The 144,179-nt window shown below is 46.3% G+C and overlaps 1 protein-coding gene across 5 annotated transcripts; it reads left to right on the top strand.

Annotated features, from left to right (window-relative positions):
• Positions 1 to 63,333: 63,333 nt before the first annotated feature.
• Positions 63,334 to 139,068, top strand: chst10 (carbohydrate sulfotransferase 10). Of its 5 annotated transcripts, none has more exons than XM_085998925.1 (7): positions 63,334 to 63,503; positions 74,283 to 74,490; positions 76,780 to 76,912; positions 105,390 to 105,481; positions 124,833 to 125,067; positions 134,455 to 134,560; positions 134,775 to 139,068. In XM_085998925.1, the coding sequence occupies exons 2-7, from the start codon at positions 74,326 to 74,328 to the stop codon at positions 135,310 to 135,312; spliced, it is 1,269 nt and encodes a 422-aa protein (XP_085855051.1). In that variant the 5' UTR covers positions 63,334 to 63,503; positions 74,283 to 74,325; the 3' UTR covers positions 135,313 to 139,068. The 5 variants fall into 5 exon arrangements, with proteins under 5 accessions (XP_085855051.1, XP_085855053.1, XP_085855050.1 ...); XM_085998924.1 differs by lacking the exon at positions 63,334 to 63,503 and adding an exon at positions 63,510 to 63,775; XM_085998927.1 differs by lacking the exon at positions 74,283 to 74,490 and having other exon boundaries at positions 63,337 to 63,503.
• The last annotated feature ends 5,111 nt before the right edge of the window (positions 139,069 to 144,179 follow it).

Below are 144,179 nucleotides of genomic sequence, written 5' to 3'. Positions count from 1 at the left end.
AGTCACAGGAACGAGTCAACCCCATGTCTCGGCCATACGTACCTGGTGAGGAACCCGACGTACAGGTCGCATCTACCTCAGAAACAATAGCATTGGAAGCTGATGAATCAACTGATGACAGGGTGCTAGAATCGCCTCCGCAACAAGAGCGAGACACTCGGGAAAGGTGTTATCCAGAAAGAATCAGGAAGCCTCCCCAGAGACTGAATATATGAATGGACTATTTTCATATAACATTGTATATTCAAAATGTTAATTGTTAAATGAGTATTATGGTACTGTTAATCTAAAAGGGGAGGAATTGTAATGTATGTAATGTATATATACCTTAAGGGAGAGAACTACTTTTTACAGCTCCTGTATACTGTATTACCGGCAGTGACCACACCTGTATATAAACCCTGAGTAGTGATCTGTACAGTTAGTTCTCGAGTAACCCTCATTCAGTAAACACCTGTTGAATCGTTCCCTGCAGTCTGTTGTCTGATTATTGAAGGACACAACATTAAGATACACGGACATAACAAGTACTTTGTATCAGTGTTTACTAAGGAGGCGGATGCTGACAAAATATCAGTAGAAGTGGAAAAGGTAGAAGCAATGGAAAGGGTGAAAATTGATAGACTGGATGTACTAGAAAGGCTGGGTATGCTTAGAGTGGATAAGTTGCCTGGTCCAGATGCCTTGCATCCCAGGTTGCTAAGGGAATTGGGGGAGGAGATAGCGGAAGGGTTTGCCATAATTTTCCAATCTTCCCTAGATGCGGGGGAGGTGCCTAAGGATTGCAGAATTGGCAAATGCGACACCGTTGTTCAAGAAATGGTATAAGGACAATCCTAGTAACTATAGGCCGGTCAGTTTAACATCAGTGGTGGGTAAAGTTTTAGAAACAACAATCAAGGAAAAAATTAACTGGCACTTGGAGAGGTTTAAGCTAATTAAGGCGAGCAACACGGATTTGTAAAAGGCAGATCGTGTTTGACTAATCTAATTGAATTTTTTGATGAAGTAGCAGGGAGGATCAATGAAGGGAATGCAATAGATGTTGTCTACATGGATTTTTGGAAGGCGTTTGACAAAGTACCACATAGATGGCTGGTTAACAAAATTGAAACTCATGGAATAGGTAGGTCAGTGACAGCTTGGATAAGGAATTGGCTTAAGGACAGAAAACAGGGAGTTGTAGTAAATGTCTGTTTTTCAGACTGGAGGATGGTAAATAGTAGTGTTCCCCAAGGGTCAGTGCTGGGACCACTGCTTTTTTTGATATATATAAATGACCTGGATATTGGAATACAGAGTAGAATTTCTAAATTTGCTGATGACACCAAACTTGGGGGTGTGGCAAACAGTGATGATGATTCCAATCGACTGCAACAGGACATACAAAGTCTAGCAGAATGGGCAGACAAGTGGCAGATGGAATTTAATACAGCGCCTCACAGCGCCAGGGACCCGGGTTCGAATCCGGCCTTGGGCGACTGTCTGTGTGGAGTTTGCACATTCTCCCCGTGTTTGCGTGGGTTTACTCCGGGTGCTCCGGTTTCCTCCCACAGTCCAAAGATGTGCAGGTTAGGTTGATTGGCTATGATAAATTGACCCTTAGTGTTAGGGGGAGTAAATACGTGGGGTTACGGGGATAGGGTGGGATATGTGTTGGTGTAGGGGTTACGGGGATCGGGTGGGATATGTGTCGGTGCAGGCTCGATGGGCCGAAATGGCCTCTATCTGCACTGTGGGGTTTCTGTGATTCTGTGATTTTCTGAGAAGTGTGAGGTGATGCATTTTGGCAGAAGGAACAGGGAGAGGCAATATTCACTTAATGGCACAGTTTTAAAGAGTGTGCAGGGACAGAGGGACCTGGGAGTTAATGTGCATAGGTCCCTGAAGGTGGCGGGACATATTGAGAGAGTGGTTAGCAAAGCATATGGGATCTTGGGCTTCATAAATAGTGGTACTGAAATCAAAAGTAGAGAAGATATGCTGCACTTTTATAAAGCGCTGGTTAGGCCACAACTGGAGTATTGCGTTCAGTTCTGGTCACCACACTTTAGGAAGGATGTGAAGGCACTTGAGAGGACGCAGAGGAGATTTACCAGAATGGTTCTGGGGATGGGGGATCTTAGCTACAAGGACAGGTTGTAGAAGCTGGATTTGTTTTCATTAGAGCAAAGGAGGTTCCAGGGTGATTTGACAGAGGTGTACAAGATTATGACGGGTTTGGATAGGCATAGACGGGCAAAGGCTGTTCCCACTATTTGATGGTACAAGTACTAGCGGACACAGATTTAAGGTTTTGGGCAAGAGATACAGGGGGATGTGAGGAAAAACTTTTTTACGCAACGAGTGGCGAGGACCTGGAACTCACTGCCAACAGAAGTGATGGAAGCAGACACACTCAATGGCCAGAAATTCGGGTCTCCACGGGTGAGTACGCACGGGGTACTCACGCGTGGGCCCGATGGAAGTGCCGGTTTCTTGCATGCACTGCGCATGCGCGGGAAACCGGCACTTCCGTTCCTCTGAACGAAGGGGTTCAGAGGTTGAACGCGTGCGCACGGGAGTCTGCGCGTGCGCTTTGAACTTACTTTTTTTTTACAGGTTTTTCCGTGAGGGTAAGTCTTTAGATTTTAGAAATGTAAAAACCAGGCGTAAGGCCAGCATTTTAAAAGGTAAGTGGTCAATTAATTAAAATTAAAACATTTTTTCCACAGGTTTATTATTTTTAAATACTTTAAAGCAAGGTAAGTTTATTTTTAGCCCTGTTAGAATATAAAATTACTTTTTTCAAAAATTTAAATTATTGTTTAAAATAGTTATTTAATGTAATTTATAGTTTATTTAAAAAGTGTGATGATTTTTAAAAATTTATTTGAAGGTTTACTACTATTTTGGGGCCATAGTATTTATAAGTTTTGACAGGTCTTCCTGTCACTACTTATGAATGGGCTTTTCCCTGCGCCGATTGGCTGCCCATGGCCCACGTGATCCCGGGGGACGCATCGAACTAACTACGCCCCTGGGACACGCAAGCACAGCCCGCCGGCAGCTGGGCCAGGCCCCGGAGTGGAATTCCACGGGGCTCTACAGCTCAACTGCCGGCGCGCAAGGTAAGTGCAGGTCGGGGGCTTGCACCCGTGGGAAGCCCCCGACCCGAATTTCTGGGCCAATGTTTTCAAGGATAGGCACTTGAGGGAAATAAACTTGCTGGGCTACGGGGATAGAGCGGGGGAATGGGACTGACTGGATTGCTCTACAGAGAACCGGCACGGACTCGATAGGCTGAATGGCCTCCTTCTGTGCTGTTATGACTCTATGGGGAAAAATTCGGTTGCTTTGCGCCTCCCGTTAGCGCCCTAAGAGAACGCTAATGGGGCACAAAGCAACTAAAGCCCGGGCGCGGCAATGTTTGCGCCACTCGCGAAATTAACCAGACATTTTGCAGCGGCACTAAACACAACAGCCACGATCTCCTGTGCCTGCAGATCATGACATCAGTCGAGCGTGCAACGCCCCGGTAGCGCCCCGGACCAGATATTGAGTGGCGCCCCCTGCCTTTCTGCCTGCCGCTAGCAACAACAGGTTGAGGGGAACGTTTTACAGTCGGGAAGGGACTTGGAGAGCGCTATTTAAAGGCGACCACTTCCTGCCTTTTTTGTTGCCGACATTTTTGCACCACGCATTCTGAGAGAGAGAGAGAGACTTCTGGAGAGATTCAATGCTGTGTGAAGGAGTTTTGGGTACTGAGCAGTACTTTGCAGGTTCATTTTGATTTGACCTTCCTTGCATCGATTTAGAAGAGACTGTGGGGGCTGCACTCTGAGCTCTTTCCCTCGGTCTCTCCATTGTTCTTTCCAGCAGATTTGATGTACAGGTCTCTCCAGGCCGAGATTCAAGGCTGCAATGAGCCGGGTGTGGATGGAGAGCAAGATCGACCCTCCCCTTTAAGAACTGGCTGGCACCAGTGTGTCTGTGTTCCATTGCTGACTGACATCACATGAGCTTCGCCATCGCTCTGAGTTAGCGCCATCGCTCTGAGTTAGCACCTCGCTCCTCGGCGTTAGCACCTTAAGAGAGGTGTGTATTGCCTGATTTAGCAATCCAATCACCTCCAGGGGCAATAGAAGTCAAGTTTGCAGTCGGAGGCGATAATTCGCGCCAGGCGCTAAACTTTGCGCCTGGACGATAATTGCGCCCCAAATGGGGCAATACCGAATTTCTCCCCCTATTACTCTATGGGGCTGATTTTGCCAATGGGGGCGCGTTGGAGGCGGGACTGCTGCTTGTTGGGTTTTAGTCCTGCCTCCATCGACTTGTGGCCAACCCACGCTATTTTCCCTTGATTGACCTTGTTAAGCCCACCCAGCGGTTACAGAGAACGTCAGCGTATGACGTTTCATCTGTCAAAAACTTTTGACAGATGAATTGTCATCGTTTGACAGCTCTGTGAAGCTGTCAAACACTGACATTCTCTGTTGTTTGATGAGCTCTTGTACTCAAGACTCATCAAACCTCTTTTGTGAACAGAAATTAGATGGCTGTTGCATCAGAGAATGCAGCGGCCATCTGTCATCTCTGCCGGTGAGATGCGGGAGTCTCCGCATCCCCAACTGTTGAAGCCTGCAGGAAGAAACAAAGGTAAATAAACATTTTCTATCACTTTCCACTCACCTCACATACTTACCTCTCCACACTTGCACCCATCACTTACCTCCACAACGCACTTTTGCACCCCTCCGACCCCCGCAGACCCACTGCTCGCCTCGGTGACCCTGACGGGGTTTCCCGACGTCGGGAATCCCGCGGCTCTGCTGGAAAAATGGGGTAATCCTCTTAACTGCCTGTTAACTACCTCTTAACAGGCAGTTAAGTGGCTGTAATCCCCTTCCCGCCTCCAGGCGATGGGACCCGGCGTGGGTCGGCTACCGCCTCCTGGGAAGATGGCATGGAGGTGGGTTGGGGGCGGGATGGGCACCCACCCCCAGATTCTGCCATTTTCCTGGTAGTCCCGCCTCCAAACCCACCTCCCCAGGGCTGGCAAAATCCAGTCCTATATTTCCAAGCCAGGATGGTGTGTGACTTGGAGGGGAACTTCGAGGTGGTGGTGTTATCATGCACCTGCTGCCCTTGTCCTTCTAAGTGGTAGAAGTCACGGTTTTGGAGGTACTGTCGAAGAAGACTTGGTGAGTTTCTGCATCTTGCAGATGGTACACACTGCAGCCATGGTGCACCGGTAGTGGAGGGAGTGAATGTTTAAGGTGGTGGATGGGGTGCCAATCAAGGGGGCTGCTTTGTCCTGAATGCTGTCGAGCTTCTTGAGTGTTGGAGCAGCACTCATCCAGGCAAGTGGAGAGTATTCCATCACACTCCTGACTTGTGCCTTGTAGATGGTGGAAAGGCTTTGGGGAGTGAGGAACAATATTCCCTCTAATTTTCTTTTAGGCGGGGCTGCACGGCCATTTAAAAAATCCGTGCATGCATGGTTTTTGCATTTAAAAACCGGTGAACCAGCTGCGTGGGAGCTCCAGAGTGTGGCCACATAGCTTAAAGGGAATTTTGGTCAGGAGGTGAGTCACTCGCCACAGAATACCTAGCCTCTGACCTGCTCTTGTAGCCACAGAATTTATGCGGCTGGTCCAGTTAAGTTTCTGGTCAATGGTGACCCCAAGATGTTGATGGTGGGGGATTCAATGATGGGAATGCGGTTGAATGTCAAGAGGAGGTGGTTAGACACTCGATTGTTGGAGATGGTCATTGCCTGGCACTTGTGTGGCATGAATGTTACTTGCCACTCATCAGCCTAAGCCTGGATGTTGTCCAGGTCTTGCTGCATGCGGGCATGGACTGCTTCTTTATCTTAGGAGTTGCGAATGTAACTGAACACTGTGAAATCATCAGCGAACAGCCCCACTTTTACCTTATGATGGAGGGAAGGTTATTAATGAAGCAGCTGAAGGTAATTGGGCTTAGTGTACTGCCCTGAGGAACTCCTGTAGCAATGTCTTGGGGCTGAGATGATTGGCTTCCAACAACCACAACCATCTTCCTTTGTGCTAGGCATGACTCCAGCCAGTTGAGAGTTTCCCCTCCCCAATTTATATTGACTTCAATTTTACTAGGGCTCCTTGATGCCACACTGGGTCAAATGCTGCCTTGATGTCAAGGGATGTCACTCTCACCTTACCTCTGGAATTGAGCTCTTTTGTCCATGTTTGGACCAAGGCTGTAATGAGATCTGGAGCCGAGTGGTCCTGGCGGTACCAAACTGAGCATCGGTGAGCAGGTTATTGGTGAGTAAGTGCCACTTGATAGCACTGTCGATGACACCTTCCATCACTTTGCTGATGATTGAGAATAGACTGATGGAGCGGTAAATGGCCGGATTGGAATTGTCCAGCTTTTTGTGGATAGGACATACCTGAGCAATTTTCCACATTGTCGGGTAAATGCCAGTGTTGTAGCTGTACTGGAACAGCTTGGCTAGAGGCGCAGCTAGTTATGGAGAACAAGTCTTCAGCGCTACAGCTGGGATGTTGTCGGGGCCCATAGCCTTTGCAGTATCCAGTGTGCTCAGCTGTTTCTTGATATCACGTGGAGTGAATCAAATTGGCTGAAGGCTGTCTTCTGTGATGGTTGGGTCCTTGGGAGGAGGCCGAAATGGATCATCCACTCAGCACTTCTGGCTGAAGATGTTCGTGCACGCTTCAGCCTTGGCTTTTGCACTCGTGTGCTGCGCTCCACCATCATTGAGGATAGGGTTATTCATGTAGCCTCCTAGAAACATAGAAAAATAGGAGCAGGAGTAGGCCATTCGGCCTTTCGAGCCTGCTCCGCCATTCAATATGATCATGGTTGATCCTCTATCTCAATACCATATTCCCACGCTCTCCCCATACCCCTTGATGCCTTTTGTGTCTAGAAATCCATCTACTTCTTAAATATATTCAGTGACTTGGCCTCCACAGCCTTCTGTGGTAGAGAATTCCACAGGTTCATCACCCTCTGAGTGAAGAAATTTCTCCTCATCTCAGTCCTAAATGTCCTACCCTGTATCCTGAGACTGTGACCCCTCGTTCTAGACCCGCCAGCCAGAGGAAACATCCTCCCTGCAACCAGTCTGTCTAGCCCTGTCAGAATTTTATACGTTTCAATGAGATCCCCTCTCATTCTTCTAAACTCTAGTGAATACAGGCCTAGATGACCCAATCTCTCCTCATATGACAGTCCTGCCATCCCAGGAATCAGTCTGGTGAACCTTTGCTGCACTCCCTCTATGGCAAGTATATCCTTTCTTAGGTAAGGATACCAAAACTGCACACAGTACTCCAGGTGTGGTCTCACCAAGGCCCTGTACAACTGTAGTAAGACATCCTTTCTCCTGTATTCAAATCCTCTTGCAATGAAGGCCAACATACCATTTGCCTTCCTAACTGCTTGCTGCACCTGCATGTTTGCTTTCAGTGACTGGTGCACAAGGACACCCAGATCCCTTTGTACATCAGCATTTCCCAATCTAGCACCATTTAAATAATACTCTACCTTTCTGTTTTTCCTACCAAAGTGGATAACTTCATATTTATCCTTGTTATACTGCATCTGCCATGTATTTGCCCACTCACTCAACTTGTCTAAATCGCCTTGCAGCCTCTTTGCATCCTCCTCACAACTCACAATCCCACCTTGTTTTGTGTCATTAGCAAACTTGGAAATATTACATTTGGTTCCCTCATCCAAATCATTGATATATATTGTGAATAGCTGGGGCCCAAGCACTGATCCCTGCGGTACCCCACTAGTCACCACCTGCCACCCCGAAAAAGACCCATTTATTCCTACTCTTTGTTTCCTGTCTGTTAACCAATTTTCAATCCATGCCAGTATATTACCCCCAATCCCATGTGCTTTAATTTTGCACACTAACCTCTTATGTGGGACTTTATCAAAGGTCTTCTGAAAATCCAAATACACCACATCCACTGGTTCTCCCTTATCTATTCTACTAGTTACATCCTCAAAAAACTCCAGTAGGTTTGTCAAACACGATTTCCCTTTCATAAATCCATGTTGACTTTGCCTTATCCCATTGATATTTTCTAAGTGTCCTGTTATCACATCCTTTATAATAGACTCTAACATTTTCCCTACTACTGATATTAGGCTAACCGGTCTGTAGTTCCCTGTTTTCAATCTCCCTCCTTTTTTAAATAGTGGGGTTCCATTTGCCACCCTCCAATCTGCAGGAACTGTTCCATAATCTATAGAATTTTGGAAGATGACAACCAATGCATCCACTATTTCCATGGCTACCTCTTTTAGTACTCTGGGATGCAGATTACCAGGCCCTGGGGATTTATCAGCTTTCAGTCCCATTAATTTCTCCAGCACTATTTTTTTACTAATACTAATTTCCTTTAATTCATCCTTCTCACTAGACCCTTGGTTCCCTAGCATTTCTGGGAAGTTATTTGTGTCCTCTTCCATGAAGACAGAACCAAAGTATTTGTTTAATTGCTTTACCATTTCCTTGTTCCCCATTATAAATTCTCCCATTTCTGACTGTAAGGGACCTACATTTGCCTTCACTAATCTTTTTCTTTTTACATCCTCCTCCCGTTAGTTGTTTAATTGTCCACCACCATACATGACTGGATGTAGCAGGACTGCAAAGCTTTGATCTGATCTGTTGGTTGTGGGGTTGCTTATCTCTGTCTATAGCATACTGCTTCCGCTGTTTAGCATACATGTAGTCCTGTGTTGCAGCTGCACCAGGTTGGCACCTCATTTTTATGTACACCTGGTGCTGCTCCTGGCATGCTCTTCTACACTCCTTATTGAACCAGGGTTGGTCCCCTGGCTTGATGGTAATGGTAGAGTGAAGGATATGCCGAGCCAAGAGGTTACAGATTGTGGTAGAATACAATTCTGCTGCTATTGATAGCTACATGAGACAGTGTCTCATGGATGCCCAGTTTTGAGCTGCTGGATCTATTCTGAATCTATCCCATTTAGCACGTTGGCAGTGCCACACAACACGATGGAGGGTGTCCTCAGTGTGAAGACAGGACTTCGTCTCCACAAGGACTGTGCGGTGGTCACTGCTACCAATACTGTCATGAACAGATACATTTGCGACAGGTAGATTGGTGAGGATGAAGTCATGTAGGTTTTTCCCTCGTGTTGTTTCTCTCACTACCTGCCACAGGCCCAGTCTGCAGCTATGCCCTTCAGGACTTGGCCAGCTCAGTCAGTAGTGGTGCTATTGAGCCACTCTTGGTGATGGACATTGAAGTCCCCCACCCAGAGTGACATTCTGTCCTTGCTATCCTCAATGCTTCTTCCAAGTGGTGTTCAACATGGAGGAGTAGTGATTCATCAGCTGAGGGAGGACGGTAATCAGTAGGAGGTTTTTGATCTGATGCCATGAGATTTCACAGGGTCCAGAGTCAATGTTGAGGACCCCCATGGCCACTCCCTCCTGACTGTACACCACTGTGCCGCCACCTGTGGTGGGCCTGTCCTGCCCGTGGGACAGGACATACCCAGGGATGGTGATGGAGGAGTCTGGAATGTTGGCTGAAAGTTATGATTCTGTGAGTATGACTATGTCAGGCTGTTGCTTGACTAGTTTGTGTGACAGCTTTTCCAATTTTGGCACAAGTCCTCAGATGTTATTGAGGAAGACTTTACAGGGTCGACTGGGCTGGGTGTGCCTTTGTCATGTCCAAATCCGGTGCCTAGGCCGATGCCAAGTGGTCCACCCGGTTTTATTCTTATTGTTTTTCCTAGTGGTTTTGATACAAATTAATGTCTGGCTAGGCCATTTCAGAGGGTAGTTAAGAGTCAACCACATTGCTGTGGGTCTGGAGTCACATATAGGCCAGACCAGGTCAGGACAGCAGATTTTGTTGATTATTTATTTTACTCGGCAGCTCTGATTGATAGCTATGCCACAGCCAGGCTTATGTAAAATAAATAGGCTGTTGTTGATATATAGATAGATTTGTATTGAGGAAAATGTCATTTTGAAAGACCCACTGAGGACACTGCCATTTTTAACACTTAAGCAGAAAAAAGAAACCAGGGTAATGTGGTGAGACAGTTTTTTTTTTAACACTTTCTTTGGTGAGACAGTTTCATCCAGCCTTTATGCTCACAGTGCCCCTGCGAGTCCTCAAATTCCGCTCCACTGTTGGAAGTGCAGTGGGTCGGGACTTCTGCCCACCTCTGTGGTCAACCATCCCACATCCCAGGAATGGTGTTATTTCCAGAATTCCCCTTTCATTGGATTTAATGGGAGAAGACGAAGGAACAGAAAGATGAGATGCCTGGTGTATGGCTGGGTTAGTTCCTCAGCTTTATTAATGTCTCTTTAGTTCATCTCCCTTTATTTACAATGCTCTTGTTTAGAATGTTAGTTGTAGATGGGAGTTGTTAATGCTGGAAAAGTGCATTTCTATAAATGTTAAACAATGTTTTGTGTATTACAGAGCTGGCTGTGCACCACCAGAATAGTTATCCTTCCGTCCCCATGAAGGGAGGTGCAGTTTTAAACAGGTGCCAAGTGAAACAGCCTTCAGAGAATGGACTGGATCCAGGGCAATGGAATGGTTTCATTGGCACAGAATAGCAATAGGAGAGGGATATATTGATTCCTCTTATGCAATTAGCAAGACCCATGGCAGGAATAGAGTAAAAGGGTATAAAAATCTCTCCCCTAAATTTTTCGCAAAATCTCCTTCTATGCTTGTCCTCTTCACAGAAGCAAATCTGTGACAGCCTGATAACTGGCCTGCTGAAAGAGAAGTCTTATCATCCCTCTTCCCCAGGTTGTTGTAAATAAACTTTGATCAGTTGTTTAACAGAAAAAAAACACATCTAACTGCAGCTTTTTGTTTTGCACCATTTTAATTCAAAGCTTTGGGTAATCATTCTCTTCTTAGGCAGTCCCTCGGAATCGAGGATGACTTGCTTCCACATTAAAAATGAGTTTGCAGGTGACTGATGAGTCCAATGCGGGACCTACAGTCTCTGTCACAGGTGGGGCAGACGGTGGTTGAAGGGGTGGGTGGGTGGGGTGCTTGGGTTGACGTGTGCTCTTTGTGCTGCCTGTGCTTGGCTTCCGCTTGCTCCCGTCTGTAGTGTATGTACCTTTAAGAGAGAACTACTTTTACAGCTCCTGTATACTGTAGTACCGGCAGTGACCACACCTGTATATAAGCCTTGAGCATGCCTCTGTACCCCCAGTCTTGAGACTACCCTACTCCAGTAAACACCTGTTGATTGTTAAGTTACAGCATCCGTGTAGTTATTTGAAAACATCATACTCTCAGAATCACGGATCTAACAGTGGCGACGAGTGTCGATTCGAATCTACCTGCAACTCTGCATTTCCCTTCAAGGATTCGCTCCGGGAGGGCGGTGGAAGAAAGTAGAGGCCAGAAACACGGGCGTCGACCACGAGCAACCACCCAGTCGTCCGGCAGAGAGTGAACATCGCAGGGGAGGCTGTTGAGAGCCGAGCTTGGTTCCCCAGCCACGACGATCCAGCAACAGACTGACAACAGGTACAGCGCAGACCCTTCCCGGACAGCGGCGGCTCGAGACGACCGACGGCAGAGAAAAACCCGAGCAGCGTCGACGGGGTAAGAGAGAGGGTGAAGCGCACAGGGCGCAGCCAGGAGGGTGGAAAACCGAGCGGCGTCGAGAAAAAACAAAATGGAGATAAAGAGGGTAAAGCAGCAGCCGGGTTCAGGACCGAGCGGCGGAAACGGGGAAGGCACACAAAAAAAAAAAAAAAATGCGCAGAGCACAGCCAGGGCTCAAGGGCTGAACAATGTCTCCGGGGAGAAGAAGGGAGAGCGCGGGAGACGCCATTGAGCCGCAGAGAAGAACGAAGAGCGGGGGAGGCGCCATTTTTAGAAGCCGCAGCGGAGAAGAAGGGCGAGCGCGGGAAGAAAGGGAAGCGCGGGAGACGCCATTTTGTGCCAGTGGAGAAGAAGGGAGAGCGCGGGAGATGCCATTGTTGACAGTTAAATCACACCCAGGGATGCCGAAGAGTGGCAGTATCTCTACGTTCGACAATGAAGTCGAAGATTGGGCGACATATGTGGAATGTATTGAGGTGTACTGCAGGGCGAATGAAGTGCCAGATGCTAGGAAAGCACTGGTTTTGTTAAATTCCATGGGTGCAAAAACTTATGGCTTACTGCGAAACCTAATAACCCCAGAGAAGCCCGTGAATAAGAATTTCGAAACCATAGTAGAAATCCTACAGGACCACTTAAACCCCACACCGCTGCTGATAGCAGAAAGATTTAAGTTCCACAAAAGGAACCAGCATAAAGATGAAAGTAATGCTGAGTGCTTAACGGAACTGCACAAGCTATCGAAACACTGCCAGTTTGGAGTGGGACTAGCAGATACGTTAAGGGACAAGTTTGTGTGTGGGCTTCAAAGTGAAGGAACCCAGAAATGGCTTCTATCAGAAAAGGATCTTACGCTGGACAAGGCTTTCAGCATGGCAGTATCACACGAAGCAGCCGCAAGGGGCGCTGCAGAGATACAACGGAGACCACAAGAATATGGCACCAATGAAATGTCATATGGAACAGGGAAGTGTTATCGCTGCGGCAGAACAACACACGACCAGAAGGATTGTTGGTTAGAACATAAGAACATAAGAACATAAGAAATAGGAGCAGGAGTAGGCCAATTGGCCCCTCGAGCCTGCTCCGCCATTCAATAAGATCATGGCTGATCTGATCCTAACCGCCAATCCACTATGACAGGACTATTCCCTGAATCTAACAGAATTAGACACACGAAACAGGAGCAGGATCAGGCTACACGGCCCCTGGGCCCGCTCCGCTACCCACAGGGCCATGACCGATCCGAACCTAGACTCATTTATGTAATGATGTAGCTTCGACAGCTTTCTGGGGCAGCATATTCCATGGACCTACCACCCTCTGAGTGAAGTAGTTCCTCCTCATCTCAGTTTTGAAAGAGCAGCCCCTTATTCTAAGACTATGCCCCCTAGTTCTAGTTTCACCCATCATCTGGAACATCCTCCCTGCATCCACCCGATCCAACCCCTTCACAATCTTATATGTTTCAATAAGATCGCCTCTCATTCTTCTGAACTCCAATGAGTAGAGTCCCAATCTACTCAACCTCTCCTCATATGTCCATCCCCTCATCCCTGGGATTAACCGAGTGAACCTTCTTTGTACTGACTCGAGAGCAAGTATGTCTTTTCTTAAGTATGGACACCAAAACTGTATGCAGTATTCCAGGTGCGGTCTCACCAATACCTTGTACAACTGAAGCAATACCTCCCTATTTTTATATTCTATCCCCCTAGCAATGAAAGCCAACATTCCATTGGCCTTCTTAATCACTTGCTGCACCTGCATACTAACCTTTTGCGTTTCGTGCACCAGGACCCCCAGATCCCTTTGTACTTCAGTACTTTCCAGTTTCTTGCCATTAAGATAATAACTTGCTCTACGATTTTTCCTGCCAAAGTGCATAACCTCACACTTTCCAGTATTGTATTCCATCTGCCAAATCTCTGCCCACTTACTTAGCCTGTCTATGTCCCCTTGCAGGTTTTTTATGTCCTCCTCACTCACTACTTTCCCTCCCATCTTAGTATCATCTGCAAACTTTGATATGTTACACTCGGTCCCCTCCTCCAAATCGTTAATATAGATTGTAAAGAGTTGGGGATCCAGCACTGACCCCTGCGGAACACCATTGGTTACTGATTGCCAGTCTGAGAATGAACCATTTATCCCAACTCTCTGCCTTCTGTTAGATAGCCAATCCTCTATCCATGCCAGAATATTACCCCCAATCCCGTGATTTTTTATCTTAAGCAATAATCTTTTGTGTGGCACCTTGTCAAATGCCTTTTGGAAGTCTAAATACACTGGCCTAGAAATTCAGTATAGCCACTTTTGGGGCGGTAAAGTCGGGCGGGCGCTAAAGTTTGCGCCCGCCGGAAAGTGGAGGCCACTTCGCCGATATTCACTATCTTTGGCCAAGGAGTTTGCTCGAGCGCCAGAACTGGCGTTGCACCCCTATCTTTAGGCGCTAAGCCGGCGGTGCAGACTGATACCGCCGAGGCCGGGCGCAGCGCAGGTGCGGTCATGTTTTGATTGACAGCAGACACCCTGGCGCCGGCCAACTCTTAAAGGGGGAAGGGTCGACTTGGTCTGCTGCCACGCCCTGGATACTGCAGCCCTCCAGCTAGGCCTAAACACTGCTGCTGGAGAGAAATAGCGCCAGCAACGATGCAGAGGGCCTGTGAGCGAGCGCAGCGCTTCTCTGCCCATGATTTGAAGGTGCTGCTTAGGGGTTTGGAGAAGAGAAGAGATATCTTGTGCCCGGACAGTGGCAAGAAGGCTCCCAAGAGGCTGTACAGGAGAGCCTGGAGGGAAATCGCCCAGAGGGTCACAGCCAACAGCGATGTCCCCAGGACTGGTGACCAATGCCGGAAAAAGTTTAACGACCTCACTCGGTTGGTCAGGGTGAGTACCCTTTCCATTGTCCTCCTCATCCTTGCATGTGCACCTCACATTATGGGCAAAGGGACCTCAAAGGCCTAATGGCCAGCCCTCCTCCAGCAGCTATGGCACTGGCATGAACATCAATAGCACTTTCTGCACTTTACACACTGGCCAAGCTATTCGACCATGGGAGGCAGTGCACACAACAACAGGGCACCACACTGGCCAAGCTATTCGACCATGGGAGGCAGTGCACACAACAACAGGGCACCACACTGGCCAAGCTATTCGACCATGGGAGGCAGTGCACACAACAGGGCACCACACTGTACTTAGAGGCCGTCCTTTCTCTTGCAGGCCAAGCTGGCCCAGAATCTGAAGAGCCGGACTGTCACCGGGGGAGGCCGTGCCCAGTTCCAGGAGCTCAGTGACCTGGAGGAGCGCGTGGGTCGACTCATGGGTGCCCGGGTGATTGGCCCCGTTGCAATTGGAGATGCTGACCCTGTGCTGGGCCCCAATGGTAAGGACATGAGCGTTTGGACCTCTCTCGTTCCCCTTGCGCTTCAGATCTACATCCTTTGCCACTGTCCGACCAATGCGCATAATGCCACCACTCATGCCTCCCTCGCTGACGCCCTGTCCTCACTCTAAAGCTACTCTTGTGCCTTCTTGCTTTCAGTTGGTGAGGAGGAGGTCCCTGAGGCTGCGAGTGTCAGTCCCTCGGAAGAGGAGGACGACGAGGAGCAAGAGGAAGCCGGCACATCGGGGGAACCCTCATCCGCGCCGGGGATGGCAATGGAGGGGACACGTCTTGCCTGGAGGAGAGCCAGGGGGAAGTGTTGCAGGGGGGTGTAGCTCCTGTGCCCAGTGGCGTCCAGCCACGCGGGAAGGGTCGGGCAGCACGGCTGCCTTCTCCCCAGAGGGGGGAAGTGTTGCAGGGGAGTGCAGTTGCTGGGCCCAGTGGCGTCCAGCCACGCGGGAAGGGTCGGGCAGCTCGGCGGCCTTCTCCCCAGAGGGAGAGACCGGCCTCCAGTCCGGAGACGGTCCTCGCCCAGGAGGTGCGCCGCCTTGATCAAATGTCCGCGGACTCGGATCGTCGGCACACCGAGTTCATGGGGGTTGTGGGACGGTTGCCTGAGGCCATTGAGTCCCTGGCTCATAGTGTGGCCGATTTCGGGGCCTCACAGGCCAGGGGTTTAGAAGAACTCGCGGCAGCACAGGCCAGGGGTCACGAACAATTCGGGGCAGCACAGGCCAGGGGTCACGAAGAATTCAGGGCATCACAGGACGCGAGTCGGGCCGATTTCAAGGCAGCACAGGCAGCGAGTGCAGAGTTGATGAGTGGTGCCGTGCAGTCACTGGCTGGTCTGATGCGGGCACAGACCAGGGCAGTACGGGCACTCACTGCTGCCACACTCGCTGTGTCACGCACGCATCGCCAGGGCACCCGCCGCGCTGCTGCAGCACAGCGGTCTGGGCTTCACCAGATTGCTGCGCTTGCTGCAGTGCCAGCCCGGCCGACTGCCAGTGTCTCTGGCGACCAGCGAGCGCCTGGCATCAGCCAGCTTGCCCCCATTGCTGCAGCCGCCACTGCCACTCCCCCAGCAAAGCTGCGACGAGCTGCTGGAGAGACTGATGCTGCCCAGCCACAGCTGCAGCAGTCAGCAGCCGGCCCCTCCAGGGCCGGAGCTCGTCTAGGCCGACCCCCAAGGGCATCTGCCGTCACGCATTGTGCCCCTCAGGAGCCTTCCCCCAGCCTTGCAACACCCACAGGGCCCAGGTTGAGGCGGAGCAGCAGGTCGGCCAGGGACCGGAAGAGCCTGGACAAGGACTCGCCCTCTCGGCACACAAAGTAGAGTGTGTTGCCAAATGTTTTTTTATATGGGGGTGTTTGTGTTCTCTATGGGGGGGGTTTATTTTGGTAAGGCCGAAGATGAAGGCAAATGTTTTTTTATATGGGGGTGTTTGTGTTCTCTATGGGGGGGTTTATTTTGGTAAGGCCGAAGATGAAGGCAAATGTTTTTTTATATGGGGGTGTTTGTGTTCTCTATGGTGGGGTTTGTCTTGGTAAGGCCGAAGATGAAGGCCATTTGGATGGACAAGTTTTGTTATTCCTCCCCAGGTTGTGGGAGTGAGATATGTTTTTGACTGTTTTTTGGGGGTCTTGTCTGTTTTTGGGTTTTATGTGGGAAGGGCCCTGGGTTTGTTCAATAAAGCTTTTTATTTATTCAGCTTGTCCATGTGTGATGTTTCAAGTGGTTGTTGCGTTAACCGGCTGAGGGCTTGCGGAGCGGCTGCATTCAGGTGCGTTCATTGCCACAAGCCATTCCCTGACAGGGGGCCTAGAAGTGTCGTTCAATAAGCCGCCGACAGACGGCCCTTGGACCTTGTGGCTCCCTCCTGGGCTGGTACTCCTCCTCCTCCTCATGGTCCTCCTGCTCGTCCTCCTGAGGTGGTGGTCCAACGTGAGGTGGCAGTGCCTGAGTCCTGCGGATAGCCAGGTTGTGCAGCATGCAGCAAACGATGACGAACTGGGAGACTCTATCCGGCGAATACTGTAGAGATCCGCCGGAACGATCCAGGCAGCGGAACCGTTGCTTGAGGACGCCAATCGTTTGCTCTATGATGTTCCTTGTGGCTTGATGGCTTTCGTTGTATGCCTCCTCAGCAGGGGTCCTGGGCGCGCGGAGCGGGGTCATGAGCCATGTACACAAAGGATAGCCTTTGTCCCCGATAAGCCATCCTCTTGGGGGAGGCTGTGCCTGGAACATGTCAGCCACAGTAGTCTGGCGCAGGATAAATGCATCGTGGCTGCTTCCTGGAAAGCGGGCATTGACAGCTAGGATGCGCTGCCTGTGGTCACACACCAGCTGTACATTGAGGGAATGGTAGCCCTTCTGGTTGCGGTAATCCTCGGCATTGTCGATAGGTGCCCGCATAGCCACATGTGTGCAGTCAATGGCGCCCTGCACCATGGGGAAGTCGGCGATCCTCACAAATCCGACTGCACGCTGCCCCTGCCTCTCTAGGGTCATGGGGAAGGAGATGAAGTGGTGTCTCCTTGCGAAAAGGGCATCGGTGACCTGCCGGATGCAGCGATGCACGGCGAACTGGGAGATGTTCGCTATGTCCCCAGCAGCGGCTTGGAAGGAGCCGCTTGCATAAAAGTTCAGAGCCACCGTGACCTTCACTTCCACCGACAGAGACGCCCTGCACATCAGCTGTGGACGCAGATCTCTGTGAAGCAGCTGGCAGATCTCTGCAACCACCTCCCTTCTGAAGCGCAGCCTCTTAACACACTGCGCGGCAGTCATGGTGAGATAGGACACCTGCTGGCGGTATTCCCTGAGTGGGTAAGGCCTACGTTGCCGACGCCTGATGCCCCCTCTGCGTCTAGGCATGGCTGCCCCTCTCACACAGCGTTTGCGAGCCCTTCGCACATAATGCTGGAACTGAGGGTTGGAACCCCATGCAGCCCCCATAATATACTTGCAAACAGTGAAATCACAATGAGACAAATTTGCAAGCTCTGGCCAGAAGCCAAAAATACCTCTCCTATGTTGGCCCAATTCAGTAAGGTCTCTTCCTTGGTCTCTGTCCAGAAATCCGTAGCACTAAAGTCATTGCAGCAAAATGGCTGGCCTTTATAGTTCAGTCTAAGTGCCCTTTAATTAGCGCTCCCCGAGGCCCGCAGGGCCTCTGCTGCGTTCCACTTCACAGTTCTTAACAGCGCCATGCCCACATTGGGCGGGCGCCACTGAAGTTCCGGTTTGGGGCGCACAAACGGCGTTGCACGACGAAATGACGTCATAAGCTGCGCGCGCAGCTGAGCGCGCGCAAACACTTTGCGCCGGCGCTAAATGTCAACTGAAGTTGGGCGTAGGCGCAGATCGGTCTGCGCCCGGGCGCTAAGTGCCTAGCGCTCGAAATCTACCCCTCTTATGGCGCTAACGGCTGACGAACGCAACTGAATTTCTAGGCCACTATGTCCACTGGTTCACCTTTACCCACCCTATATGTTACTTCCTCAAAGAACTCCAGCAAATTTGTCAAACATGACTTCCCCTTCATAAAACCATGCTGACTTTGTCTTATTAAATTATGATTATCCAAATGTTCTGTTACTGTCTCCTTAATAATGGACTCCAAAATTTTACCTACCACAGATGTTAGGCTAACCGGTCTATAGTTTCCAGCCTTCTGTCTACTGCCCTTTTTAAATAAGGATGTTACATTAGCAGTTTTCCAGTCTGCCGGGACCTTTGCTGAGTCCAGGGAGTTTTGGAAGATTATTACCAATGCATCCACAATCCCTACCGCCACTTCCCTCAAGACCCTAGGATGTAAGCCATCAGGTCCAGGCGATTTATCCGCCTTGAGTCCCATTATTTTACTGAGTACCACTTCCTTAGTGATTTTGATCGTGTTTATCTCCTCCCCCCCTATAGCCCCCTGCTTGTCCAGTGTTGGGGTATTCTTGGTGTCCTCTACTGTAAAGACTGATACAAAATATTCATTCAGTGTTTTTGCCATCTCCATATTTCCCACCATTAATTTCCCGGTCTCATCCTCTAAGGGACCAACATTTACTTTAGCCACCCTTTTTCTTTTTATATAACTATAAAAACTCTTACTATCTGTTTTTATATTTTTGCTAATTTACTTTCATAATCTATCTTCCCTTTCTTAATCAATCTTTTTGTTATTTTTTGCTGTCTTTTAAAGTTTTCCCAATCCTCTATCCTCCCACTAGATTTGGCTACCTTATATGCCCTTGTTTTTAGTCGAATACTATCCTTAATTTCTTTACTTAGCCACGGATGGCTGTCTTTTCTTTTACACCCTTTTTTTCTCAGTGGAATATACTTTTTTTGGAAGTTGTAAAATAACTCCTTAAATGTACACCACTGATCATGTATCGTCTTACCCTTTAATCTATTTTCCCAATCCACTTTACTCAATTCCGCTCTCATACCTTCATAGTCTCCTTTATTCAAGCTTAGCATGCTTGTTTGAGATACAACCTCCTCACCCTCTAATTGAATATGGAATTCAACCATGTTATGGTCACTCATTCCAAGGGGATCCTTTACTAGGACATTTTTCATTAATCCTGTCTCGTTACACAGGACAGGTTGCTTGCCCCCTGGTCGGTTCAGTTACATACTGCTCAAGAAACCCATCCCTAATACACTCAATGAACTCATCCTCAAGGCAGCCCTGCCCAATTTGATTTGTCCAATTAATATGATAGTTAAAATCCCCCATAATTATAGATGTTCCCTTATTACAAGCCTTAACTATTTCCTGATTGATACTCCGTCCAACCGAGTTGCGACTGTTCGGAGGCCTATAGACTACGCCCACTAGTGTTTTTTTCCCCTTGTTATTCCTTATCTCCACCCAAACTGTTTCATTATCCTGATCTTTTGACCCAATATCATTTCTCTGTATTACAGTGATTCCTTCCTTTATTAACATAGCCACCCCACCCCCCCCTTCCTTCCTGCCTGTCCTTCCTGATTGTTAAATAACCTGGTATGTTTAATTCCCAGACATTGTCACCCTGCAGCCATGTTTCTGTAATGGCCACAAGATCATACCCATATGTAGCTATTTGTGCCATTAACTCGTCTATTTTGTTACGAATGCTACGTGCATTCAGATAGAGAACTTTCAAATGTGTTTTGTGACACTTAGTTCCTGCTTTTGCCCTTTTTATTACTTTACCTTTTACTCCATACCTTCTGCCCCTTCCTGACATGCTCTGGTTTTTAATTTCCCCACTGCTACCTAAGTCTATGACCTTCTCTGTTGTCATTTTTATTATTTGTTCTCTAGGAACCTCCCCCCTTGGTTCAAGGACCAAGTGTGCAGACAGTGTGGAAAAGCAGGACACACAGCAAGAGTCTGCAGGTCAGGGAAGAAAACCAACAGCAAGAAATCTCCACAGGAGAAGTACAAAAAGGTACATAAGGTGATGGACAGTAGTTCAGACGAACAGAAAAGTGAGACAGACTCCGGAAGCAAGGAGCTGGGTTGTCTGAAACTACATAAGGTAACCAAAATGGAGGATCACCAGACTATCTGGGTCACACTCAAGATAGACGGAGTCCAAGTGAAAATGGAATTGGACACAGGATCAGCCCTCACAGTCATAAACCAAAGGGACTACAAGCGGCTATTTTCACACATACCCTTGCAAGCTTCAGAGATTGTTTTGAAGACGTACACGGGGCAAAAAGTCTACCCCAAAGGAAAAATAAGGGTGAAAGTGATATACAAAGGCCAGGAAATACCTAAAATGGACCTATATGTATTGCCAGATGGAAGATCACCACTACTAGGACGTGAATGGATCCGGAAGATACAATTAGATTGGCATTCCATACAGGCACTGAAGGTTGAGGGCAAAGAGGATGACGACGTCACACCTGGACGACTGTCAAAAATGCTAACTGACGCAAAGGAAGTGTTCCAGGAGGGACTCGGAACACTAAAAGGCATAACAGCAATGATTAAAATAGAGGAAAATGCAAGCCCAAAGTTTCTTAAGGCCAGACCAGTGCCTTATGCGATCAGACCAGCCGTCGAAGCAGAGCTGGAAGGGTTGGAATGTTCAGGAGTACTGCCCAAAGTAGACTGGAGCGAGTGGGCTACACCCATCGTTCCTGTAATGAAGAGGTCGTTGAGTAATATGCCTGGGGAACCAAAGAAGGTCCGCATCTGTGGGGGTTTTAAGGTGACAGTGAACCCAGTCCTTCACACGGTACAATATCCACTTCCACGAATTGAGGATATTTTTGCCTCGCTATCTGGAGGTAAATGCTTCACCAAAATTGATCTAGCCCAGGCGTACTTGCAAATGGAGGTAGAAGAAGCCTCGAAACAATACCTCACGATCAACACTCATAAAGGTCTCTACCAATACAACCAGCTGGTGTTCGGGGTAGCATCGGCTCCGGCTATTTGGCAAAGGGCGATGGATCAAGTCCTGCAAAAGATTCCAGGGACCCAGTGTTATTTGGATGACATCTTGGTCACGGGCAAAAATGACAGTGATCACCTCGCCAACCTGGAGAAGGTGCTCATTAGATTAAAGGAATATGGGCTACGAGCTAATCGCCACAAGTGCGAGTTTTTCCAGAAGTAGATCTCGTATTGTGGCCACGTTATCGATGAAGAGGGGTTACATAAGTCCCCTGAAAAGATTGAGGCAGTAGTCAAGGCTCCAGCACCGGAAAATGTTTCACAACTGAGGTCGTTCCTCGGGCTGGTAAACTACTAGCATAAGTTCTTGCCAAATTTGTCTACGGTATTACACCCACTGAACACCCTACTGCAAACAGGGGTACCATGGAAGTGGAATGATGAACGTAAATGAGCTTTCCAGAAGTGCAAAGAATTGATCACATCAAAAGAGGTGTTGGCCCATTTCAACCCAGCACTACCAATTCGTTTGGTATGTGATGCATCACCCTACGGTATTGGAGCGGTGCTGTCGCACAAATTCCCAGACGGGTTGGAGAGGCCAGTAGCCTTTGCGTCTCGGTCACTAACCTCAGCCGAGCGCAACTACGCCCAGATTGACAGGGAGGCCCTCAGCCTAGTATGGGGAGTAAAAAAATTCAACACTATCTGCATGGGCAGAAGTTCATCTTGCTGACTGACCACCAACCACTTGTCTCCATCTTTAATCCAAAGAAGGGCGTTCCGGTGATGACTGCACAACGGTTACAAAGATGGTCCCTTTTTCTAGGGGCGAACCAATATGAAATAGAATATAAAGGCACGAAACAGCATGGAAACACTGATGGGCTATCACGCCTGCCACTGCCTACTGTGGAGGAAGCACCAGCAGTGGACCCTATCGAGATATTTTATTTGTCAATAATTGAACGATTGCCAGTAACTAACACGGATATAGAGAAGGAGACCCGCAATGATCCGACACTGTCTCGGGTATATGATTTGACGGTGAGGAGATGGCTAACACATGGCGACTCACTGTTGCCAGCATTCTCATCCAGAAGAGAACAGCTGTCAGTATGCCAGGGGACAGTTATGTGTGGATCCTGAGTGGTGGTTCCACCCAAGTTAAGGGAGAGAGTGCTAAATGAGCTTCATGAAGGTCATCTGGGAGGGGTGAAAATGAATAGCCTTGCTAGGGCTTATGTGTGGTGGCCGGGGATTGATCAACAATTCGAGGACCTAACCAAGAGCTGCTCAGGATGCCAGAAGGTCCAAAATGCACCACCACATGCCCCTCTACACCCATGGGAGTGGCCCTCCTCTCCATGGCAACGGGTGCATATTGATTTTGCTGGTCCATTCATGGACTCCATGTTCTTAATAGCAGTGGATGCTCACTCGAAATGGCCTGAGGTGATTAAAATGTCCTCAACCACTACAGAGAAAACGATTGCAGTCCTACGGACCATATTTGCCAGGAACGGCTTGCCAGAGCAGATTTGCTCTGATAATGGACCACAGTTTGTGTCCGAAGAGTTTCGGAAATTTATGAGAAGGAATGGGGTAAGGCATTACACATCCGCCCCGTATCATCCAGCCACAAATGGATTGGCTGAGAGGTTCGTACAAACCTTTAAAAAGGCGATAAAGGCCATATGCGACGATGAAATTCCACTACAGCATAAGGTGGACAATTTCCTATTAGCCTACAGAAATGCGACACATGCAGTTACCAACCAGACCCCGGCCATGATGTTCTTTAACCGAAGGTTGAGATCTCGTTTGGATTTGCTCAGACCAAATGTGCGAAGAAATGTTGAGGATAAACAATTCCAGCACATCAATGAGAAGCCGACAAGGAGCTTCAATGTAGGACAACCAGTCTTGGTTCGTGACTACCGAACAGAGAAATGGCAACCCGGAACGATATGCACAAGGCAGGGGCCATTAATGTACACAGTGGATGTCGGGGAGAACATTGTGAGACGCCACGTCGATCAAATCTTAGCGTCACAGGAACGAGTCAACCCCATGTCTCGAGTACCTGGGGATGAACCCGACATACCGGTAGCATCTACCTCAGAACCAGCAGCAGTGGAAACTGAGAACTAACCGACGAAAAGGGGCCAGAATCGCCTCCGCACCAAGAACAAGAACCTCAGGAAAGGCCCTATCCGGAAAGGATCAGGAAGCCGCCCCAAAGACTGAATCTATAAATGGACTATTTTTGTTTAATGTGCATGTTAAAGTGTTAATTGTTATTTGAATATTATGGGTGCTGCTAATCTAAAAGGGGAGGAATTGTAGTGTATGTACCTTTAAGAGAGAACTACTTTTACAGCTCCTGTATACTGTAGTACCGGCAGTGACCACACCTGTACATAAACCTTGAGCATGCCTCTGTACCCCTAGTCTTGAGACTACCCTACTCCAGTAAACACCTGTTGATTGTTAAGTTACAGCATCCGTGTAGTTATTTGAAAACATCATACTCTCAGAATCACGGATCTAACACCGTCGAAGAGACTAGAGGTGTTCGGCGCCTTCCCGGATGCTTCTCCTCCACTTTGTGCGGTCTTGGGCCAGGGATTCCCAGGTGTCGGTGGGGATGTTACACTTTTTCAAGGAAGTTTTCAGGGTGTCCTTGAAGCATTTCCTCTGCCCACCTGGGGCTCTCTTGCCATGCCAGAGCTCCGAGTAGAGTGCTTGGGTAATCATATCCTTAATAAATAGACCTGTTGCTGTTAATCTCATGGATGCCCAGACGACTGCTATTAAGGCTATTGGCTCCAATACAAAGAGGTTCTCTTGACCAGCTACAACATACTAGGGCATCAGATGGTGAGAACCATGAAGCAGGGCTTCACGGACCTCATTGCTGCCCTCAAGTCTGCTCCCACACTGATCAGGGACCATGCTGAGTGAGTACCTACCAGTAGGGATATGACTGCAGATGGCATGAATAATATCACTATTTCTCAAGGAAATGCCATAAGTGGCAGATACAGCCCATTGTATCTGACCAATGTGCCAGACATGGCTAAATAGTTACAGAGACATCACTGGCACCAAGGAGGTACAAAGCCACCTGAAATCCCAATCACCTCTGGTTAAAAGTCAGTAGCCCACCAGTACACTTATCCTTTCCATTGGGGAATCACTTATAAGTCACAGGTTAGGGGTTAAAATTCAGACAGGACTTCAGATAAAGGAGAAGCATATGGAAAGAGGCATTAACTTTACTCATAATGGACACAGGGAAAGAGTGAAGGCAGATGTTGCAGAAGTAGTTAAGGAAGAATTGAATAGCTAGTTGGGGGAGTGGGCGATTGAGGGATATTACTTTTTGAGACCTGGCTAGCTGGACTGCAGAGCTTGTCTGATTCTGTACTTTGTTATACTCCTATATTCCTGTCTGGTCCTTAACACCCATTTTAAATTGGTGAGATTAATGTACTGCACATGTATTGCGTGAAACCAGGAATAAAAAAGTCTCTCCCCGTAACCAGTATTTAGAATCAGATTTGAATTGGTAACGAAGGGCTTGCAAATTCTGTATGAGAGAACACAGCTCCAGCAGGAAACCAGGTCAAAACTTAAAACACATTGGACCAGAATTTACTTTGAGCAATGAAGGAGCAGCACTTGCCATTCATTACACTTACCCAGGCCCATATACTCTCCATGAATGGCACGGCGCCCTCTACAGAGTGAACAAGGCAAGCAACTGTGTATCTCCTTGACCAATCAGATTGAAGAATCGTTAATGAGCAGCGCACAATTTGAACCAGACAGTCAGTGTAAGTTAGAATCATGAATTCAATGTTAAACCAGGTACAGAGAGATAAATAAAGAGAGGGAAAGAAATATTGGATTAAGAGAGAGAGAAAAAAGAGACAGAAAGAAAAAGTAAAAAAAAGACTTTTTTTTAAGTCTCCTACAACAATTAAAGGTTGAAGGAATAAGATTACATGCATGTAGAAGTTAATTTTCAGTGCCAGAGACTGCGGGCCCGATTTTGTGGATTGTGTGGGAAATGGTCGGATTCCCCCGAATGTGGGGTTCTGACACACAAAAAAATGTGTCAGCCTGCTCCACGCAATTTTCCCTCAAGTGGCCAATTAATTTCCAGTGTGTGGGCAGCCTTGCTAATTGTCCATTTCCAGTCAGGAAGCCCCACAGTATGATGTCATCATTCATGGTGCTTTCAAGGTCCACAGCAAGCATTGCTTCCTCTGTTGGCTTCCAAATGAACCATACATGATGGCAGAGGAGCCTGCAGCAGCTGTGGCCAGTGCCAGACCCCGAGCTGCCTCCAAATTCGACGAAGCTTCACTGCAGGCATTATTGGATGGGATTAGGGCCCACAGGGAGGTCCTCTACCCTAGGTCAAGCAGGAAGAGGCCTCCCACTGAGACCAAGGCTACATGGATGCAGGTGTCAGCAGATGTCAACTCGAATGTGCATGTCACCTTGGCATCGCATCTCTAACTCCTTCCTCTACTCCCCCACAGGACTATCCAGAGCCCCCGTCCCCACTGTGGAGGAGGAAGAGGCTGTGCAGCCAGACTCCTCAGAGGAAGCTCCAACCTCTGAGGGCGCAGCATCAGCAGAAGTAAGCGCACCCAGCACCAGCGCAGACACTCACACCTCGGGGGGACCTTCGGGACATAGAGTAGTGTTGTCACCTGGTGTATCACAGCTCACAAGTGAGCATCAGCAGATTCTGGAGACAGGGACAGCAGTGGAGAGTCCTCGTCGGAGGGCGCAGGACTCTGCCAGCTCAGCTCAGCTCAGCTGCGCTGCATGTCGACCCTCTGCCTCTGGGTCTATCCGCAAGAGAAGAGGTGATGGATCTCCATGCACAGATGCAGGAGTCTCTAGCGGGTTTTGTCTCCAGGGTCGCTGCGAGTGCGGAGCGAATGGAGGAGTCCATAGCGACCATGAGCAGAGCCTCTGTGGAGTCATTGGCGCAGGAACGCATCACCATGGAAAGGTTGGCAACCTCCATGGAGGAGATAACTCGCCAGGGTACGGAAAACATGGTGAGTGCTCATAAGAGAATGACATCTCTTGAGGAGCATTGGCCATCTATTGAACAGAGAAACCAGACCTTCATGGAAGTCCTTCTGAGTAGGACTGCCAGTGCAGATACGGGTCCCCATGGCCCCCTGAAGCGCAGCAAGGTGCTCTCAAGCCACTTCCAAGCGCTGGCCCCTTCTGGTCTGTGCAGCTTCAGGTGAGTGAGCAGCAGCCTAGTGCTCCTGGTGCTCATCCTGCTGTTCCTGGTTCTGCTGCTGCCGCCTCTGCTGCTGGAGATCCTCTAATGGCAACAAGGGAAGGAAGAAAAGGCGTCCCATTCTTCTGGTAGATGCCTCCGCTGAGGAAGCGCTGAGTGAGGGTGGCGAGAGGGGCTTCCCAGGAGATCACATTGGAGAAGTGTGTGAGGCTCCAACCTTCCACAGCTGTGCCTAAGCCTTGAAGAAGTAGCCCCAAACCTGCAACAACAAGGTCCTTCAACATACAAATGCTGTCCCTTTAAATCGCAGCTTTCCCGAATGAGCTGCAGCTGACAGCAAGCAAGCCTGCAAGCTTCACGCCAGGTTTCATCAGCGGGGTTCCCCGCAGGCGTGTTTAGCATGGGGAACCCCTGAAAATCGTAAGGGCACCCTAAAATCGGCTTAAACATGGTGATAATTGCTCATTACTGTTCCGACGGCCAGTCCCACCAGCGGCGGGCGGGACTGAATCGGGTCGCGGAGAAACGGCGGCCCGAAAGTCGGACGGGGCGGGGAATCAGGTTGGGGGGATCGCGACCCGCTTTTTCGGCGATTTTCAGCCCCCAGCCGCCTGGAAAGCCGCCTGACGGCTGGCAGAAAATCGGGGCCTGTGTTTGGCCGTAATTAAGACTTATCACATCATTAAAAGACTGGAATGGCAAGCTCTAACTTTTTGTGGCAAGTTTAGTCTGTATCTACCACGTAAGTACAGGAACTTCATGCTGTTCAATGTATTTGAATGGTGAATCAGATGATGAGATATTGGCCCAGAAATTCGGGACTCCACGGGTGAGTACGCATGGGGTACTCATGCGTGTATCCGATGGAAGTGCCGGTTTCCTGCATGCACTGCGCATGCGCGGGAAACCGGCACTTCCGATCCTCTGTACGAAGAGGTTCAGAGGTCGAACGCGCGCGCAGTGGAGGCTGCGCGTGCGCTTTGAACTTAGGTTTTTTTTTGCAGGTTTTCGCGGGAGGGTAAGCCTGCAGGATTTACACATTTAAAAAGCAGGTGTAAGGCCTGCTTTTTACAAGGTAAGTGGTCAATTAATTAAAATTAAAACATTTTTCCCAGAGGTTTATTATTTTTAAATACTTTAAAGCAAGGTAAGTTTATTTTTAGCCCCGTTTTTATAAAATTATTTTTTTCAAAAATTTAAATTGTTATTTAAAAAAGTTATTTAATGTAATTTATAGTTTATTTAAAAAGTGTGATTTAAAAAAAAATGTATTTGAAGGTTTACTGTTATTTTGAGGCCCGTAGCATTCATAAGTTTAGACAGGTCTTCCTGTCAATCTTATGAATGGGCTTTTCCCTCCTCCGATTGGCTGCCCATGGCTCACGTGATCCCAGGGTACGCATCGCACTAACTGCGCCCCTGGGACATGCAAGCACAGCGCGCCGGCAGCAGGGCCAGGACCCGGAGCGGAATTCCACGGGGCCCTACAGCTCAACTGTCGGCGCGCAAGGTAAGTGCAGGTCGAGGGCTTGCACCCGCGGGAAGCCCCCGACCCGAATTTCTGGGCCATTGTTTCTGCGAAGCTAATGGAGGGGCAGCGCACTTTGGACAGCAACTTCTGGATTTTCACATTTAACTGTGCATGTGTACTCACCGGAAGTTGCTATCGGATTTGTGATTTTTAAAATTCGTTCCTGGGATGTGGGCGTTGCTGGCAAGGTCAGCCTTTATTAAGAACACATAAGAACATAAGAAATAGGAGCAGGAGTAGGCCAATCGGCCCCTCGAGCCTGCTCCGCCATTCAATAAGATCATAGCTGATCTGATCCTAACCGCCAATCCTTGGTTGCCCTTGAGAAGGTGGTGGTGAGCTGCCTCCTTGAACCGCTGCAGTCCCAGGAGTTCCAGGATTTTGAACCAGCAACGATGAAGGAACGGCAATATATTTCCAAGTCAGGATGGTGTGTGACTTGGAGGGGAACTTGGAGGTGGTGGTGTTCCCATGCACCTGCTGCCCTTGTCCTTCTAGGTGGTAAAGGTCGTGGGTTTGGGAGGTGCTGCAGTGCATCTTGCAGATGGTACACACTGCAGCCAAGGTGCGCTGGTGGTGGAGGGAGTGAATGTTTAAGGTGGTGAAAGGGATGCAAATCAAGGGGACTGCTTTATCCTGGATGTTGTTGAGCTTCTGTTGTTGGAGCTGCACTCATCCAAGCAATTGGAGAGTATTTCATCACACCCCTGACTTGTGCCTTGTACTTGGTGGAAAGGCTTTGGGGAGTCAGAAGGTGAGACACTCACCGCAGAATACCCAGCTTCTGAGCTGCTCTTGTAGCCACAGTATTTATGTGGCTGGTCCAGTTAAGTTTCTGGTCAATGGTGACCCCCAGGATATTAATTGTGGGGGATTCGGCGATGGTAATGCCGTTGAATGTCAAGGAGCGGTGGTTAGACTCTCGATTGTTGAGGATAGTCATTGTCTGGCACTTGTGTGGTGCGAATTTTACCTGCCAGTTAGCCCAAGCCTGAATATCATGCAGGTCTTGCTGCATGCGGGCACGGACTGCTTCATTATCTGAGGAGTTGTGAATGGAACTGAATGCTGTGCAATCATCAGTGAACATCCTCACTTCTGACCTTATGATGGAGGGAAGGAAGGACTTTGATGAAGCGCTGTTAGCCTCACCCTTATTAAGAACCAGTGAAAAGCTTCAAATTTGTGATCACTGGTGAAAGCACTTTCATCCAAATTACCACCTACATGTGTCATCCAAATTACATTTCATGTAAAAGAACTTGAAATGTTTTTGTAGTAATATGATTATGGATGATCTGATTTGTAAATAATTGTGAGTGCTCAGAGATACTTCGTTGATTAAATTTTATGAAATTTACAAATTAATCCTTCAATGGGTTACTCCATTAAACTGTATTGTAACATTAGGTTTCATGGCTTTGTTCCCCCAAAGGTACTTAAAACTTACAGTACATCTTTGGAGAATTCTGATGAACACTTATTTTTACTCTTTGAAGATTTATTGGGAATTGGACCACTTGTTAACTGCATAAGGGTATGAAAAGCAGATAACTGCATTTTCATGTCATTATTACTTTGCTCTGATGCTGTGCTCAGAATGAAGACCTGTTCTGTGTTAATCACCTACCTCTGGATGCTTTCCTGTTGACCTACTTCTTTATTCTGAAGTCATTCCAATCCCAATTTTCAAAGAATTAATGTCCATATTAGTGGAAGGACCTAGTCCTGTTCTGTCCTCTCTAAAGCAAAAAGCCTTAAAACCTTTTACGCTCGGAGTTTTCCTATTCAATTTACTATCTTTACCAAAAATGGAAACACGATAACTACATGACTCCATCCTTTGATTTTCCTTGCACCCTGTAGGGAGGTATGGCACAGATAAGGAACTGAGGGGGAATTTCTCAGAGAGTGGTGAACCTGTGGAACTCATTGCCACAGAGGGCAGTGTACGCCAGCTCATTAAATATATTTAAGAGGGAATTAGATATATTTCTACGGGCAAAAGGGGTTAAGGGTTACGGAGAGAAGGCGGGGACGGGATACTGAATTAAAGGATCAGCCATGATCTCATTAAATGGCGGAGCAGGCACGAAGGGCCGAATGGCCTACTCCTGCTCCTATCTTCTATGTATCTATGTATCTAAGCGATCAAACATTCAATTTGTCCACAGGTCTGTGGCTCTGAGTGTTAGTCCTCATCATGCCTCAGTCCTGTCATATTCTTGGTCACATATTTTAAATTACCCATAATATGAGTATATTCAAGGCTGAGATAGATAGATTTTTGGACTCAAGGGAAATCATGGGATATGGAGATCGGGTGGGAAAGTGGAGTTGAGGTCAAAGATCAGGCATGATCTTATTGAATGGCGGAGCAGGCTCGAGGGGCCATATGGCCTACTCTTGCTCCTGTTCCTAATTCTTATGTTCTTATGTTCTAACAATCATTTGAAAAATGCTGACAACAATATGAAGAATAATCTATCTTCAGTGTTTATTATTGGAATCAAGTAGTTGATTGATAATATATATGTAATAAAATTCTTTCACGTTATTTTGTAAGGGAACATTGCTTTCCAAAGCAATCCCTGACATTAAAAGGGATTGTAACTTTTAAAATCGATACATATAAAGCGGTTCGTCTGTCTGTCATTCCGTCTGTCTGTATTGAATAAACTCGAAAGTTATAGAGCATACCTACACGTGTGTTACATCGAAAGAAAGCTTACGATTCCAGAACCATCATAAGCATATTTACGTTACGGCCAGACAAAAATTGCGCCCGCGGTATCCAAAAAACGTTCAACATTCCGCTCATTATCCGCTCATTAGCATCGAGTGACGTCGAGGTCGACCAATCGTACGGTCGAGCGACCCGACGGTCGACCAATCGCTGCGTGGCGGGGGCGGGTTCCTGGCGCGTGCGGGCGGGCCCTCCTAGAGTCGAGTGACGGGACGATTGACCAATCCTACGCTTCGGTGACCTGACGGTCCACCAATCGGTGCGTGTGTGGGCGGGCCTTATCGTTCTGAACCGAGGTGAGTCGCCGCCATCTTGATTCCAAACTTTTCATTTCTTTTTCCCGCTTTCTGCGTGTTTCTTTTCAAATCTACATTTCCAGCAAAAAAAAAGTTGCTTTTAAAACACAAATTGTTTTTTAAAAAAGTTAATTAATTTGTAAATCTTTTCTGTAACATCTAGAATTTTCCTACCTTTAACCGTTTTTCCAGGCCTGTAAGCCTGGGCCCCTGTTGCCCAGCCATGCCCGAGCTAGGCACCTCCCGTCGCGCTGAACAAGCAGCTCGCAATCTCCGCCATCTTTGTGCAGGCTGGAGGGGGCGGGCCTGAGCCGAGCGTCGCCACCGCCGCCATGTTAGTAAAGGCGGGTGGGGCAGAAGTCAGCGCGCGCGACTCGAGTCCGGCCGGGCCTCACGCGGTAGGTTGCGCGGCGGCGTCGCTCTCTCTCTGCTCTTGAAGCCGGCTCGGGCGGGGCTCGGGAGATCGGGCCTCCGGAGATCGGGGGGGGGCCCGAGCCTCGGGAGATCGGGGGGGGAGGGGAGGGGCGGGGGGAGGGAGATCGGGCCTCAGGAGATCGGCGCTCGGGAGATCGGGGGGCGGGGCTCGGGAGATCGGGCCTTGTGAAATCGGGCCTCGGGAGGGTGGGGCTCGGGACATCGGAGGGCGGGGCTCGGGACATCGGAGGGCGGGGCTCGGGACATCGGAGGGCGGGGCTCGGGACATCGGAGGGCGGGGCTCGGGACATCGGGGGACGGGGCTCGGGACATCGGGGGACGGGGCTCGGGACATCGGGGCTCGGGACATCGGGGGCGGGGCTCGGGGGCTCCCCCCCCCCTCCCCCCCCCCCCCACCTCTCCCCCCCTCCCCCCCCCACCTCTCCCCCCCTCCCCCCCCTCCCCCCTCCCCCCCACCTCTCCCCCCCTCCCCCCTCCCCCCCTCCTCCCCCCCCTCCCCCCTCCCCCCCACCTCCTCCCCCCCCCTCTCCCACCTCTCCCCCCCTCCCCCCCCCACCTCTCCCCCCACCTCTCCCCCCTCCCCTCCCTCCCCCTCCCTCCCTCCCCTCTCCCCCCCTCCTCCTCTCCCCCTCCTCCTCTCCCTCCCCCTTCCCCTCTCCCTCCCTCTCCCCCCCTCCCTCTCCCTCCCCCCCTCTTCCCCCAGTCGCTCTCTCTCTTCCCCCCAGTCGCTCTCTCTCTTCCCCCCCCAGTCGCTCTCTCTCTTCCCCCCCCAGTCGCTCTCTCTCTTCCCCCCCCAGTCGCTCTCTCTCTTCCCCCCCCAGTCGCTCTCTCTTCCCCCAGTCGCTCTCTCTCTTCCCCCCAGTCGCTCTCTCTCTTCCCCCCCAGTCGCTCTCTCTCTTCCCCCCAGTCGCTCTCTCTCTTCCCCCCCAGTCGCTCTCTCTCTTCCCCCCGTCGCTCTCTCTCTTCCCCCCCCCAGTCGCTCTCTCTCTTCCCCCCCAGTCGCTCTCTCTCTTCCCCCCCCAGTCGCTCTCTCTCTTCCCCCCCAGTCGCTCTCTCTTCCCCCCCAGTCGCTCTCTCTCTTCCCCCCCAGTCGCTCTCTCTCTTCCCCCCAGTCGCTCTCTCTCTTCCCCCCAAGTCGCTCTCTCTCTTCCCCCCAGTCGCTCTCTCTCTTCCCCCCCAGTCGCTCTCTCTCTTCCCCCCAGTCGCTCTCTCTTCCCCCCCAGTCGCTCTCTCTCTTCCCCCCAGTCGCTCTCTCTCTTCCCCCCCAGTCGCTCTCTCTCTTCCCCCCGTCGCTCTCTCTCTTCCCCCCCGTCGCTCTCTCTCTTCCCCCCCCAGTCGCTCTCTCTCTTCCCCCCCAGTCGCTCTCTCTCTTCCCCCCCAGTCGCTCTCTCTCTTCCCCCCAGTCGCTCTCTCTCTTCCCCCCCAGTCGCTCTCTCTCTTCCCCCCCAGTCGCTCTCTCTCTTCCCCCCCAGTCGCTCTCTCTCTTCCCCCCAAGTCGCTCTCTCTCTTCCCCCCCAGTCGCTCTCTCTCTTCCCCCCCAGTCGCTCACTCTCTTCCCCCCCCAGTCGCTCTCTCTCTTCCCCCCAGTCGCTCTCTCTCTCTCTCTTCCAACAACAACATGCCCTCAAAAGACCCTCGGCACCGCCGGGCACTTCAGCTAGTAGTACTATAAATGCTTTAGTTTAATTCACCTTTGTTTAAGCTTTTTTTTTGTTAAAGGTATTTTCCCACCATAGCTTTCTCTCCATATCTGAAAGAATTGGAAAAATTTGACTTCCACCCAAAACAGCCTCAATGCCAATGGTGCCCATAGGTCTGCTCACCTATTCATGCCAGCGTGAGGCCCAAAGCAAATTCGCAGCTTGCCGTCTCCGGGCGGCACTATATCAAGTGGCCTGGAAGCTGACCAGAAGTTAGGTCGGGGTGTGGTGGACAATCGCTGGGGGGGAATGCCCTAGGTTGGCCCCGGCCCACATTATTCTTGTGGAGCCCGGATAATCATCAGGGGACCTTGGACATCAGTTAACCATTTAGCAGGGAGATGTTCCATGACTACCTATGTCAAGCTGCCAGATGGAAAGTGCCAATTGCTCACTATCTAACAGCCTGTCAACATAAATTATCACAGCATGCCACAATCTGAACATAGCAATAAATAGAGGCAAACACATAAGTACCTCCATTATCTTTGTACAGAATGGCACATTTTTAGGGTATCCTTGAACATAGACCAGAATATCCCAATACTATTCTTCATGCAAGACCCATATGATGCAACTTACCTTGGTCTATGTTTTCCAATAAATAATTTTCAACTGTGCCTGAGTCTGACACTTCTGCATGTCATGCAAGATGCAAATGAGGTCCTGCCATTAAGATCACCAGGGCCTCTGCGACACTGGCCTTGCTGGGTTCTTCGGCTGTTTTTGGACTCACCTGCACCCTCCCTGTAATTATCGGGGACAGAGCATCCACCACAGTTTGTTGCCAAAGGGTTTGTGTGCTGCTAAAACATGTGTGAGTCATAAGCATCACAAAGAAAAGAAAGAAAGAAAGACTTGCATTTATATAGCGCCTTTCACGACCACCGAACATCTCAAAGCGCTTTACAGCCAGTGAAGTACTTTTGAAGTGTACTCACTGTTGTAATGTGGGAAACACGGTAGCCAATTTGTGCACCGCAAGGTCCCACAAACAGCAATGTGATAATGACCAGATAATCTGTTTTTGATATGTTGGTTGAGGGATAAACATTGGCCAGGACACCGGGGATAACTCCCCTGCTCTTCTTCGGAATAGTGCCATGGGATCTTTTACGTCCACCCGAGAGAGCAGATGACGTCTCATCCGAAAGACCATTAGCTCCTGATGCAGTTTTCACAACTAAACAAAAGTGCTTGTGTCATTGATTGACAGAAATATCAAATTTCCCACCTGACCTGCCACCAATCCCACCCGCTGACACCCACCCCCCCGCCCCAAAAATTCCGGTCCATGTCTGTATTATATATATCAGACAATGAATTTTCTTCCAATATATAATGGAAAAAATTGCCCTGTAAAGTGATCTGATAGACCTTCATATTCTACATCATAAATCTGTTAATGCGAGTGCGAGGTGATGCATTTTGGATGGACAAATAAGGCAAGGGAGTACACAATGAGTGGTAGGACCCTAGGAAGTACAGAGGGTCAGAGGGACCTTGGTGTGCATGTACATAGATCCCTGAAGGCAGCGGAACAGGTAGATAAGGTGGTTAAAAAGGCATATGGGATACTTGCCTTCATTAGCCGAGGCATAGAATATAAGAGCAGGGAGGTTATGATGGAGCTGTACAAAACGCTGGTGAGGCCACAGCTGGAGTACTGTGTGCAGTTCTGGTCGCCTCACTATAGGAAGGATGTGATTGCTTTAGAGAGGGTGCAGAGAAGATTCACCAGGATGTTACCTGGGATGGAGCGCCTCAGCTATGAAGAAAGACTAAACAGGCTGGGGTTGTTTTCATTGGAGCAAAGAAGGCTGAGGGGGGACCTGATTGAGGTGTACAAAATGATGAGGGGCATAGATAGGGTAGATAAAGAGGAACTTTTCCCCTTAGTAGGGGGGTCAATAACAAGGGGGCATAGATTCAAGGTAAGGGGCAGGAGATTTAGAGGGGATTTGAGGAGGAACTTTTTCACCCAGAGGGTGGTTGGAATCTGGAACTCTCTGCCTGAAAGGGTGGTAGAGGCAGGAACCCTCACAACATTCAAGAAGCATTTGGATGAGCACTTGAAATGCCATTGCATACAAGGCTATGGACCAAATGCTGGAAAATGGGATTAGACTGGACAGGGATTGATGGACGGCGCAGACACGATGGGCCGAAGGGCCTCTTTCTGTGCTGTAAAACTCTATGACTAATGACCTGGCTGAGCCCACTAACTCACTGCTGGGGCCTCGCAAAATCAGGATTACAGTGTTTATTTTAATGTCAGACTGGACTCAAGTATTCAAGATGTGTTTGTTCTGAGTCTTGTTCATAATATATAGGTGGGATGTAGTGGAATTAACTGCTCTTTAAATTTGCTCCATCCACAGACCATGTACAACCTACCCTATCATGAATTCTATCTTACTTATTTAGCTACTTGAACGGCTCCTCTTCAAAATGTTCACCTAGCTCCCAGAGATAGCCATGAAAAATTCCACAATATTGATCTACTATATACTAAACACCTCCATTGTTTAAACGTAGTCAGTTAATTTCCATAAATGATAATTCCATGGTCGCAGCAGCAGAGAGACCTTTGTGTTGCATGGATAATCTTTATATATGCCTATCCCCATAACCTCAACTTCATTCACTATATTATATAAATATTTTGCTTATTTCTGAAAATACAATAGGAGAATTAGGACACGAGAGAGTTGAGATTCAGTGGCCTGAATGGCCTTTTGCATTCATTGATGTTTATGTATTTAAGTATTAACTGCCTTTGCTGGGAGTGTGTTTTATATATCTGCTCTTTAATTATTAGCAATGCTACCTTCCCCCAAAAATTATTAAGGAGCCTCTCCTTGAAATAGGTCACTATTTAGGATTTCCCATTTAGGAATTCCCATTTTGAAACTGTATGCATCTAGAATTATAGACTGTTGCAGTACAGAAATGGGCTATTTGGCCCATCAAGCCTGCACCGGTGCTTTTCTCCACTTAATCTAATATCACCTCCTTGCTTGCTCCTCGTATCTTTTAATATTCCTTGTTTTCAACTAACTATCTAATTTCCTTTTAAAAGAATTTATGGACTCTGCTTCAACAACAAACTGTGGCAGAGAATTCTACTACCATCTGTGTCAAGATTATTTTTTCTAAGTCCCCTTTAATTCTTTTTATTGATTGTCTTAAATTTATTTCCCCTTGTTATTGTCTCGCTGGCCAGTGAAACAATCCATCGCTATACACCTCATAAAAACCCAGCAAAATCTTGAAGATTTCTATCAGGCCACCCTTAACCGTCTCATCCAAAATACAGCCTGTCCATGTACTTTCTGCTGAAGAGGCAAATGATTTATTTAGGAATACAAGGCTCCAAAATGTGTTTTCTTGCTAGATGAGCTCATTACAGTGAGTTATTTGATCACATCACCATTCAGTGACATTTTCCTAATAGCACTTAAACATGCAGTCACAGAAAACTGTTTGATATTAGCACAGCCTCTCAAAATGTCACCACGCTTCTCATGTTCCTGGACTGAACATGGAGTATTAAACCGCGTGTGTTAAAGCCTACAGACAGGTTGCTATCTTCTTTTTGATAAACCATATTCAGGAAATCCGTTTCCAAAATATGTTTTCTATCTTTTTCGACAACTGGCTTTACAAAATGACCACACAATGATATAAAACAATCGTATAAAACATCATGAGGTACACCAGTGGTTGGTCAGAAAAAAGTTATACTGTATATTGAAATCGGTCATACAGTGTGATTGATGCTTGTGTGTAGCAGGCTCAATGAATTATTAAAGTTTTCTGGTAGCTTTTTTAATTTTTATATTGTTGGCCTTTATCTTGTTTAAATTAAACTAAAACTCCCTCAATATTCCTCCCCAAACTCAGCTAACATATTCACAGGCACTCCAAAATCGTCTTGTATTTCTGGTCACACAGCTAACAACATTGTTTTAGCTCTTTGCATTTACAGCTTCTGTTGAAGTAACAAAGCACCTGAATGGCAAGACGTTCAGCAGAAATTGACACATTCTGTGCTGTATCAAGAATACAAACATGAACAAAATGGTCGGGGCACAAACCTTGGGCATCCTAAATTGCAGCTTTTTCATTTGTGAACAAGCACCTGACAATTTTCTCAATATTTCAGTAGCATTATCTAATAAGAACAAGTAGCCATTATGCCTGAGAATATTAGAGCTGATATTCTGGTCCCTGTGGTCAGTAACATCAGAATGGAACAATCGATCAGGTGCTGAGAAGTCAGGTGGAGAGCACGCTTGTCAGATTGCTGCCCAGTGCATGCTGTGCATCATCTTCTCACTTAAAATGGGTGAGAATCTCATTTTAATATTATAATCAATGGAAATTAGTGCAGTACGATTCCCCAATTATTGCAGGGAACGCACTGTGTACTTAGATTGCCCATATAAAACAAACAATCAGAGTCAGGTACATTCTGGCTGGAGGGGAGCTGCTTATTTGGTTCAAATATGAAAGTAGATTTTAACTTTAGGTTTGTAGCAGTTGAATTGTTCAGTGCTTATTTTTGGAGGTTTTTGCCCCAGGGTTTTGTAGCAAGGTTTATCATCCCTAACATCAAAATTCTGGACATGAGGAGGATAACTTTAACTTTTATTGCTGGGCAAAAATTGGGCGATAGCAATGTGATAGCCATTTTACACCCTGCCTGCTTGTAAATCAAGCGGGGTAAAACAGGCGGCCGTATCACTACAGGGTAGACTATCCTTTATCCGAACTTCCGAAAACCGTAAACCTCTGAAAACCGAAAGTTTTTTCGTTCAGCGTAAGTCGTGCGCACGACATGACCCGAGTGGCGCAAAACATGACAGGAGTGGTCCTCCGGGGCCCAGAACAAGAATTCCTGCAGATTGTCGACACGCCGGCCTTCGCTCTCGATGTTAAGTGTGACTGAGGGAGCTCTGCCTTTCCCTGTGAGCAGGGCAGAGGGTCACAGAGTTCCCTCCTGGGTAGGAGATTGCAGGTCGAGCTGGGCAGTGTGAAGGAGGTACCGGGAGAGTGAACCCAACAATACAGCGGCCCGTCCGATAGCAGCAGTGGCCCGTCCGATATGCTGTCGTTCTATTCAAACTTCCGGATAGACCAGCGCTAATGTTGTCAGATACGAAGGTTTTCATCTCCGTATCTGACAACAAACACTGTTGCTCAGCAACAGCTTGTAAACACTCGGTCCGTGGCTTGGAAGCGTCTCTGAAGCTGTTGCTAAGCTACAGAGACGCTTTCCAGAGCCTGCCGTATCTGACAACAAAAACTGTTGCTCAGCAACAGCTTGTAAACACTCTGCCCAGTAGCTTGGAAGCGTCTCTGAAGCTGTTGCTAAGCTACAGAGACGCTTTCCAGAATCTGCCAATGAAAAGAATGCTAGGAGTTTCCCAGTCTGAAATAATACCTTCTGAAATCCGAAAACTTCCGAAAACCGAAACACAGCTGGTCCCAAGGTTTTCGGATAAGGGATAGTCAACCTGTATTAACCAGTTTTTCGCCCGGCAATAAAAGTTAAAGTTACCCCTGAGGACTCTAATGGGTATTCCTTTTTTTTTGTTATTTGGAGGAAGAATAGGATGAAAGGAGGGATGAAAAACAGGTTCAATCATACCAGAGGCAGATTGCCCTCATCCAAGCAACATATCTATAGAAACAAGAACAGCTTTCTAGGAATGTCCAAGAAAAATTGACTTTGTTTCAGCAGGGAGGCAGTGACAGATTTGCATCATCTGCTTGTATCCAGCCTGCTGACAATGTCCACTACAGAAACAGTATTGCTAGTGGCAGTAAAGGTCACCCCAGCCCTGAACATTTAACCCTCAGGCTCATTCGCTGCTCACATAGCTTCATTAGTCAATCTGAAGTGCACCAATGCATCTAGCAGGGCACTGATGTATTGTTTGACATGGCAAACAACTTCATCACTTTCCCCCTGGAAACCCAGCAGCAGAATGAAAGGCTCCTGCATTTTTTCACTTCGCAGTATTTACCAAGTCCAGGTAACCATATGGGCATCCAGGCTCTGCACACAATCTCATCCTCTCATGAATTGCAAAGGGTTTCATTCCATCGATGTCCAGGTGGTCAGACACCAGTAAAACAGAATCATGCAGGTCAATGCTTGCTTCTCAGGCAGCAGTCATTATGCCTTCATCTCAAAACAATTCTCTATGCCATTTAAAAAAGAAAGATGGCAAGAATGTCTTCCAGGAGACTATGGCTACCCTCTTCAGCCCTGGCTCATAGTCATAACACCATTGAGACAGCCACAAAAGGCAGAAAAATGGAAGTACAACAAGACCACTGCAGCCACCAGGACTATTACCCATTGGCAGGGCCTTGTACCTGGAAGTGGAGAAGGAAAGTCAAACACTGCTGAGGCCGCTGCCAGCTTCGGGGCCTTCTGGTTGCTGTCCAGAAACAATATTATGAAAAGGCGTCCAGCCCCAATCCTGGTCCTGCTTAACCTGAAAAAGAAACAAATTACCTTGTGGCTTACTTCAAAAATTTGCACCCAGGCCCCTTTCAGATTGGAGAATCTGAGCAGGCTGGGTGCAAAAAATAAGGCCCACTATCAATGGGCACCCCCATGTTTGGGCCTCTGCTGAGTGGAGTATCTAGTATACTGCATTTTCTCCTCTATACTGAGGAAACCAAGCACCGATTAGATGATCACTTTACTAGACAACTTTCTGTCTACAAGTATAACTCACATCCCACACGCTTTGGAGGATGTTATAAATCTCATCATCATGAAGAAACGACTCATGAAATAACACTGGACGGCCAGCTGGTGGCACCGTCCAAGGAGTATAAATACTCGGGCGTGGGCCCAGCTTGCCCAGGGACATTTTGTAAGACAGGAACTAGTGAAGTACAACTAGACCTCCATGTTTTGAAACAAGTTGATTAAAGCCTTGCTTTATACTCGAACCAAGTGCGTAGTGAGTTTTATTACGTCAATTTAATCAACTTGATATCGACTCCACGCTCTGAGGGATTTCGGGAACAGCCAGCTATGACTTTGACTGCAGAAGGGAACTCCGGCGTAGTAATCAATCCATCATGGACAAACTACTCAGACCCGCCCGTCTTGACCTGGACCCGAATTCACCTACAACTGCTAAGGTATGGAAACACTGGTATCGTACCTTCAGCAACTTCCTCAGGGTGTGTGGTGAGAATGTTCCTGATAAATTAGAGATACTTGCCAATTATGTATCTCCTCATGTGTTTGATTATATCGAAGACCGCGTAGACTATGACTCCGCTATCCTAATATTACAGCAACTATATGTTAAGGCCCCAAACAAAATTTTTGCTCGGCATCTACTGGCTACAACTCGACAACAACCCAGGGAATCACTTGATGAATTCCTTCAGAAACTTCACAGGCTCAGCAAGGATTGTAATCTTAAAGCTGTCACAGCTGAGCAATACCAGGAGGAGTTAATTCTTGATTCCTTTATTAATTGGATTGCGTCTCCCTTCATACGCCAGCGTCTGTTGGAGAATAAAACCCTCGAGTTACAGGCTGCCTATGACCAGGCATGTTCCCTGGACTTAGCAAAGAGGAATGCAGATACCTATCTTTTACCTTGTGCACGGGCTGCTACTATCACTTTTAATGACTCCTTCGATAAGTCTCGGGCGGAAGCCCTCACTGATGATGACTCTAACCTAGCGGATGACAACCCTACCCTAGAAGCCTTCACTGATGATGACCCCGCCCTAGTGGCATCTTGGCAATTTGGAAGGAAGTGTTTCTTCTGTGGAGGTGCGTTCCATTATAGGAAATGTTGTCCTGTTCGTAATGCAACCTGCAATCATTGCAGTAAGAAAGGTCACTTTTCTAAGGTATGCCAGTCAAGAGCCTCTCTTAGTAAGAAAGGCCACTTTTCTAAGGTATACCGGTCGAGAGCTCCTGTTAGTTTTGCAGCTACTATCTATAAAACTGCTCCTCCCCCAAGAGCCACTTCTAAGGTTACAGCTGCTATCTATGAAACTGCTCCTCCCCCAAGAACCACTACTAAGGTTACAGCTGTCAAGGGTAAAACTGCTCCTCCTCCCATCACAGCTGTTTTCCCCCAAAGTCCGTCCCATGCAGCCATGAAGGTTTCGGTAAATGGACACAATTTGAGCGCACTAATCGACTCATGCAGCTCTGACAGCTTCATCAGTGAGCGGGCTGTCAGTAATTCAAAACTGCGTATTTACCCCTCAGACAGGGAAATTGCAATGGCTCTGACGACACTGACCACCAACTTTTCCGGCTTTTGTCTTGTCGACCTTATTCTCAATGGCCGCACTTACTTCTCCACCCAGCTCCGGGTGCTCAAAAACCTATGCAGTGATGTGCTCCTGGGGCAGGATTTCCAGAAACAACACAGAAGACTCAGTTTTGAGTTTGGAGGGTCAAAGCCGGAGCTTACGATTTCCAAAGTACCATTTTGTGCGCTTTCGGCGGCTTCGCTCGACGAGCCCTCCTTGTTTGCCAATCTTTCCCCCCGATGTAAGCCCATAGTCACTAAATCACGACTTTTCAGCCAAGATGATCAATCCTTTATCGAGGCAGACATCTCTCGCCTTCTAGCTGACGGTATCATTGAGCCATGTTCATCTTCCTGGCGGACTCAAGTCGTCATTGTTAAAAATCCTCTGAAGCAACACAAGAAACGTCTTTGCATCGATTACTCGCAAACTATTAACCAGTATACCAACCTGGATGCCTACCCACTACCACGCATCGATGATATGGTCAATAACCTTGCCAACTACAAGGTATTTTCAACTTTTGATTTAAAGAGCGCATATCATCAAGTACCTTTAAAGGACTCTGACAAAAAGTATACGGCCTTTGAGGCCAATGGTCGGCTTTATCAGTTTTGTCGCCTTCCATTTGGGGTCACCAATGGGGTGGTCGTCTTTCAACGGGCAATGGATAGGCTCGTCAAACAGGAGAACTTAACGGACACTTTTCCACATCTAGATAATATCACCATTGCTGGTCATGACCAGAAGGAGCATGATGCCAATCTCCAGAATTTTTTTGACGTTCTCCGTCGTCGCAGCTTAACCTTAAATGAGTCCAAATCTGTGAAATCAGTACCATCAGTCAACATCCTTGGCTGCTGGGTGGGCAACGGTATCATCAAACTGGATCTGGAGCGACTTCGTCCGCTTCAGGACCTCCCCCCCCCCCAACCCCCACGAATCTCAGCTCTCTTCGTCGGGCACTCGGCATGTTCGCCTATTATGCGAAGTGGATACCCCACTTCTCCGACAAGATCCAGCCCCTGCTTCACGCAAAGTCATTTCCATTAGAGGCAATGGCTGTTTCAGCTTTCAACCTCCTCAAGCGACAACTGGAAAAAGCCACGCTTCGTTCCATTGATGAAAATCTTCCTTTCGTGGTCGAGTGCGATGCATTGGAGGTGATGATCTCTTCTACCTTGAATCAAGGTGGTCGACCCATTGCATTTCTGTCCAGAACTTTGCAGGGTAGCGAGCTCCATTATTCTCCTGTCGAGAAGAAGGCTATGGCCATCATCGAAGCTGTACGTAAATGGAGTCATTTTCTCACTCGTCGCCATTTCACACTTATAACCGATCAGCACTCTGTGGCCTTTATGCTGGATAAACGGAAACGCACCAAGATCAAGAATAACAAAATACAACTCTGGAGGATGGAATTGGCCACCTTTGGATACAGCATACATTATCGACCCGGCAAAGAGAATGTGGCCCCGGATACCCTCACGCGGGCATTCTGCTCTGCTATGTCAACTTCAACTATTGCGGGTCTTCATACTGACTTATGCCATCCTGGCGTTACCCGTATGTTGCACTTTGTGCGATCTAAAAAGCTCCCATTTTCTACGGAAGATGTGAAAAGAACATGCTCCTCCTGTAGAATTTGTGCGGAATTAAAACCGCAATTCTTCCGTCCATCGGATGGCTCGCTCATACACGCTATGCAGCCACTCAGCATTGACTTTAAAGGGCCATTGCCTTCCTCAACACGAAACACCTACTTACTTACTGTGGTGGATGAATATTCATGCTTTCCCTTGGCTTTCCCCTGTCCCAATATGCTTACTTCCACAGTGATCAAATGCCTCGATCAAGTCTTTTCCCTTTGCGGTACGGCCAATTTCATCCACTCTGATCAGGGTCCCTCCTTCATATCAAGCAAACTCAAAAGTTATCTTTCCCAACGGGGAATCACCACAAGTAAAATGACACTGTACCATCCCATCGGTAACAGACAGTTTGAGAGACACTACGCTATCATTTGGAACGCTGTTCATCTTGCACTGAGGTCACGCAACCTACCAGACCAGCAGTGGGAAACTATGGTCCCTGACGTGTTGCATTCCATCAGGTCTCTTCTTTCTACGTCCACCAATGTCACGCCTCACGAGCAATTCTTCAGGTTCCAGCGTCGCTGCACTCATGGGACGTCTCTACCATCATGGTTGGCAGCTCCCGGCCCCGTGCTACTCCGAAGATTCGTCCGATCTTCCAAAAATGATCCCCTCGTCGATGAGGTGGAACTCACGGACGTTAATCCCATGTACACGCACGTGCGGACCCTGATGGCCAGGAGTCCACCGTTTTGCTCCGAGATCTGGCTCCCTGTCCAACTGGTCCCATGGACCCAACTGATAGAGGGACTAATGATGCCGACACTCTGCGCTCGTTTGAAGATGACGCCCTACATGGGACATCAAGAGATCTGCCGGCTACCCCACCGGATCCATTCAGGGAGCCGATAGCCACCCGAAGCCAGGACGCCGGTCAATCCCCAGCTATCAAACAAGATGAAGCCAGCTCTGCGCCTGTGGGGACCCGCACCCGGAGTCACGATCTCCCCAGTCTCCCTCAGGTCGATCAAGGTGACACGGGCCCTGTCGATCCATCGGTACAGATCAAGCGGCCCAGGGACCAAGACACGGTCTGGGGAGATGTGCCTTCCAGCCATAAACAAAGATCTAAAAGACTGCGGCTATTCGTGGTCTGCCTAATCCGTTAGGAGGAAGTGGTCAGACTTCCAAATCTTTTAGGCAGGAAGAATGTTATAAATCTCATCATCATGAAGAAATGACTCATGAAATAACACTGGACGGCCAGCTGGTGGCGCCGTCCAAGGAGTATAAATACTCGGGCGTGGGCCCAGCTTGTCCAGGGACATTTTGTAAGACAGGAACTAGTGAAGTACAACTAGACCTCCATGTTTTGAAACAAGTTGATTAAAGCCTTGCTTTATACTCGAACCAAGTGCGTGGTGAGTTTTATTACTTCAGAGGAAGTCTACTGGAATGGGCAATTGGTCTCCTGACTGCTACTGCTGCAAACCCGGGAGAAACGGTCTTCGTATGGGCGGTTCGTAGGTTGCAACCAAACTGTGTTGTCTGAGCCCTGCTGGTCTCCCTGCTATTCGGAACACACTGCTTCATTACCGGTTGAGAGGATGATGGCATCGGGGTCAACAAAAATCACCTGGAAGCTCTGTGAGTCCTGAGAGAGCAACTGGGGGAGGGGGAGAGAGAGAGAGACACACACAAACTGAGGGAGAGGGAGAGAAGCACAAACTGGGGAAGGGAGAGAGAGAGAGAGAAACACAAACTGGGAAAGACGGAGAGAGCAACACAAACTGGGGAAGGGAGTGAGAGAAACACAAACTGGGGAAGGGAGAGAGAGAGCAACACAAACTGGGGAAGGGAGAGAGAGAGCAACACAAACTGGGGAAGGGAGAGAGAGCAACACAAACTGGGGAAGGGAGAGAGAGAAACACAAACTGGGGAAGGGAGAGAGAGAGCAACACAAACTGGGGAAGGGAGAGAGAGAGCAACACAAACTGGGGAAGGGAGAGAGAGCAACACAAACTGGGGAAGGGAGAGAGAGAGCAACACAAACTGGGGAAGGGAGTGAGAGAAACACAAACTGGGGAAGGGAGAGAGAGAGCAACACAAACTGGGGAAGGGAGAGAGAGAGCAACACAAACTGGGGAAGGGAGAGAGAGCAACACAAACTGGGGAAGGGAGAGAGAGAGCAACACAAACTGGGGAAGGGAGAGAGAGAGAGCAACACAAACTGGGAGAGAGGGAGAGTTCATGTCGGCCTCTGATGTGCGTTGTTGTGTAACGTGTTTTGTTCCAGGAGTCAGGCAGCTTTGATGCTTCCCTCTGAGTAATGCGTCTCATCTCCCTGAAGCTGTGCTTCAGTGGTGGGGTGTGGGCGTAAGTGAATTGAATTCGGTTTCTTTTTATTTATTATTTTTATAACTTGCTGTATATTGTAAAAAATCTTTAAATTGTACAAAACTTTAGTTAGAAATTATTTATATCAATGATGTTTTTGTTGAATCCGTAGTAGTTACTTGCTGATTCTCATTGCAGTTGATAGTGTAGAAATATCACAGAAGTAGTTTTTATTTAAACATTACTTATCCTTAAATCCTTCTTTTCCTTTGTGGTCTATCTTTTATTTATAAGTTATGTTATTCATCTCACTATAAAACAAAAACTCAAATATTTTATTCGGGGTTTGGTGGTACTGAGACACTTAAACAAGATAAATGCAATAACATTTGCAAACAGTGGGCAAACCAAACACAATTGAACATCACGCAGTTAAGCATCACATGAGCAGTGTCATGAGATCACATGCCATGTGATCAATGCCACATCATCAAATCTCCAGGAATACGTCAAACCAGAGTTGGCAACCCTATCCACAAGTGTTGTTATGGCCACCCTGTAGTTCACTGTTTCAACCCTCTCTCCCATTTACACTATAATGTTTCTGTCTTTGGCCTCCTACAGTATTCCAATCAAGTTCAATTTAAACTTCAGAAACAGCATTTCATCTTTCCCCTGGCTATTCTGGTCTGAACGCTGACTTCAATAACTTCAGACCTTAGCTGCATCCTCTATTTCCTTTACAGCAGGGTGCGGGGGAATGCTGCGGAATGGGTGTGCTGGGGAGAGGGGACGTAGACTGACACTTGGGTGTAAATCCTTCATCAAACATTATGGTAGATCAAGACTGGAATGTTGGTCTGTTTTTTTAAATCTGTTTTCAGGCCTGGCGGACCAACTGTGCGTTTCCACTAGGTAAGGCCCAAGAGGTGCAGTGCCGAATGATCTCCACTAGGAGGACCCTGGCGCTGCAGTTCCGGACTGCCTCCACTAGAATCATAGAATGGTAACTATTATGTCCGTGTATAATTGAGACACGGACTGCAGGAGTTGATTATAACAAGTCTTTACTGAATGGAGACAACCTGGAAACTGAAACTACAGAAGCCTGCTAGGGCCTTTTATACAGGGGTGGTCACTGCCGGTACTGCAGTCTGAGACCAGTTATTCCCTTAAAGGTACATACACAACAATTCCTCCCCTTTCAGATAAACAGTACATAACATTCATTTAACAACTAAATAATAACTAATTACAATTACGGTTGCTAGATACATTGGTTGAAGTTAAGCAATTATAAGTTCAGTCTTTGAGGAGGCTTCCTGATTCTGTCTGGATAACGCCTCTTTGGGATATCAGGTTCTTCTGGCAAGGTTGAGTCGGGATCAATGTCGTTGTTTGGTTCGTCGGCTTCCAATATCACCGATTCTGCGGTAGATGCAATTGGTACTTCGGTTTCATCGCCAGGTGTATCAGATCGTGGTGTGGAGTTGACGTTTTCCAGTGACTCTAGAATCTGGTCAGCATGGCGTCTTACAATGCTCTCTCCAACATCCACGGTATACATTAGAGGTCCTTGCCGTGTACAGATCGTTCCTGGCTGCCATTTCTCTGTGCGGTAGTCCCGGGCCAAAACTGTTTAACCTATCTTAAAACTCCTGGTCGGCCTTTCATTCATATTCTGAAACTGCCTGTTCTCCACATCTCTTCTGACGTTTGGCTTAACCAAATCCAAGCGGCATCGTAGTCTTCGATTGAAGAACATCATGGCTGCTGAGTATTTCCAGCATTTTCTGTTGTTGTTTCGGATTTCTAGCATCCGCAGTATTTTGCAATTTTGTAAGAAGTTATCCACCTTGTGTTGTAGGGGCATGTCTTCATTACACATTGCCTTGATAGCCTTCTTGAATGTTTGAACAAACCTCTCGGCCAATCCATTAGTGGCTGGATGATATGGGGCGGATGTGTAATGCTTAACACCATTGTTCTTTAAGAACCTCCGGAACTCTTCAGACACAAACTGTGGTCCATTGTCAGAGCAAATCTGTTCAGGCAGCCCATTCCTGGCGAATATGGTTCGTAAGACTGTGATAGTTTTTTCTGTGGTGGTTGAGGACATTTTTATTACCTCTGGCCACTTTGAATGTGCATCCACCGCAATTAAAAACATCGAGTCCATAAAGGGACCAGCAAAATCAAGGTGCACCCTTTGCCATGGAGATGAGGGCCACTCCCATGGATGTAGAGGGGCTTGTGGTGGGGCGTTTTGGACCTTCTGGCATCCTGTACAGCTCTTGGTCATCTCTTCGATTTCTCTATCGATTCCCGGCCACCACACAAACGCTCTGGCTAAGTTCTTCATTTTTACCCCTCCCAGATGACCCTCATGAAGCTCATTGAGCACTCTATCCTTCAATTTGGGTGGAATTACTACTCTGGATCCACACATCAAGGTTCCTCTGCACACTGACAGCTGTTCTCTTCTCGGCGAGAATGCTGGCAGCACTGGTTCGCCATGTGCTGGCCATCCCTTCACCGTTAAATCATAGACCCAGGAGAGTGTCGGGTCATTTCGTGTTTCCTTTTCTATGTTTGCCTTAGTCACAGGGAGACATTCGACTATAGTCGAGTGGAATAACTCCACTGGATCCACTGCCAGTTCTTCTTCCACCGTCGGCAACGGTAGGCGCGACAATCCATCAGCATTCCCATGCTGTTTAGTTCCTTTGTACTCGATGTCATATTGGTGTGCCCCTAGGAAAAGGGACCACCTCTGTAGCCGTTGTGCTGTCATTATCGGTACGCCCTTCTGAGGGTTGAAAATGGAGACGAGAGGTTGATGATCAGTTAGTAGAGTAAATTTCTGACCGTGCAGGTAGTGATTGAACTTCTTCACCCCCCACACCAGGCTGAGGGCCTCTCTGTCAATCTGGGCGTAGTTACGCTCGGCTGAAGTTAACGAGCGTGACGCAAAAGCTATCGGCCTCTCTGAACCATCAAGGAATTTATGTGACAGTACCACCCCAACACCGTAGGGAGATGCATCACACGCCAGTCTTATCGGTAGTGATGGGTTGTAGTGAGCCAATACTTCTCTTGAAGCGATTAGGTCCTTACTCTTCTGAAAGGCCCGCTTACATTCATCGCTCCATTTCCATGCTACTCCCGTTCGTAGTAGGGCGTTCAGTGGATGCAGAATTGTGGACAAATTCGGCAAAAACTTATGGTAGTAATTCACCAATCCGAGGAATGACCTCAGTTGCGACACATTTTCAGGCGCTGGAGCCTTAACTACCGCTTCAATTTTGTCAGGGGACTTATGCAACCCCTCTTCATCAACCACGTGACCACAATATGATATCTGTTTCTTAAAAAACTTGCACTTAGGGCGATTGGCTCGTAGCCCATGTTCATGTAGTCTAGTGAGCACCTGCTGTAGGTTGGCAAGCTGTTCACTGTCATCTTCACCTGTCACTAGGATGTCGTCCAAGTAACACTGAGTCCCCGGAATCCCTTGCAGGACTTGTTCCATCGCTCTTTGCCATATCGCCGGAGCTGATGCTACTCCGAATACCAGTCGATTATACTGGTAAAGACCTTTGTGAGTGTTTATCGTGAGATACTTCCTAGAGGATTCTTCAACCTCCATCTGCAAATATGCTTGTGCTAGGTCAATTTTTGTAAAACGCTTCCCTCCAGATAGTGAGGCGAAGATATCTTCTATCCTTGGAAGAGGATATTGTACTGTGTGAAGGACTGGGTTCACCGTCACCTTGAAATCCCCACAAATGCGAACCTTCCTTGGCTCCTCAGACTTATTGTTTAACGTTTTCTTCATGACAGGAACGATGGGTGTCGACCACTCGCTCCAGCCTACCTTAGATTACACGCCTACCTTCTCCAGATTCTCCAGCTCTGCCTCGACGGCTGGGCGAATTGCATATGGTACCGGTCTTGCTTTGAAAAACTTGGGAATTGCATTCTCCTCTATTTTTATCGAGGTGGTTACGCCTTTAAGAGTGCCCAGTTCTTGTTGAAATACCTCTTTGGCGTCAGCTAAGATTGTTGACAATCGTCCAGGAGTGACGTCGTCATCCTTTTTACCAGCCACCGTCAGTGCCTGAATGGAGTGCCAGTCTAAACTTATCTTTCTGATCCATTCACGTCCCAATAACGGTGGTCCACCACCTTGGAGTGTAGAGATACAATTTCTGTATTTTCTTGCCGTTGTATTCGACAGGCACCCTTATTTTTCCTCTGGGGTATACTTTTTGCCCCGTATACGTCCTCAAGACAATGGATGTCTCTCTCAAGGGTATGTGTGAGAATAGCCGCTCGTAGTCTCGTCGATTCATGACGGTTAGAGCTGATCCTGTATCCAATTCCATTTTGACTTGGGACCCTGCTATCGTGAGGGTGACCCAAATGGTTCGGTGATCCTCTTTTGCGATTACGTTGTGAAGTTTGAGACAGCTTAGTCTCTTGTTCCCAGATTCAATATCGCTCATCTGGTCTTCGGAACTACTGTCCGTCATCTTTTGTACTTTCCTGTACGGTTCCTTAGTAGCCTTTTTGTTGTCGTTGGTCTTCTTCCCAGACCTGCAAACTCGTGCAATGTGTCCCATCTTTCCGCATTGCCTGCATATTTTGTCCTTGGACCAGCAGTCCTGGTCATGGTTTGTTCTGCCGCAGCGATAACATTTTGCAAATCCCCCTGTCATTTCGTGGGTGCCGTATTTCTGTGGCTTTTGTTGTATTTCCACAGCTCCCCTTGCTGCTGCTTCGTACGATACTGCCACGCTGAAAGCCTTATCTAGCGTCAGCTCTTTCTCTGAGAGTAACCTCTTCTGGGTTCCTTCACTCAGGAGTCCACAGACAAATTTGTCCCGTAAGGTATCTGCCAGTCCTGCTCCGAACTGGCAGTGCTTTGATAGCTTGCGTAGTTCCGTAAGGTAATCAGCATTGCTCTCATTTTTATGCTGATTTCTCCTGTGGAATTTAAATCTTTCTGCTATCAGCAGCGGTGTAGGATTTAGGTGTTCCTGTAGGATAGCAACAATTTCGTTAAAACTCTTCGCCTTCGGTTTGGCTGGAGTAATCAGGTCCCGCAATAGGCCGTACGTTCTTGCGCCCATTAAATTTAGCAATACCGATGCCTTTTTCTCATCGGCTATTTCGTTTGCCTCGCAATATACCTCGACTCTTTCCACATACGTAGTCCAGTCTTCTATTGCATTATCGAAGGCAGTGATATCGCCAGTCTTTGGCATCTTGAAAATCTAAGATGGCGCCTCCCGCGCTTTGCCTTTGTCCCCGATGGATCAAAATGGCGCCTCCCGCGCTTTTCCTTCTTCCCCGCCGAGTTAAGATGGTGCCTCCCGTGCTTTCCCGCCGCTGCCGCTGCTCTCCGCGGTGTTTTTATTTTTCTATTGCGCTTCAATATTTGCTCCGTTAATTAAAGAACCGTTCCCGTCATGGAGCGGACCCTCTGGGACACTTCCCTCCCTCTTCTTAGGTCCGAACGCTGCCCGGCTGCGAAGCACCGGCCACGCCCTGTGTGCTCCACCCTCTCTCTCTCTCTTTGCTTCCCGACTCGCTGCCCGGCCCCGTTGCAGAGCCACCCGATCGAGCTCTAGCCCGCCGCAGCCCAGGAAGGATCAGTGCACTACCTGCCACCAGCCCGATTAGCTGGGAAACCACAGACTGGAGACCAAGCCTGGCTCTCGACAGTCTCTCCTGCACTTTTCAATTCGTTGATTTGGAGGGCGGTTGCCCATGGTCGACGCCCGTTTCTCGAGTTTCTTTGGATTATTTTTTTTTCTTTCTTCTGGCTTCGACCTTCAATAACGTCGTCTGAGGTGCTGCCGAGTTGCAGGTAAGTTCGTTTCTTACTCGTCGCCAGGATTATGTCTGTGTATAATTGAGACACGGACTGCAGGAGTTGATTATGACAAGTCTTTACTGAATGGAGACAACCTGGAAACTGAAACTACAGAAGCCTGCTAGGGCCTTTTATACAGGGGTGGTCACTGCCGGTACTGCAGTCTGAGACCAGTTATTCCCTTAAAGGTACATACACAACAGTAACAGCACGGGAGAAGGCCATTTGGCCCGTCGAGCCCGTGCCAGCTCTCTGCAAGAGCGCGTCAGCTAGTTGCACTCCCCCGCCCTTTCACCTTAGTCATAGAGTCACAACGGCACAGAAGGAGGCCATTCTGCCCATCGAGTCCGTGCCGGCTCTCTGTAGAGCAATCCAGTCAGTCCCATTCCCCCGCTCTATCCCCATAGCCCTGCAAGTTTATTTCCCTCAAGTGCCTATCTAGTCTTCCCTTGAAAACATTGAGTGTCTCCGCTTCCACCACTTCCGTCGGCAGCGAATTCCAGGTCATCACCACTCGCTGCATAAAAAAGTTTTTCCTCACATCCCTCCTGTATCTCTTGCCCAAAACCATAAATCTGTGTCCCCTAGTCCTTGTACCAGCAACTCTTGGGAACAGCCTTTCCCCATCTAGCCTATCCAAACCTGTTTTAATCTTGTACACCTCTATCAAAATCACCCCTCAACCTCCTTTTCTCTAATGAAAACAAATCCAGCTTCTCCAACCTGTCCTTGTAGCTAAGATCCCCCATTCCCAGAACCATTCTGGTAAATCTGCTCTGCACCCGCTCAAGGGCCTTCACATCCTTCCTAAAATGTGGTCACCAGAACTGGATGCAATACTCCAGTTGTGGCCTAACCAGCGCTTTATAAAGGTTCAGCGTAACTTCTCTGCTTTTGTACTCAATACCTCTATTTATGAAGCCCAAGATCCCATATGCTTTGTTAACCACTCTTTCAATATGTCCCGCCACCTTCAGGGACCTATGCACATTAACTCCCAGGTCCCTCTGTCCCTGCACACTCTTTAAAATTGTGCCATTAAGTGTATATTGCCTCTCCCTGTTCCTTCTGCCAAAATGCATCACCTCACACTTCTCTGTATTAAATTCCATCTGCCACTTGTCTGCCCATTCTGCTAGCCTATGTCCCGTTGCAGTCGATTGGTATCATCATCACTGTTTGCCACACCCCCAAGTTTGGTGTCATCGGCAAATTTAGTCCTGCAAATTTCTTTCCTTCAGATACTTATCCAACTCCCTCTTGAAAGCCGTGATTGAATCTGCCTCCACCACCCTTTCAGGTAGTGCATTCCAGATCTTAACCATTTGCTGCATAAAAAAGTTTTTTCTTACGTCGCCTTTGGTTCTTTTGCCAACCACTTTAAATCTGTGTCCTCTGGTTCTCGACCCTTCTGCCAATGGGAACAGTTTCCCTCCATCTACTCTGTCCAGACCCCTCATAATTTTGAACACCTCTATCAAATCTCCTCTCAATCTTCTCTGCTCCAAGGAGAACAACCCCAGTTTCTCCAATCTATCAACATAACTGAAGTCCCTCATTCCTGGAATCATTCTCGTAAATCTTTTCTGCACCCTCTCTAAGGCCTTCACATCCTTCCTAAAGTGTGGTACCCAGAATTGGACACAATACTCCAGTTGGGGCCGAACCAATGTTTTATACAGGTTCATCATAATTTCCACACTTTTGTACTCTATACCTCTATTCATGAAGCCCAGGATCCCGTATGCTTTTTTAACTGCTTTCTCAACCTGCCCTGCCACCTTCAACAATTTGTGCACATATACCCCATGGTCTCTCTGTTCATGCACCCTCTTTAGGATTGTACCCTTTAGTTTATATTTCCTCTCTTCATTCTTTCTACCAAAATGTATCACTTTGCAATTTTCTGCATTAAATTTCACCCATTCCACCAGCCTGTCTATGTCCGCTTGAAGTCTATCACTATCCTCCTCAGTGTTCACTATACTTCCAAGTTTTGTGTCATCTGCAAATTTTGAAATTGTGCCCTGTACACCCACATCCAAGTCATTAATATATATCAAGAAAAGCAGTAGCCCTGGTCCTGGGGAACACCACTGTATACCTTCCTCCAGTCTGAAAAACAACCGTTCACCACTTGTGGTAAACCACTTTTATAGTTCACTATCATTACACTATAGTTATCACTGTTATATCGTTACTCTATGGTTATCACTGTTCACACTGTTGTATCACTATACGAGGTCGCCTCTTGTCACGCTGTTATACCTGGGCTGACCACTGCTGACTCCGCCCATGGCTCCACCTACCTGCCCAGGTATAAAGGTGGTCGACTGGCTGGTATTCCTCCTTGTTGGATCCGATCACCCACGAGGGTGGGCTCTGTTATTTAGCCAATAAAAACCTATAGTTACTTTCTTAACTCGTCGCTTTTCATTGGATGAATTGATAGGTATATCAATTTTATTGGCTAAATTTTAAAATGTCGTTACTTGAGCAGCCAAACGACCAGCCAAACGACCAGCCAGACGCCCAGCTACAACAGCCACAGCAGCCGGCCTGGCTGCGAGCCCTCCGACCACCGTACCTGGATCTAAACCCACAGGCAGCAAACTCAGCCCTCGACTTCGAACACTGGCTGAGCTGTTTCGAATCCTACCTGGGAGAATCCGGCGTGCCTCAGAAATCCAAGCGAAGAGTTCTGACCGCCCAAGTGAGCCCTAAAGTATTCGCACTCATCCGGGACCTTAAAACATATGAGGCCGCCATCAACCTGCTGAAACAACAGTACCGGAGCCCGGTAAATTCTATGTATGCCAGACATCTCCTAAGATCCCGCCCGCAACAGCCAGGAGAGTCTGTAGATGAATTTTTACGGGCGCTACAAGCACTCGGCAGGGGCTGTGACTTTAAAGCGGTAACGGCGGCAGAAAATACTGAAGATAATATCCGCGATGCCTTCGTGAAAGGCCTGCGCTCCGACTACTCACGGCAAAGACCGCTTGAAGCTAAGGACCTCGACCTGAACACAGCTGCAGCCCTCGCTCGCTCCCTAGAAGTGGCCCATCGGGACCTCGAGGCGTACTCCAGGTACTGTAATTTGCGACCCTGGGACTCGGGACCGACCCCGACCGCAATACCCCTCGCAGCGCCGCCCCTGGGACCTACCTCAGCGTCGGCGTCCCGGACCCGATCGGGACCGCCACCCCCGGTACCGGCTGCGACATCGGACCCCTGCGATCGGGCCGCCGGCTGCTTCTTCTGCGGCCAGGCGAAACACCCGAGGGCGCGCTGCCCAGCGAGAAACGCGATGTGCTCAAGCTGCCTGAAGAAAGGCCACTTTGCTAAGGCCTGCAGAGGGAGGAGATCAACAGAGGCCAGCAGTGCCTCATGTGAGTTGTGGGGGCGGCCATCTTCCATCAAGGCCACAGATGCCAGCATCCCCACGTGTGAGTCATGGGGCGGCCATCTTTGATCCAGGCAACCGACACCAGCAGTGCCTCATGTGAGTTGTGGGGGCAGCCATCTTCTCCACCATTTGGTCCAACCTCGTGGGCACCGCCATTTTACCCACCACGCTCGACCGCCACCTTGCCTCCAGACCCGACCACCGCCTCACCCGCAGACTACGGCAGCTCGCTGAGCCATACACTAGCCTCCGTCACACTGGACCAAGACCGCCCGCATCACCTGTCCAAGACCATGATGGACATCAAAGTAAACGGCCGCGCCACGACCTGCCTGTTCGACAGCGGAAGCACGGAGAGTTTCATCCACCCAGACACGGTGAGCCACTACTCCCTCACTGTCCAGCCAACGCGCAACCGGATCTCGATGGCATCGAGGTCCCACGCCACAGACATCAGCGGCTACTGTGTTGTGACCCTGTCGGTTAAGGGCACGGAGTATAAAAATTTTAAACTCCTCGTCCTGCCCCAGCTCTGCGCTGCCGTCCTACTAGGGCTGGACTTCCAATCCCACCTCCAAAGCGTCACTCTAGCATACGGCGGACCCCTCCCCCCACTCACAGTCGATAACCAGCAGCTTTTGAACCACCCACCGTGTAACACCTGCGGCCTATCCACCCTCAAGGTCCTGCCACCTTCCCTGTTCGCTAACCTCACCCCTGACTGCAAACCCGTCGCTACCAAGAGCAGGCGGTACAGCGCCGGGGACAGAGCTTTCATTAGCTCTGAGGTGCAGCGTCTCCTGAAGGAGGGCATCATCGAGGGGAGCACCAGCCCCTGGCATGCCCAGGTCGTAGTCGTTAAGACCGGCAATAAAAACCGCCTGGTCATCGACTACAGCCAAACCATAAACCGGTACACCCAGCTGGACGCATACCCCCTTCCCCGCATATCTGATATGGTCAATCAGATTGCACAATACCGAGTATTCTCTACCATCGACCTTAAGTCGGCCTGCCACCAACTCCCTATCAGCCCTGAGGACCGCCAGTATACCGCCTTCGAGGTGAATGGCCGCCTCTACCACTTCCTTAGGGTTCCCTTCGGCGTCACCAACGGGGTTTCGGTCTTCCAAAGGGAGATGGACCGGATGGTTGACTAGAACGGGCTGGACGCCACGTTCCCCTATCTAGATAACGTCACCATCTGCGGCCGCGACCGGCAGGACCATGATGTTAATCTGGAGAAATTCCTCCATACGGCCCAACGGCTGAACCTCACTTACAATAAGGAGAAATGTGTGTTTAACACCTCGCGCCTTGCCATCCTCGGCTGCGTAGTAGAGAACGGAGTCATCAGCCCCGATGGCATAGTGCAGCACTGTTGCCTCACAGCGCCAGGGACCCGGGTTCGAATCCGGCCTCGGGCGACTGTCTGTGTGGAGTTTGCACATTCTCCCCGTGTTTGCGTGGGTTTCCTCCGGGTGCTCCGGTTTCCTCCCACAGTCCAAAGATGTGCGGGTTAGGTTGATTGGCTCTGATAAATTGACCCTTAGTGTTAGGGGGATTAAATACGTGGGGTTACGGGGATAGGGTGGGATATGTGTTGGTGACGGGGATCGGGTGGGATATGTGTCGGTGCAGGCTCGATGGGCCGAAATGGCCTCTATCTGCACTGTGGGGTTTCTGTGATTTCTGTGATTTCTGTGATCCCGAGAGAATGCGCCCCCTCATGGAGTTACCCCTCCCCCACTGCCCAAAGGCACTGAAGAGAACCCTGGGGCTCTTCGCCTACTATGCCCAATGGGTGCCCAACTATGCGGACAAAGCCAGACCCCTCATGAAGTCCACCTCCTTCCCCCTTACGGAGGAAGCGTGTGCAGCCTTCTCCCTCATTAAGGGAGACATTGCTAAGGCCACAATGCATGCGGTGGATGAGTCCATCCCCTTCCAAGTGGAGAGCGATGCATCCGACTTCGCCTAGCCGCTACCCTTAACCAGGAGGGGAGACCGGTGGCCTTCTTCTCAAGGACCCTACAGGGCCCTGAGATCCGACACTCTTCGGTCGAGAAGGAGGCCCAGGCAATTGTGGAGGCTGTACGACGCTGGAGGCATTACCTTGCAGGCAAACGATTTACCCTCCTCACCGACCAGCGTTCGGTCGCTTTTATGTTTAATAACAAGCTGAGGGGCAAAATCAAGAACGACAAGATCTTGAGGTGGAGAATCGAACTCTCCACCTATGATTATGATATCTTGTACTGGCCTGGTAAGCTGAACGAACCCCCTGATGCTCTATCACGAATTACATGCGCCAACGCGCAAATTGATAGACTTCAGACCCTCCACAACGACCTCTGCCACCCCAGAGTCACCAGACTTCACCACTTCATTAAGGCCCGCAACCTGCCCTACTCCATCGAGGAGGTCAGGACCGTGACCAGGAACTGCCAGACCTGTGCCGAGTACAAACCGCATTTCTTTAGGCCGGACAGAGCAAGCCTGATCAAGGCCACCCGCCCCTTCGAGCGCTTGAGCATCGATTTTAAGGAGCCCCTCCCGTCCTCTGACCGTAATGTGTACTTCCTCAACATTGTTGATGAGTACTCCCGTTTCCCCTTTGCCTTCCCCTGCCCAGACATGACCAGTACCACGGTCATTAAATGCCTGAACGACCTCTTCGCCTTGTTCGGGTTCCCAAGCTACATACATAGCGACCGGGGCTCCTCCTTCATGAGCGAGGAACTCCGTCAGTTCCTACTAGCGAGAGGTATCGCTACAAGCAGGACCACTAGCTACAACCCCCGAGGGAACGGCCAGGTGGAAAGAGAGAACGCGACTGTATGGAAGGCCGTCCTCTTAGCCTTAAAGTCTAAGGGCCTCCCAACCTCTCGCTGGCAGGAAGTCCTCCCGGCAGCGCTGCATTCCATCCGGTCACTACTTTGCACTGCCATTAACACCACCCCCCATGAACGAATGTTTGTTTCCCCTAGGAAGTCGACTACGGGAACCACACTACCCACCTGCCTGACCTCTCCGGGGCCCGTCTTGCTGCGAAAGCACGTGAGGGCCCATAAAACGGACCCCCTGGTCGAGAGGGTGGACCTCCTGCACGCCAACCCCCAGTACGCCTATGTGGCATACCCAGACGGGCGGGAGGACACAGTCTCCTTACGAGACCTCGCACCCTCGGGCATTCCGGAGACACCACCCTTACACCCCCCCCCCCCCCCCCACCACCCCCCCAACTCCAGCCCAGGTAGACGGCATGCCGGAACCCCACGAGCCTTTGCCGACCACGCAGACACCAGCATTAACACCGGAGAATGCAACACCGCCGCTGCGACGATCAGAAAGGCTTACGAGGCCTCCGGACAGACTGACATACCAGAACTGGTAGTACACTTCACCCCGCCGGACTCAAATCTAAACAAGGGGTGAATGTGGTAAACCACTTTTATAGTTCACTATCATTACACTATAGTTATCACTGTTATATCGTTACTCTATGGTTATCACTGTTCACACTGTTGTATCACTATACGAGGTCGCCTCTTGTCACGCTGTTATACCTGGGCTGACCACTGCTGACTCCGCCCATGGCTCCACCTACCTGCCCAGGTATAAAGGTGGTCGACTGGCTGGTATTCCTCCTTGTTGGATCCGATCACCCACGAGGGTGGGCTCTGTTATTTAGCCAATAAAAACCTATAGTTACTTTCTTAACTCGTCGCTTTTCATTGGATGAATTAATAGGTATATCACCACTACTCTCTGTATCCTGTCACTTAGCCAATTTTGTATTCATGCTGCCACTGTCCTTTTTATTCCATGGGCTTCAACTTTGCTGGCAAGCCTATTATGTGGCACTTTGTCGAACGCCCTTTGGAAATCCATGTACACCACGTTGTAGGAAATAGCTATTAGATTCATAGATGAAGTTTGACTCTTAGAACAGAAATTAAAATGCAGTCAGGAACAAATGGTTGAAGTGTCAGCAAGGTCAAATAACAAACACCAAAATGATAAGAGGATCGTAAAATGCAAGAAAACACAGGAGGATAACATTGTAGCTAGACAATAAGGAGCCACAAAATCATAAAATGTCCTTAAAAAAACACAACAAAACATTCCTCAGAAAGATAAGAGAAAGGCCTCATCAGCCATGCAGAAAGGGGCAGTGAGAAATGTCTTCCCGCACCACACTTGGATTATAGATGATTGACACTAGATAGATCACAGCCCACCGAAATAACTATAAATATAGAGGGTTGAGAGGGGGAATCAGACAGCGAGGGGCGAAGGCTTCTTCGAGGTGAAAATCAATGCTGGCTTATGCCTAACACCTCCAACAGCTCGGCGGACGAATCAACAGAAGTGACTGCTGTTACTGGCTGCAGAGGCCCGCTGACCCGAGACCTCCACGCTGTCTCATCGGGCATCTAACTAACCGTCCATCCGGTCGTGGCATTCAGATTCGGGAGTCGTAGATCGCTCTCTACTGTCACGGGTTGTATGTCTATTATACTCAGCTTAAACCACATGTAATATCTGATTATGCTTTAAAACTGTAGCTCTTTAATAAAAAGCCTTACAACTCCTAAGACCCTTTGGGTAATGTGTGTGTGACCTGTGATCCGAATCTTACAACGTCAACCACATTGCCCTCATCAACCCTCTCTGTTACCTCATCAAAAAAACTCAATCAAGTTGGTTAAACATGATTTGCCTTTAACAAATCTGTGCTGGCTTTCCTTAATTAATCCACAATTGTCCAAGTGACTGCTCAACGCATTCCCGGCTGGCCTCCCACATTCCACCTTACATAAACTTGAGGTCATCCAAAACTCGGCTGCCCATGCCCTAACTCACCCCAAGTCCCGTTCAGCCATCATCCCTGTGCTCGCTGACCTATATTGGCTCCCAGTTAAGCAGTGCCTTGATTTCAAAAATTTTCATCCTTGTTTTCAAATCCCTCCATGGCCTCGCCCCTTCCTATCTCTAATTTCCTTCAGCCCCACAACCCCCTGAGATATCTGCACTCCTCTAATTCTGCCCTCTTGAGCATCCCTGATTATAATTGTTGTGTATGTACCTTTAAGGGAATAACTGGTCTCAGACTGCAGTACCGGCAGTGACCACCCCTGTATAAAAGGCCCTAGCAGGCTTCTGTAGTTTCAGTTTCCAGGTAGTCTCCATTCAGTAAAGACTTGTTATAATCAACTCCTGCAGTCCATGTCTCAATTACACATGGACATAATACTGGCGATGAGTAAGAAACGAACTTACCTGCAACTCGACAGCACCTCAGACGACGTTATTGAAGGTTGAAGCCAGAAGAAAGAAAAAAAAAATAACCCAAAGAAACGCGAGAAACGGGCGTCGACCGTGCGCAAACGCCCTCCAAATCATCGAATTGAAAAGTGCAGGAGAGACTGTCGAGAGCCAGGCTTGGTTCTCCAGTCTGTGGTTTCCCAGCTAATCGGGCTGGTGGCAGGTAGTGCACTGATCCTTCCTGGGCTGCGGCGGGCTAGAGCTCGATCGGGTGGCTCTGCAACGGGGCCGGGCAGCGAGTCGGGAAGCAAAGAGAGAGAGAGAGGGTGGAGCACACAGGGCGCGGCCGGTGCTTCGCAGCCGGGCAGCGTTCGGACCTAAGAAGAGGGAGGGAAGTGTCCCAGAGGGTCTGCTCCACGACGGGAACGGTTCTTCAATTAACGGAGCAAATATTGAAGTGCGATAGAAAAAAATACCGCGGAGAGCGGCGTTGACAGCAGTGATCGGGGAGGCGCGAAGACCACAGGGCGTCGCCATTACAGGATAGTAAAATAAATATAATCACCAGCAACAGCGTTGGCAGCAGCGGCAGAAAAGCGCGGGAGGCGCCATCTTAACTCGGCGGGGAAGAAGGAAAAGCGCGGGAGGCGCCATTTTGATCCATCGGGGACGAAGGCAAAGCGCGGGAGGCACCATCTTAGATTTTTAAGATGCCAAAGACTGGCGATATCACTACCTTCGATAATGCAATAGAAGACTTGACCACGTATGTGGAAAGAGTCGAGGTATATTGCGAGGCAAACGAAATAGCCGATGAGAAAAAGGCATCGGTATTGCTAAATTTAATGGGCGCAAGAACGTACGGCCTATTGCGGGGCCTGATTACTCCAGCCAAACCGAAGGCGAAGAGTTTTAATGAAATTGTTGCTATCCTACAGGAACACCTAAATCCTACACCGCTGCTGATAGCAGAAAGATTTAAATTCCACAGGAGAAATCAGCATAAAAATGAGAGCAATGCTGATTACCTTACGGAACTACGCAAGCTATCAAAGCACTGCCAGTTCGGAGCAGGACTGGCAGATACCTTACGGGACAAATTTGTCTGTGGACTCCTGAGTGAAGGAACCCAGAAGAGGTTACTCTCAGAGAAAGAGCTGACGCTAGATAAGGCTTTCAGCGTGGCAGTATTGTACGAAGCAGCAGCAAGGGGAGCTGCGGAAATACAACAAAAGCCACAGGAATACGACACCCACGAAATGACACGGAGATTTGCAAAATGTTATCGCTGCGGCAGAACAAACCATGACCAGAAGGACTGCTGGTCCAAGGACAAAATATGCAGGCAATGCGGAAAGATGGGACACATTGCACAAGTTTGCAGGTCTGGGAAGAAGACCAATGGCAACAAAAAGGCTACTAAGGAACCGTACAGGAAAGTACAAAAGATGACGGACAGTATTTCCGAAGACCAGATGAGCAATAGTGAATCTGGGAACAAGAGACTAAGCTGTCTCAAACTTCACAACGTAATCGCAAAAGAGGATCACCGAACCATTTGGGTCACCCTCACGATAGCAGGGTCCCAAGTCAAAATGGAATTGGATACAGGATCAGCTCTAACCATCATGAATCGACGAGACTACGAGCAGCTATTCTCACACATACCCTTGAGAGAGACATCCATTGTCTTGAGGACGTATACGGGGCAAAAAGTATACCCCAGAGGAAAAATAAGGGTGCCTGTCGAATACAACGGCAAGAAAATACGGAAATTGTATCTCTACATTCTGCAAGACGGTGGACCACCGTTATTGGGACGTGAATGGATCAGAAAGATAAGTTTAGACTGGCACTCCATTCAGGCACTGATGGTGGCTGGTAAAAAGGATGACGACGTCACTCCTGGACGATTGTCAACAATCTTAGCTGACGCCAAAGAGGTATTTCAACAAGAACTGGGCACTCTTAAAGGCGTAACCGCCTCGATAAAAATAGAGGAGAATGCAATTCCCAAGTTTTTCAAAGCAAGACCGATACCATATGCAATTCACCCAGCCGTCGAGGCAGAGCTGGAGAATCTGGAGAATGCAGGCGTGTAATCTAAGGTAGACTGGAGCGAGTGGGCGACACCCATCGTTCCTGTCATGAAGAAAACGTTAAACAATAAGTCTGAGGAGCCAAGGAAGGTTCGCATCTGTGGGGACTTCAAGGTGACGGTGAACCCAGTCCTTCACACCATGATGTGCTTGGATTCTTTAGCACAGTCAAGACCACCTACGGCCCAAGCACCCAAGGTCCTACCCTACTGCGGGCCAAGAACAGGGAGTTACTCATCAAGGACAGAGAGGCAGTCAGTGCCCACTGGAAGGAGCTCTTCGAAGATCTCCTTAACCGAGACTCTGTCTTCGACGCGAGTCCTCAACTCCATCCCGCAGCATGCTACCCGCCACCACCTCAGCACAACCCCAGCCTGGCGTGAGGTTGAAAAGGCCATCCAACAACTGAAGAACAAGGTCTCAGGAGCAGATGGAATTCCGGCTGTCTCCACTGGAAGGACCCTGGCGCTGCAGTCTGGCTGTCTCCACTAGAAGGACCCTGGAGCTGCAGTCCGGCTGTCTCCACTAGAAGGACCCGGGAGCTGCAGTTCCGGCTGTCTCCACTAGAAGGACCCTGGCGCTGCAGTCTGGCTGTCTCCACTAGAAGGACCCGGGAGCTGCAGTTCCGGCTGTCTCCACTAGAAGGACCCGGGAGCTGCAGTTCCGGCTGTCTCCACTAGAAGGACCCGGGAGCTGCAGTTCCGGCTGTCTCCACTAGAAGGACCCTGGCGCTGCAGTCTGGCTGTCTCCACTAGAAGGACCCGGGAGCTGCAGTTCCGGCTGTCTCCACTAGAAGGACCCGGGAGCTGCAGTTCCGGCTGTCTCCACTAGAAGGACCCTGGCGCTGCAGTCTGGCTGTCTCCACTAGAAGGACCCGGGAGCTGCAGTTCCGGCTGTCTCCACTAGAAGGACCCGGGAGCTGCAGTTCCGGCTGTCTCTACTCGAAGGACCCTGGAGCTGTAGTTCCGGCTGTCTCCCCTAGGAGGACCCGGGAGCTGCAGTTCCGGCTGTCGCCACGGAGGCGCTGTTGGCCGTTGTCATGGGCGGTCGGGTGGAAAGCGGCGCTCGGGCCGGTCTTGCGGTGACGGAGGCGCGGGGGTCGGTGGTGGAGGAGGTGGGCTGGCGTGGCCTGACGGTGGCTTCTTCGACCCGGAGTTGAGAAGGTGGGTGAGGGGCGAAGTCCGGGGCTCGGGAGCTGAGGTGTGGCCGTTGGGCTGGAGCCCGGCGCGGGGGTCCAGGACGGAGCGGGGTTTGCAGGTGTTGACCGGAGCCTCTGCCTCCCGCTGCCGTGCTGCGGCCTGCGGGTGAGACAGTTTGTGCAGCGCCGGTCCAGTGGATTTGCATCATTTCAGTGAGTGAGCGGGAGCCCAGCGATGGATTTGGTCTCCTCACATGTCTGTGTTACAGGGGTGGTGAGTGACAGCTTCATGAACAGGTACTGTATTGAAAGTCATGTTTACCTGGCAGCGATTACAATCCAGCCATTTAATCAAAGGTCTTATGTGACTTTATAAACAGAGCATCACCTGAATATTGGGGACAAGATGTCAGCCTTGAAACCACGACTCTGTATCAATTGTTTATATACTGTTAAATTTATGTGAGGGTTTTATTTTCAATACTATTTGATGAAAGGAAAATACTTGCATTTAGACCTTTCAGACTACAGGATATCTCTGCTTTACAACCAATGAAGTACTTTTGAAGCGTAGTCACTGTTGTAATGTAGGGAATACAGCAGCCAATTTGCGCACAGCAAGATCCCACCAACAAGAAGAAATAAATGACCTGATCTATTTTAGTGATGTTGGTTGAGGGATAAATGTGGGCCAGGACACTGGAAGAATTTTCCTGCTCTTTGAAATAATGGCCCAGAAATTCGGGTCGGGGGCTTCCCGAGGGGGCAAGCCCCCGATCTGCACTTACCTTGTGCGCCGGCCGTTGAGCTGTGGGCCCCCGTGGAATTCCGATCCGGGGCCTGGCCCAGCTGCCGGCGCGCAGTGCTTGCGTATCCCAGGGGCGCAGTTAGTTTGATGCGTCCCCTGGGATCACGTGGGCCATGGGCAGCCAATCGGAGCAAGGAATGCTCCATTCATAAGTCTGACAGGAAGGGCTGTCAAGACTTATAAATATTACAGCCCCAAAATAGCACTAAATCTTCAACAAAAAAAATTTAAATCACACTTTTTAAATAAACTATAAATTACATGAAAGAACTATTTTAAACAATAATTAAAATTTTTGAAAAAAATAATTTTATTTTCTAACAGGGCTAAAATTAAACTTACCTTGCTTTAAAGTATTTAAAAATAATAAACCTGTGGAAAAAATGTTTTATTTTTAATTAATTCACCACTTACCTTGTAAACTAGCAAAAAATATAAAAACAGATAGCAAGAGTTTCTACAGTTATATAAAAAGAAAAAGGGTGGCTAAAGTGAATGTTGGTCCCTTAGAAGACGAGACCGGGAAATTAGTAGTGGGGAACATGGAGATGGCAAATACGCTGAACAAATATTTTGTATCCGTCTTTACAGTAGAGGACACTAAAAATATCCCAACACTGGACAAACAGGGGGCTATTGGGGGGGGGGGGGGGGTGGGAGGAGCTAAACACGATTAAAATCACTAAGGAGATGGTGCTCGGTAAGATAATGGGACTTAAGGCGGATAAATCCCCTGGGCCTGATGGCTTACATCCTAGGGTCTTGAGAGAAGTAGCGGTAGGGATTGCGGATGCATTGGTGGTAATTTTCCAAAACTCCCTGGATTCAGGAAAGGTCCCAGCAGATTGGAAAACTGCTAATGTAACGCCCTTATTTAAAAAAGGAGGTAGACAAAAGGCTGGAAACTATAGACCAGTTAGCCTAACATCTGTGGTTGGTAAAATGTTGGAGTCCACTATTAAGGAAGCAGTAACAGGACATTGGGATAAGCATAATTTAAATCGGACAGAGTCAGCATGGTTTTATGAAGGGGAAGTCATGTTTGACAAATTTGCTCGAATTCTTTGAGGACGTAACAAACAGGGTGGATAAAGGGGAACCAGTGGATGTGGTGTATTTGGACTTCCAAAAGGCATTTGACAAGGTGCCACACAAAAGATTACTGCACAAGATAAAAAATCACGGGATTGGGGGTAATATACTGGCATGGGTGGAAGATTGGCTATCTAACAGAAAACAGAGAGTTGGGATAAATGGTTCATTCTCGGGTTGGCAATCAATAACTAGTGGTGTTCCGCAGGGGTCAGTGCTGTGACCCCAACTCTTTACAATCTATATTAACGATTTGGAGGAGGGGACCAAGTGCAACGTATCCAAGTTTGCCGACAATACAAAGATGGGAGGGAAAGCAGTGAGTGAGGAGGACATAAATAACCTGCAAAAGGACATAGACAGGCTAAGTGAGTGGGCAGAAATTTGGCAGATGGAATATAATGTTGGAAAGTGTGAGGTTATGCACTTTGGCAGAAAAAATCAAAGAGCAAGTTATTATCTAAATGGAAAGAAACTGCAAAGTGCTACAGTGCAGGAAACTTTCTGGTATCCGGCACTGACGGGACCGAGCTGTTGCCGTTAGATCAAAACTGCCGTATAAACCAGCACTAATGTTAAAACATAGAGCTTTTCAGCGCCGTGTGAATCAACAAACCCTGTTGCTTAGCAACAGCTTCAAAACAGTTGGCTGCAGCTGCAAGCGTCTCTAGCTGAAGCTGTTGCTTAGCTACAGACCTTGCAGAGCCTGACTGGGGGGGGAAAAAAAAGCAACAGGAAGTAAAAAAAACTTATAGAAAACGGCTCCTGAATTTTGCCGGTAGATAGAGCTTTCCGGCCTAATGAAAGTTTCCTGTACAAAGGGATCTGGGGGTCCTGGTGCATGAAACACAGAAGGTTAGTATGCAGGTACAGCAGGTGATCAGGAGGCCAATGGAATCTTGGCTTTTATTGCAAGGGGGATGGAGTATAAAAGCAGGGAAGTCTTGCTTCAGTTATACAGGGTACTGGTGAGGCCACACCTGGAATACTGCATACAGTTTTGGTTTCCATATTTAAGAAAATATATACTTGCTCTCGAGGCAGTTCAGAGAAGGTTCATTCGGTTGATTCCGGAGATGAGGGGGTTGACGTATGAGGAAAGGTTGAGTAGGTTGGGCCTCTACTCATTGGAATTCAGAAGAATGAGAGGCGATCTTATCGAAACATATAAGATTGTGAGGGGGCTTGATCGGGTGGATGCGGGGAGGATGTTTCCACTGATTGGTGAGACTAGAACTGAGGGGCTGCCGTTTCAAAACTGAGATGAGGAGAAAATTCTTCACTCGGAGGGTAGTAAATCTATGGAATTTGCTACCTCGGAGAGCTGTGGAAGCTGCGACATTAAATAAATTTAAAACGGAGATAGACAGTTTCCTAGCTGATAAGGGAATTAAGGGTTATGGGGAGTGGGCAGGGATGTGGACGTGAGTCTAGGTTCGGATCAGCCATGATCCTATTGAATGGCAGAGCAGGCCCGAGGGGCCGTATGGCCTACTCCTGCTCCTACTTCTTATGTTCTGTTCTTAAAGCAGGCCTTACGCCTGCTTTTTATATTTCTAAATTCTGCAGGCTTACCTTCCCGGGAAAACCGGTTTAAAAAAAAAAAAAAAAACGAAGTTCGATGCGCACGCGCAGCCTCCCCCGCGCATGCGTTCGATCTCTGAACCTCTTCGTTCAGAGGAACGGAAGTGCTGGTTTCCCGCGCATGCGCAGTGCATGCAGAAAACCGGCACTTCCATCGGGCCTACGGGTGAGTACCCCGTGCGTACTCACCCGTGGAGACCCGAATTTCTGGGCCAATGTCATGGGATCTTTTATGTCCACCTAAGAGGGCAGGAGGGGTCTTTTTAAATGTCTTATCCAAAAGGCGATACCTCGGAGTGCAGCACTCCCTCAGTACACAACCACCACTCCGAGGGAAAAGTGCTACCAATGGCACAAGGCTGATATTTACATCAGGAAACCTTTCATTCTTGCATATTTTTTGAAAAATATTCTGTTAATTAAAGAGAAGTTTTTGTTTGTATATATAAATAAATATTGATGAGCTGCACATGTGAATGTTATTTCACCTGATGGGTGTTCTTTATGCTACTGTGTATATTGTAAACCTGAGAGTTTAAGAAATATGTGTATTGATTGTGGTTAAGCAGCATACAATATATTATGGGCTTATTTTGTTCCCTTCTGTTAATGTAAATGTAGCTGATTTAGTTTTTTTCATAATTAAAAAATATAACTAGTTTTATATTGGCCTACAATTAAATATGTATAGTTATGGTTAGTACATTGAAAAGTTAAAATATAAAATTTATTGACGTGAATGTTCACAATATTACTGTTTGTTTACTATATGCATATTCAAAGTTTTTCAATCTGTGATTTGGTAAAAAAAAAATTGGGTTTACTAAATATTTTTTATATCTTTATTTAAAAACTCAATGTTTTAATATGAATCATTTTAGTTAAACTACATTACAGCCTTTGGCATTTTATTGACACGTGCACATTCCAGAACATGCGTGAAAAACGAAGCCCTCTAGACTACTAGACATGGTAATAGCAGGTTGAGAGAGTCACTGGCCATATTATAAATTAGTAAAATATTTTATACATACATAATGCCTATAGTTTCCCCCCTTTATATATTTTTGGGGAAGGTGATATGATTCTTAAGGCCATCTCACAATTTAAAAAAAAACTCAACGCTTCCCTTCCACAAAGTTTTATTTTTTCTGTCCCAAAATAAGATAAAGCTTTATTTTAAAAATATTTCAACCTTCCTTCACTTTTACTGCCTCTGAGGAGCAACCTATCTCCTCACATTTTCATTCATAAATGATTCTAACAATGTGCGGCAACGATTTGAGGTCAATCTCTGCCTTTTATCTGCTGCTCTAACACAGTGCCACACTTCACAGATTGTTTTTAAAGAATTCAACCACACTATCATTCTCATCGTCTCAGCTGCATGCCACTACAAACTATCCTCTCGGCCTCTCTTACCTTTCTTGACAATGATATTATTTATATTCAAATGTATGGTTTTTAATTAATGTTACTTTAAACAATTCATTAAATGCAGCACAAAGTTTAACGTATCCATAGACAGGCATGGACATTAAAAAAAAAAATAATTCTAGGGATGTGGGCATCGCTGGCAAGGCTGGCATTTGTTGGTCAACACTAGTTGCTGGACAAGGTGGTGGTGGGCAGCCACCTTGAACCACTGCAGTCCATGGGGTGTAGGTGATCCTACATTGTTGTTAAGTAGGGAGTTCCAGGATTTTGACCAAGCAACAATGAAGGAACAGGGATACATATACAAGTCAGGATGGTGTGTTACTTGGAAGGGAACTTGGAGGTGATAGTGTTCCATGCACCTGCTGCCCCTTTCCTAGGTGATGGAGGTCGTAGGCTATGAAGCTGCTGCCAAAGAAGCATTGCAGCCATGGCACGCCAGCAGTGGAGGGGGTGTATGTTTAAACGAGTGGCTGATAAAATGGACTGCTTTGTCCTGGATGGCGTCATACTTCTTCATAGAATAATAGACTAGTACAGCACAGAAGGAGGCCATTCGGCCCATCACCTCTTTCCAAGAGCAATCCAGTTAGTCCCACTCTTTTCCTGTCGAATTGTATCCACCACCCTATCAGGCAGTACATTCCAAATCATAACCACTTGTTGCATAAAAAAGTTTTTCCTCATGTCACCTCTGGTTCTTTTGCCAATCACCTTAAATCTGTGCCCTTTTATCGATCCTTCGGCCTTTGGAAACCATTTCTCTTTACTAACTCTTGTCTAAATCCTTCATGATTTTAAACACCTCTATCAAATTTCTTAACCTTCTCTGCTCTAAGGAGAACAACCCCAGCTTCTCTAGTCTATCCACGTAACTGTAATTCCTCATCCCTGGAACCATTCTAGTAAATCTCTTCTGTACCCTCTCCAAAGCCTTCATGTCCTTCCTAAAGTGTGGTGCCCAGAATTGGATACAATACTCCAGCGGAGGCCGAACTAGTGTTTTATATAGGTTTAGCATAACTTCCTGGCTCTGTGCCTCTATTGCTAAAGCCCAGGATCGCATATGCTTTATTAACTGCTTTGTTAACTTGTCCTGTCACCGTCAAAGATTTGTGCACAAATACTCCCAGGTCTCTCTGTTCTTGCACCCCCTTTAAAATTGTACCATTTAGTGTGTATTGCCTCTCCTCATTCTTCCTAACAAAATGTATCACCTCGCACTTCTCTGCGTTAACTTAATTTGCCATGTGTCTGCCCATTCCACAAGCCTGCCTATGTCTTCTTGAAGTCCATTACTATCTTCCCCACTGTTTACTACACTTCCAAGTTTTGTGTCATCTGCAAATTTTGAAATTGTGCCCTGCACCCCCAAGTCCAGGTCATTAGTGTATATCAAAAGCAGCAGTGGTCCTGGTACTGAAATGTTGTTTTTGCTTCTTGAGTGTTGTTGCAGATGTATCCATCCAGGCAAGTGGATAGTTTTCCATCACACTACTGACTTGTGCCTTACAGGTGCCAGAGAGGCTTTGGGAGTCAGGAGGTGAGCCACTTGCTGCAGGATGCCCAGCCTCTGACCTGCTCTAGTAGCCATGGCATTTATGTGGCTGGTCCAATTGAATTTCTGGTCAGTGGTGTACCCCAGGATGTTAATGGTGGGGGATTGGAGATGGTAATGCCCTTGAATGTTATGGGGAAGTGGTTAGACTTTCTCTCTTATTGGAGATGGTCATTGCCTGGCACTTGGGTGGCACAAATGTTTCTTGCCACTTATGAGCCCAAGTCTTGTATGTGGGCTTGGACTGCTTCATTATCTGAGGAATTACAAATGGAGTTGAATACTGTGCTATCATAATCGAACAGCCTCTATTGCTAAAGCCCAGGATCCCATATGCTTTATTAACTGCTTTGTTAACCCACTCCTGACCTTATGATGGAGCCCAGGATGCTGCGCTGAGAAACCTCTGCAGCGATCATCTGGGATTGAAATGATTGGCCTCCAACGACCACAACCATCTTCCTCTGCCAGGTATGACCCCCAGCCACTGGAGAGTTTTTCCCTGGATCCCCATTGACTTTAGTTTACTAGGACACTCAGTCAAATGCTGCCTTGATCTCAATGGCAGTCATTCTCATTTCACCTCTGGAATTCAGCTCATGCCCATGTTTGGACCAAGGCTGTAATGAGATGTGGAGCTGAGTGATCCTGGTGGACCCCAGGCTGAGCATTAGTGAGCAGGTTATTGGTGAGTAAGTGTCACTAGATAGCACTTTTGATGACTCCTTCCATCACTTTGCTGATGATTGGAAGTAGGCTGATAGTTGGCCGAGTTGGATTTGTCCTGCTTTTTCTGAACAGGCCATACCTGGGCAATTTTCTACATTGCTGGGTAAATACCAGTGTTATGGCTGTATTGGAACAGCTTGGCTATGAGCATGACTAGTTCTGGAGCACAGGTCATCATGATTACAGCATGGATGTTGTCTGGGTCGATAGCCTTTGCTGTGTCCAGTGCACTCAGCTGTTTCTTGATGTCATGTGGTGTAACTAGCATCTGTGATGGTAGGGATCTCAGGAGGAAGCCAAGATAGACCATCTACTTGGCTCAGTGGTGGCAGGTTGTGGGTTCAATTCCCACTCCAGAGACTTGAGCACATAATCTAGGCTGACAATCCTGTGCAGTATCGAGGGAACGCTGCACTGTTGGAGGTGCCGGCTTCGGATGAGACGTTAAACCGAGGCTTCAGCTGCCCTCCAAGGTGGACGTAAATGATTCAGTGGCACTATGGGGCGTTCTCCTGGTGTCCTGACCAATATTTATCTCTCAACCAACATCACTAAAACAGATTCTGGCCATAATCACGTTGCTGTTTGTGGGACCTTGCTGTGTGCAAATTGGCTGCTGCACTTCCTACATTACAGGCGTGACTACACTTCAGAAGAACGTCATTGGCTGTAAAGCGCTTTGGGACGCTGTGAAAGGTGCAATAGAAATGCAAGGTTTTTTTTCTTTCACATCTGGCTGAAGATGGTTGGAAACGCTTCAGCCTTGTCTCTTGCACGCACTTGCTGGGCTCCACCATTGTTGATAATGGGAATGTTCATGGAACTTCCTCCTCCCATTAGTTGCTTAATTGTCCTCCACCATGGTCAAGCTGTTAAATATTTCTAATGTTTTTTGGCTACACAGTTTAACTCCGAGCCAAACTTTACGTCCATACTTGGTAGTACTCCAAAACTGTACATGGCGTAACAATAGTTTACGGTCCTTCCAGAATATACATATGTTGATTCTAGCCTCATATTCCCATTACAGCCATTCTAGTAGGACAGCGAGGGTAACACTCTGCTCATTCATTCAATACTCCTTTCTCATAAATAGGTGCCATTATACATTAGAGTCATTTAGACATAGTTATCTAATTGCCTTCTAAAGCAAGTAACAAATTCATTATAAGTCCATACACTTTTTTTCTGGGAAAGCATTATCAGCTCCAAAATATCTATGGTCACATCATCAAATGATAGATACAATGAAGAACTACTTCCTAACTAAGGAAGTAAAGGATGGTATCAAATTGAAAATTAAGGCATACAATGTTGCCAAGATTGGTGGGAGACCAGAGGATTGGGACATTTTTTAAAAACCAGCAAAGGATGACTAAAAAAATAATAGAGAAGATGAATTATGAGAGTAAGCTGGCAAGAAACATTAAAACAGATAGTAAGAGCTTCTACAGGTATATAAAAAGGAAGAGGGTAGCTAAAGTTAACGTTGGTCACTTAGAGGATGAGACTGGGGAATTAATAATGGGGAACAGGGAAATGGCAGAGACTCTGAACAAATATTTTGTATCTGTCTTCATGGTAGAAGACGCTAACAACATCCCAATAATGGAGAATCAAGGGACCACAAGGAGGGGGAAACTAAAGACAATCACTATCACTAGGGAAATAGTACTTGGTGAAATAATGGGACTAAAAGATGACAAGTCCCCTGGACCAGATGGCCTGTATCCCAGGGTCTTAAAAGAAGTGGCTGCAGAGATAGTGGATGCATTGGTTGCAATATACCAAAATTCCCTGGACTCTGGAGAGGTCCCAGAGGATTGGAAAACTGCAAATGTAACACCCCTATTTAAGAAAAGAGGGAGACAGAAAGCAGGAAACTATAGACCAGTTAGCCTAACATCTGTCATTGGGAAAATGCTGTAGTCCTTCATTAAGGAAACAGTAGCAGGGCATTTGGAAAATCATAATGCAGTCAAGCAGAGTCAGCATGGTTTTATGAAAGGGAAAACATGTTTAACAAATTTGCTGGAGTTCTTTGAGGATGTAACGAGCAGGGTGGACAAAGATGAAGCAGTGGGTGTGGTGTATTTAGATTTCCAGAAGGCATTCGATAAGGTGCCGCATAAAAGGTTACTGCATAAGATAGGAGCTCACGGAATTGGGGGTAATATATTAGCATGGATAGAGAATTGGCTAACTAACAGAAAGCAGAGAGTCGGGATAAATGGGTCATTTTCCAGTTGGCAAACGGTAACTAGTGGGGTGCTACAGGGATTGGTGCTGGGACCTCAACTATTTACAATCTACATTAATGACTTGGATGAAGGGACCGAGTGTAATGTAGCCAAGTTTGCGGATGATACAAAGATGGGTGGGAAAGCAAGTTGTGCAGACGACTCAAAGAACCTGCAAAGGGATATAGACAGGCTAAGTGAGTGGGCAAACATTTGGCAGATGGAGTATAATGTGGGAAAGTGCGAGGTTATCCACTTTGGCAGGAAAAATAAAAAAGCAAATTATTATTTAAATGGAGGTAGATTACAAAATGCTACAGTTCAGAGGGATCTGGGGGTCCTTGTGCATGAAACACAAAAAGTTAGCATGCAGGTACAGCAAGTAATCAAAAAGGCAAATGGAATGTTGGGCTTTATTTCAAAGGGGTTGGAGTATAAAAGCAGGGAAGTCCTGCTACAACTGTACAGGGTATTGGTGAGACCAGACCTTGAGTACTGCGTACAGTTTTGGTCTCCTTATTTAAGGAAGGATATACTTGCATTGGAGGCAGTTCACAGACGATTCATTAGGTTAATTCCAGAGATGAGGGGGTTGACTTATGAGGAAAGGTTGAGCAGGCTGGGCCTATACTCATTGGAATTTAGAAGAATGAGAGGTGATCTTATTGAAACATATAAGATACTGAGGGGGCTCGACAAGGTGGATGCAGAGAGGATGTTTCCCCTCGTAGGGCAATCTAGAACGCGGGGGCACAGTTTTATAATAAAGGGTTGCCCTTTTAGAACTGAGCTGAGGAGGAATTTCTTCTCCTGAGGGTCGTAAATCTGTGGAATTCTCTGCCCCAGAGAGCCGTGGAGGCTGGGTCATTAAATACATTTAAGGTGGAGATAGACAGATTTTTGCAAGATAAGGAAGTGAAGGGTTATGGGGAGCGGGCAGGGAAGTGGCGTTGAGCCCAAGATTAGCCATGATCTTATTGAATGGCGGAGCAGGCTCGAGGGGCCAAGTGGCCTATTCCTGCTCCTATTTCTTATATTCTTATGTAAGAAAGTCATTTGGCATAAGTTAGGAAAACAGCATGCAAGAAAGAGAGGAAAGAAAAAAAGAACTTGCACTTATATAGCACTTGCATGCCCCAAAACACTTTACAGCCGATAAATTACTTATAAAGTGCAGTCATTGTTGCTTTGTAGGCCAATGCGGCAGCCAATTTGCACACAGCAAGATTTCACAAAAAGCAATGAGCTAAATGGCCAGATAATCTATTTTGGTGGCAATTGTTGAGAAATAAATGTTGGTCAGGATACCAAGAAAATTCCCTCACTCTTTTGAATGGTATCTTTTATGTCACACAGGGCCTCAGTTTAACATCTCACTTGAAAGGCGGTGCCTCCAACAATGACCCGGATTTTGCTCTCGGTGACGAAGGAATGGCGCTTGCTGTTCAACTCGCTGACAGCTGCCCACAGACTATTTGTGGGCTTGTCAGCGAAGATTTCCTCTAATCCGGCGTTTTTTCCAGTGCAGCATCCTCTACAGGGGATCTGTGGCGTCTGTGAACAGGTAAAGTAACAGCAAGGCTCTTCAACCAATCAGATTGAAGTATCCTCACTGAGCCACGCGGAGTCCAAACCAGAAAATATAAAGCAGGAAATAAAAATTAGATTTAAATGATGAACAGAAAGTGAAATAAAGATTGGGAAATGCCGATGAGAGAGATAAGAAACAGAAAAAGTAAAAAAAAAAATTATTTAAAAAATCTGCAACTTTAATTTTCTTCTGAGGGAATGCGACTCCATACTTATAAACTTAATTTTTCAGGGCTAGAGAGGTTGTTCAGTAGTAATTATCTTTTATCACGCTGTTCAAAACTCCCTTACTCCTGAATGTACCAGTCTCCACTTTTTCAGCCTTTTTAAGTGTGGAACTTGTGGGAAAGTACAGCAAGTTCACGTCGTTGCATTCATTTCATACCAAGTCTATCAGTGAGGACTGCAGTAGTGCACCCTGTGGAGGAACAGGGTATCTCTGACGGCAATCTCTGGAGTTCGGCGTTTAATTGTGCATGTGCTACTCCAGAAGTTGCTGTCAGATTTCCTCCATTATAACGATGAGCGCTGAGAGGCTCACAGTTATTCTCATCGCAAATCCCGGGCCAATGTTACACTTTTTCAGTACTGCAATGAAATGTCAACCAGAGTTCTGTGCTCAAGTCCTGGAGTGTGGCTTGGATCCCCTCCCTCTGACTCAGAGGAAAGAGTGCTACCACTGATCACAGACTGATACAGATCTGCTGGTCAGGAGGAGCAAAGGGATCTCGTAACATATGGCTCGCTAAGTACTGCTTTGAAATCTTTTATTGTTCTCAAATTAATGAAAGATTTTAAAAGAGATGGACTGTAAGAATTGTGTATAAAGATCAGAGTACAGTGACAGCATTTGGGAGTAATCACTGGAGGAAATGGATAAAAGAGCAATAGGATGAGTTTATTGATCAGCTTTTTAGAGTGGCTTCTTCATAAGGCTCTCCTTACAATCTGCTTCTTTTGAAATCTTTTGTTAGTTCAAGAATACTCAAAGGATTTGAAAGGAACTATTATATAAAGAGGACCATATATACTCCCTTGATATGATTAGTGAGCTTTTATCGATCCCAGCGTCCTTTTCCTCCAGCGATATCTCGCAATCCCTTTTACACACAATTCTCCGTACAGTCTCTCTCACTCCTCTCTGTGTGTGTGTGTGGGGCTCAAAGGTCAATGCTTCGACATTGATTGTTTCTAATTCAAGTAAATGAACTGTACACTGAAACCAACAGTTTTATGCAATTGGGCAGACACACGGCAAATTAAAATTAATACCGATAAATATACAATATTACACATTGAAAAATGTGGGAAATAATTGTCTGATGAATGGAATTGAATTAGTACAGGATGGCTTGAAAAGGGATCTGGAAATAATAGACAATGTAGCAGAACATTAAAGAGCACAATAGCATTCAAGAAAATATAGCCAGAACAGTAGAAAATAAATCTGCAAAAATTATGATAAAGCTTCGTAAGCATTGGTCAAACAACGACGAAGAATATTATGTTCTATTTCTGCCATCGTGCCACAAAAAAGATATTACCAAGGCTGATACCAAGTGTGAAGGGAATGAGTTGAGAAAAGACTGGAAAAGCTTAAGCTTTGCAGTCTAGAAAAAAGACAGTTAACATGGCACAAAAGCACATCAAATATTGAATGGTATACATGGGGTAAAATCAGATTATTGCTTAAAAGTACACTAAGAACGTTGTAGCAGCAGTCATAAATGGAAATTAATGAAGTGTAAATTTAGAACTGATATCAGATTATCAGTGACAAGTATTTGAAATAATCAACAAATAATACAAACAAGTTAATAGAGGCAAAACAATCTAGATTATTCAAAGCACAATAAGGTGCATTTTGATGAGTTAGCTAATGCACTAGAGGCATGAGCTTCAATGAGTTTGACAGCTTTTTCTTGTTTCTGACTTGTATCATGCTCTTGTGAACCTGTGAATTAATACTCTGTGGTACACTACATTTAATTAGTTTAAAGTACAAAATGAAAGCAAGGAAAAAATTAGTGTTCAGTGGTTTTGGGGGGAAATTAATTCAGTTTTAAATTATGACACAAGGTTTCTTTCACAACAGAAATAGTTTTGAATTGATTAAATTGAAAAATTATTCAATTAAAGCAACTGATGGGCACAATGCTGTAAATGTAGGTTTGGTGTCCTTAATGTCTTGTCTTGACTTCTGATGGACTGGGGATATGGATTATGCTGTAATTAATCTTCAAATATTCTTTGACTTTTGCAGAACACACACAGGAGATGGCTTATGTCTGAAAACATGCGGCGCCGATGCTTGCTGCTGGCTGTGTGTGGATGGGCAGTCTTCATGTTGCTGTTTGTCAGTAAATTCATTACTTTAAGTCTCAGAGATAAAGAAGGTAGGTCAAGGTATGAATGATTATCATTTTTCACTTTCAAAATAATCAGCCTTTGGGATTTAACGTGTAGTAATTTTTCTCTTGGTAATAGCACCAATTGTACTGCGATGAAATGTATTTTCCCCCTTCCTCTCCCCGTTATAGGGCCTCCTCCGAATACCATTCCACAGTTGATAGAACAGGCGAGGGAACAACCTGTGCTGTACCTCTGCTATGAGGTATACACCAGCGGCGGAAGTGCAATGCTATTGAAAGAGATTTCCAAGAAAGATTTTGGAGTAGTATTTCAAAGAGTGACTGAAATAAATAGTCCTGAAATTTATTAACCACAATTCCTTCATTCTCATCTTTGCTTTACTGGCCCTTTTATTTGTTTATGAACCTAGAAGCTAATTGCTTCTCCAGAATTCAGTCTTGCCCTGACTTCTAACTATAACTTCAAGAACCTACTTATCCACATTTCAGGCATATGCCAGGATCACATATTGGGAAATTGCACATTGCCAGCCCATGATATTACATCAGTTTTAAGAAGTAGAAGGTTTATCCTTAATTTCTTTAAGCCAGGACATTAAGGATAGCAACCATCTGACAATGGGCAAAGCAGTAGGGGGAGGGATTGCTGACGGAGCAAAAGGGGCTATGGATGGGTCAAGGGAGAGTTTTGATGGGCAAAAATGTGATGGGTTATTGGGGTTTGTTGGTTTGAAAGTTGCTAAGGACTGTTTCGGTCCCATTCTCCAGTGTCCCCTCCCCACAATGCTGCTTTCCCCCAGTACTGGTAGATCCTAGCAATACTCAATACTGCCAGACTATCCTACCAATGTCTGAAACTTACTTCTACTGGATTGCAAAACATCCCTTTCCAGACTCTCCCCCTGAGACTACTTAACGCAACACTTCCAGATCCTCAAGAACTGTTTCCCAATGTTCTCAGTTTCTAGAAGCTATTTCAGTGTTCCCAGAACTTCCCTCTGCAGAGTTCCTGGAATCCCAGCACTCTTTTCCTGATGTTCCCTGACCTATGTCCTCCCTCAAAGTACTGGACAGTGAGTCCCCATTCCAGTGCTGCCAGACCCCTCACCTCTTTCCCAGGGCCACCTAGTGATGGTAAGTCGATGGTCCTGCTAATACTAATTGACGTAACACCCCTATTATTAAAGCTTTCAACTCACCTTTAGAAACATAGAAGATAGGAGCAGGAGTAGGCCATTCGGCCCCTCGAGCCTACTCCGCCATTGAAATAAAGAATAGATTTGCCTTCCAAAGCTAGGCTTTATTAACTTTAAAATCTGCAGCACATCTTTCCACATCCAGTCCCAACCAAAGCTGGAAAAGAACTGAATTTAAGGTGGCCACCACACATCATGTGACATCAACTACCAATGAGATTACAACATATATCCCAAGGCAGTTAACAAACAACCAATCACAATACTTTTACTAAACAAGGAATAATCACCACATTCACCCCTCCTTTTAAAATATACTCCAACCTAAATAACCTTTACAATTTATAATTAATTATTTACAACTAAAACTATGCACAACAAGAGTAAAACTGTTTACATGACACAATACTAAGTGAACAACAACAAATAATAACATTGCACATAAGTATTAAGTATCTCTCAACTAAAACAATATAATATAATATAATATTTCAACAATTTTAAAACATTACTATCAATTTAAAAGTCCATTTTCAATCGGTCGACCGGATATCTTGTTCGTGTCGACCTTCTTAACCTTGGTGAAATTCCTTGCCCTCCCACACCAGAAGGCACAGAAGTATCTTCAGCAGGAAGGCTATCCATATCCCGATTTTCAACGGTTTCCAGATTAGAAATCCCATCAGAAGGTAAACTGGGACGGTCATAAACATCCATCAAGGGCTGACTAAGAGAAGTATAATTATCTGCAATCGGATTGGAGACATTCGTAGTATCTGTAACAGCATCCACATTATCTAAATCATGACTATTGTTAATATCCTCAGAAGAGGGCTGGCCACCACAAGGAGCCAAGTCTTTAATTGAAACGGTACTTTCTTTCCCATCTTGGAATCGAATATGAGCATATTGGGAATTTGCCTCCAACAGCTCCACCTCCTCCACTAAAGGATCATATTTTGACAATCTAACATGGCGTCGAAGCAGCACAGGTCCCTGCATAGTAAGCCATGAAGGTACCGAATATCCCGTAGTAGATCTCCGCGGATAGTTAAAGAGCCTTTCATGGGGGGGTCACATTAGTAGCCGTTGAAAGCAATGATCTAATGGAATGCAGGGCATCAGGCAGTACCATTTCCCACTGTGTATTCTTAAGGTTCCGGGATGTCAAAGCCAACATAACTGCCTTCCAGATCACCCCATTGTATCGTTCGCACTGTCCATTACCCTGGGGGTTATACGGGGTAGTTCTACTAGTAGAAATTCCCCGACTCTGAAGGTATTCCTTCAACTGGGAAGACATAAAAGAACTTCCCTGATCCGAATGGATATACGCAGGCATCCCAAAGATGACAAAAAGTTGAGTCAGACATTTGATAACTGTAGCAGCTGATACATCTGCACAAGGAAAAGCAAAAGGGAACCTTGAAAACTCATCCACAACAGTAAAAATATATCGGTTTTGAGTAGTTGAAGGAAGAGGCCCCTTAAAATCGACGCTCAAACGTTCAAAAAGGAGAAGTAGCCTTTATAAGATGAGCTCGTTGAGGCTTAAAGAAATTCGGTTTACACCGAGCGCAGATAGAACATGATGAAGTCATCCGCTTGACGTCTTCAACTGAAAAGGGCAAATTCTTACTGCGTACGAAGTGTATCATCCTCGTAACCCCAGGATGACATAAGGCATTGTGACGATTAATAAGCGTATCTCCGTGAATCACAGAACAATAAGCCCTCGACAGTGCATCAGCAGCAACATTATCCTTCCCCAGACGATAAACTATGTCAAAATGGTAACATGCCAACTCAATCCTCCATCTCATTATTTTATCATTTTTGATCTTTCCAAAATGTTTAACATCAAACATAAAGGACACAGATTTTTGATCAGTTACCAACTTGAAATGTCGCCCCAATAAATAATGTCTCCATATTGAGTATGCCTCTTTCTCTATTGAAGAATGTCTTTTTTCACTATTGTTCAAAGTACGTGAGAAAAAGGCCACAGGTCTTCCATTTTGGTTCAGAGTAGCCCCAATTGCAAAATCAGAAGCATCCGTCTCGATCACAAAAGGAACCTGCTCATCAATAGAATGCACAACTGCTCCTAAAATATCCTTTTTAAAATTCTCAAAACATGTCCTGGCCTCCCATGATAGAGGATATGTCGTAACCCGAATAAGAGGCCGGATCTTCCGTGAAAAATTTGCAATCCAATTAGAATAATAAGAAAACAGTCCAACAACTCGTTGCAAAGCCTTAGAATTAGTAGGACAAGGTAAATCAATCAATGGTCGCAGACGTTCTGGATCTGGTTTAATCTTGTTTCCCGAGATAATATACCCCAATAGATTTACCTCAGTAGTCGAAAAGATACATTTCTCTTTATTAAAAGTTAAACCAACTTTTTCCGCAGCTCGAAGGAATCTTTTTAAATTAGAATCATGCTCCACCCTTGATTTGCCACACACTGATGTCATCTAAGTATGAAAAGGTGTCAGAGAGGGAGTTATCACTTATAAAAGCATCCATTGCCCGTTGAAAACAAGCAACACCATTAGTAACACCAAATGGTATTCGGCAAAACTGATACAGCTTTCCACCAGCCTCAAAGGCCGTATATGGTTGATCCTTCTTAACAATAGGAATCTGATGATAAGCACTCTAAGTCAATAGTGCTAAAAACCTTATACTGAGATACTTTATTGATAAGCTCATCAATCTTAGGCAAAGGGTACGCATCTAATTGAGTATACCTATTAATAGTTTGGGAATAGTCTATCACCATTCGTTTCTTGTGTCTCTCGTTAGTCGTGACAACTACCTGTGCTCGCCAAGGCGAACAACTAGGTTCAATGATTCCTTCCAATAAGAGACGTTGAACTTCAGAATTAATAAATTCTCTATCCTGACTACTATATCTTCTTGACTTGGTAGCAATTGGCTTACAATCCGGCATCAAATTGGAAAAAAGTGATAATGGAGAAATGGATAAAGAGGTTAATCCACAAATAGATAAAGGTGGCTTAGTCCCTCCAAATGAAAGACTAAGAGACTCGTGTAACTGAAGCACATCATGTCCAATCAAAATATCCGCACAGAGATTAGGCAAAACAGATAGGCGTATATCAGTATACGTATTACCTAGAAGAATCATTTTCACAAAGCAACAACCAGCTATTTGTGAAGTAAGGGTCGTCTGAGCCATACACACCTGATACGTAACAGGCGAAATTTTCAAATGCTTCTCCTTCGCAAACTGAAGACTTATAAAACTCTCAGTACTGCCCGTATCTATAAGGGCCTTCACTTCCAACCCATTAACTTGAGCCGTAACTATAGCTTTGTTTAGGCCATGAGCAAATGCAGCAGAAATTGATGCAATAAACGCCCTATCTAAAGGCTGAATAGTCACAGAGGAGGAGGTGGTAGAAGAGGGCCCTCCCACACCAGGAGAGGAGGAGGTAATTGAACCTGATGATTTGCACACGCGTGCATAATGACCTCTCTTGCCGCATTTACTACACACAGCCTCCCGAGCAGGACACTTCAGACGAGGGTGCCGGATATTCCCACAAAAATAACACTTCTGAATCCTAGAGGCAACAGCCGCCGAAGTAGAAACTGTTTCAGAATCTAGTAAACCACTCCCATTAAGTCCACATAATTCCTTTTCATCCGAAACTGCTGAAACCATAGTCGCAGGCCGATTAAAAAGAGCATAAGAATCCAAACTTCTCTGAGCCACATCCAATGTAGAAGCTTGCTCAAAAGCACTTTTAAGATCCAAAGTCTTATTTTCTAACAACCGCTGACGAATTGATCTAGACAGTAATCCATTAATAAAAGCATCCCGTACCGATTCTTCCTTATATTCTTCAGCAGTCACGGCCTTATAATTACAGTTAACGCTAAGGCACCGAAGTGCTTGTAAATAAGTATCCAAAGATTCTCCCACCTGCTGCCTACGGGCAGATAGAAGGTGACGTGCAAATACCTCATTCTTTGGTTTAACAAAAATCTTTTCAATGTAGAAATAGCCACTTCATAAGTTTTACAGTCCAAAATATATTTATATACATCTGGAGCAATGTAGTTGATCAGCATATTCAGCTTATTTAGAGACTTGATCCAACACACCCAAAAAGTTTTTAAATGTACAATACCAATGTTTCCATTTATCATCCACTCCAGCAGAATTGGGGTCAGCCTTGAATCGTTCTGGTTGAAGATATCGCTCCATTCTAACATAAAGTTAATAAATTGAAATAAAGAATAGATTTGCCTTCCAAAGCTAGGCTTTATTAACTTTAAAATCTGCAGCACATCCAGTCCCAACCAAAGCTGGAAAAGAACTGAATTTAAGGTGGCCACCACACATCATGTGACATCAACTACCAATGAGATTACAACATATAATCCCAAGGCAGTTAACAAACAACCAATCACAATACTTTTACTAAACAAGGAATAACCACCACAGCCATTCAATGAGATCATGGCTGATCATCCAAACTCTACCCTGTCCCTGCCTTCTCCCCATATCCCTTGACCCCTTTAACCTTAAGAAATATATCTAACTCCTTCTTGAATATATTTAATGAATTGGCCTCAATTGCCTTCTGTGGTAGAGAATTCCGCAGGTTCACCACTCTCTGGGTGAAGAAATTCCTCCTCATCTCAGTCCTAAATAGCTTACCCCTTATCTTTAGACTGTGACCCCGGGTTCTGGACTCCCCGCCATCGGGAACATCCTTCCTGCATCTAGTCTGTCTAGTCCTGTTAGAATTTTATAAGTTTCAATGAGATCCCCTCTCATTCTTCTAAACTCCAGCGAGTATAAGCCCAATCGACCCAATCTCCTCATACGTCATTCCTGCCATCCCAGGTATCAGTCTAGTGAATCTTCGCTGCACTCCCTCCATGGCAAGAACATCCTTCCTCAGATAAGGCGACCAAAACTGCACACTACTCAAGGTGTGGTCTCACCAAGGCCCTGTACAACTGCAGCAAGACATCCTTGCTCCTGTACTCGAATCCTCTCGCTACGAAGGCCAACAAGGACACCCAGGTCTCGTTGGACTTCCCCTTCTCCCAATCTATTGCTGTTCAGATAATAATCTGCCTTCCTGTTTTTGCCACCAAAGTGGATAACGTCACATTTATCCACATTATACTGCATCTGCCCAATCACCCAACTGTCCAAATCATACTGGAGTTTCTCGGCATCCTCCTCACAGCACACACGCCCACCCAGCTTTGTGTCCTCTGCAAACTTGGAGATATTACATCTAGTTCCCTCGTCTAGATCATTAATATATATTGTGAATAGCTGGGGTCCTAGGACCGATCCCTGCGGTACCCCACTAGTTACTGCCTGCCACTCGGAAAAAGACCCGTTTATTCCAACTCTTTGCTTTCTGTCTGCCAACCAGTTCTCTATCCAAGTCAGTACCTTGCCCCCAATTCCATGTGCCTTAACTTTACACGCTAATCTTTTATGTGGGACCTTATCGAAAGCCTTCTGAAAGTCCAAATACACCACATCCACTGGTTCTCCCTTATCTATTCTACCAGTTACATCCTCAAAAAATTCCAGTAGATTAGTCAAGCACGATTTACCTTTTGTAAATCCATGTTGACTTTGTCTGATCCGGTCACTATTTTCCAAGTGCTCTGTGATGTAAAAAGACTACTGAGCGCTTGGTTTGAGTATAAAACAAGGCTTAAATCAACTGTTTCACAACCATGAGATTTCTAGTTACATCACTAGTTCCTGGTTACAGAAACATCCTGAGCAAGCTTGGCGCACGTCCGAGTATTTATACTCCTTGGACGGCGCCACCAGTTGGCTGCCCAGTGTTACTTCATGAATCATGATAAGATTCATGACATCCTTCTCGTCTGAAAGTTTTGGAAGTCCGACGGCTTCCTTCTAGCGGATTAGGCGGACCACGAATAGGTGCAGTCTTTTAGATCTTCGCTTGTGGCTGGAAGGCACATCTCCTCGGACCGTGTCTTGGTCCCTGGGTCGCTTGGTCCGTACTGGTAGATCGACGGGGCCCGTGTCGCCTTGATCGACCTGCGCAAGACTGGGGGAGATTGTGACTCCGGGTGCGGGTCCCCACAGGCGCAGAGCTGGCGTCATCTTGGTTGGTAGCCGGGGATTGACCGGCGTCCTGGCTTCGGGTGGCCATCCCATGGGAAGCGCTCGACTCCCCGAGTTGATCTGGTGGAGTAGCCGGCAGATCCCTTGATGTCCCAGGTAGGGCGTCATCCTCAAAGGAGCGCAGAGCGTCGGCATCGTTACCATGTGTTCCTCTACCAGTTGGGTCCGTGGGACTGGTTGTACAGGGAGCCAGATCTCGGAGTGAAATGGCGGACTCCCGGCCATCAGGGTACCGCACATGCGCGTAAGTGGGATTAACGTCCATTAGTTCCACCTCGTTGACGTGGGGATCGTTTTTGGAATATCGGATAAATCTTCGGAGCAGCACGGGGCCGGGAGCTGCCAACCATGACAGTAGGGACGTCCCATGAGTGGAGCGACGCTGGAACCTGAAGAATCGTTCGTGAGGAGTGACATTGGTGGATGTAGAAAGAAGAGATCTGATGGAATGCAACGTGTCAGGGAGCATAGTTTCCCACTGCTGGTCTGGTAGGTTGCGTGACCTCAGAGCAGGACGAACCGCGTTCCAAATGATAGCGTTGTATCTCTCAACCTGTCCGTTACTGATGGGATGATACGGCGAAGTTTTACTTTTGGCGATTCCCCGTTGGGAAAGATAACTTTTGAGTTCACTTGACATGTAGGAGGGACCCCGATCAGAGTGGATGAAATTGGCCATACCGCAAAGGGAAAAGACTTGATCGAGGCATTTGATCACTGTGGAAGTAAGCATATTGGGACAGGGGAAAGCAAAGGGAAAGCGTGAATATTCATCCACCATAGTAAGCAAGTAGGTGTTTCGCATTGAGGAAGCCAATGGCCCTTTAAAGTCAATGTTGAGTCGCTGCATAGCGTGTATGAGCGAGCCATCCGATGGACGGAAGAATTGCGGTTTTAATTCCGCACAAATTCTACAGGTGGAGCATGCTCTTTTCACATCTTCCGTAGAAAATGGGAGATTTTTAGATCGCACAAAGTGCAACATACGGGTAACGCCAGGATGGAATAAGTCAGTATGAAGATCCGCAAGAGTCGAAGTTGACATAGAAGAGCAGAATGCACGCGTGAGGGTACCCGGGACTACATTCTCTTTGCCGGGTTGATAATGTATGGTGTAGCCAAAAGGTGGCCAATTCCATCCTCCAGAGCTGTATTTTGTTATTCTTGATCTTCGTGCATTTCCGGTTATCCAGCATAAAGGCCACGGAGCGCTGATTGGTTATAAACTTGAAATGGCGACGAGCGAGAAAATGACTCCATTTACGTACTGCTTCGATGATAGCCGTAGCCTCCTTCTCGACAGGAGGATAATGGACATCGCTACCCTGCAAAGTTCTGGACATAAATGCCACGGGTCGACCACCTTGATTCAAGGTAGCCGATATCGCCACCTCCGATGCATCGCACTCGACCATGAAAGGAAGATTTTAATCGATGGAACGAAGCGTGGCTTTTTCCAGTTGTCGCTTGAGGAGGTTGAAAGCTGAAATAGCCGTTGCCTCCAACGGAAATTACATCGCGTGAAGCAGGGGCTGGATCTTGACGGAGAAGTGGGGTATCCACTTCGCATAATAGGCGAACATACTGAGTGCCTGACGAAGAGAGCCGAGATTCGTGGGGGGGAGCTCATGAAGCGGATGAAGTCGCTCCGGATCCGGTTTGATGACACCGTTACCCACCCAATAGCCAAGGATGTTGACTTTTGGTACTGATTTCACAGATTTGGACTCATTTAAGGTTAAGTTGCGACGACGGAGAACGTCAAAAAATTTCTGGAGGTTGGCATCATGCTCCTTCTGGTCATGACCAGCAATGGTGATATTATCCAGATATGGAAAAGTGTCCATTAAGTTCTCCTGTTTGACGAGGCTATCCATTGCCCGTTGAAAGACAGCCACCCCATTGGTGACCCCAAATGGAAGGCGACAAAACTGATAAAAGCCGACCGTTGGCCTCAAAGGCCGTATACTTTTTGTCAGAGTCCTTTAACGGTACTTGATGGTATGCGCTCGTTAAATCAAAAGTTGAAAATACCTTGTAGTTGGCAAGGTTATTGACCATGTCATCGATGCGTGGTAGTGGGTAGGCATCCAGGTCGGTATACTGGTTAATAGTTTGCGAGTAATCGATGCAAAGACGTTTCTTGTGTTGCTTCAGAGGATTTTTAACAACGACGACTTGAGTCCGCCAGGAAGATGAACATGTCTCAATGATACCGTCAGCTAGAAGGCGAGAGATTTCTGCCTCGATAAAGGATCGATCATCTTGGCTGAAACGTCGTGATTTAGTGACTATGGGCTTACATCAGGGGGGGAAGATTGGAAAACAAGGAGGGCTCGTCGAGCTAAGCCGCCGGAAGCGCACAAAACGGTACTTTGGAAATAGTAAGCTCCGGCTTTGACCCTCCAAACTCGAAAGTGAGTCTTTTGTGTTGTTTCTGGAAATCCTGTCCCAGGAGCACATCACTGCATAGGTTTTTGAGCACCCTGAGCCGGGTGGAGAAATAAGTGCGGCCATTGAGAATAAGGTCGCCAAGACAAAAGCCGGAAGAGTTGGTGGTCAGTATCGTCAGAGCCATTGCAATTTCCCTGTCTGAGGGGTAAATACACAATTTTAACTTACTGACAGCCCGCTCACTAATGAAGCTGTCAGAGCTGCATGAGTCGATTAGTGCACTCAAAATGTGTCCATTTAACGAAACCTTCGTGGCTGCATGGGACAGACTTTGGGGAAAAAGAGCTGTGATGGGAGGAGGGGCAGTTTTGCCCTTGACAGCTGTAACCTTAGTAGTGGTTCTTGGGGGAGGAGCAGTTTTATAGATTGCAGCTGTAACCTTAGTAGTGTCTCTTTGGGGAGGAGCAGTTTTATAGATAGTAGCTGCAAAACTAACAGGGGCTCTTGACTGGCATACCTTAGAAAAGTGACCTTACTGCAATGATTGCAGACTACGTTACGAGCAGGACAAAATTTCCTATAGTGGAATGCACCTCCACAGAAGAAACCCTTCCTTCCAGATTGCCAAGATGCCGCTAGGGCAGGGTCGTCATCAGTGAAGGCTTCTAGGACAGGGTTGTCATCAGCCAAGTGGGAGTCATCATCAGTGAGGGCTTCTGCCCGAGACCGGTCGAAGGAGTCACTAAAAGTGATAGCAGCAGCCCGTGTACATGGTGAAAGATAGGTATCTGCATTCCTCTTTGCTAAGTCCAGAGAGCATGCCTGGTCATGGGCAGCCTGTAACTTGAGGGTTTTATTCCCCAACAGACGCTGACGTATGAAGGGAGACGCAATCCCATTAATAAAGGAATCACAAATTAACTCCTCCTGGTACTGCTCAGCTGTGACAGCTTTAAGATTACAATCCTTGCTTAGCCTGCGAAGTTTCTGAAGGAATTCGTCAAGTGATTCCCCGGGTTGTTGTCGAGTTGTGGCCAGTAGATGCCGAGCAAAAATTTTGTTTGGGGACTTAACATATACAGGAAACTTTGTGTTATCCGGAGGCTAAGGCCCCGATTTTTGGGCAGCTGTCGGGCGGCTTTTCATGCGGCCGTGGTCTGAAAATCGCGGAAAAAGCGGGTCGGGACCCCCCCCCCGCCAGATTCCCCACCCCGTCCGACTTTCGGACCGCCGTTTCCACGCGCCCCGCTTCAGTCCCGCGGGACTGCTCGTCGGCACACTAATCACCAATGATCACCTTGTTAAGGACGATTTTCCCGTGCCGTTGCGACTTTGGGGCTTTCCCCACCTGAAACCCGCCTGCGGGGAACCCCGCCGATGAGAGCTGGCGTGAAAACAGCTGGCTTGCTTGCTTGCAGCAGCAGGTCGCTGAGGGCTGAAGAGATTTAAAGAGGCAGCATTTGCAGGCTGCAGAACCTTGTTGATCAAGGCTTGGGGGAACTATTTGAAGCCTTAGGAGCAGCTGCAGAAAGTTGGAGCCTCACACACTTCTCCAGTGTGAGCTCCTGGGAAGCCCCTCTCACCACCCTAACTCAGGACCTCCTCAACCGAGGCATCTGCTAGAAGCATGGGAGGCCTTTGGCACCTTCCCTTCCTGGCATTAGAGGATCTCCAACAGCAGAGGGGGCAGCAGCAGAACCAGGAACAGCAGGATGATTACCAGGAGCACCAGGCTGCTGCTCACTCACCTGAAGCTGCACAAGCCAGAAGGGGCCAGCGCTTGGAAGTGGCTTGAGAGCACCTTGCTGCGCTTTAGGGGGCCAGTGGGACCCGTTTCTGCACTGTCAGTCCTACTCAGAAGGACTTCCATGAAGATCTGGTTTCTCTGTTCAACAGATGGCCAACGCTCCTCAAGAGATGTCATTCTCTTATGAGCACTCACCATGTTTTCCGTATGCTGGCAAGTTATCTCCTCCATGGAGGTTGTCAACCTTTCCATGGTGATGCGTTCATGCACCAATGACTCCACAAAGGCTCTGCTCATGGTCGCTATGGACTCCTCCATTCGCTCCACACTCGCAGCAACCCTGGAGACAAAACCTGCCAGAGACTCCTGCATCTGTGCATGGAGATCCATCACCTCTTCTCTTGCGGATGGACCCAGAGGCAGAGGGTCGAGATGCAGCGCAGCTGAGCTGAGGTGGCAGAGCCCTGCGCCCTCCGACGAGGACTCTCCACTGCTGTCCCTGTCTCCAGAATCTGCTGAGGCTCACTTGTGAACTGTGAAACACCAGGTGACAACACTACTCTATGTCCCAAAGGTCCCCCCGAGGTGTGAGTGTCTGCGCTGGTGCTTTGTGCGCTTACTTCTGCTGACGCTGCACCCTCAGAGGTTGGAGCTTCCTCTGAGGAGTCTGGCTGCACAGCCTCTTCCTCCTCCACAGTGAGGACGGGGGCTCTGGATGGTACTGTGGGGGAGTAAAGGAAGGAGTTACAAATGTAATGCCAAGGTTCCTCTGGTGACTCCCAGCGAGTTGGCATCTGCTGACACCTGCATCCATGCAGCATTGGTCTCAGTGGGAGGCCTCTTCCTCCCTGACCTAGGGAAGAGGACCTCCCTGTGGGCCCTAACCCCATCCAATAATGCCTGCAGTGAAGCCTCGTCGAATTTGAAGGCAGCTCGGGGTCTGGCACTGGCCACAGCTGCTGCAGGCTCCTCTGCCATCCTGTATGGTTCATTTGGAAGCCTTCAGAGGATGCAGTGCTTGCCATGGACCTTGAAAGCACCACGAATGATGACATCATACTGTGGGGATTTCTGACTCGATTTAGACAATTAGCAAGGCTTCCCACATGCTGGGAATTAATTGGCCAAATGAGGGAAAATTGCGTGGGGCTGGCTGACACTTTTTTACGTGTGTCAGAAACCCCACATTCGGGGAAATCCAACCATTTACCACACAAGCCGAAAATCGGGGCCTAAATGTCCGGCAAGCTCGAGCCACCGGCAAAAATCAGGAGCCGTTTTTTTTCTTTTCGTTGCTTTTTTCTCAACAGTCAAGCTCTGCAAGGTCTGTAGCTAAGCAACAGCTTCAGCTAGAGACGCTACAGAGACGCTTACCGACTGTTTAGAAGCTGTTGCTAAGCAACAGGGTTTGTTGATTCACACGGAGCTGAAAATCTCCATATGTTTCAACATTAGCGCTGGAGTGTCCGGCAGTTTTGAGGGAACGGCAACAGCTCGGTCCCGTCGGTGCCGGATAGCACAAAGTTTCCTGTAGTTGCTGTAGTATTTGGATAGCGACGTTATAGTCTACACAGTCTTCAATATAGTCAAACACATGAGGGGATACATAGTTGGCAAGCATTCATAACTTATTAGGAACATTCTCACCACACTCCTCAAGGAAGTTGCTAAAGGTACGATACCAGTGTTTCCATACCTTAGCAGCTGTAAGTGAATTCGGGTCCAGGTCGAGACAGGTGGGTCTGAGTAGTTTCTCCATGATGGATTGATTACTTTGTCTGAGTTCCCTGCTACGGTTTGAGTCGTAGCCGCCTGTTCCCAAGACCACTCGGAGCGTGGAGCAGGTTCAGTTGATTAAATTGATGTAAAAAGACTACTGAGCGCTTGGTTTGGGTATAAAACAAGGCTTTAATCAACTGTTTCAAAACCATGAGATTTCTAGTTACATCACTAGTTCCTGGTTACAGAAACATCCTGAGCAAGCTGGGCCCACGCCCGAGTATTTATACTCCTTGGACGGCGCCACCAGCTGGCCGCCCAGTGTTACTTCATGAGTCATGATAAGATTCATGAGACTCTGCTATTACTTCTTTTATAATGGACTCTAGCATTTTCCCTACTACTGATGTCAGGCTTACCGGTCTATAATTCCCCGTTTTTTCTCTACCACCCTTTTTGAATAGTGGGGTAACATTAGCTACCCTCCAATCCATGGGAATTTTCAGAACTTTTATGTATGTGCACACTCCTCCACCCTTCAGACATAACGCATTTCAGTGTCACACTTCAACAATAACTATGGAGAAACAAAAGTAATTTTTAGTATACAGGAACCAAAATACCAAAGCCACAGTATCTACAGGCTCTTAATTGATCTTCGTTTCAACATAGACATGGTTGTGATCTCCAGCGTAAAACAAAATTAACTTTTGAAAGAACTTAATATCAGTTAGACTTTGTCACCTTTATGGGACCACAACTGCTTTAGCAGAAGAATAATACATTGTGTTGTACATGGTATAATGTTCTCATCCTTCTAAAACAACACATCCTCTGAGTTACCATAAGTAGTGCTACTAGTAATATTATAAAAATGGTATGATGACCTTGAGCTTGTCCCCATGCTGCTTTTAAACTTTCTGTGTATTCTGTCAATGTAGAGGTTGAGCACAGTGCACAGGACAGAGCTATGTTAATGAGTATTTTGAAGGTTGAGAATGAGTATTGGTAGACATCTTGGTCTTGCTGACTCTTGGGGGAAGTGTTGGATTTGGATGTACCTAAACATATCCTGTTGAGTGAGATGGAATTTGTCCTTAATTGCTAAAAGCAAAACCGAACCTTTGTTAAGAAGCTGGTTCCTCTTGGTGATGCCCTTCTCATGCCAGGCTCTGAATCCACTTGTGGCTAATACACCTGGGAGCTCCTTGCTGCATCAGATTGAGGAGAGGGTTGACACACCAAGCAGAATTTTCAGTTATGCACAAGCCTCTTCCAGATCACTAGCATTAGTGTAACTATAACGTGCTTCTTTACTCCTTTGGCCTCCCATTGAGCTATATGGGAGGGATAGGTTGGCAGTTTTTAGTCTTGATACCCAGCCATGGATTCTGCTGCAAGGCTGTATTCCAAGCCATAATACCCTAGAACTGGACTGCTTAGTAATAGTACCTAAGGCTTAATGAGGCACACTGCTTCCTTGAGTTTGTGGAGTTATTGGTATCTAAGGTAAATTCGCCTATGCAACTGGCGCAGAATGAAAGAAAATCTGTAAGAAACTCTCTCAATCACCATTTTCAATAAGATATGAGAGGATGAACTCAAAACCAATATGGTGTAGGGGGTTGGCGTGTGCCCAGTCAGCTTCACCTCTGACTGTCTTTGAGCGGTTCAAATCGCTCCCACACCCCTGGGTTCTAGACACCGGACTTAGGTACAGGCAGCGATATAGAAAATCGAGTAGACAAGTGGTTTAGTGCAAGAAAACCAAATTTTATTAAAAGCAGAATAAAACACAATCTTATGAGAATTACTGATATGAATACAGGCATAGACAATTACACTATATGGGAATGGGGAACACACAGCACATCGAGGGAAACAGATACATTAAAAATCCCCTTATCCTTATCCCACCCCCTAATACCTAACTAGATTAAGCTATGAGGGGCCAGGAATTCATGCTCACCAATCCGAAACCTGTTGCTTTAACTGGTGGGGTTTTGAGGTCCGTTCTTTCTGTCCTTTGGGGTGTCTCGTCGCCATGTGATCACAGGGCGCGGCGCTGAAGTTGTTTGTGTGAAGCACCCTCCTTTTTCCTCAGCTAACGTCGTTGTCGAGTCGCGATGGGTCTTCTTCCTTGGGCGGTCGTCGGCGGTATTGCTGCAGTTGGGGGTCGGTTGGCGGTCTTTACCGTCTAATGATTTTGCTACCCAAGCTTCGAACACCAGTTTATTCTTAAACTGGGCTATTATTGTCCATTGATTTTGCTACCCATCCTTCGAACACCAGCTTATTCTTAAACTGGGCTATGATTCTGGGGTTTTACTGTCCATGCATGTAACGCCAGCTTATCACTAGGCGTTTGTCCCCCAACGCGTCTTTCCGCTGCTCTTCTCTGCCCTTATCGGTTTACCGCATTCGTCGACTCGTCTCGTCTCGTCTCGTCTCGTCTGCCCGTTTGTGGCCTGTGTGTCCTGTGTGCTTTCGAATCGGGTTCCGTTCTCCTCCCGCGTTTGGCCCCAGTGTAATGGGCGTCCTTGGTGTTGAGCGGCGCGGGGAGCGAGAAGAGAGCCGGCCAGGGCACGAGAACGAGAGGCAGCAGGCCAAGGCCACAAGCAAGAGATAAGAGTCAAGAGAGCGATCACCACTGATGGGCCTACAATTATACCCGTTCTTCATTCCTTATCTGCGCGCCAAATCAGGTCAATCCTTTGTCTAACTTTTGGCGGGCTCGTTTAAAATGATTACAGCCATTTACTTTAACGACTTCTGGAGTTGTTGTCTCCGTGTTTAATGGCCTTGATGTCCTGGTTGTTTGTCATTTATGCAACTTAATTGTCCCCATCCTGACTTGATGGCTACTGTGAGCTGTTACCGATTAAAATGCAGAAACCTAATGGCCTCGATTTAGGCCCATTCTAACTTGATCTGTTTCAAGGTGAATGAATGCATATTCTGTGTTTGCTTTAGCTGTCTGGCTCCACAAAGTCTCTTCACAGATTCATGCATTTTAAGTTTCGTTTCAGGTTTGAAAAAGTGCCTGCCTTTTTCCCTGCAAGGCCTTGCTTTTAAAATCCTGTACTTTTGGTCACGAGGTTGCAGAAGCCATTCTGGGTACCCTGTTTTTAATAACTTGTCCATACCGGGTCCCTTTATCCATAACTTTCGGGGAATGTGGGAATTTTGAGAACCCTACAATGGTCAATGTACCACAACCCATATAAGCTTCCTAGATTCTGCATCTCCATGTCAGATGAATGCTAGAGAAAATGTGACCAGAGTGCCATACTTACACACCATACCTTCTGGTCCTGCCTGCACATACAACCATTTTAGTAAGCCATCTACGCTGCCACAAATGTGGTGATAAATGACAAGGCTGGTTGTGCACCAGGTACGCTCAAGTTTGCGCCCTTTTGATTCAAGGGAGGAAAGATGAGTAGACGAGGGGAGCAAAAGGGGTGGGAGGAAATTATTACTTTGCTAGTAGAAAGAGAGTCAGAGATTGACAGGCAAAAGTCTGGACTCTCGTCCTGAAGCTTTAGATTGCAAGTTCCCTTTCTTAAACCCCACAGCACACACTTACAGAGGAAGGGATGGGTTAATGCCAATACGAGCAGACTACTATTGTTTCCCAGAAGGGCTGGTGCAACCCAAAAGCACCTGTGCAAAAGGTGGGATAGACCGTGTACTCCTCTGTCCAGCTTTGCCGGCCTTACCCCATGTCCATTCCAATCCTGAAATGTTAAGCTACTGTACAGATATGGACAGCTCTGGTGTGATTGTACTCTCCTGTAAATGCTGTCTTGACTATATACCACTATCATATCAAATTGAAAATCTGAGTATAGTTTTTTCCGGTTAAAAAAGTTTTATTGAAAAAATTTTAATATCGTGATGTTTTTAAATGTTTGCCAGCTTGTCTGTTTCAATTTGTAATCTGTTTGTAATGATTGGCTTCTTGAAATAAAATGTTTAAAAAAAAAAGTATCATAGTGTGCAGTTCCTGTTTGCCGAGTTACATTTTGCATGTCAGACTTTTTGATTTCTCACACTTTAATGTCACACTTTTTAAGTTGCTTAAATTTCATGCTCAATAAATCACAATTCAGTAGGTACAAAATCAAAAACAAACTACAAATAAAGCAAATCAGAACCTGAACTACTCGAATTGCTCCAGAATAACGCCAGTATGATTTGGACAGGTTGGGTGATTGGGCAGATGCATGGCAGATGCTGTATAATGTGGATAAATGCGAGGTTATCCACTTTGGTGGCAAAAACAGGAAGGCAGATTATTATCTAAACGGCAATAGATTGGGAAAAGGGGAAGTGCAACGAGACCTGGGTGTCCTTGTGCACCAGTCGCTGAAGGTAAGCATGCAGGTGCAGCAGGCGGTTAAGTAGGCAAATTGTATGCTGGCCTTCATAGCGAGAGAATTCGAGTACAGGAGCAAGGATGTCTTGCTGCAGTTGTACAGGGCCTTGGTGAGACCACACCTTGAGTATTGTGTGCAGTTTTGGTCACCTTATCTGAGGAAGGATGTTCTTACCATGGAGGGAGTGCAGCGAAGATTCACCAGACTGATACCTGGGATGGCACGAATGACATATGAAGAGAGATTGGGTCAATTAGGCTTATATTCGCTAGAGTTTAAAAGAATGAGAGGGGATCTCATTGAAACTTATAAAATTCTAACAGGACTGGACAGACTAGATGCAGGAAGGCTGTTCCCGATGGCGGGGGAGTCCAGAACCAGTGGTCACAGTCTAAAGATAAGGGGTAAGCCATTTAGGACTGAGATGAGGAGGAATTTCTTCACCCAGAGAGTGGTGAACCTGTGGAATTCTCTACCATAGAAGACAGTTGAGGCCAATTCATTAAATATATTCAAGAAGGAGTTAGATATATTTCTTAAGGCTAAGGGGATCAAGGGATATGGGGAGAAAGCAGGGACAGGGTACTGAATTTGGATGATCAGCCATGATCTCATTGAATGGCGGAGCAGGCTCGAGGGGCCGAATGGCCTACTCCTGCTCCTATCTTCTATGTTTCTATAATGCAATTTTTTCCAACTTTCTAATGTTTGTAATATAATAAAGACAAAAAAAAAATCCATATTTCAAAGTAACATGATTAAACTGACATATAAAATTGTCTTCATTAAAGCTTTTCCATGAAGACCTCGGCTTCCATTAAAACATTGGACTGGGAGTTCATCTTTTTCCCACACCTAACAATCTGTGCCTGTAATTTTTCAGATGCCCCAGTCTGAGCATGCAGTCTTTCCCAGTGTGCATCACTAATTTTTTAACAGAGGGTTTGTGCCCATACGATGTCACAGGTTTTCTGAATTCCTTTGTTTTTTCAAATGATTTGAAAATCTGCTTTAGAATGAATTTTAAGCTTTAACTTAGATAAAGTTAGGCATTACCGCTGACATGAGTCCCGCTTGGTGTGTTGCCTCCCTGGTGCCAGAATAAAGGATATCACGAGAAGGTGCAGAACATTTTGAGGCGGGAAGGGGAGCAGCCAGATGTCGTGGTCCATGTGGGAACCAATGACATAGGAAGGAAAAGGGTTGCGGTCCTGCAGTCAGAGATTCAGGAGCCAGATTACTCCCCAGTGCCACACGCTAATGAGTATAGGAATAGTAGGATAAGACAGGTTGATGCGTGGCTGCAGAAATGGTGCAGGAGGGAGAGCTTCAGATTCCTAGGGCAGGAGGGATCTGTTTCAAGGTGTGTGTGGGATAGTTAGCATAACTTCCTGACTTTTGTACTCTATGGCCTTGATCTTACCTTTCGGTGCGAGTTGGGAGCAGGTCAGCTGCCTTCCGGGTTCCAATCCTGCCCCCAGCGACGCACAGATGTAATTTTACGTCAATTGGTCTTGTTAAGCCCGCCTTGCGGGCTTGCTGGCCAATTAAGAGAAAGCCGGTGTCAGTTGATGACGCGTCATCTGCCGGCTCTCTTAAAGGGGACACGCACATTTTTTTTTGACATGATTTTTCAGTGTTTGACAGAATTGAGGTGCTGCAAACACTGCCAATCACTGTACAAAGGTGAGCCTTTGCACCCAGGCACTCCAGTGACTCTCTCCTTAGGATAAAACAGATAGCAGCTGCAGGTGAGGTTACAGAAATGATCTGTCACTGGTGAGAGAGGTTCTCCCAATGAGGTAGGACTACACAAATGCTTCAAACCTTGTTACCTACAGAAAAGTCTAAATACATTAAAAATGATTTTCCCAACATTTTCTTACCTCTGAAACTCACCAGTGTATCATTGGATCCTTCACACCACTTCTGCAGCTGTTGTCAATGCACAAACCTTACAGTAGACCCACAGCATGCCACACTTACCCTGGCGTGGTGTCCGGATGTCGGGAAGCCCACTGTCGACCTGTCAAAATTGAAAAAAGCCTCTTAACTGCCTGTTAACTACCTGTTAACAGGCAGTTAAGTTGCTATAATCCTCTTCCCGCCGCTAGGTGTCGGGTCCCTGCGCAAATCGGGGACCCGACACTTGGGAAGATTGTAGGGAGGTGGGTTGACAGTGGGTTTGGGACCCGCTGTCAATCTTTGCAATTTTGCCAGCAGTCCCGCCTCCAACCCCGCCCCCTGAGCACTGGCAAAATTCCCCCCTTTGCCTCTATAAACCCCAGGATCCCATATGCTTTATTAATTGCATTAACGGTCCTTCCACCTTCAAAGATTTGTGCACAAACACCCCAGGTCTCTTTTTCCTGCACCCCCTTTAAAGTTGCAGCATTTAGCATGTATTGTCTCTCCTCAAAATGCATCACCTCACACCTTTCTGTGTTGCATATCATCTGCCATGTGTCCGCCCATTCCACCCGCCTGTCTATGTCCTCTTGAAGTCTATTTTCCTCACTGTTTACGACACTTCCAAGTTTTGTGTGATCTGCACATTTCGAAATTGTGTGCTGTGCTCCCAATTCCAAGTCATTAATGTATATATTTTTTTATTCGTTTATGGGATGTGGGCGTCGCTGACAAGGCCAGCATTTATTGCCCATCCTAATTGTCCTTGAGAAGGTGGTGGTGAGCTGCCTTCTTGAACCGCTGCAGTCTGTATGGTGAAGGTACTCCCACAGTGCTGTTAGGGAGGGAGTTCCAGGACTTTGACCCAGAGACGAAGAAGGATTGGCGATATACCTCCAAGTCAGGATGGTGTGAGACTTGGAGGGGAACTTGCAGGTGATGGTGTTCCCAAGCGCCTGCTGCCCTTGTCCTCCTAGGTGGAAGAGGTCGCGGGTTTGGGAGATACTGCCGAAGAAGCCTTGGCGAGTTGCTGCAGTGCATCTTGTAGATGGTACACACTGCAGCCACGATACGCCGGTGGTGGAGGGAGTGAACGTTTAATGTGGTGGATATCAAGCGGGATGCTTTGACCTGGATGGTGTCGAGCTTCTTGAGTGTTGTTGGAGCTGCACTCATCCAGGCAAGTACTCAATCACACTCCTTACTAGTGCCTTGTAGATGGTGGAAAGGCTTTGGGGAGTCGGGAGGTGAGACACTCGCCGCAGAATACCTAGCCTCTGGCCTGCTTTTGTTTATGTGGCTGGTCCAGTTAAGTTTCTGGTCAGTGTTGCGGCCCAGGATATTGATGGTGGGGGATTCGGCGATGGTAATGCCGTTGAATGTCAAGGGGAGGTGATTAGACTCTCGCTTGATGGAGATAGTCATTGCCTGGCACTTATCAGCCCAAACCTAAATATCTGAGGAGTTGTGAATGGCGCTGAACACTCATCAGCGAACATCCCCATTTCTGACCTTATGTTGGAGGGAAGGTCATTGATGACCATTATTGATACTAGCTTTTTATTCCAGATTTATTTAATTGAATTTAAATTCCACAGCTGCCGTGGTGGGATTTGAACTCATGTCTCTGGATCATTAGTCCAGGCCTCTGGATTACTAGCCCAGTGACATTACCACTACGCTACCGTTCCCTATATCAAAAGCAGCAATGGTCCAAGTACTGAACCTTGGGGAACTCTACTGTATCCCTCCCTCCAGTCCAACGTTAGACAGACTGGCCTGTAATTGTTAGGTTTATCTCTCCCCTTTTATGAACAGGAGTGTAACATTTGAAATCCTCCAGTCCACTGACACTGCTCCCATATTCAAGGAGCATTTGAAGATTGTGGCCAACGTCTCGGCAATTTCCTCCCTAACCTCAGCAGTCTCGGATGCATTCCATCTAGACCCGATGACTTTCCTACTTTGAGGGCTGCCAACCTTAAGTACCTCCTCTTTATCTATTTTTATCCTATCCAATATTGCTATCACCTCCCCCTTTACTGCCACAATGGCAGCATCCCCATCTCTAGTGAAGACCGATGCGATGTATTCATTTAGTACCTCAGCCATACCTACTGCCTCCACAAGATCATCTTTTCCATCCCTAATCCGCCCCACCCTTTGACTACCCTTTTACTATTTATATGTTTATAAAAGACTTTTGGATTCCCTTTTATTTTAGCCACTAAGCTATTCTCATACTCTCTTTTTTTGCTCCTCTCATATTGCCCTTTTTAGATTTCCTCTGTATTTCTGTATTCAGCTTGGCTTTCTACCATATTGTGAACCTTACATTTATTGTGAGCCTCCTTTTTCTGTTTTATTTTAATTTCTATATCTTTAGTCATCCAGGAAGCTCTAGCTTTGTATGCCCTTCCTTTCCCCCTCGTGGGAATGTGTCTACTCTACCGGAACAATCTCCTCCTTGAAGGCCTCCCATTGTTCAATTACTGTTTTGCCTACCAATTTTTGATTCCAATCCACCTGGGTAAGGTTCCTTTTTAACCCACTGAAATTAACCTTCCAGCTGTTAAGTAATTTTACACTTGATTGTTCCTTGTCCTTTTCCATAACTATTCTAAACTATTGTGATAACTGTTCCCCAAATGCTCCCCTGCTAAAACATGCTCCACTTGCCCCACTTCATTCTCCAGAACTAGATCCAGCACTGCTACCTTCCTCGTTGGGCTAGAAACACACTGATGAAGAATGATCTCTTACATATTTCAGAAATTCCTCCCCCTCTTTTCTCTTTACAATGCCCTCGATGTTTACCAAGGAAGAGGACTTTGCCAAAGCTGTGGTAAACGAGGAGGTTGCCAGGATACTGGATGAGAAAAAAATAGATGAAGAGGAGGTACTAGGAAGGCTAATAGTACATAAAGTAGATAGGTCACCTGGTCCAGATGGGATGCATCCTAGGTGGCTGAGGAAAGTAAGGGTAGAAATTGCGAAGGTGCTGGCCACAATCTTCCAATCCTCCTTAGATACAGGGGTGGTGCCAAAGGACTAGAAGATTGCAAATGTTACAACCTTTTTCAAAAAAGGGGAGAAGGATAACCTGGCAATTACAGGCCAGTCAGTTTAACGCCGGTGGTGATACAATAATCTAGGACAAAATTAATTGACACTTGGAAAAATATGGGCTAATAAAGGAGAGCCAGCGTGGATTTGTTAAGGGCAAATTGCATTTGACTAACTTGATTGAGTTTTTTGTTGAGGTGGTAGAGAGGGTGGATGAGGGCAGTGCAGTTGATGTTGTGTATATGGACTTTCAAAAGGCATTTGACAAAGTACCACATAATGGACGTGTTAGCAGTATTAAAGCCCATGGGATTAAAGGAACAGTAGCAGCATGGATACAACATGGGCTAAGGGACAGAAAGCAGAGAGTTGTGCGTGAACGGTTGTTTTTTAGACTAGAGGGAAGTATACAGTGGTGCTCCGCAGGGGTCGGTATTAGGACCACTGCTCTTTCTGATATATATTAATGACCTCGACTTTGGTATACTGGGTATAATTTCAAAGTTTGCAGATGACACGAAACTCAGAAATATAGTAAGCAATGTGGAGGATAGTAACAGACTTCAGGATAACATAGACTGGTGAAATGGGCAGACACATGGCAAATGAAATTTAATGCAGAGAAATTTGAAGTGATTTATTTTGGTAGGAAGATGGAGAGGCAATATTCACTAAATGGTACAGTTTTAAAGGAGGTGTAAGAAGAGAGAAACCTGGGGGTGTATGTACACAAATCTTTGAAGATGGCAGGACAAGGTGAGAAGGCTGTTAAAAAAGCATGTGGGATCCTTGGCTTTATTAATAGAGACATGTCTAAATTTTAATTGGGAGGCGGGGTGGGGTGGGGGGTGGTGCTAGAAAGAGGTCAGGAAACCCGGGAGAACAGGTTTCCCGCAGGCCCTACCAAATTTAACAGCAGGGCCTGATTTGCATTTCAAACCTCTGTTTCCCACCCGCAGCCAGCCAGATGGAGAGGCTGGCTTGGCTGCGGGTGGGTAGGCCTGCGGCACTAGACTGGGGAGGGGGGAGTGGGGAGGATCAGATGGGGGCCCGGGGGTGGTCGGGGGCCGGAGTTAAGGATCGGGGTGGGGGGGGGGAGGGCTAGAACATCGGGAGCCAGAGGAGGATTGCGGGGTAGGGAGAGAACATCGGGGGCTGGTGGAGGATTGGGGGGTGGTTAGGGAGAGAACATCGGGAGCAGGAGGAGGATTGGGGGTGGTTAGGGAGAGAACATCGGGAGCAGGAGGAGGATTGGGGGTGGTTAGGGAGAGAACATCCGGAGCAGGAGGAGGATTGGGGGTGGTTAGGGAGAGAACATCGGGAGCAGGAGGAGGATTGGGGGTGGTTAGGGAGAGAACATCCGGAGCAGGAGGAGGATTGGGGGTGGTTAGGGAGAGAACATCGGGAGCAGGAGGAGGATCGGGGGTGGTTAGGGAGAGAACAGCGGGAGCAGGAGGAGGATCGGGGGTGGTTAGGGAGAGAACAGCGGGAGCAGGAGGAGGATTGGGGGTGGTTAGGGAGAGAACATCGGGAGTAGGAGGAGGATTGGGGGTGGTTAGGGAGAGAACATCGGGAGCAGGAGGAGGATCGGGGGTGGTTAGGGAGAGAACATCGGGAGCAGGAGGAGGATCGGGGGGGTGGAGGTAGAGAACAGCGGGAGCAGGAGGCGGATCGGGGGGATAGGGAGAGAACATCGGGAGCAGGAGGAGGATTGGGGAGGGAGGGAGAGAACATCGGGAGCAGGAGGAGGATCGGGGGTGGTTAGGGAGAGAACATCGGGAGCAGGAGGAGGATCGGGGGGGTGGAGGTAGAGAACAGCGGGAGCAGGAGGCGGATCGGGGGGATAGGGAGAGAACATCGGGAGCAGGAGGAGGATTGGGGGGAGAGGGAGAGAACATCGGGAGCAGGAGGAGGATCGGGGGTGGTTAGGGAGAGAACATCGGGAGCAGGAGGAGGATCGGGGGGATAGGGAGAGAACATCGGGAGCAGGAGGAGGATTGGGGGGAGAGGGAGAGAACATCGGGAGCAGGAGGAGGATTGGGGGGAGAGGGAGAGAACATCGGGAGCAGGAGGAGGATCGGGGGCGGGGAGGGAGAGAACATCGGGAGCAGGAGGAGGATCGGGGGGCGGGGAGGGAGAGAACATCGGGAGCAGGAGGAGGATCGGGAGGGGTGAGGGAGAGAACATCGGGAGCCGAAGGTGGATCGGGGGGAGAGGGAGAGAACATCGGGAGCAGGAGGAGGATCGGGAGGGGTGAGGGAGAGAACATCGGGAGCCGAAGGTGGATCGGGGGGAGAGGGAGAGAACATCGGGAGCAGGAGGAGGATCAGGGTGGGGGAAGGGAGAGAACATCGGGAGCAGGATGAGGATCAGAGGGAGAGAACATCGGGAGCAGGAGGAGGATTGGGGGGAGAGGGAGAGAACATCGGGAGCAGGAGGAGGATCGGGGGCGGGGAGGGAGAGAACATCGGGAGCAGGAGGAGGATCGGGGGGCGGGGAGGGAGAGAACATCGGGAGCAGGAGGAGGATCGGGAGGGGTGAGGGAGAGAACATCGGGAGCCGAAGGTGGATCGGGGGGAGAGGGAGAGAACATCGGGAGCAGGAGGAGGATCGGGAGGGGTGAGGGAGAGAACATCGGGAGCAGGAGGAGGATCGGGAGGGGTGAGGGAGAGAACATCGGGAGCCGAAGGTGGATCGGGGGGAGAGGGAGAGAACATCGGGAGCAGGAGGAGGATCGGGAGGGGTGAGGGAGAGAACATCGGGAGCCGAAGGTGGATCGGGGGGAGAGGGAGAGAACATCGGGAGCAGGAGGAGGATCAGGGTGGGGGAAGGGAGAGAACATCGGGAGCAGGATGAGGATCAGAGGGAGAGAACATCGGGAGCAGGAGGAGGATCGGGGGGGAGGGAGAGAACATCGGGGGCAGGAGGAGGATTGGGGGGGGAGGGAGAGAACATCGGGGGCAGGAGGAGGATTGGGGTGAAGGAGGGAACATCGGGAGCAGGAGGAGGATCGGGGGGGAAGGAGGGAACATCGGGAGCAGGAGGAGAATGGGGGGGAGGGAGAGAACATCGGGGGCAGGAGGAGGATCGTAGGGGGGGGAGGGAAAGAATAATGGGCGCTGGACTCGAACATCATGGGGACTGAGAGCGAGGATCAGGGCCGGCCTGAAGATTATCGGTTCAGGTGGGGGTTGGTGGTGTGCTGCGAAGGCGATCAGAGGCCCCATCGGGGGTAATCGGAGGCCTTGTGGTGGTCTTTGATCTTGGGGAGTTGATGAGGCAGGGACGCTGGATCCCGGATGTAAGTGTAAAGGAACTTCCTGGATCCAGCAGTCCTCACCTTCCATTAGCTGTCTGGTTTCCCGAGGCCTGCAAAACCCGACCAGCCACAGTTAAATTTGAAATGCTGATTCAATCGGAGGCATGCCAGCCTTCTTATAATATTTAAATAGGCGACCTGCTTCCTGGGAGCATTTTGGCTCCCAGGATGTAGGCGAGTTCTGGTCGGGATTCAGTTTTTTAATACTTTAACCTCCCACCTGACCCAACCCATCTGTTTTTTGGGGTTAAAATTCCCCCCCATAGAATACAAAAGCAAGGAAGTTATGCTAAACCTTTATAAAACACTGGTTAGGCCTCAGCTGGGGTTGTTCTCCTTAGAGTAGAGAAAGTTAAAAGGAGATTTGATAGAGGTGTTCAAAATCATGAAAGTTTTTGATAATAAATAAAAACTGTTTCCAGTGGCAGAAGGGTCAGTAACCAGAGGACGCAGGCTTAAGATGTTTGCCCAAAGAACCAGAGGCGACATGAGGAAACATTTTTTTACGCAGAGAGTTGTGATCTGGAATGCACTGCCTGAAAGGGTGGAAGAAGCAGATTCAATATTAACTTTTAAAAGGAAATTGGATAAATACTTGAAGAGAAAAAAATTACAGCTTTATGGAGAAAGAGCAGGGGAGTGGGACTACTTGGATATGTCTGCTGAAGAGCCAGCACAGGCACGAATGGCCTCCTGTGCTATATCTGAATGTTTACGCTGTGACGTGTACTTCAGAGTCACCGCATAGTTTAGAGAAACAGATCATTTGAACAGCTTGCTTTACATTCATTCTGAATTCAAACTATAATTGATTACAGAAGACTTACTGACAGTAGAAAAGTCAAATTGTGTCTTTGTTCACTATATTTCAGTTTGTTTTTTCCCCAGAGTTCCCATATATCACTGGGAATCTTGCAAATTATATGAGCAGTAGAAATTCTTTAAAAATATATTTTGTTGCAATTTGTCTGAGTAATTTGGAAATGAATTCCCTTTAATCAGACATGTTTTATTTTCTGGAGTCATTCTCTTGAGTACGTCCAGCAGTTTCTCAGTATCATGCATTCTCCAGCTGCTTCAGGTGAATATATGCTGGCCACCCAGCTATTAGATCTTTAGATAGAATAGAGTGATCTTTCTTGCACACAGTGACTGCACTTCAAAAAGTACTTCATTGGCTGTAAAGAGCTTTGGGATGTCCTGATGAAAGTACAGTAGACTGTTGGGACAGCAACTTGAACATCAGCCCCCATACTGTTGTATACTGTGCTGTTACTGAACTTTTCCACCTTGGATGCCTGCAGATCAGCATTCAACACATGTTGATGTATGGGATTTGTTATCGAGCTGCAGCTGATGCTTTATCGGTTGGTGTTAGTTGAGGAACTCCCTGCAGAGCAGGAGGTGTGAAATGGAATCTTCCCATGAGGGGAAATAATAACAAAACTATTGATATCCGCTATGAGTTAGAAATTGGGGGTGGAGAGCACTTTCAATTCATTCTATTTCACACAGTTTTTTTCTTCTAGGTCTTCTGATAGATTTTTTGGTGTGGAAAATTGATTTATGAAAATTAAAAACTAATATCACCTAATTGATAAACCTGAAAAGCTGACATTTTTAAATCACAATTTAGCCAAAGATGTTTTAACTGATTCTATTTCAAGTACATTTTATCGATCCCACATATTATTGTCAGTTCTATTATGTTTTCTTCCTAAACAATTTAATTCAATGCACCAATCTAGTTACTAGTAATTGCATCTCCAACTGAACTGTGGGTTGATTTTGTTTCATTTTTCAAATTCATGTTTAGCTCAATTATGCAGCTTTAAAACAGATGTACATAATGCAAATGACAATGCTGGTACTCATTAAATCTGTGTAATGTTACATTTTACAGTAGAAGCCAGTCCACAGAAAAAATTATTAACATAACAAAGGAACCAAAACCTGTTATCTAATATATGTGATATTGTTCACTCCAACTTGATCACTTTGAGTGGCCTTGGCAACCACTGCAATTTTTCACTGATACTCTGCCCTGTGTATCTTGTTACAATGAAAATGAGCCTATTCAGTACAGCAATCTTGTTGCCAGTTCTATTTCTGTAACAGCGATGCATATGTGTGTGCTGATGTCCCAACTGTTTAGAAAAGCACAATGGACTATATTGTCTTGGCAGAGTTCACACAAAAATAAACGCTACAGTGATTTAGTTAAATTTGCTATAAAATAAAAGTGTGGTAATACAGAAAAACATAGTTTAAAGGAAAAATATACTTCCATCACAATTACTTTATGATCCTTGAGAAAAATGTACTCTTACTCCCAATGTTATACGGCACTAAAAATAAAGATACAAAAGCAACTTGCAGTATCAGTGAAGACTGATTTTTTTTGTAAACTTTATTTTCAGACCAGTGCTTATAGTATATCAACATCTGACATAAAGTCCACCTATTTCTACAAGTTACAACAATAAATGAATGATTCACATTTGAACTGATAATAGATCACCTGAAGTCATTGGTGAAAGTGGTAGTTACTGACTGACTGCACTGTCCTGACATATCTGAGTTGAATGTTCTGTTTTACAGAATATGGCACTAAACCACACATATTGGATAAAACTGTTACCAAATATGTTAAAATAAAGCCTCAAGAACAGACTTTACACACAGATGACCAGGTAAGAACAGAAGCTCCCTTTTCAGCCTTTTTGAGAACTATAGTAGCATTTCTGTACTTAAACCAAGTTACCATAAATTAAAGTTTTGTGTGACTATATTGCTTTTATTTAAATTAGTATATTTCAAAGCAAACTAAGATTATTCAGAAAAAGTGACACTCTATTTTTCTTTTAGGAACTATGGGGGAGAAATTCGGTTGGTTGCGCCACCCATTAGCGCCTAAAGAGGCCGAGAAGTGGGGCGGCAACCAACTAGCGCCCGGGCGCAGCGAACCATGCGCCTCTTCCCATATTGAGCGGACATTTTGCGCTGGCGCTAAACCTTAGCGCCCGCTCACGGGCGCAGGCAGATCATGACGTCATTTCAGTGTGCAACGCCTTTTGGGTGCCCCGGACCGGAAATTCAGTGGCGCGCCCCTCCGTTCCGCCTGGCGCTAATAAGGACAGCTTACCTGGAACGTTCCCCAGTCGCTGTTGGGCTGGGGGTGCGTTCTTTAAAGGGGACTGCTGTGGTATAAAAGCGGCAGCCATTTTTGGAGCACAACTTCTTCGAGAGTTAGAGACAGTTGCTGAGCTGCACACTGAGAGCCATTTCACCACTGAGCCAGCGCTGGCAGAAGAACTTCAGCCTTCTGACCATCACCTTGCTGTTGGTGAGCATTTCAAACGGGGAGACTTTCTGTGCGCACTTATTATGGGGCCTGCATTGGAGGGGAACGTCCTGCTGCTAAATCATCTGGAAAGGGCACAGAGACGCAGGGAGAGAGGGGCAGGCATGGCCAGACGGAGGAGGGCCAACAGACGTCGCCACACCAGACCTTACGCTGCCAGGGTTTTCCGACAGCAGTTTTCCTACATGAACATGTCGGAGGAGCAGTGTATCAGAAGGCTGCGCTTTAGAAAGGAGGTGGTGACTGAGCTGTGCCACCTGCTTCAGCCAGATCTGCAGCCTCAGATAAGGTGCAGAACATCTCTCGGTGGCTGTGAAGATGACTGTTGCCCTAAACTTCTACGTAAGCGGCTCCTTTCAGGCCGCAACTGGGGACATAGCCAACATCTCGCAGTTTGCGGTGCATTATTGCATCCGTCAAGTGACTGATGCCCTGTTTAAAAGGAGGCGGCAGTACATCTCCTTCCCAATGACCCCGGACAAGCAGCGGGAGCGCGCAGAGGGCTTCGCAGCAATAGCGGACTTCCCCATGGTGTAGGGTGCCATTGACTGCACGCACGTGGCTTTGCGGGCACCTGTATTGAATCCGGAGGAGTTCCGCAACCGCAAGGGGTTCCATTCCTTGAATGTCCAGCTGGTCCTCGCAGTGAATGCGCAGTTCCCAGGCAGCAGCCACGACGCCTTCATCCTGCGCCAGACTTCTGTTGCAGACCTTTTCGAGGCCCCGGCTCACCCAGGAGGCTGGCTTCTCGGGAACAAGGGCTATCCTCTGTGCCCGTGGCTGATGACCCCGCTCCGTTCGCCCAGCACCCCTGCTGAAGAACGCTACAATGCGAGCCATCAGGCGACGAGGAACATTGTGGAGCACACAACCGGCGTGCTGAAGCAGCGGTTCCGCTGTCTGGACCATTCCGGAGGAGTCCTGCAGTACTCGCATGAGCGAGTCTCCCACTTCGTGGTTGTATGTTGCGTGCTGCATAACCTCGCTATCCTACGTACCCAGCCAATGCCACCAGACATTGAAGCACCAGCAGAGGAGGAGGAGCAGGACCATGATGGGAGGGAGGCACAAACTGGAAGGGCCGTCCGTCAGAGGCTGATCAGAAGTCGCTTCTAGGCCCCTCTCTCGGAATGCATGCTGACATTCCAAGAAGAGGAATGGAACCGTTCTGATACCCCAAAGCCTGTGAAGGGCAAAATGTATGTAAATAGCAGACATGGTCATTGTAAATAAATGTGGTGTGGAGATGCCGGAGTTGGACTGGGGTGGACAAATGTAAGAAATCACACAACACCAGGTTATAGTCCAACAGCTTTATTTGAAATCACAAGCTTTCGGAGCGCTGCTCCTTCTTCAGGTGAAGTGGAGAAATGCATAAAGACACAGCTTATATAGTCAGAGAATCATGTCAGATGTTTACAGGTAACCTTTCCAACTGCCATTTGTCACACCTCGGCAGAGAGATAATCACAGCAGTCAAAGGTGTGAATGGTGTCCAAACAGGTCAGTCAGGGAAACATTACATCAAAGAACAATGAGGTGGGGTCACAAGGGGTCAAATATTGCAGATGCTGGGGTCTGTATGAAAAACAAAAAAACAGACAAAAAACATTTTTTTTGGCTGGAAATCACAGCAGGTCCGGCCGCATCTGTGTAGAGAGAACAAGCCAATGTCGACTCGAGTCTGGATGACCCTGCATCAGGTGGGGTTACATGTAGCGTGACATGAACCCAAGATCTCGGTTAAGGCCGTCCTCATGGGTGCGGAACTTGGCTATCAGTTTCTGCTCGACGATTTTGCGTTGTCGTGTGTCTCGAAGGCCACCTTGGAGAATGCTTACCCGAAGATCGGAGGCTGAATGTCCTTGACTGCTGAAGTGTTCCCCGACTGGGAGGGAACACTCCTGCCTGGTGATTGTTGCGCGGTGTCCGTTCATCCGTTGTCGCAGTGTCTGCATGGTCTCGCCGATGTACCATGCTCCGGGGCATCCTTTCCTGCAACGTATGAGGTAGACAACGTTGGCCGAGTCACATGAGTATGTACCATGTACCTGGTGGGTGGTGTCCTCACGTGTGATGATGGTATCTGTGTTGATGATCTGGCATGTCTTGCAGAGGTTGCTGTGGCAGGGTTGTGTGGTGTCGTGGTCGCTGTTCTCCTGGAAGCTGGGTAATTTGCTGCGAACGATGGTCTGTTTGAGGTTAGGCGGCTGTTTGAAAGCGAGTAGTGGAGGCGTGGGGATGGCCTTAGCGAGGTGTTCGTCGTCATCGATGACATGTTGAAGGCTGCGAAGAACATGGCGTAGTTTCTCCGCTCCGGGGAAGTACTGGACGACGAAGGGTACTCTGTTGGTTGTGTCCCGTGTTTGTCTTCTGAGGAGGTCTATGCGATTTTTCGCTGTGGCCCGTCGGAACTGTCGATCGACAAGTCGAGCGTCATATCCCGTTCTTACAAGGGCGTCTTTCAGTGTCTGTAGGTGTCCATCGCGTTCCTCCTCGTCTGAGCAGATCCTGTGTGTTCGCAGGGCTTGTCCATAGGGGATGGCTTCTTTAACGTGGTTAGGGTGGAAGCTGGAGAAGTGAAACATCGTGAGGTTGTCCGTGGGCTTGCGGTAGAGTGAAGTGCTGAGGTGTCCGTCTTTGATGGAGATTCGTGTGTCCAGGAATGAGACTGATTCTGAGGAGTAGTCCATGGTGAGTTTGATGGTGGGATGGAACTTGTTGATGTTATCGTGTAGTCTTTTCAGTGATTCTTCGCCGTGGGTCCATAGGAAGAAAATGTCGTCGATGTATCTGGTGTATAGCGTTGGTTGGAGATCCTGTGCAGCGAAGAAGTCTTGCTCGAACTTGTGCATGAAGATGTTTGTGTATTGGGGTGCGAATCCCCTATGGACAAGCCCTGCGAATACACAGGATCTGCTCAGACGAGGAGGAACACGATGGACACCTACAGACACTGAAAGACGCCCTTGTAAGAACGGGATATGACGCTCGACTCGTCGATCGACAGTTCCGACGGGCCACAGCGAAAAATCGCATAGACCTCCTCAGAAGACAAACACGGGACACAACCAACAGAGTACCCTTCGTCGTCCAGTACTTCCCCGGAGCGGAGAAACTACGCCATGTTCTTCGCAGCCTTCAACATGTCATCGATGACGACGAACACCTCGCTAAGGCCATCCCCACGCCTCCACTACTCGCTTTCAAACAGCCGCCTAACCTCAAACAGACCATCGTTCGCAGCAAATTACCCAGCTTCCAGGAGAACAGCGACCACGACACCACACAACCCTGCCACAGCAACCTCTGCAAGACATGCCAGATCATCAACACAGATACCATCATCACACGTGAGGACACCACCCACCAGGTACATGGTACATACTCATGTGACTCGGCCAACGTTGTCTACCTCATACGTTGCAGGAAAGGATGCCCCGGAGCATGGTACATCGGCGAGACCATGCAGACACTGCGACAACGGATGAACGGACACCGCGCAACAATCACCAGGCAGGAGTGTTCCCTCCCAGTCGGGGAACACTTCAGCAGTCAAGGACATTCAGCCTCCGATCTTCGGGTAAGCATTCTCCAAGGTGGCCTTCGAGACACACGACAACGCAAAATCGTCGAGCAGAAACTGATAGCCAAGTTCCGCACCCATGAGGACGGCCTTAACCAAGATCTTGGGTTCATGTCACGCTACATGTAACCCCACCTGATGCAGGGTCATCCAGACTCGAGTCGACATTGGCTTGTTCTCTCTACACAGATGTGGCCGGACCTGCTGTGATTTCCAGCCAAAAAAAATGTTTTTTGTCTTTTTTTGTTTTTCATACAGACCCCAGCATCTGCAATATTTGACCCCTTGTGACCCCACCTCATTGTTCTTTGATGTAATGTTTCCCTGACTGACCTGTTTGGACACCATTCACACCTTTGACTGCTGTGATTATCTCTCTGCCGAGGTGTGACAAATGGCAGTTGGAAAGGTTACCTGTAAACATCTGACATGATTCTCTGACTATATAAGCTGTGTCTTTATGCATTTCTCCACTTCACCTGAAGAAGGAGCAGTGCTCCGAAAGCTTGTGATTTCAAATAAAGCTGTTGGACTATAACCTGGTGTTGTGTGATTTCTTACAATTGTAAATAAAGAAAGTTTTTTATTGTACAAAATGTGCTTCCTTCCAACAAGACAAAGCAATGACAACAGAAAGCAAAACTAACACACTGACACATAAGTGGCTCGCACACCCGGGAGACTGTCCAAAACATAACTAACATTCAGACCAGTATCCTCGGCCTTGATTTCTACAAATAAGACGTTTCAGCAGTACCTTCTACTCTTTCCCCCTTGATGGTGATCTGCTTCTCTTGCGAGATTGGCCCCTTCCCTCCCTGCAGCTCCTCCGTAATGGGACCCCAGTGGCTGCAGCAAGGATGGGGGAGGCCTGCTGACTGTCCGAAAGCGCAGAGGCCCCTGAGGGACGGCCTGGATGACCTCTGGGCCTGGAGGGCCCGGCTGCTGACTGCTCCAACTGTGCATGGGTGGAAGCAGTCTGTCCTGCAGGTGGTGGCAGCTGCAGTGGAGACGTGCCAGCGGTGGCATCAGGAATGCTGTCATCCTGAGAGCGGACAGCAGCTCCCTGGTCGGCCGACACTGGCACTCTGATGGGGCAGCACCGCAGCATGCGCAGCAATCGGATGGTCCACAGATTGCTGCCCTGCTGTGGTGCTGCAAGGGCCCCGGGTAATCCTGCCTGATCCAGCGAGGGTGGCAGCAGTCAGTGGTCGCGTGGCCTCAATCTGCGTCTGCATGAGACCAGCGAGTGACTGCGTGGCAGCACTCAGCAGTTGCGTGGCAGGTGCCAGTGCTTCGGTGAATCCCTGGACAGTCCTTTCCAGTGCTGTCCCGAAGCCCTGGACAGTCCTTTCCAGTGCTGTCCCGAAGCCCTGGACAGTCCTTTCCAGTGCTGTCCCGAAGCCCTGGATAGTCCTTTCCAGTGCTGCGCCGAAGTCCTGTGCACTCCTTGCCTGTGCTGCGCCAAAGTCTTGGACACTCATTGCCAGTGTCTCGATGGACTCAGGCATCCTTGCCACTGCAGCCATGAGCTCAGTGTGCCTCAGCCCAGCCTGGGCGCTCATTTCTGCGAGGGCACGCACCTCTTCTGCGCTCTATGCAGCAGCACTTGCGGCCTGACTCGCCCTCCGGGGAGACGGCCCCCGAGCTTCCCTACCCCCCTTGCGTTGCTGCAGCCCGCTGGTTCCTGGAACTGGTTCCTCCTCAGAGCATTCCCCCCCCCGGCTCCCCTCCAGGGAAGTAGTTTCCCCAGTCTGCAGAGGGGCTGGCTCGCCTGAGGGTGGTAGGGATGGTCCGGCTTCCTCCTGCTCGTCGCCTCCGGAGTCAGTGGCAGTGGCAGCTTGAGGGCCCGGCTCCCGAGCTGGTGATGCAGCATCTGAAAGCAGGGAGGTTGAAGAGTGGCTTTAGCGAAAGGACAGGGTGGCAGCAAGGGATGCATGAGTGCTGCAATGCACTGACTTGGGTCCAAAGTGAAAAAGCATGCTGGTGGGGGGAACAAGTGGAAGGAGAGAGCTCAAAAAGGTGATGACCTTACCATCGCTGTGCACAATGGGGTCGGCAGCTCCAGAGGTGACAGGACCACTCATCCGGCTTCCAACAATCTGGTAGACTCGCTCCTCGAGGTCTGTGAGGGTCTGCAAGTGAGGCCGGCCTCCTCCGGTACGAAGCTGCTTCCTACGGTTTCTGGCCAGCTTGGCCTGCAGGAGAAAGGACGGGAAGTGATGAAACATGCTGCCCTGAGCTGACATTACATGCCCCCCATGGTAGAATAGCCCTTACATTATGCACTGAGCTGAATGTGCATGTGTGTTTCCAGAAAGGGCCATGGGTGCTGGCTGGCAGATGGCCATTGGGGCTTCCTGCACCCTCTGGCCATAAAGTCAGGTGCAGATGGAGGGATGAAGATGATTGTGAAAAAGGCACTCACCCTAACGACCCGAGTGAGGTCGTTGAACTTCTTCCTGCATTGCACAGGAGTCCTGGGCACCATGCTGCTGGAGGTGACTCTTTGGGAAACATCCCTCCAAGCTCTGCGGTATTCGCTCTGATGAGGCCTCCTGTCATTCTCTGGGTACAGCACAGCTCAGTTGGTGCTCCACTGCACCAACCAGATCATCCAATGCCCCATCGCTAAAGCGCTCCGCTCTCTGCCTGACCCTCTCCATGTCTTGGAAGTTTTGAACGCCACAGGTAGGTCACCGCCGATTTTGAGGCCTACAAGGCGTAGAGTGTGGCTGCTGATGTTAATTGACCCGTCCCTTTAAGAGCTGGCCGGCGCCAGCGTGTCTCGGGGAAATCGATTATTGACAGCACCTGCGCTGTGCCCGGCCGCCGAGAAATTGAGTAGCGCCGCCGGGTTAGCGCCTTAAGAGTACCGTGCAGCGCCTGATTTAGCGCCGCAATCACCTTCAGGGGCGCTGCAACCCAATATCGCTCGAGGTGGCGATAAGTTGCGCCTGGCGCTAAACTTTGCGTACCGCCAATACTAGCGCCCCAAACAGGGCAATACCGAATTTCTCCCCCTATATGTGTTTCTACAGTTTATAGTCCCAACCATTGATCTATATTGAAATCTTTGTGTGGAACCAGGTGAAGAACACTAGATTATAAACAAAAGAACCATAAATAAACATAGCTAGAAAAGAAACGACTTCAGATTTAAGTTAACTTATGGAACAATCCATGTGAATTTGGTTAAAGCACTGGAGAATTAAATGGACAAGATACCCAATAGGGTCATTGAGTAGTCTGGTGCAGGAAAGAGGTATATATGTGTGAGTTCTGAACATGGATCGAAACAGGATGAGGTAAATAGGCTGAATAGTCTCTCATTCGTAGATTCTTGTTATGTAAGTTAACTCTGTCTTCTAGCATTAAAAGCAGTCTGAAGAGATATCTAGAATGTAAAGAAATATAATCCTGGCAGTGTGAATTTTAGTGTTCCACAGGAAAAGATTACCCTTTGAAGAAGGATAATCTTTAAAATATGATGATTAAGAACAAATTGAATGGTGGCTGTTAAGTGACTTCGAGATTTCTTTGTTCATTTAGGTAGTCAAAGGTTGAATTTGAACTGAAAAAGAGTCACAACCAAAATTATATTTTTTTGGTTCCACTTATTAAAAGAGCAACAACTTGCATTTAAATAGCACTGCTAACATATACAAATGTGCTTCACAGAGGAGTTAGGAAAAATGGGCACTGAGCCAAAGAAGCAGACATTAGGAAGAGTGACCAAAAACTTGGTCAGAGGTGGATTTTATGGAGGGACTTAACGAAGAAAAGAGAAGTGGAGGGGTTTAGGGAGGGAATTTCAGTGCATGGGGTCCATGCAGTTGTGTGCACAGCCACCGATTATGGGGCAAGAGAAAGAGGGTGCCTAGAAGATTAGATTCAGAAGAAGGGAGAGTACAGGTAGGGAGGAGGGAGAAGGAGAGCTTCTAGGGCTGAAGTAGGTTACAGAGATAGGAAACGGCATAGCCATTGAGAGATTTAAATGCAATTGTGAGCATTCCAAAATTGAGGTTTTGGGGGATCGCGAGCGTAGATCAGCAAGGACAGGGGTATAGGCAAGTGGGACTTGGTGTGGACTAGGGTACAGGCAACAGAGTTTCAGATAAATTGAAGTTTCTAGAGGGTGGAGGTTGGGAGGTCAGCCAGGGGAGCATTAGAGTAACTGAGTCTGGAAGTGACAGCTGTGAATCAGGAATTTGGCAGCAGATGGGCTGAGGTAGTGGTGGAGGCAGTGATGTTATTGAGGTGGAAGTAGGCGGTTTTTGTTATGGAGAGGATAAAGGACGAAACTCAGCTTGGGGTCAAACAGGAACTCAAGGTTGCAAGCGGTTTGAGTGGGTTTGAGACAGTAGCCGGACAGGGGATGGAGTTGATGGTGAGGGTACGAGAAGGGATAATGCAGCACAGTCACAGATAATGTTGTTTGTGACTTTGGTAAGGGCTGGTTTATTATTATGGGATGGGTAGAAACCTGATTAGAGCGATTCAGACTTTGAGATGCAGGAGAGATAGCATGAATCTGTGATCACGTGTTCAGGGATCTTGGAGAGTTTGTGCTATGGGCTGAAGACAATAGATTTAGTCTTCCCAATGTTTAGCTGGATGAAATAACCACTTATCCAAGACTGGAAACCGTACAAGCAGCCTGACAGCACAAAAGGAGTGGAGGGGTTGAGCGAAATGGTGGCGAGGTAGAGTTGTGAGTTATCGATGTACACGTGGAGGCTGACCCCAAGCTAGTGAATGGTGTCGGTGAAGAAGAGGAGGGGGACAAGGATGGCTCCTTGGTGGACTCCCAAGGTGATGGTGTGGAGTAGGACGAGAAGTTGTTGGAGATGTTCTGGCTATGTTCGGATAGGTGAGAGTGAAGTCAAGTGAGGGCTGAACAATGGAGGAGAGGCAGTGAAGGAGGGTAGTGTGATCGACTGTGCTGAGAGATGCAGAGATGAGAAGGGATAATGCAGCACAGTCACAGATAATGTTGTTCGTGACTTTGGTAAGGGCTGGTTTATTATGGGATGGGTAGAAACCTGATTGGATGGATTCAGACTTTGAGATGCAGGAGAGATAGCATGAATCTGTGATCACGTGTTCAAGGACCTTGGAGAGGAAAGGGAAGTCGGAAATAGGTAGTAGTTAGCAAGAACAGAGAAGGGGTTTATTCTTGAGGAGGGGGTTGCTGTAAAATAAAAAGGGAATCATTTATAATGTCAGCTAGCATGGGGGACCAGGAAGGGAAGCTGTGTAGTCAGGACTTTAATGGGGATGGGCTTGAGAGATTAATATATATATAGCACAAAATAATATACATCAACAGAAGATATATACAGGATGTCAAAGAAATTCCTTGGTACAATAGATAATCAGACTTAAAACAATTAATTTGATTTTTATGAGCTTGGAGAGCACCTGAGTGAGGAACAACAGTGAGATTGACTTAAAAGAGGGAGTGTGAATTTGAATGGGAGTTAGCTGGTGAGAGAAAGTTTAGCTGATCCATCAGAGGAGGTTGAATAAGAAGTAGTTAACTGATGAATAATTAATGCTGCAGGACAATGCTAGTATTGTGCAGAAGTTGCATAATGTGGAAGTTTTTGGAAGCTGAGTGTCAAAAAAAAAAACCATGCAAAAAGTAACTCTAGTTGTACTTGCTTAAGCTTCGAATCACTGAGCTTAAGAAACAGCTTTAAGATGCTCCACTCCTTAAAAGAATAAGTTCCTGGAACGCACATTGCAGGAGACCCCCTCCTCCCATAGCTAGAGGAATACTAAGGTGAAGGAGGGGAAATGGGTGACTTGTAGAGGCAGTTCAAGAAACTCCCAGAGGTCTGAAGCTATCTTGATAGACACACAGTGCTCAATATCTATGATGCTGGGAAGGTGGGTAATTGTGAGCAATGCCAGAGTGTTATGTAACAAGTGGTTACCCTGGGGGAAGAAGTAATAGAATCAAGAATAGGCAAGTATTTTTTATGGAGGCTGCTATTATTAGAACGATAAATAGCCTTTTTTTGCAGTTGTTTACCATTTTCGAGGGTAACAGACATAACCGAGCAGGTGGAGAAGATTCTGGAAAGGGAGCATGAGCAGCCTGAAATCGTGGGTAACAGAAGCAATGACATGGGGAAGAACAGGATGACGGTCTTGCATAAGGGGTTTAAGGAGTTTTAATATTTGATTTAAAAAAAAAGTGATCAAGTATTATTCCTGTGACAACTCTAGGCCGGTTAGGAAAGAGCAGATTAGACACCTCAATGTGAGGTTTGACAGATGGTGTCGAATGGAGGCTTTCAGATTGTTAGGGCATTTCACTGGTTCCAGAGCTGGGGAAATTTTAACCAACTTGATGGATTTCACATAAACTGAACAGGTATCAATATCCTCACACATCTGTTACCAAATTACAGAGCACCAAGTAGTATGAAAGATGTGAGACTAAGAATTATAGGCAATTCAGAGAGTTTTGCAATAGTAAGAATCATAATATTGGAAGACTTTAACCATCCTAAGGTAGCTTGGGATAAGACAAAATGTTATGGTCAAAATGGGAAGAGGTTTCTAGAATGCATCCAGGATTGTTTCCTTAATCAGTATGTTGTATGTACATTAAGGAAGGATTCTACTAATGAAGCAGGACAATTAAGTGACCTAAAAGTAGGGGAATACTTGAGAAAAAGTGACCAGGACCTAATTAAGTTAAAGAAAAAGATGAGTCCAACTTATAGGTTTTGGACTGGAAATTAACTAATTTCAGTGGGATGAACAGAAATACAACTGAAGAATGCCTAACTGTTGTAACAATATGGCTTTGGATAGCAGGCTAAAAGGGGGAAGAGAAATAAAAATCTTTGGTTAATTTGGACCTTGTACAGTGATCATGCAGTTGAATTGTCAGGATTAAGTCTGTTTCTTTACATTCATGGTATGCCTAGAATGAAATCTAAAGGCATTCTTTTCTTGTTCCTGTCAGAATATGCCCTACCACATGTGGTGACACCATCTCCATGAGATTATTTTGTATTTCACGGAGAAAATGTCACAATTGAGAATGGACTGCACTGTAAGTGGAAAATGTTTTACTGCCTTACTGAGCCCATTATCCAATCAGTGCATCAATTTAGTTCTCCTGTTAAATTAAAATTTACACCTAACACTGATAATTCTAATTGTAATTATTTACTAATGTGTGGTATAATTAAAGCACATTACGAGGAACCATGGAATTTGATCCATTTCCCACTCGTGGAACTGACTAATTTAACTTGAAAATTTGTAGTTTGTAACTTACCAGGTGAGACCATTTATGAGGTTTAAATTGTATCCCTTAGCTCCTCCTTTTTCTCTTGTCCATGATCTAGTGATCGCCACATGTAAAAGTGGGTTACAAGCACAATCTGAATATTGTCACACTGAAAGGCGAGTGGGAAGAAGTGTGTTCTGTACTGTGTAATATGCTCACTAAGGGAGGAATAACTGAAAATCTACAAAATGTGTGCCAGCTCAGATGAATAATTTAGAAGATACAGAGAGTGACAATAGTGTGAAAGAGAGATTAGCTAGCTTCTGTCACACACATCCTGACCATCAACTTATTAGTATTGACAAAGACCTGAGAGCATGTTGCTTGCCCGCTCAACCCTCAGTATTATGCAGATTGAGGAAACATAGAAACATAGAAGATAGGAGCAGGAGTAGGCCATTCGGCCCTTTGAGCCTGCTCCGCCATTCAATGTGATCATGGCTGATCATCCAAACTCAGTACCATGTCCCTGCCTTTTCCCCATATCCCTTGATCCCGTCAGCCTCAAGAAACATATCCAACTCTTTCTTGAATATATTTAATGAACTGGCCTCCACTGCCCTCTGTGGCAGAGAATTCCACAGGTTCACCACTCCCTGGGTGAAGAAATTCCTCCTCATTTCAGTCCTAAATGGCTTACCCCTTATCCTTAGACTATGACCCCTGGTTCTGGACTCCCCGGCCATCAGAAACATCCTTCCTGCATCTAGTCTGTCCAGACCTGACAGAATTTTATAGGTTTCGATGAGATTCCCTCTCAATCTTCTAAACTCCAGTGAGTATAAGCCCAATCGACACAATCTCTCCTCATATGTCATTCCTGCCATCCCAGGTATCAGCCTGGTGAATCTTCGCTGCACTCCCTCCCAACCATAACTATAGCAAAAATTGCAAACACATAAACCAAATAAAACACTTCATTTTACTGAGCAGACAGATTGTAAGACAACATCTACAGAGTATTAGATTTTTGTAAGTCCATTCACAAAATTTACATGATTCAACACATTTAGAAGACTCATTTGAAAAACCTACGCTTCATGCTCATGGTTTGATGAAAATAGATTAATGAGACATTTATACAATGGTAACATTTAGGATGTTTATTCTTTTTCAAAAAAGTAGGAATATATTTAATGTAACCTTTGTAGAAAAGCCATCAGAGACTGGTTATGTTGTGAAGTGCATTTATCTAGTTATTCATTACCCACGTTTGATGTTGGCATTTACTTTTGTATGGTTAAAATATCTGAAAGAGAACTAAAAAAACAGCTGTTTCAAACTATGAGCATACTAGTAGCTAATTATTCCTTTTATTGGATTATGTGGACTATCAATGAAATGTAATTGATCGATTTGATCCAGCTCTTCCGGCAATGAATCTGAAAATAAATTGTATTTCATATTGCAGAATCTTTGCTAATGCTTGTGCAGTATTTTCATATTCCTCACATTCCCTATGATATTTATGCAGTCTAAAAAATGATTTGTAAATAAGGATATCATGATGAAAATTTGAATGACTATTGTTTGGCTATTATTTGAAAGAAGCAGCACAACAAGTATTGTAGAACTCTATTTTCTCTACTTGTGGAGTTAGCAATTGTGGACTTTCTTAAGGCCCCATGCCTTTCTTGCTTCCTGTGCTCTGGCATGTCAATTTTAAAATTCTCGTCCTTGCTTTCAGATCTCTCCATGGCTTCACCTGACCCTGCCTGAATGAAAGCCTCCTGCCTTATGCCCTTGTACACACTCTCCACTCCTTTAACACCAAACATCTCCTCACCCCTTCCCCCATTACAGGCGTCCATTCATTCAGCCTGTACACTCCTACTTTCGTGAATTCACTACTCAGTTCCCTCCACCTTGCTGTCGCTCTCATTGTTTTCAAAATTTACACACACACACACACACACACACACACACACACACACACACACACACACACACTCTGATAAACAACTCGTGCCTCTTTCAGCCTCGTATCCAGAAGCAACCCCCACCCTGAGTTGAAAACCTACCCCCTGTAAACCCCCCCTCTCCCCCCCTACGTGAGAAGACTTGGAACAAAAGCCAAAAATAGAATCCCGGTCTTGTAAAACAGGTCTAGGCACAATCGGAGAGATCAGTCCATTGTGGTTGTTTCCTTAAAGGTAGTTCAACCAAGTGGACATTGAGCCATGTTAGACCAAGGTACTGTAACGTACTGTTTTTGCCAGAATGAAAAAGCCATAACTGTTAGAAATTTAAAGAGGTTTTTATTACAAGTTAAGACAGACTTAGGGATATTAATCCTTTTGACATTAAACAGTAGCTCTGCTCAAAAATCATGCATAACCGTTACCTCTCATACTTATGTCAGCAAACATCTGTGCACAATCCATTTTCTGAAACCTACATGGGACATATAACACCTGAATTGACTGTTGTAGAGCTGCATTGGAATTTGAGTATGTCTCCCTCCTCTGGCTTCATAATTGCTTTGCATTCACTATCCTCTATACCATAACTAAATCATGGTTCCACTCAGTGTTGATGTTTAATGTAGAGTGTTCTAGTGCAAGAACTAAATTCCCTATATCATTGGAACTGATAGATATTCCATTTGTGGACAATAAATCTTCACATGGGGCTGGGAGAGGGGGTGCAATGCACTGGACCATTAATGTGTAGAATCATCTCAGTAGTGGGATGTAGGTTTGTTTTTCCCCAGTACAACGATACTGCTAATCTCAACCATGTTGCTGGGATATGTTGAATGGAGGGACTGTCTTCCCTAGGTAACTCCTATGTACCTCCTAATAACCACTTTGGGTTAATGTAGCATTTTGAGAGTTCTACCTATTTGTCCTGGGTGGGATTTTGGTTCATTTTATATTATGTTACTGATATAAAGTCAGGCTCAGTTCACAAAAGGTTAACTCCCAGAGAGACACAACTCATCCAGGTTTTTGATTAGGATCATTAATTAGAATACCAAATGAAGCAGTTGTCAAAAATTGTATATTTGCACATACTGCATTGCTTTTAAGATAATAGAGGCCGTTAAGCACATTCCAAAGCTCTTTGCATCTTTAATAATAGAATGGTTTTCATTTATGATGCCCAGCAGGAGACTTAACGAAACAGACAATGTAGTTGTCATAGTTCTGTCTCCAAGAGAGGGGAGTTTCTCATTTAAGATGATAGTATTGATTGGTTGTTCTGCAAGTCAATTGTTGACATCGAGAGCTGAGGTAGTGGTTAGAGGTCAGCCTATGTTTCTTAATCTCACCTGGAGAAGTTTAGAGAGGGTTAAATCTAGAACTGAGAGATAAGCAAACAGATCTCATGTTCTAAGGTTAGTGCCATTCATTTCCGGGACTGCTGACTTGTAAAGTGAGTTTACAAACGGCAAAGCAGTAAATAGGTAAATTTCGCTGTGAATACTGTATTTTATGTTAAAAAAAAATTGGTTTGCAATTGGCCTTGTCTCACTAGAGTCCTTTTCAGTCCATCTTCCAAAAAGATAAGAGAACACACATGGCGGAGCATGTGAGATCACAGTATCCACTAAACACAATGAGGGAATCATATTGTTCCAGTCCCTGGATCACCAATTATTTAACTGGATATTGGGCAATAAAGGTGTTTTCCAGATCATAATCGACAAAGGCTTTGCTTACGGGAGTGACCAATGTTGCTGAACTCAAGAGCACATCTACTGTAGATTCGAAACTTTTAACAGTGGCATTGGTGGAGGCTTAGGACCAAGTAGCCCACCTACCATCTTGACTATTGTTGATGCATGAGCTGTGGATCCTAGAGGAGAAAATGGAGAAACTGAATTGAACCCATTCTTTTCCCTACATTACAACAGTGACTACAATACAAAAGTACTTCATTGACTGTAAATCGCTTTGGATTGTCCTGAGGTCGTGAAAGGCGCTATATAAATGCAAGTTTTCTTCTTTCTTTCTTTTGGAAAAAATAATGTTGAATGAATCTGAAAAAAGTGAAGTAATTAATGATCAAATTGTGGTTTGAATAGTCCAAAAGATTTGAGATGATCTAACTCAGTCAAATCACCAATGTGAAAACTATCATGACCTGCACTTGTGCAAAATGAGTGACTGAGTTATCCCTTCTGAAAGCTGGATGGTATGTTGCTAATGATAATCTAGATCTAATTTTTGGAATATTCAAATGGTTTCAGACAGTGTCCCATATTTTCAAGGTGCGTGGAAACTTTGTGTGTATTGGATCCCAGAAATTCATGAATGAATAGTTGTTCTTGGGATGTGGGGAACACTGATAAGGCCACATTTATTGCTCTGAGCAGATATTTGGTGGGCCTTCTGCTTGAACCGCTGCAGTCATTGTGGTAATGGTGCTCCCAAAATAATGTTAGGTAGAGAAATGCAGAATATTGATGCAGTAATGATGAAGGAACGGCGATATATGTCTAAGTCAGTATGGTGTGTGACTTGGAGAGGAACTTGCAGGTGACTGTTCCCTTGATAGTGCTGCTTTCGTCCTTGGTGGTAGAGGTCGCAAGGGAGGGAGGTGCTGTCAGAGTAATCTTGGTGAGTTGCTGCAGCGTATCCTTTAGACCATACATACTGCAGCCTCAATATGTCATCGGTGGAGGAGATGCATATCGAGTCCAGTGGTACAGGGCTGATCAAGCGAAGAGTTCACCCTGGATGGTGTTGAGCTTCTTGAATGTTGTTGCAGCTGCACCTATCCAGGTAAGTGTGAGTATTTCATCACAAGCCTGTCTTAAACCTTGTAGATGGTTTTGACAGGCCAGAAGGTGAGCCACGGTGTTGATATGGCTGGTCCAGTTAAGTTTCTGAGCCCAAACAATTAACGGTGGGGGCCTCTGCGATAATATTCCAATGTTCCCTTGGCCGGCCTCCCACCTTTCAACCCTCTTTAAACTTCAGCTCATCCAAAACTCTGCTGCCCATATCCTAACTCGCACCAAGTCCCATTCACTCATCACCCCTGTGCTTGTTGACCTACATTGACACCCGGTCCAGCAACGCCGCCATTTAAAATTCTCGTCCTTGTGTTTAAATCTCTCCATCGTCTCTCCATGGTCTCGCCCCTCCCTAAGGCAATAGTCTCCTCCAGCCATACAACCCTCCGAGATCTCTGCACTCCTCCAATTCTGACCTCTTGCCCATCCCCGATTTCCATCGCCCCACCATTGACGGCCGTGCCTTCAGCTGCATAGGCCCTAAGCTATGGAATTCCCTCCCTAAACCTCTCCACCTCTCTACCTCTCTCTCCTCCATTAAGACATTGCTTGAAACCTATCTCTTTGACCAAGCTTTTGGTCACCTGTCCTAATATCCCTATGTGGCTTGGTGTCAAATTTTGTTTGATAACGTACCTGTGAAGCACCTTGGGACGTTTTACTACGTTAAAGTCGCTATATAAATGCAAGTTGTTGTTATAGTGATTCCTTGAAGGTCAGGGGAGATGGCTGGGTGTTCTTTTGTTGCAGATGGTCGTTACCTGGCATTTATTTGGTGCAAATGTTACCTGCCATTTGTCAACCCAAGCCTGGATGTTATCCAGGTCCTGCTGTAGACTGGTAGGGGCTGCTTAATTATTCAAGGATTTTTGAGCACTGTAGAATCATCAGCACACAGCCCCATTTACTGATGAAGCAGCTGAAAATAGTTGGCCTGGGATGCTTCCCTGAGTAACTCCTGCAGTGATGTCCTGGGTCAGCAATGACTGGCCTCTGACAACCACAACCATCTTCCTTTGTGTCAGGTATTACTCCATTCAGCATGGTTTTAGAAGAAGTAAGTCACAAATCTACTAGAATTCTTATGGCACTAACTAAATTAGCGGTTGAAGGCTAGCTAATGGGTAGCTTGTCCATGGGCAGGAGACCTGTTGTTTTAACTGCACGCACAGAAGTGGTATGAAGAACAGCAACAAGTCACTTGATGTACAGTTGTCTAGGGAAGCTTGAGTACTGTGTACCAAGGAGGACGATGTGAGGTTCAGCACGCTGACTCAACACAATCTGGAGAAATGTTAAAAAGAGACGATAACAGTTTAGTGACCAGGAAGCCATTTTTTTTTCTTGGTCTTTCTGGCCCAAGTAAGCAGACTGTTCAACAGCAGCATGATTTCTAGTAGTGATATCATGACTCAAGCATTGACTGTTTTGGGCATCATATCCCTTGTTGATGTGGTGCATTGCTTTCCGGAATTGTCTTGTGCCAGTTACCTCCCTTCATTTGTGATCTGAAACCTGTTTGCAGTCCTGGGCAATGCCTCCGTTGCCCAAAAGTCCCCCTGCAATCCACCACTTTAAAGTTAACCAGTGGGCAGTGGCCCTAGCCAGATCTCTCCACCCACATGCAGTCCCCCATTTGCTGGCCTTCCGATATCTGCCATTCGCTTCTGTGCCTGACCAGCAGCCAGTGTGGCTTTTTTATTCTAACGGTGTGCACATGGTTATTTTTCAAAATTATTTCAAAATCTTTATTCAAATAAAGTTTATTTGTGTTTTTTAAAATATTTATTTTTCTCATTGGAAAATTCTGATTGAATTGCAGTATTTCAGTTTGTGTTATTTTGATAATGATTTGAATACAAGCTGGACAGTGAATTTAAGGAGGTTTTCAACAACATTTTTAAGTAAACGCCATTAATTTCATTTTTTTACTCCAAAGTATGTGCCAAGCTGAAAGACACAATCCCATTGTTTGCATTTAATTAGTTTATATAAAATTTCTTAGTACAGCTGCTGTTGAGTGGAAAGTACAGGAGGCTGTGTAAAGTAATTCTTTGGGATACTAACAAATGTCTGGTGCTGCTCATGACGAGTCAGAGGGTATGCTATTTTATAATAATTGGGGTCTTCTCAACGTGATGGGGAAACTATAATAGGGAGAGTGTTGCAGGAAGTAGGCATGACACTTGCAGGAAGCGTGCACGATACACAAGGCTTTTAATATAGCTCTAATTGTTGCACACAGCTAGTCGGAAAAAATGGTCTTTCTCTTACCTGTCTTTTTTTCATGTTGCTGTTTCTCTGTCTCTCCAGATGGGAGGGAACATGTAGCTAAGCGCAACACCCCCACAGATGAAAATCCATGCTGCCTCTCCCTGATGAGTTAGAACCCTGCCTTTGCTCCCTCCTTCCTCCATCGTTCTCTTCCTCTGCTTTCCCCATCCCCTTCCTCCTCTTCTCATCTGATGCTGCTCAGCACAACCCCAGTGCCAAGAATATTTTTTGTCCCTGGTTAAAGGGAAGTTGTAAACCCCTCCTCAACTGACAATAATTTCAGGGCCCAACGGAGGGAATTTCTAGCTCTTCACAAGTCCCCAAAATGAAAATCTGTGCCATCCCTCTCTGCTGAGATAGTATCTCTGTCTTTACTTCCTCCGTAACCCCTCTCTCTCCCCTATCCTCCTCCTCTACCCTTCCTTATCATTTCCCACTATCCTCTCCCCTCCTCCCCAGTTCCACCTCACTCTCCTTTCCTCCTGCCCCACCCATCCCCTCCACTTTCTCCAGCCATTAGGACATATGCAATAGCTGTTCAGGCTGACTTTCCCTTTGATTTTTTCCTGGTGCTGTGGGGAAGCACTTATCGTCTGCTCTGTGCTTTCCCACCTCATTGCAGCTACATTTGTGGACTTGAAGTAGAGGATTGATGGTGAACTTATTCAAAAACATAATTTAAAAATTTGGGGTGGAGCTCTTGTTTTGTAGAATTGGTTAAAATTCTTAGCAGAACAATTGTTTATTATTTTATTTTTCAGTCTTCTCAAAGTACATTGAATGAAGTGGATCCTCACTGGGACGCAGTACATGGTGAACGCCTCAATCTTCTGAAGAACGTGTGCAGAAATACATCGTTAAGGAATCTGACACATTCTCCTATCACAAAGTTTGTCTTGGACCGTATATTTGTGTGCGATAAGCACAAAATCCTGTTCTGTCAAACGCCAAAAGTTGGTAATACACAGTGGAAGAAAGTTCTTATTGTTCTAAATGGTAATTATGGAAACTTGTGATATATTGTATCTGGTACAGTATTTTGCTATCAGCAAGGCTTTAAGTAAAGTGAATGTTCTGGAGTAAATTTAGTTTGTAACTTCCCAAAGTAGTTTGTTCTTGCAGTTTTAATGGGATATTTAGCCGTCCTTGCCCAGAGACCATTTAGATAAAAAATATTTTTTTTAATTGATGACTTTCATATTTTCTTCTGATGGCCCTTGAGTTTAAAAGGAGTAATATTATTCCAAAAATAACATTGTGTGGTGCAGCTCCAATTTTCAAAACTCCTTATTCTTGACGCTGTGGCCTAGAAATGAGATGGCACACGTCCGTTTTCCAGGCGCAAAACGGGTGCCTAACCATCCAATATGGTGGGCCTGACGTGCGCGTTCATTACGAACCAGAAGTGTGCTGCCCGCCATATTGGAAAGGGCTGTTCCATAGGTGTCCAGCGCGCGTGCCAGAAATATTAAAATAGCAAATTAAAATACTTTAATAAGGAGCCTACCTTTATTCCAGGACCCCTTTCTGATATTGGGCTGCCCCAGCACCTGACTCACCACGTGATAGACTCGCTCAGCAACTTGTGGCGCTAGGGATGAAGGATTACAGTTACATGGATAGACTGGAGAAGCTGGGGTTGTTCTCCTTGGAGCAGAGAAGGTATTTTGGTAGGAAGAATGAGGAGAGACAATACATGCTAAATGGTACAATTTTAAAGGAGGTGCAAGAACAGAGCGAGCTGGGGTGTTTGTGAACAAATCTTTGAAGGTGGAAGGACAGGTTAACAAAGCAGTTAATAAAGCATTTGGGATCTTGGGGTTTATAAATAGAAGCATTGAGTACAAAAGTCAGGAAGTTATGCTAAGCCTATATAAAACACTAGTTCGGCCCCAGCTGTGGAGTATTGTGTCCAATTCTGGGCACCACACTTTAGAAAGGCCGTGAAGGTTTTGGAGAGGGTACAGAGATTTACTAGAATGATTCTAGCGATGAGAGATTACAGTCACGTGGATAGAGTGGAGAAGCTGGGGTTGTTCTCCTTAGTGCAGAGAAGGCTAAGAGGAGATTTGATAGAGGTGTTTAAAATCATGAAGGATTTAGATAGAGTAAATAAAGAGAAACTGTTTCCAATGGCTGAAGGTCGATAACCAGAGGGCACAGATTTAAGGTGATTGGCAAAAGAACCAGCGGCAACATGAGGAAAAACATTTTTATACAACGAATGGTTATGATTTGGAATGCACTGCCTGATAAGGGTGGTGGATACAATTCAATAGTAACATTCAAAAGGGAATTGGATAAATACTTTAATGAAAAAAAATTGTAGATTTGGGGAAAGAGCGGGAGAGTGGGACTAACTGGATTGCTCTTTGAAGTAGCCGGCACAGACTCGATGGGCCAAATGGCCTCCTTCTGTGCTGTACTATTCTATGATTCTAACAGGCAAGGACCCTTCAGCAGTACTATTTAAAGGGCTTATCCATTACTTACAGGTTAGTTGCCGGTTTGTCATTTGAGGCTGCTGATTAACTTTTGGGCATTTTTTGGTCTGTTTTCTATTTCTGAAAACTTAATCTCACTGCTGAGAAGATGATTTTGATGGTGTTGCACTGCTTTTGGCTGCCTTCAGTAAAGATTGCCTGCAGTCATAGGTGGTCTGGTAGGGCTGCCTTTGAGGCTTGAGGATGAGGGAGGGCAGCAGGAGAAGGACACTGCGCAGGAGGCCATATCCACAGAGGGTCTTCAGGAAGCACCTCGCTCATTTCAACTTCTCGGAGGAGCAACGTATGAGGCCCCTTTGCTTCACAAAGGCGGCTGTCACCGAGTTATGTCACCTGCTGCAGCCAGAACTCAAGCCACGCAGCAGGGCATGGACAACACTGCCTGTGGCTGTTAAGGTCACCGTGGCTCTTAACTTTTACGCAACAGGCTCCTTTCAGACTGCAGCAGGTGACCTCAGTGACAACTCACAGATTGCAGTGTACCGCTGCATCAGGGAGGTCACTGCGGCGCTCTACACCAGGAGGAACAGCTACATTATTTTCCCCATGAACAGAGAAGCAGGATGAAAGAGCACGAGGCTTCGCATGCATGACGGGCTTCTCCAAGGTCCAAGGTGACATAGACTGCACCCACATTGCCTTACGTGCTCCCCATCACCAGCTTCGCATTTTTATCAATCGAAAGAGATACCACTCTCCCTGTGCCCAGCTGGATTGCGACCGCAAGCAGCACATCATGCAGGTCTGTGCCTGGTTTGCTGGCAGCAGTCATGGGGGACTGGCTGCATACTGCAGCTTCTCGATGTGGGGCGAGGCGGTCTGGCCCAGCTGGCTGTGTGATGTTAGTAAGAGCACTGGCAGAGTGGGTGGTAGGGGGGCAGGCTTGCTGTTGTTTGAGCGAGGACAGCGGGTACCTCTCCCATGGAGCCAAGGCCACTCCCCTGGAACTGCACCTCAGCATTCCTCCAGCTCAGCACGAGAACACAGTGCAGGAGTGATGTGATGCTCTGAAAGCCTCTGTCAGCAGTGAGCCCTCAAAGCCAAGCTGATAGTTGCCATAGAATCACAGACACCTATCAGAGCTGTCAGGGGAGGCTCCAAAGATGTGCGGGTTAGGTTGATTGGCTGTGATAAATTGACCCTTAGTGTTAGGGGGATTAAATACATGGGGTTACGGGGATAGGGTGGGATATGTGTCGGTGCAGGCTCGATGGGCCGAAATGGCCTCTATCTGCACTGTGGGGTTTCTGTGATTTCTGTGATCACAGCGGGTGCCACTGACGTGTTCATGGAGCTGAACGCTCGGTCCATGTTGGACAAAATGATCTCCATGCACTGCGCAAAATCTGGTCACAAGTTGGAGCTGGTCTCCTCCATGCTGTGCGATATTACGCGCAAGCTCGCTGGTAGGAAATGAAAGTTGGAATAGTGTGAGTATGAGGAGAAGGATGTGGAGTGAAGTGTGATGCAGTGGTTGCAGGAGGTTGAAGGGGAGAGGAGTATTGTGAGTAGTGAGGCTGGAGATGTGAGCAGAGAGTATAAGAGCAGTATTCTTACCTTGACAACTTTGGTGAGGTCATTGAACTTCTTGCGGCATTGCAGCTGTGTTCTTGGAGCTAAGCTCCTGGCACTGACCTCCTCTGCAATCTCTTCCCATTGGTGGTGCAGGTGTTGCCTGGTGGGATTTCTGCCCCCTTGGGGGGAACATGATCTCTCTCCTCCTGTCCACCAACTAGTCCAAGGCCTCCAAAGTAACATCGGAGAACCTGTTGGCACCATCTGCAGGTCTTTCAGCCATTTCTCTGTTCAGATGTGTTTCCCTCGTGCCTGTAGCTAGAGTGCACCGCCCCTTTTAGAGGTGCTGGGTGCCTTATCTCAGCCTCCCCAAATAGGCGTGCAGCCAATGAATAGCGTGGGTAGTACTGACTGCATGTCTTACAAATTATAATGAGGTCCCAGCATGAATTTAGCATGTCGCCTGGGACCATATTAACAGGCGCGTGTTGTGCGCACCCCGCTTTCGACCGCGATTCAATTTGTAGGCCTGTGTAAACATGGAGTGTTTTGATAGCTATGATTTGATCTCACTTACTTGGCTGTTGAGGCATTAAGGATATCTTAAGGTGTGCCATCTGTTTTTCTTGCACTGATTCCACCCGCCCCCCCTCCCCCAACCAAGGTCATGTACCTCCTACATCTGAGAGAGCAAAGGTACTATAATGCTGGCAGGCTCCTCCATTGCTGTTGTTAGCCAGGTACTAAGAGGTTGCAAAACAGGCCAGTGGAGATTTACGCATCAATATTTTCCCTCTTTCTGCAATATGACTGGGATTGGAAATTTAGTGGAATTGGGGATTGAACCTCACTTTGGCCACTCTCGTGCAACCTATTTTGTAAGAACACTTGGATTAATACCTTGACATGAATATTCATCAAGGGCATCAGACAAATCCTTAATCCTGTCATTTTAACTCGTTGTCGAGGAATTGTCTGGGGTTTACCGCCCAGTCTGTGCCCAGGAGTGAATGACACCTAAACTTGGCTTGCCAAACTGTCTTATGTCAACCAGCCCAGATTATATTAACACTTAAATTACCAACCCCCCCATCAGGATCCACACAAACTACTGAGTGAATGAATTGCCTTGCTTGACAATATCAAAGAAGTCAAACAACAGTCATGAACTAATAATTGTTTATTAATCCTAGAATCATAGTTAGCAGCTTCTAAACTTTAACATTGAGTATGCAAATTATTAGTAGATAGGATTAACTGACAGTAATTCAGCAGTAACTGCTTGCTGATAAATTTACAGCTGAGTGTCTATGATTGATATAAACTGCTGATTAATTTAGAATTAAAGACTCCTTGGATAGTTGACAAGTTGACAAGTTAACAGTACTGTATTAGATAGCAAGTCTGTTGAATAGATTAAAGTTTATATGCTTGTAGCTGACACTGATTCCAGAACTTGATATCCTTATAAATTGGTGTGGATAATCTGCTTACCTCACCTTCCTCTGGGAGATGTATTAGCCGTCTGGGACATCAGAGTGCAGAATCTCTGTCTGTAGAGATTGCTCCAGGATTCCCTGCTCCTGGGTAAATTAATCTTCCATGCTGGTAGCTGTATCTGGACTATACCTATACCTTCTGCTACAAAGACTACTATAAGAACTATAACTAAATTAAGGACTGAAGACTGAGAATTGAAGACTGTAAACACTGTCATATATATCCTTCATTTCCAAAGAAACCTCCTCAATTCTGTTGACCCATCTGAATGACACATGTTAGACGAGTTCAGCCCTTCTGATACTTACTGCCTCACACATCCATGTTGGTACCCCGATTACCTCAAAATCAATTAAGCACTGGCACCTGGACATGCCAGGTCAACAGTTTATTCCCTAGCTTATCAGCTCTTTGCTAACAAAGTGGTCGCACGAAGATTCAGAAAAGGCAGGGCATCTTTATGTCACCTGTAACAAGGTATTTCCGGGCCTGTGGACACCTTTCTAAGGCAATTCTCTTACATATTCTCTCTCTCCCCACCATTGTCCATGGTTGGATTAACCTTTAAGCTTTATCCATTAACCTTGCTTCCAGCCTGTAAATGGGCTAAAGCTAAAGCTCGTTCTTTTGGAACCTGTCATTTGTTTTAACGCCTGACTCTCCTCAGCCTCATAGGGTTTCAACTGATTAATATGAACCCACTTGTGCCACTTTTTCCCTGTCATAGGTATTTCTATTTGACAAACCACTGGTGACAATTTACAACTAATTCAATATGGTTCTTCCCAGGTTGGTAGGAACTTCTTGTTTTGCTGGCCTTCAGCTGCCAAGGCCCTCTCTAAACCTCTCCGTCTCTCTAACTCTCTTTCCTTCTTTAAGATGCTCCTTAAAACCTACCTCTTTGACTAAGTCTGCCCTAATATCTCCTTATGTGGCTTGGTGTCAAATTTTGTTTTATAACGCTCCTGTGAAGTGCCTTGGGACGTTTTAGTACGATAAAGGAACTATATAAATACAAGTTGTTATTAAACAAAGGCCAGTTTGGGCTGGCCTTCAGAGGGACCACTCATATTCCAGGACCCATTAGCTATATCCAGGTTAGTGAAATACAGTGCTCCCATTAATCTGCTAAACTTCGATTCAAGTAAGCCATGTAACAGGACATGGCACTTGAATTGTTTATAATCTTCTGTAACTCTCCACTTTCCATTTGGCTTTAACACAAGTTGTACCTGGAATTACACTCTCGAATAATGTTACGTTCCAACAAGACATTTAATGTATCTTGAAGTGCCTCATTAGCACCTTTTGGGTATTTTGTATTGTCTTGCATACACTGGTGAGGCTTCCAGATCCATGGGAATCTAGACTTTGTGTATGTTTGTCCACCGTCATAAGAATCCCTAATAAATATATCGGAGAACTCCTAAAATAGTTGGCACAGGTTCTGATGCTGGTCTTGTTGCCAGTGTTTCTGTTTCAGATCTGTTCTTCTGTCTGATTCTCAAACCTGTCTCTATCCAGGTTTTATCCCCAATATCGACAGACTTGTGTTCTATTTCCACTTGTCACTCTCTTCTAATTGTAACGGGTCCATGGGCCATACCATCCTTATCCAATATGACAATATTATTTCCTTCCTTGGGTTTCCTGTATTCTGGAATATGTGAAGGAGTGATTCAGCCCCTTATGCTCTCAGAGGCACCTCCCTTTCCACCATATAAAACATTAAGCCCCCTGAATTAGCTGTACTTTTAGTAATCTGAAAGAACCTCACCTGCAGTACAGACTCTTTCTTTTCCAGTGTGCCAGTATTAAGGACCAATACCCCTGTCCACAAGGAAGGGGTTCCTTCATCGGAGCCCATAAGATGCCATGGTAACAGTCCAGTAAGGGGGGAAATCTAATTTCACTTGTCATTTAATCATCTCCTGTTCTCCACTTAATCACTTTATAGATCATTCTTCTCTTGTGTATGTGGTCATTTTTTTCCCTCACCCTCTTTTCCCCTGTTCTGTTTCCCTTACAAGCTTTTCATCTTTTGGTTCTGACAAAGGGTCATAAGACCTAAAACATTAACCATTTTCCTTTTTTTCACAGATGTTGCCAGATGTACTGACTCCAGTATTTTCTGTCTTCATTTTACCCCATCATGGAACTGAATAAAAAGAATCTGAAAAATCATCATCATAGAGCCAAAAGTGCTTCATTTTTGGCCCACTCATATATGTAGAAGGGTCACTTGGGTGAGGTACCAGAGGGCTGATGGCATTTGTGGAACTGGAGCACAGTGAGAGCCAGCGCATTCAGGGAGGAGCAGAAAAGACTGACAACAAAAAAAGACCATGTTTTCTTTTGTGTTTTATTGCTCCTATTAATCATCTTTATAGTACAGTGTGCTTTCCCCAGTTTGAATGGAACTGAACATACATCACTTATTTGCATTTCTGGGGAATGTAATGCTACAGCATTGACAACAAATTTTGCACAATTTTTTGATGCACAATCCCATAATTAGTAACTCTGAAACTGCTAGTAGCTGTTAGCAAATGGGCTGGTTGGGGTTAAAACTTTTTGCTGACTAAGTTTTCCTGTTGTTTTATATGCATAATATTCATTTCATGGTTTGCTTGAAAAGAGATCAAAGACACTAATTCAGCACTTTATGTATTTTATCATATTATTCCCAGCATAGTTTTGTCTTTAGATTCATAGAAACTTACAGCACAGGAGGCCGCCATTTGGCCCGTTGTGCCTGAGCTGGCTCTTTGAAAGAGCAGTCATGTTTAGTTCCACATCCCCGCCTTTTGTCCGTAACCCTGTAAGTTGCTCATCTGCAAGTACCTATCCAACTATGTTTTAAAATTATTTATGGAATCAGCTTCCATCACCTTTTCAGGTAGAGCATTCCAGATCCTGACAACTCCCTGAGTGAAAACATTTCTCCACATCCCCCTCTAGATCTTTTTCCAATGATTTTAAATCTATGACCTCTAGTTATTGACCCACTTGACAGAAGGAATATTTTTTCCCTATCTAGCCTATCAAAACCTTTCATCATCTTGAAAACCTCTATTAGGTCACCTCTTAACCTTCCCTATTCCAAGAAGAACAGTCCTAACTTTTCCAATCTCTCCTCATAACTGAAGTCCCTCATCCCTGGTACATTTGTAAACATTTCTGAAGTTTGAAACAACTTACGAGGAACATGTCCCTTTTGTACTGTTTTTGTAACAGAATCATAACCCCGTTTATAATTTTGAGGCACAGGATACAAAGGAAAATGTTTGCCTTAGTCCTCAAAAGGTGCTTTGAGGTGTGAGGTGTTTATTCAATCTATTTAGCTTTGTTATCTTATATATACTGTTACAACACCCTCCACTGGTCAAATTAAGGCATATTAATTGATTAGTATAACTTACTTTAAACAAAAGAACCAGAAAACTTAGCATACCTGAAGAAACAATATTCAGTCTGGTTTTACAATAGCAGGAATACTTTTTGTTCCTGCTCTATTTATTAGTTTTATTATCAAAATTCTTCAAGTCTTCAGCTCACTAAATTCTTCAAAAATTTGATGTGGTAAATGGTTTCAAATACTGTTAAGTGTGCCTATCAAGTAAGTGTTACGCCTGCACTGTTCAGCTTGCACCAGTCAGGACTGGCTTCACAGACTGCATCATAATTAGGGAGAAAACAGATGAGTGGTTCCACCTGACACCACCAGCAACAAAGCACCCTTACCATCCACTAGCAATCAGCCTCCCAAAGTACATGTGCCATGCATTTCTGCTAAACGGGTAACATTTACCACTAAATGTTCTGATTGTATAATGCATAAGAAGATCAATCATTACTACAATGGCCATTTCACCTCTGCAATTTTCCTCTTCAAACCATCTAATTCCATCTAAGGGACATCATAACAATGCTGTTGAGACTCATCATGGACTGAGACCAGATTTACCTGTCAACAATTTCATGTCCTCAAATCCAACCTGTGCCACTCAGAGTTAACTGTGAGACCTCCAGTCGTGATCTGGCCCACCTAGTTTTTCACAATGGACAGCAACTGGTGCTGAGACTTACACTCAGGTCATGGCCTTGTATTGTACAAATCAAAACAAGTTGGTTAGGGCTCTTTGCTAGCTTGCATCATCCTTCTAATCCACAAGATTAAGGCATGGCCCTGACAACTGGAACCAAATAAGGTGGTTCCCAAATTCCCACTGGCATGCGTCTCAAAGCCAGTCTCCACCCGTCCATGGATTTCCTTCATCAGTATCATCACTTGCTTCTGCCTTTGCATCGCTCCCCCTCCCCCATAACTGTTGAGACCTCTCATTCACGATTTAATTACTCCAGAATCAATTTCTCCAGTGTCCTTCACTAGCTCCAGCTCATTCAAAAACTACAATACCCACATCCTGCCCCACACTAAGTCCTGCTTACCCATCACCACTGTCTTTGTCTACCTCCATTGGCTCACTGTCACCCAACACACCAAATTAATTTCTGAATTGCCTACCTTTGCAACTTTCCTCTGCAGGGGTAGTTGAGGCAAATAGCATAGATGCATTTAAGGGGAAGTTAGATAAACACATGACGGAGAAAGGAATTGAAGGATATGTTGATGGGGTTCGATGAAGAAGGGTGGGAGGAGATTCATATGAAGCATAAACATCGGCATGGCTCTGTTGAGCTGAATGGCCTGTTTCTGTGCTGTAAATACTACGTAATACTATGTAACTCGAGGTAACCTCCTTCAGCGCTACACCCCTGTCCATACTGTGTGGAGTTAAGAATACTAGATTTTGGAATATGGAAGAGCTGTATTTAACATATTTTCTCTTTCTTTGTACAGGAGAATTTAAATCTATTGAAGACATCCCTGAGCCTTTGATCCATAATCATGAGAAGAATGGCCTACCTCGCTTGTCATCATACAGCGAACCAGAAATAACAAAAAGGTTGGAGTAAACTTATTTTGACAGTGTTTCTGCACAAAGTATATCCTGACTAAATCATCTATTTGAGCTTTATTTATTGAACATGAATGTTAATACTCCATCTACTGGATCACAGTTGTAATGTCCGTTTTATTCTTGGACTGTAGGCAGCATTTTTAAATGTGTATCAGTACCGCACTAGCATGATTCTGACTTTTTTTGGGTTTTTTTCCAGATTGAATACATACTTCAAATTCTTCATCGTTAGGGATCCCTTTGAAAGACTTATTTCTGCATTCAAAGACAAGTTTCTAAAGAATCCTCGATTTGAGCCATGGTACAGATATAACATTGCTCCAGCAATTATTCAAAAGTATAGGAGGAATCGCACAGAGACTAAAGGACTCCAATTTGATGACTTTATTCGCTATTTAGGCGATCCTAACCATAAGTGGCTTGATATTAAAATAGGAGAACCCATTATTCACTGGGCTACTTATGTAGAGCTTTGTGCACCTTGTGAAATCAAGTATAGTGTCATAGGACATCATGAAACACTGGAAAAGGATGCTCCGTACATTCTAAAGAAGGCAGGAATGAGTAACTTGGTATCCTATCCCCCAATCCCACCTGGTATTACAGCATACAACAGAACCAAGGTCGAGCAGTATTTCTCTGGAATCAGCAAACGAGATATAAAACGCCTTGATGCTCGTTTCCAAGGAGATTTCAAACTGTTTGGTTATGATGAACCTGATTTTTTGCTAAACTGACTTACCCAAGTACTGTGCCTAATAGGGGTACAGTGCATGTTTACATTTCTTTTTTGGTTTTTTTGTTAAACACTGGACATTTTAATGCTACCACCAGCAGAGGTCAGTAAAGGCACACAGAGTGAAAGAAAGCCTGAAACATCTTAGCGGTTTAATCCATGCATGTATTGCAGTAATAAATGAATACAGGCATACCAATATTTGATGATTTTTAGAAGTAGATAAGCAGTAGTATGATGCATGGAGCACATCAAAACAACATTACAGGTCAAAATGTAATGAAAATATTTCCAAGAACAAGTACAGTAAAAGTCAGTTTAATTGCTGAGCAGCACATCGGTTGTAAGATGTTTCTGTATATGCCTTTTGACCCCTATGTTGAATTGTCACTATCACACATACAGTTACAGATACTCGCAAAATAATTTTTTCGTGACTGACTCAATTTAGTTGAATTTAGGTTGCTGCTTGGAAAAGTTTTTTAATACAATAGATAAAACTAAAATGTGTGCATTTAAAGCTGCAGTATCCATTTTGAAACATGTCTATTTGTCAGTTTTATTAATTAACTAGTTGACAATTGGTACTTTTTGTGAACTTGATTTCAATTCCCTCCCTGCCTCCAACTATCCTGCTCACAAACACAACCTTTTTCAGCTGGGGTGGAGGCGGCGGGAAACAAAATGATTTTCAGAAAGTAATGAAAAACATTGGCCCAGAAATTTGGGTCGGGGGCTTCCCGCAGGTGTAAGCCCCCGACCTGCACTTACCTAGCGCGCCGGCAGTTGAGCTGTAGGGCCCCGTGGAATTCCGCTCCGGGGCCTGGCCCAGCTGCCGGCGCTCAGTGCTTGCGTATCCCAGGGGCGCAGTTAGTGCGATGCGTCCCCTGGGATCACGTGGGCCATGGGCAGTCAATCGGAGGAGGGAAATGCCCATTCATAAGATTGACAGGAAGAGCTGTCAAAACTTATAAATACTGCGGCCCCAAAATAGCAGTAAACCTTCAAATCAATTTTTTTTTTAAATCACACTTTTTAAATAAACTATAAATTACATTAAATAACTATTTTAAACAATAATTTAAATTTTTGATAGAATATAAAATTATTTTTAACGGGGCTAAAAATAAACTTACCTTGCTTTGAAGTATTTAAAAATAATAAACCTGTGGGAAAAAATGTGTTAATTTTAATTAATTGACCACTTACCTTGTAAAAAAGCAGGCCTTATGCCTGCTTTTTACATTTCTAAATCCTGCAGGCTTACGATCCCGGGAAAACCTGCAAAAAAAAAAACCTAAGTTTGATGCGCACACGCAGTCTCTCCTGCGCGCGCGTTCGACCTCTGAACCTCTTCGTTCAGAGGAACGGAAGTGCCGGTTTCCCGTGCATGCAGAAAACCGGCACTTCCATTCGGCCTACGGGTGAGTACCCCGTGCGTACTCACCCGTGGAGACCCGAATTTCTGGGCCAATATTACAGAAGGTGTGATTTAGCAGGTTTTTTTTCTTCCTTCTGGGTTGGAGTACCCAGCATCTGTATGGTGACTAGGAATTATGGAAATTGCCTAACCATACAGTAAACAAGTTGGAAAGCCAGCAAACCTTGGAACTCAAACAATGTGCTTGAACATCAAGCAGCCAACTGATTAAGCTACCAAACAACTCTTATTTATAAACTTTTAAGTTAATCTGATAAATGCACAACATTAAAGATTAATTTCCTAAAAATAGGTTTTTATTTTACATACCACTTTAGGCAATACATATTTGAACTTCTCTGCATCATGATTCTGATATTTAAGTGTGCTAGCTGATGTGTGTACAGTATTCATGTAAGTCGTTGTCCTTCATAAATATATTAACTGGTGCGCAAAATACATGAAACTGTTTTAACCTCTTGGGTGTCAGGACATTGGCATTTTTCTTCCCAAAATGCATTATGGAAAAACATTTTTGTTGTGATATGTATCTGCCAAACTTATTTTGCCAGAAACTGCCTACTTCCACCTCTGTAACATTGCGCGTCTCCACCCACGCCTCAGCCTGCCTGCAGCCGAAACCCTCGTTCATGCCTTTGCCTCCTCCAGACTCGACTATTCCAATGCTCTCCTGGTTGGTCTCCCATCCTCCACTCACCATAAACTTCAGCTCATCCAAAACTCTGCTGCCAATTTCCTGTCCCACTCACTGTCTTCTCTGATCTACATTGTCTCCCAACTCCTCAATCTTGTATTTAAAGACCTTCATGGCCTCACTTATCCCTACCTCTGTAACCATCTCCAGCTCCACAGTGCCCTGAGAACTCTACATTCCTTCAACTCTGGCCTCTTATGCAATCCTTCACTCCTTTTGCCCCACCATTGGCGGTCATGGCTTCAACCATCTAGGTCCTAAGCTCTGGAATTCTCTCCCTAAACCTCTCAACCTCCCTCTTGTCCTTTAAGATCATCCATAGAACCCACAACTTTGACCAAGCTTTTGTTCACCCTTCCTAATATCTCCTTTGGCTCAGTGTCGATTTTTGTCTGAATAAGCTTCTATAAAGTGTCTTGGGACATTTTATCTATGTTTAAAGTGCCAAACAAATGCAAGTTGTTATCATTGTTGTAAAGAGCATTATAGGAAGCTCCATTCCATTGCACTAACCATCAGAACAGTGTGCAGAACAAGTGGTGGAGGAATACACCAGAGATGCTCAGATGTGAAACATTTTCTTTTAAGCCAAACATGCACATCACATATAACTTGTACACAGATAGAAAGAACACAATATTATTGGCCCTTAGTTAGTCTTCCAGGCATACAGGATTTTTTATTATAATATGCTAAAAGTAACTTTCACAATGAAAACTCTGTTGCCCAGTTGTGATACTTCTTTTGTTGGCATTATTGTTTTAAATATTCTGAGAAATCTAATGATTACCTGCAAGACTAATGAGATAACTACCTACAGCGTAAGCTTATAAAATGGATACTACAACTTTAATTTTGAAAATATTCAAAAATAAATAGCTTGAAACACAGTAGGACATGATTTGCATGCCCACAAATAAAGCGTTTCCAATAACCTTTCATTATTGATTGCTACTAGTGATGTAGTGATTCCCATTTAGTCTGCTGATTATTGCCTGTAGAATGATTTCCCCCTCTCGTGTTCAGGCAAGTCAACCTTAACTCTTGAAAGAATAAATTGATCATGTCACTGAAAAACTTTGGAAAACTTTAAACTGATCCAGTTAGTAATCTGCAGGAGTGATCCAGTGCTTAACCTTGAATTAACTACAGGTAAGATTTATGAAATATAGGTTCTCCAATAAATTGTTATGTTTCCAGATACAACTATTGAAAAATTGAAAAATGAATAATAAATTGCCTTAGAGCTAAGGATTAAAATGTTATTGCAACTTAAAAGTAATTTCCAGTTAGAGGCCTAAAGCCACTTTAGAAAAGAGTTAGCCTGTTCTGGGTATTCAGAGATGCATTTATTTCAAATATATACCTGATTAAAGGAATATAATTCCCATTTGATTTTTACTTTTCTGTACAAGTGCTTTGTTAATTTTATCTTTAGGCTAGTGCAGTTTTTTTTATAAGTTCTTGGGACACCGATTCTTCGGCTTATGTTAATGATAATTATTCACTCCATGAATATTTGCACTAACTTCCATTTTTTTTTGGTTTAATTGTGCTGTTTTGTAATTCTGGATTTGGAGATCTGGAAGCAATTCTGTCTAATAAATGGGTATTGAAACTCATGTCCTGTGACTTGTAATGTAGTACTTATAGTTTTACAGACATCACCACACAAGAATGAATAAATACTGGTTCATTACCAAGAATTTACAACTTAATAAATTAATAAACCTGGATCATATAATTCAGAGGATCCATAAAACTTAACATAATTTAGTTTAAAATTTAAGTGATTTCATAAGCCTTTCAACCATTACACCCTTGCATTCTTTCCCTAAACTGCTCCACCTTGCTATATGAGGGGATCTCGTGGAAACGTATAAAATTCTGACAGGGCTAGACAGACTGGACGCAGGGAGGATGTTTCCCCTGGCTGGGGGGTCTAGAACAAGGGGTCTCAGGATATGGGGTAGGACATTTAGGACTGAGATGAGGAGGAATTTCTTCACTGAGTGTGGTGAACCTGTGGAATTCTCTACCACAGAAGGCTGTGGAGACCAAGTCACTGAATATATTTAAGAAGTAGATAGATTTCTAGACACAAAAGGCATCAAGGGGTATGGGGAGAGCGCGGGAATATGGTATTGAGTTAGAGGATCAACCATGATCATATTGAATGGCGGAGCAGGCTCGAAGGGCCAAATGGCCTACTGCTATTTTTCTATGTATGTTTCTATGTTAATTTTATAATATACTCTCAGCTCTTCAGAGGTCTTCTTGAAAAAGCCATTTAATGGATGTGGTTATGGTGTAGCAGCTCCAGGAGGATGTAGGTTAATAGATTGGATGCAATTTAATGCAAAGAAATGCGAAGTAATACATTTTGGAATGACCAATAAGGAAATATATACTAAATAGTAAAACTTTAAAAAGAGTACAATACAGAGCGGTAATGCTAAATCTATACAAATCGTAGACTCTTTTGTCCAGTTTTGGGGATCCTACTAGAGGAAAGATTTCAAGGTCAAAGAACAGATTTACTAAGATGACACCAGAAATGTGGAGAGTGTGGGGAAAAGAAGTCTTTTCACAAGAACAAGCTGCCCTTCCTGGCCCCATGTTAGCTGATATTGTTACTCCGCTACTGCCTCAGCTCATCTGTTGCTGCAACCCTCATCCATAAGAACATAAGAATTAGGAGCAGGAGTAGGCCATACGGCCCCTCGAGCCTTTCCGCCATTCAATAAAATCGTGGCTGATCTTCGACCGCAACGTCACTTTCCCACCTTATCCCCAAATCCCTTGATTCCCTTCGTGTCCAAAAATCTATCTATTTCAGCCTTGAATATATTCAACCACTCAGCATTCACAGCCCTTTGGGGTAGAGAACTCCAAAGATTCACAGCCCTTTGAAGAAATTCCTTCTCATCTCAGTCTTAAATGGCTGACCCCTTATCCTGAGACTCTGCCCCGTAGTTCTCGACTCTCCAGCCAGGGGAAACAACCTCTCAGCATCTACCCTGTCAATCCCCCTCAGAATCTTATGTTTCAATGAGCTCACCTCTCATTCTTCTAAACTCAAGAGTATAGGCCCAATCTATTCAATCTTTCCTCGTAGGACAACCCTCTCATCCCAGGGATCAATCCAGTGAACTGTTGTTGCACTGCCTCTAGGGCAAGTATGTCCTTCCTCAGATAAGGAGACCAAAACTGTGCACAGTACTCCAGGTGTGGTCTCACCAGAGCCCTGTACAATTGTAGCAAGACTTCCATAACCTTGTCTTCCAACCCCCTTGCAATAAAGTCCAACATGCCATTTGCCTTCCTAACTGCTTGCTGTACCTGCATGCTAACGTTTTGTGTTTCCTGTATGAGGACACCTAAATCTCTCTGAACACCAACATTTAATAGTTTGTCACCATTTTAAAATATTCTATTCTTCCTACCAAAGTGAATAACCTCACATTTTCCCACATTATACTCCATCTGCCACCTTATTGCCCACTCACCTAACCATGCCTTTGTTACCTCTAGACTTGACTATTCCAATGCTCCCCTGGCTGGCCTCCCATCTTTCATCCTACATAAACTTGAGCTCATCCAAAACTCTGCTGCCCATATCCTAACTCACACCCAGTCCCATTCACCCATCACTCCTGTGCTCGCTGACCTACATTAACTCCCGGACCGTCAACGGCTCAATTTTAAAATTCTCATCCTTGTTTTCAAATCCCTCCGTGACCTCGCTCTGCTCTATCTCTGTAACCTCCTCCAGCTCTACAACCAACATTCCCGCTAAGCTGCACAGCCGCGCAGCTGTCTGGAGGTCCCGCAAGCCCGGGATGCTGCTATAGACATAGTAAAGGAGGAGGTAGTGGAGATACTTGATAGGATAAAAATTGATAAAGAGGTATTAGAAAGGCTGGCTGTACTTAAAATAGATAAGTCACTGGGAGCGGATGGGATGCATCCTAGGATGTTGAGGGAGGAAATCGCGGAGGTACTGGCCATAATATTCCAATCCTCCTTAGATATGGGGGCGGTGCCAGAGGACTGGAGAATTGCAAATGTTACACCATTGTTCAAAAAAGGGTGTAAAGATAAACCCAGCAACTATAGGCCAGTCAATTTGATCTCGGTAGTGGGAAAGCTTTTAGAAACAGTAATCAGGGACAAAATTAACAGTCACTTGGACAAGTGTGGATTAATTAAGGAAAGCCAGCACGGATTTGTTAAAGGCAAATTGTGTTTAACTAACTTGATTGAGTTCTTTGATGAGGTGACAGAGAGGGTTGATGAGGGTAATGCAGTTGATATAGTGTACATGGATTTCCAAAAGGCGTTCGACAAAGTGCCACATAATAGGCTTGCCAGAAAAGTTGAAGCCCATGAAATAAAAGGGACAGTGGCAGCATGGATACGGAATTGGCTAAATGATAGGAAACAAAGAGTAGTGGTGAACGGTTGTTTTTCAGACTGGAGGAAGGTATACAGTAGTGTTCCCCAGGGGTCGGTTCTCTAACCACTGCTTTTCTTGATATATATTAATGACTTAGACGTGGGTGTACAGGGCACAATTTCAAAATTTGCAGATGACACAAAACTTGGAAATATAATGAACAGTGAGGAGGAGAGTGATAGACTTCAAGAAGACATAGACAGGCTGGTGAAATGGGCAGACACGTGGCAGATGAAATTTAACGCAGAAAGGTGTGAAGTGATGCATTTTGGTAGAAAGAATGAGGGGAGGACATATAAACTGAATGGTACAATCCTGAAGGGGTTGCACGAACAGAGAGACCTGGGGGTACGTGTGCATAAATCGTTGAAGGTGGTAGGGCAGGTTGAGAAAGCAGTTAAAAAGGCTTACGGGACCCTGGGCTTCATGAATAGAGAGATAGAGTACAAAAGTGTGGAAATTATGATGAACCTGTATAAAACACTGGTTCGGCCCCAACTGAAGTACTGTGCACCACACTTTAGGAAGGCCTTAGGATGCAGAAAAGATTTACGAGATTGATTCCAGGAATGAGGGACTTCAGTTACATTGATAGACTGGAGAAGCTGGGGCTGTTCTCTTTGGATCAGAGAAGATCGAGAGATTTGATAGAGGTGTTCAAAATCATGAGGGTTCTGGACAGAGTAGATAGAGGGAAACTGTTCACATTGGCAGAAGGGTCGAGAACCAGAGGACACAAATTTAAGGTGATTGGCAAAAGAACCAAAGACGACGTAAGAAAAAACTTTTACACAGTGAGTGGTTGAGATCTGGAATGCACTACATGAAAGGGTGGTGGAGGCAGATTCAATCACGGCTTTCAAAAGGGAGTTGGATAAGTATCTGAAGGAAAAACATTTGCAGGGCTACAGGGAAAGGGTGGGGGAGTGGAACTAGCTGAAGTACTCTTGCAGAGAGCCAGCACGGGCTTGATGAGCCAAATGGCCTTCTGTACTGTAACCATTCTATGATTATGAGATTTCGTGCATGTGCGAAATTTTGAATGGGCCACACAGCGCACAGAAAAAATTAGGGGGAATATTGCCTACAACCCTCCGCGATCTCTGCGCTCCGTCAATTCTGGCCTCTTGTGAAGGAAGAAGCCATAAAACCCATTCAGAAAATGACACTGTCTTATGAAAGAATTCTGGCCTTATTAAAACAGGACAAACCGGGTTTGGAAATTTAGAAACTTAATGATGAAATAGCTGTGAAAGAATCCTGGCTATTGAGATAAGACAGTTGACCCTGAATAAATAACCTTACTGAAACAGAAGGTGCATGGTTCCGACAAGCTGACCTTTTGGGAAAAAAACAATGGTTCACCCTGGATAAGGTGTTCTAATTTAAACTTCATAAAGATGGTACATAAGATAAGGAACATCTGCCCTTGAAAAGATGACATAAAATAAGGAACACCTGCATTTCACACTGTTTCAGATGGTAAACTCAGAACACCTGGAGATGAGACAAGATTCTGGAATATTACAAGCTGATGTAACAGTAAGAATTGCAGAGGTCATCAGAAAGATGAATAGGGATAATTAACTTGCATCAGCAGAAAATCTTAAAGGAAGTACAAATGGAAAAGGGTATAATAAAGTTTCAAATGGGATATCAGACTCGCTTTAATCGGGCAAAGTGATTCTCGACCACAGAGGCGGCTCTGTGGTCTCCAACTATTTGTACCTCGGGGATCAAAGATATTTGATATTGATGGATATCCTGTATAGAAAACTTTAAGAACTGTAATACTGTAGCGAAGTTAAGATTTAAAAGTAAGATTCTCTGTTAATAAGATAGTATTTTTTCTCTTAGAATTGTTAACGTTGCGATTGACTGATTCACCAACTGTAAATTGCATGTCAGTTCTTTTAATAAATCTCTATATATTTTTAGAATTGTCTCACATAAGTCTTCTGTATCAATAACTCGCAAACTCAATCTCTGTACACTCTTTGGTGAAGAGTTACAGAATTCTGAGGGAGTTTTCCAGACCATCATAATATCCGGGACGTTACATTCTAGCTAAACTTATTAAAAGCACAATCTGGAGGACGATAACATTCTCGGGTTGTTCCTTTCCTTTAGGGAGAGATAGCTCGGACCTTTAGACCCAATTAAGCGTCTTTAGGATTCGGCTACCTCAAACTTTAGTTGACAGTGAACGTCTGAGAAATACGCCTGAACCGGGGTAGCCCTAAAGGGGCTAGGACTAGTAAATATCCCTTCATT

This window comes from Somniosus microcephalus, chromosome 10 (genome assembly GCF_052327205.1).
Source record: "Somniosus microcephalus isolate GS21.2 chromosome 10, FLI_Smic_1.0, whole genome shotgun sequence".
NCBI lineage: Eukaryota > Metazoa > Chordata > Chondrichthyes > Squaliformes > Somniosidae > Somniosus > Somniosus microcephalus.
This window is presented reverse-complemented; position numbering and strand designations above follow the sequence as displayed.

Excerpts from the sequence above, each read along its gene's own strand:
- chst10 (XM_085998925.1), top strand. The coding sequence starts at position 74,326 with ATGACCCGGATTTTGCTCTCGGTGACGAAGGAATGGCGCTTGCTGTTC. Across the intron at positions 74,491-76,779 it reads TCTGTGGCGTCTGTGAACAG|AACACACACAGGAGATGGCT; the intron begins GTAAAGTAACAG and ends TGACTTTTGCAG. Across the intron at positions 134,561-134,774 it reads GAACCAGAAATAACAAAAAG|ATTGAATACATACTTCAAAT; the intron begins GTTGGAGTAAAC and ends GTTTTTTTCCAG.